The sequence below is a fragment of the Bos taurus genome, chromosome 24 (genome assembly GCF_002263795.3).
Source record: "Bos taurus isolate L1 Dominette 01449 registration number 42190680 breed Hereford chromosome 24, ARS-UCD2.0, whole genome shotgun sequence".
Lineage (NCBI taxonomy): Eukaryota > Metazoa > Chordata > Mammalia > Artiodactyla > Bovidae > Bos > Bos taurus.
The window spans coordinates 19,183,114-19,327,292 of NC_037351.1; the positions used below are offsets into that span (position 1 = coordinate 19,183,114).

The 144,179-nt window shown below is 43.4% G+C and overlaps 1 long non-coding RNA gene across 1 annotated transcript; it reads right to left on the minus strand.

The window, feature by feature from the left end:
* Positions 1 to 4,674: 4,674 nt before the first annotated feature.
* Positions 4,675 to 116,277, minus strand: LOC132343810 (uncharacterized). Its single transcript, XR_009492783.1, has 3 exons — positions 115,691 to 116,277; positions 64,229 to 64,314; positions 4,675 to 5,336 (listed from the first exon to the last, which is right to left on the minus strand). It is a non-coding gene; the product is annotated as an uncharacterized lncRNA (long non-coding RNA).
* Positions 116,278 to 144,179: the final 27,902 nt, after the last annotated feature.

Genomic DNA, 144,179 nt, shown 5'->3' on the forward strand with positions numbered 1-144,179 from the left:
GCCATCCATGACCTGACCCTTGTCTACCTGTGTGCTTTTCTTCAGCCATGATTGTTGAAATCGTTCAGATCAACCAGTCTGCTTGGAGCATCCAGCGCTCTACCATACACCTTTCATCCAGTCATTCATTTGACAAATAATTGCTTATGAATGTCTTTGGGGTGTGAGGCTCTGTTGCTGGTATCTGTGAACAAAAGAGCCAAGATCTCACCATCTTTGAGCTTACAATCTAGTGCAGAGGGGCAGACAACAAATGGTGAGTGATAGTTATATGGTATATAATAAAGGGATAAGTAATATAGAAAAAAAAAAAAAAACAGGGTAAAGGGGAATCAGGAGTGCTTCCCTGGTGCACAATCCCATAGCACACTCAGGGTGCACCTCACCAGAAAGGAGCATGAAGGAGTTAGAGGAGGGGGCTGTGCAGACACTTGGGTGAAGCATGTCTCAGGTAAAAGGAACAGAAGACCCAAAGGCCCTAAGGTAGGAGTGGTACCCAGAGAGAATCAAAGAAGACTAGTTGTGACTGGAGCAGAGACAGCAAAGGGGAGCATAAGAGCAGAGGAGGTTACAAAGGTTATGGGGGCAGGTAGTGAAAGATCTTAGACACTGTGAGGACTTCGCCTTTCCTCTGAGTGAAATGGGATCCCATAGAGAGTGACCTGATGTGACTTCCACTTTAAAAGAACCACTCTGGGCACTGGGATGAAACAGACTACACACAGGCAAAGACAGAAGCTGGGAGCCAGAAGACTATCTCAGTCACTTGGCAAAGGATGACAATAGATCAAACAAGGACTGTAGCCATGAAGGTGGGAAGAAGTGGTCTGAACTTCAACTCATAATATCCTCTTGGTCTGGAATGTTCTTGTCATATAACCCATCCAGGTGGCAGACGCACCTGACCTTCAAAAATATCCTCACCTCTGGGAAGCCTTCTCAAACCTGTTATCATTGGTTAAATTCAGAATTTCTTCTCTTTGCTCTCCCTCCAAAACTCCCGTAATACTACAGCACTTCATTATTAGAGCACATATCTGTCTATGTCAAAGTTATTGATGTTATTGTCTATCTCCCACCAGACTGTGAGTGCCTTGAGGCCATACTGCCTTATACTTCTTTGTATGTTCAGGATGTAGTTTTCTTAAATTCTCAATAAAAGATGGTGATGGAATAAATGACATAATTGTAAAAAGTAGGCTACTCTCCATCTCTATCTAGGCACCAAACCCCAGTGTCAGAAATTCAGGCACTGGTCAGTTCTCAGAAGATAAATGTTTACAGTGATTATCCACATAAGAGTCCTGCCAATTAGGGCTGCCTGGACAAGCAAAGCAGACAGCCACCCTTTCCTCAGCTGCTGAGTTAAGGAAAATCAGAAGAGCTGGCAATGAATCTGCCAAGTAACTAGATGGGAAGATGCATGTGTTCCATCACCTCTGTTCACCCTATTGGTGAAGACAGAGATCCCTCACATTAGGTAGAATGAGACCGCCAAACACATGACACCTTACCCTGTGCACAATGAAATGAGATTAACAACATTTATTAGTCACACACAGGCACAGCCCAGGGGAAGACATCACCTGCCATGCATTCAGGAATAGAGTGAACCAGCAGGAGCTGTGAGAGGCAAGCTTTGTAGCAATAAAATCAGGAGGTGACACCTAGTTTCCATATAATTGGCTTATTTAAATGATTTCATGGCTGGCCATCAGGTTGAAGGCCTGGTGAAGTACAGTTTGGTCCTGCTGATAAAGGGAACTAGCTAGGGGGAGAGCCTTTTCCACTGAGTAGGAGGTATATCTGGTGAGAGAAGCAGGACTTATGGTTATAGGCCTTAGGGACCCCGTGAGGCTCCAAGATGTCAAAGCAGCATTTAATATTGCAAGTTAATGTCAAGCCTCCCATTACAACATGAAAACAAGAGAATTGTTTAGCTCTAAGATTGGAAAAGGAAGAATATTGAAGGAGACAAAATTAGAGTTGGTTTGAAATTTGGGGACAGCCTTGAGATAAGGGCTTATGATCGATGCAATGGATCCAGACTAAGAACAAAAGACAATCTGCTACCAACCTGGGCCACAAGTCCAGGATAGATGGACGAATTCATTCTAAAGCACCCTGGATAGACAACTCAGGGAGGCTTTGAATAGACTTCCTGCTTCAGTCTGAAATCTCATGGAAAACTGAATAGGGGTTAGCTGACTGTGAGATAAATGTGCGGACCCAAAAACTTGTTTTTTTTTAATTGAAGTATAGTTGATTTACAATGTTGTGTTAGTTTCAGGTGTACAGCAAAGTGATTCAAGTGTATATTCTTTTGCAGATTCTTCTCCATTATAGGTTATTACAAGATATGGAACGTAGTCTCTTGTGTTATACAGGAGGTCCTTGTTGTTTATCAGTTCTTTATATAGCAGTGTATATCTATTAATCCCAAACTCCTAATTTATCTTTCTTCCCCCAACCTTTCTTTTCTCCTTTAGCAACCATAAGTCTGTGAGTCTGCTTCTGTTTCGAGAACAAGTTCATGTCTGTCGTTTTTTTAGACTTCACATATAAGTGACATAAAATGATATTTGTCTTTCTCTCTCTAACTTACTTCACTTAATATGATAATATCTAGATCCATCAATGTTGCTGCAATGGCATTATTTCATTCTTTTTTTATAGCTGAGTAATACTCCATTACATATTTATATCACATCTTCCTTATCCATTCATCTGTTGGACATTTAGGTTGCTTTCATGTCTTGGCTATTATAAATAGTGCCACAGTGAACACTGGGATGCATGTATCTTTTCAAATTAGAGTTTCCTTCTTTTCCAGATGTATGTCCAAGAGTAGAATTGCTGGGTCATATGGTAACTCTATTTTTAGTTTTCAAAAGAACCTCCACACTATTTTCCACAATGGTTGCCCCAGTTGACATATCCACCAACAGTGTACAAGAGTTCTCCTTTCTCCACATCCTCTCCAGAATTTATTATGGGAGAACCTATTTTAATATCACATTTAATATCACATTCAGAACAATATTAAAAAACTGAGAACTTCCACCACCAATGACTTATATCCTATCAGTGCTTTCCCGTTTCTTAAACAATAAACTCTGAATCCCTGAACCTGTTGGAAAATACCCCCATAGAAGCCAGTTTGACTTATTTTAACCTTAGCTTTCATTACTCTCCTTTAGAACCAGTCTTTGTCAAGTCCTACCTTCTTTGTAAAGACTTCCAAAGAAATAAGCCTAACAGGGATGACTTTTTACATGATTAATCTCCAACTATAAGAAATACAGTTTGAGTACCTACCCCATGCCAATACTATCCTAGAAGTTGAGGATACAAAAAGACACAAGGTAAGTTCTTGCCTGCAAGGGACTATGAATCTATCTGAGGCGTAAGGCACATTTGCAAGTAAGTCAGAACAATGCAAGGTAACACATGCTGGGTTGAAATAAGCAATGTAAGAAAGACCACTGAACTAGTTTGGAGGGGGCAGGGACCCATGCTTTGTCTGTTCTTCTTAATTATACATGGTTAAAAAAACAAACAAACAAACAGGATATCATCTATTTAGGTACTGCCCCAGAACCTAACAGTGTCTAGATTACTGATTGATTGACTGCACAATTGACTGATATATGGATATTTGATTACCCTTTTGGAATCTTTCAAATATGCCTATTTCAGTTCTCTAATCATATCAGTAACTTTCAAATTAACTCATCTTAAAGGGTCTCAGCACCCTTGGGAAATTTAGTATTACTAACAATATCCTACCTTCTCATGCTGAGAGACAGGTATCATTACTGCCATAATTAAAACCATATTAATTAGATTTTTTTTTTAGTCACCTGTATTTCAGCAGACTCCAACACTGAGGATCAGGTTGCTATCTATGTTATGGGATATGAAAGGCATGGCAAGGCCTCCCTGACCCCAAGATATCACACCCAGCTGGACTTCTACAGTGGCTAACATTGGAAATCAACCCCATGAGGTAACACAGTTCTTGTTCACTCAGGAATTGTTTTTGCAATGTTAATGCCTCTAGTATAGGTAAAACCAAGTTAGTAAGTATTTGGAGGCTTGGAGTTTGTTTGTGATCTTTTTAAGAGCTTCTCCTATATACCAGATTTGTGCTGGGCATCATGCAGATACATTGATTAAACACTGGCTCCTCCTTTAAAGATACCACTCTCTAGTTAGTTGGAAGAAGCCTACAGTTACCCAGCCCTGCAATGGATATTTACAAGGTAGCAGCACATAAGTGATGATTGCCAAGAAACTGTGGAAAGAGGACGTGGTTAGGAAGGTCTGGGATCTAGCCTAGATTTTGTCATTAAGGCATTGAGCTACCTTGGAGGCTACTTGCGTCCAAAGATATGCCCTGGGTCTGATGTCCTCTGCTTTCACTGGCTGATCTCTAGAGGTAGTTCAGAACACCCTTGATGACATCAGAAGAGAGAGATCAGAGCTTAGCCAATGCCTGACCCATGGCTGGTACCAGCATCTTAGTTCCTAGCCCCAGAGTGACTTGAAATGACCACCTCCCAAAGCAGACTGAACAAAGAAATAACGGTGACCTGTAGTGGCCAGGAGATCTTTAGAGATAGGAAGGAACCTAACATGGACTTGAAGGAGAAGGTGGGATTTGGAAGGAGTGGCATGGCAGGTTGGGTGAGAGCCTAGTATATTAACCTCACTGCAAATAATCTTTATCAGACAGAACTCTTTATTAGTGATGGCTTTAGATACCTTTGGGGGAACATTAGCAATCACAATTAGTTCGTAGAAATGAAGACTTTAGAGTTGAAGCTTACAGCATCATGGATGCATTCTGCTTTCCATGATGACACCCCTGTCTGCCTGAAGAGGTGGAAGGTTTTATCTGTGAGTACAGCAAGCCCTGAAACCCATGTCCCAGTCCAGCTTTTGCAGCCCATTGGTTCCTACTATGCATGAAGGTCTGCCCAAGTCCAGCAATTCAGGTTGAAAAAACAGTCTTCACGAGAAAACCGACTGTAGCCCTTCAGCCACTGCACTCATACCTTCGCTGCTGTCTTACTGACTGACTGGTTGTGCTGTTGTTTTTCAGGGAGGGGTGGATACCGAAGGCAGAGACATGCTGTTCCACAAGTATTTCCTTTAGCTGATGTCTTAGTTGTGCTATTTCATCTTTTCCTCACTGAAATTCTCAGGCGTAAGCATAGGATGCTTACGCATCCTATGAGGAAAATGAGGAAAGATGAGGAAAATGAGACTCCATGAGGTTAAATGATTCTCTGAAGGCCCCAGGTTGGAAGAAGCTGAATCATGATTTCACCCTGCAAGCAGAAGCAGAAGTAGGGTAAGACAAGAGAATCAACCATGGTGCAAAACGTTAGAAGGCCCTCACCCCCAGATGCTGCCCCCAAGGTGAGTGCTTTGTTTCACCCTATTTCTGGTGGCTAGGACCCACAAGGCTGTCTGGCTTCAAAACCCATATGCTTACACACACACACACACACAGTCTCTACAACTAGCTTTTCAACAGTAACATCAGCCCCTTAGGAGCCTATAGGGAGAAATGATTTGCAAGCAAACCCTGGCTTGGGAATCTTAGCTCCCAACCGCCTGCTAACTATAATCCCAGATGACATGAAGACAAGGCAGAGCAGGAAAATAAAGACAAATGAATCACTGTCAGCTAGAACTATTCCTGGAGGTGCATTGTAACACTCACATGGAAAGAGACACTTGGGTATGAAGTAGCCCCTGCTGGAGCTAAAGAGGGTTGCAAAAGCATTAGCTCCCCATATACCCACTTTTTATTAAAGAGTCAGAACACCTACAAAAGAACGTGTGTTCTCCAGTGTTCATGGACATCCTAGTTCCTTTAGCTTGTATAAACACTGCACCCAGCATTCCCTTGAAAAAATGACCCTATTTATTTAAAAAAAAAATAAAAGAACTAAAAGCAGAAAAATCACTAGTCCCAGCCCAGACCCAATCCAGAAACAGACACAGCTATCTTACACAGGGGGCCTCACACCCCTTTCCCCTCCTCGTGCATTTGGGACAAAGAGAGACTCCGTGCCGAATGGCAATCTGCAGATAGTAAGTTGGACAGCAGGGCCGTAAAGCCACCACAGAAGGGGGACATTAAAGAGGCAGCATAAATCCCTTGATGGCAGCAGTAAGTCTCTGTCAACACTAGCAACAGGCAGTGCAAAACACACGGAGGTTCAAGATGCTCACGACAGATATGTTCAGAGTCGGCAGGAAAAAAAAAATTATGTTGGAGAGGATAGAACCTAAAAAATTACTTTCTTTGATTGCTCTGTGTCCACATGGTCTCAACCCACTCCCCATCCAGACTATTCTGCTTCAGACTATTCCAAATCATTTCACCTCATCTCCTCCTCTCCCACTGAATTCCCTTTCAATCTATCTTGCCTCAGTCTCGTTCTTATTCATATGCTGATTACAGCTATTCCGTTCAGTCTTATGTAGTCTACCATTCAGTTCAACCTAAAACCTATACATCCTTACCAAGCTAGCCCATTCCATATACAATGAAATAAGTAACCTTTCTAATCTGATGTGCTTATGGAAAAAGACATATAAGCATGGAGAAACTGGTACCATAGTTAGATGGACTCCAAACCTGCCTACCATGTTCAAAAACCCTAAATTATTAAGTAAGGTCAATATGAGAAAGATCTCTAGTGGTTCAATTCTCAACCTTTCTTGAATAGGCAGTTTTATCCGCATATGGAATAGCAACATAGAAAGGGGAGAAACTAACTTTTGCTTATTAAGAGTAAATTCTGCTATGAACTAAGATATGCTTAATGTGCAATATTTCATCTTATCCTCACTACGAAAGCTATCATTTCTAGCCCCATTTTACAAATAACTGAGGCTCAAAGTTAAAAAAACTTTGGCCACCTTACACAGCTAAGACGTGCTTCTAGATCCATTAGGACTGGCCACATGGAGCCCATGATCATTCCAGAGCTTCTGTACTATGACTGATGACATGAGTGTGTGGTGCTGGTATCTTGAGCTGTGGAAGCATCAGCAGTGGTGACAGCTTTCACCATCTCATGCAAAATTGTCTCCCATATTATGGATGACAACATAAGCCATGGAGAAGATATAAATAATGAAATGTACAGTATATAAAATAGCCATACACATATATACTTTGTATGAGAAGCAACTCCACCCAGGTCTGCCTAATACCCTAATCTGTTCTGTTTCACTCTGTGTACTGTTTATTTGTTTTCTAAAATTTATTTTTAACTGGAGGATGTTTTTTTACAATGTTGTGTTGATTTCTGCTGTACAACAATGTGAATCAGCTATAAGAATACATATATCCCCCTTGTGAGCACCCAACACCCATCCCACCCTTCCAGGTAATCACAGAAAACCAAGCTGAGCTCCCTGTGTTGATGATCGCTCTCTTCCAACTTTAATGTAAGCTTAAAGGAGGAAAGCACATTGTTTTATTCACTGGCACATCAGTTCAGTTAGGTTCAGTCACTCAGTCCTGTCTGATTCTTTGCCATCCCATGGACTGTAGCACACCAGGCTTCCCTGTCCTTCACCAGCTCCTGGAGCTTGTTCAAACTCATGTGCATTGAATCGGTGATTCCATCCAACCATCTCATCCTATGTCATCTCCTTCTCCTCCTGCCTTCAGTCTTTCCCAACATCAGGGTCTTTTCCAATGAGTCAGTTCTTTGCATCACGTGGCTAAAGTATTGGAGTTTCAGCTTCAGCATCAATCCTTCCAATGAATATTCAGGACTGATTTCCTTTAGGATTGACTGGTTTGATCTCCTTGCAGTCCAAGGGACTCTCAAGAATCTTCTCCAACACCACAGTTCAAAAACATCAGTTCTTCAACACTCAGCTTTCTTTATAGTCCAACTCTCACATCCATATATGACTACTGGAAAAACTATAGCTTTGACTAGATGGATCTTTGTTGGCAAAGTAATACTCATCCCTAAAAGATGAGTACATACTCAATCCCTAAAAGAGTGCCTGGCACATGGTCATGGCTAAATATTGCTATTTGCTAAATAAATGAATGAATGGTAGAACACATTTCTAAAAGAAGTTCTTGATAATTGAATAATAAGCATAAGGTAAGACTAGAGATCTCTTCAAGAAAATTAGAGATACCAAGGGAACATTTCATGCAAAGACGGGCTCGATAAAGGACAGAAATGGTATGGACCTAACAGAAGCAGAAGATATTAGGAAGAGATGTACACAGAAGAACTGTACAAAAAAGATCTTCATAACCCAGATAATCACGATGGTGTGATCACTCACCTAGAGCCAGACATCCTGGAATGTGAAGTCAAGTGGGCCTTAGAAAGCATCACTACGAACAAAGCTAGTGGAAGTGATGGAATTCCAGTTGAGCTACTTCAAATCCTGAAAGATGATGCTGTGAAAGTGCTGCACTCAATATGCCAGCAAATTTGGAAAACTCAGCAGTGGCCACAAGACGAAAAGGTCAGTTTTCATTCCAACCCCAAAGAAAGGCAATGCCAAAGAATGCTCAAACTACCACACAATTGCACTCATCTCACATGCTAGTAAAGTAATGCTCAAAATTCTCCAAGTCAGGCTTCAGCACTATGTGAACCATGAACTTCCAGATGTTCAAGCCGGTTTTAGAAAAGGCAGAGGATCCAGAGACCAAATTGCCAACATCCACTGGATCATCAAAAAAGCAAGAGAGTTCCAGAAAAACATCTATTTCTCCTTTATTGACTATGCCAAAGCCTTTGACTGTATGTGGATCACAATAAACTGTGGAAAATTCTTCAAGAGATGGGAATATCAGACCACCTGACCTGCCTCTTGAGAAACCTATATGCAGGTCAGGAAGCAACAGTTAGAACTCAACAGTTAGAACTGGACATGGAACAACAGACTGGTTCCAAATAGAAGAAGTACATCAAGGCTGTATATTGTCACCCTGCTTATTTAACTTATATGCAGAGAACATCATGAGAAATGCTGGGCTGGAAGAAGCGCAAGCTGGAATCAATTTTGCTGGGAGAAATATCAATAACCTCAGATATGCAGATGACACCACCCTTATGGCAGAAAGTGAAGAGGAACTAAAAAGCCTCTTGATGAAAGCGAAAGAGGAGAGTGAAAAAGTTGGCTTAAAGCTCAACATTCAGAAAACGAAGATCATGGCATCTGGTCCCATCACTTCATGGGAAATAGATGGGGAAACAGTGGAAAAAGTGGCAGACTTTATTTTGGGGGGCTCCAAAATCACTGCAGATGGTGATTGCAGCCATGAAATTAAAAGACGCTTACTCCTTGGAAGGAAAGTTATGACCAACCTAGATAGCATATTCAAAAGCAGAGACATTACTTTGCCAACAAAGGTACCTCTAGTCAAGGCTATGGTTTTTCCAGTGGTCATGTATGGATGTGAGAGTTGGATTGTGAAGAAAGCTGAGCGCCGAAGAATTGGTGCTTTTGAACTGTGGTGTTGGAGAAGACTCTTGAGAGTCCCTTGGACTGCAAGGAGATCCAACCAGTTCATTCTAAAGGAGATCAGTCCTGGGTGTTCTTTGGAAGGAATAATGCTAAAGCTGAAACTTCAATACTTTGGCCACATGATGCGAAGAGTTGACTCCTTGGAAAAGACTCTGATGCTGGGAGGGATTGGGGGCAGGAGGAGAAGGGGATGACAGAGGATGAGATGGCTGAATGGCATCACTGACTCGATGGATGTGAGTTTGAGTGAACTGCGGGAGTTGGTGATGAACAGGGAGGCCTGGCGTGCTGCAATTCATGGGGCCGCAAAGAGTCAGACATGACTGAGTGACTGAACTGAACTGAACTGAACTGAAGGTCTAATAGCGAAACTGTTCTACACAAATATAAGATGGGAAATATATGATGTTATTCAGTATAAACTACTAAAGCACGAATAAATAAGAAAAGACACTCCCACCTCCACTAAACTGCTGGTCAGAATTCCCTAGCACTCTAAGGGACAGTGAGAGACTGGAGGATGTTCAGGGAGATTGTCAGGTTGGCAAGAATATTCTAGACTCAAAAAAAATGAAGACTCAGTATGTGGGAAGGGTCACTGCACACTGGGGACAGTTCCAATGGATTTCCATCATATTATAATAATTCCATCGTTCATTCTGATGTATTCAAAAACAGAACTGGTTAATTCTCCCTGGAAATCTTTTTTATCCAAGGAGTTCTGCTGAAGCAGAGGCTGGATATTGGTTGCCCTGGTTGTAGTTCAAACTTTAGATGGAAACTATACTAAATGAATGCTAAGATTCTGTCCACTCTGAAACTTGATGGATCTCTCTATCTCTTGGTCTTGCTCATCTGGCCATCCCCAGGAGCACCTAGCAGAAGACTTCAATGAAGCCCAGTCCCTGACAACAAAGCCCACAGACTTGATGGGCTTAGCCCTCTCCTCAGAACATCCTGAATCTCCTGCTGTAGACAATTGAAATCCCTGTGAAACTCTCCCTTAACCTTCCTGCAGACTCCACTATAGACGCCCTTCTCTTCTTCCTCCATCTTCTTTGCCTCCTCCCTTTTCCATCCCCATCATCTATACACGCCTTGTGTCTGGTCCCTCCAGAGGCTGCTCTGTGGTGCATGCCCACTAATTATTTATAAAGGAAATCAATCCCTGTTTATGTGTGAGTGAATATGAGACAGAATGTCTCACCCAGAGAAAATGCACATGCCTCTTGAAGGATGTTTATTACAAAGTAAATCCCAAAGAATCTCAGGTCTCATCAAAACCCATAAGTAAACATAATAAAGGACAACAGAAACTACACTAAGGATTGGAGGTTGTGGTCCAATTGTGGAGGGGCACTAGAGGATCCTGTCTGAAGTTTCAATTGCTTTGCAAGTATATTGTATTCACTTAAACTTTCTATTGATTTGCAGCAACTTTTGTTGTTGTTCAGTCGTTCAGTCATGTCCAACTCTTTGTGATCCCATGAACTGAAACATGCCAGACTTCCCTGTCCTTCACCATCTCCCAGAACTTGCTCAAACTCATGTCCATTGATTTGGTGATACCATCCAACCATCTCATCCTCTGTCATCCCCTTCTCCTCCTGCCTTCAATCTTTCCCAGCATCAAATGAGTCACTTTTCAAATGAGTCACCTCTTTGTATCAGGTAGTCAAAGTATTGGAGCTTCAGCTTTAGCATCAGTCTTTCCAATGAATATGCAGGGTTGATTTCCTTTAGGATTGACTGGTTTCATCTCCTTGCATGTAAGGAACTCTCAAGAGTCTTCTCTAACACCACAGTTCAAAAGCATCAATTCTTCAGTGCTCAGCCTTCTTTATGGTCCAACGCTCACATCCATACATGACTACTGGAAAAATCATAGCTTTGATTATACAGACCTTTGCTTACAAAGTAATGTCTCTGCTTTTGAATAAATTGTCTAGATTTGTCACAGCTTTTCTTCTAAGGAGTAAGTATCTTTTAATTTCATGGCTGCAATCACCGTCTGCAGTGATTTTGGAGCACAAGAAAATAGTCTGTCATTGTTTCCATTGTTTCCCCATATATTTGCCTTGAAGTGAAAACTTCTTGAAGCAGTAACCTTAGAAGTGATTTATGGAGACAATGGAAGGTTCTAGATCTCCAAGCCCAATCTTGGTGCTGCCACTGATTTGGGAGTGGGTAAAAGAGATGGCCCTCAACTCTTATCTTGTTAAAATGACAATAAGGGTATCTGAAGTGAGAGATAGGTCATAAAGAAAATACCACTGGGAGGATGTGGGCATCTTTTCTATGGGCACAATTTCTATTGCAAGTCTGCAGTAAAAAGCTTTGCCAAAGCCACCTCTTCCCCAGCAAAAAAGACTTACTTCAAATGTATGGATAACAGGAATATAACCTTAGGGATAAAAGATTGAGTGAAATACGTTGGAGAAAGTGGGCAAAGATGGGAGGATTCAGTAAACAGAATTCCAAAACTATTCAGTGCTTTAGTAGTAAAATAGTGAGGAGAAAGAGGAGGTGGAGGAAGCTGTGGGGAAGGTGAGGAAGAGGAGAGGAGAAGTAGAAGAAGGAGACAACTGTAGGAATTATTTTATCATTATTTTCAGCTAATTCAGATAATTATATGTTGAAGCTACTCTCAAAGTGTTCATCTGGACCCAGTGGGGAATTGGTTAGTAAATTGCATTGCTAATCCAAATCACAGATGGGCTAGAAGAGGCCAGGGAAACTTCCCTAGCAGCCTAATGACATGCCCCCCAGTTACAACATGACTTGGAAGTTCATATAAATACACAGGGAACCCAGTTTTGCAAGCACTCACACCATGTTAAGGAAGGAAGCTTCATATTGAAACTCAGAGCAAAAAGGCAGATGTTCCTATGGTCCAGAGGGAGTGGGATTCAGAGAGGAACAAGGTTGCTTGCCCATCACTGAGTTCAAGGCTGCAGTGGTTGTGAGAGGTATTGACAGAAGGATGCTATGAGATTGCGTGCCCTGTTCTCTGAGGCCCACAACTCAGGTCAGGCCACCTGTCCTCAATCACCTTAACTACACTTCTCAGAAAAGTAGCTGTGGTTCTTCCTCTCCTTCTGTTCTTTATCAATACACCCAACCTGGCCTCCAAGTCCATGAAGTGATATTCATCAATAACAAGTCACAGGCGAAGAAATACTTATAAGGTCTTCACGGATGGCACTAGGTAAACCTCACTGCTTTGGCAAACCTTTGGTAGGAACCTCTCACGTTCCAAAACCCAACTCAGTTTTGCAGTCATTAAAACTACTCTGGCAGAAGAATAGCAAATAGTCTTAACTCTTCTCAAAATCTTCCTGGTGAAGCCTGAGGGTGGAGAACAAGATGGGCTTCTGCAGGGTTTGGGGGTCAGGGAGGCTTTGACATCAGGCCACCTCACTGCCATGCTTACCATTCACTTGGTCATTTTTCAATATCTGTGTTTTCACACCTAGAAAACAGATCAGCTCTGTGCCAGACAGTGGGCAAGGGGCTGGAGAGCTGAACCAAGCAAGTCGATCTGGCCCTAGGCCCCAGGGCGCCATCCTTTAACTCCCTGTTTCCCTGACATTAAGTCCCAGTGAACCAGCTTATACATTTTCCTGGCTGGACTGGCCTAATCTTAAAGCAGAAGTACCCCTCCTCCCAGCTCAGGGCTTTTCTTCTTTACTGATTGAGTTGAATAATTTGATTAATAAATCAGGAGAATTTGCAGTGGGTTTTGCACTTTCATTAGGGAAGATGTATGTGGTGTGGCTGCTGTTTGGCCGTGTGTTTAATTAAATTAATGAATTAACATCTTTGGTGCTGAGGACTCCAGGTGCACAGACCCCCCTGTTCTTTAGTCCCCAGGCTTTATTCAGTAAGATTCCTAAATTTACCATAAATAGATTTAGAGGAAAGAGTTGGAACTTACTTGTTCTTACACTAAAAGAATGGAACCTAGTGATCCCAAAGTGAAGAGTTTTCACCAGTTTGTGCATTTGAGGTTAATCCTACCTAGCCCACCCATTCCCAACCTGTACCTGATCCTGAATCACTCCCCCTTCAGAGCCCTTACTCACTCCTCCTATTCACAGGGGGACACTCAGTCCCACACACTCATTCCCCTTGAGGAGACCCTGCATGATCATAGCTTGACCATGGAGTTCTTCTAGTGAGAGGGACACTTCAATGGGGACTAAAGGGATCCCTTACCAGCTATTGTTGCTGTTGTTAGCTGCTCAGTCATGTCTAGCTCTTTGAGACCCCATGGACTGCAGCACGCCAGGCTTCCCTGTCCTTCACCATCTCCCAGAGCTTGGAGATGGACATCAACCTCATGTCCATCGAGTGGGTGATGCCATCCAAGCATCTAATACACTGTCTTCCCCTTCTCCTCCTGCCCTCAATCTTTTCCAACATCAGAGTCTTTTATAATGATTTGGCTCTTCACATCAGGTGGCCAGAGTATCGGAGCTTCAGCTTCAGCATCAATCCTTCCAATGAATATTCAAGGTTGATTTCCTTTAAGATTGACTGATCTCCTTGCTGTCCAGGCAATTCTCAAGAGTCTTCTCCAGCATCACAGTTTGAAGGTATCAGTTACTGCTCCCTGCTGCTGCTGCTGCTAACTCGGAGAAGGTAATGGCACCCCACTCCCTAGAACAGGGAATCTGACTACCCAGGAGGCTCCACTGGCTCCATCGTCACTTGCTAGAGTCCATGACTCATGTTTTCTGTGACTTTAACTGGCTGCTGGAGTCCTGCATGAAGCAAATGAAGCTGTAATCAAGGTCTTTGTTACTTTCCCACATTTGCATGTAAGTGTGGGGACAGCTCATCAGCCCTTGACTTGCTCAGAAAGAGAGTTTTTTAAAGAAACAAAAGAAAGACAACTTCAAAGGATCCTAAGCATTTGGGAACTCTATGATTTTGAAGACACGCAGACAAAAATACTCTAATTCCTCTTTAGTTTACTTTGCATAATAGATTGGTCCAAACAAGCCAAGGACTGGACACCAAGCAGAGAGGCAGTACCTCCATTTGCAATGCAAATGGATGCTTCACAAATCAGAGAGGAGGCTGCCCAACTTGCAGTGCATGCGGCCCCCGAGTCAAGGAGAGCACCCTGAAATCTAGCTCAACAACAGTCATCAAGACAAGGACAAAGTGTCCTGAAGTCAAAGGGAGAGGCTGTGCCAGGCACTGCAAAGGACACAGGTGTCAATTCAGTCCTTAAGGCCTGGCTTCAGGCTTTAGAAATAATGTGGCATCACCTATATCTTGCTTATGTGGTTGAACTACATTCGTGGTTTACAAATACTTTCTGTAGCATCATTTATTATTATATAGGCAAGAATACAATTGGAACAGAATATGTATTACAAGGAAGCCCTATTCATAATTCAGACAGAGAGGAAGTAACAGAGGGATTCAGGGTCTTTCCTACTCTGACCAAACCCTTCTTACCAGCTTTCCTGGAGATACAGGTATGGATTGCCTTAGAGTCATTGTGCAAGTCCCTGGATTAGATGGTAAGTAAGGGTCTGTTTAATCACAACAAGCTTTAACTCTGAGCTACCAACCCAGACTTCCCAGACAGGGTGAAATTTCTAGGCTAATCCGGCATGGGAAAAGGGGGAAGGTTGAAGCCAATTTCCTATTTATGCAGAAGATAAATAGAAAATGATTGTCAACTTTTCTGCTTCCTGGAAAACTGAACATCTGTGTCTCCACTGTGGTGGTCACTAGTGGTATTCATCCAATATGTGCAGCTCTCCGCCTTTTGGACATGTGGTAGGGTTGTACTGCCTGCATCTCCCCCAGTTAGATGGGATCACACAGTTTTGACCAATGAATTGTGGACAGTGAGCCTGTGATTACTGACGTCAGACCTGCACAGCTCTCTTTGCTCCCTGTCACAGCAACCAGCAGTGTCTGGGTGGAAACTGCCAGGGTTCCTGGATGACTACAATGAATACATTCTCTTCACTAAAAAGTTCCATGGTGGCTACGTAGCAAGAGGAGGAAAGACATTTTGCTATTTTAAGATTTGGGAACTATTTAGGGACTGAGATTTGGGGACTATTTCTTAATCTAGCCAATCCTAATTACACATCTGTTCTTGATATCCACACAGTTACATGAAACAGAGGTCATGATTGGCTCTATGTTAGGTGGACAACTAGCCAGTTCATTAATTAGTATTTCTTAAACCCTAAAAAGGGTTTCCCCAGTGGCTCAGCAGTAAAGAATCTTCTTGCAAAGCAGGAGACTCTGCTTGCAAATGCAGGTTTGATCCCTGAGTCCAGAAGATCCCCTGGAGAAGGAAACGGCAACCCACTACAGTATTCTTGCCTGGGAAATCCCATGGACTGAGGAGCCTGGTGGGCTACAATCCATGGGGTTTCAAAGAGTCAGACATGATTGAGCAACTAAACAACAAACCCTAAAAAATGCCCTGTCTCATGCTAGTAATACATAAAAGGGAAAAACAGTCCCTGGCTCTGAGGCTTACTCCATTCACTGAAAATACACATTTCATGCAAGAGGGTAATGGAAAACATTTAAATGTTAAAATGTGAAGGCATTTGTTTTAAATACAGAGGAAGTTTTGTATCAGAGGGCGGTATGGACTGAAAGGATACCATTCCCTTCAAGTTCGTGTGTTGAGGCCCTAATGAACCTAGTGGGGCTGTTTGGGGAGTAAGAAAGTAATTAAGGTTAAATTTAAGGTTAAGAAAGTGATAAGGGTGGCCCTGATGGATTAGCATCCATATAAGAAAGAACACCAGAGAGCTTGCCTTTCTCTCCAGGAGCACATGCTAAGGAGGGGTCCTGCGTGGACTTGGTAAGAAGGTGGCTCTCTGCAAGCCAGGAAGAGAGCTCTCACCAGAAACCTGTCCCGTTGGACCTCCATCTGGAACTTTCAGCTACTGCAACTGTGTGAAAATTAGTCTCTGAACCACCTAGCCTGTGTTATTATGTTTTGGCAACTGAGCAGACTAAAAGAGAGGAAGAAATCTAATTCTAGACTTAGCTTTCAGGAGGATCTTCTGAAACGGGCAGTATTTTCTATGACTTTAACGAAGGGAGAAAATAGTACCTTTACCTATTCTATCACTTTACATTCACTTTATATATATTATCTTATTTAATGTTCACAATACAATAATACAATGCAGGAGCTAGCATCTCTTCTTGCAAATGAGGCTGAGCAAGGTAGAGAGTAGGCGGCACATAAGATCTACAGATTGTCCAGGCCCTGGCCCACCTCACAATGCTGGATGGATGGACGATGATTGGCAAGAGGGGCAGGGGAGCTCTAGATGCCTGGGGGATGGCATTTCAGGAGTCAAATAGAAAGCAGATCTGAATGGGACCAAAGATGCTTCTCTGGAAGCAATGGCAGATACAGTGGGTGAGGAAGGCTAGAATGAGATCAGATGTGGCCATGAAGAGTCCCCATAAAAATATCCAAATATTTTAAAATATGTTCGTGAAATTGTGATTGACCTCTGTAGACTCTTCATAGGTAAGCTTTTTTTCTGGCCATCTTAAAAATTGATCCAAGTCAGCTTTTAAGAGGTCCTAAAAAGCCATTTTCACTGTTTTTCAATTGGCTGCATTTCATCATCTTGACACAGCCTTGGGACAGAAGACTCATCCAGGAAGTAGTGGACTGCTTTAAGTTGACCGCTTTCAGACCATTAATCTAAAAAGGGAGAAGGTTAGAGGGTGCAAGTCACAAAAAATGCCCAAATTTCATCATTGCTCAACATTTCTTACTCTAAATGAACAAAACTCCAGTGCCCCGAATTGAGACTTCTCCAGATCTTGGGCTTTCTAGAGAGTGGATTGCCACTCTGCCCAGCAGCTGGCTCAGCCTTCCCTCCTGCTGCTTTCATTGCCTTTCAGGTAATAGCCTGTTTTATGAAGACAAAGACCCAAACCCTTGAAGCCCCAGCAGAGATGAGCTTAAAAATGAGAAGCTCCAGGTGGCCATGGTGAGCTACTGAAACTTTCTGTTCCTGTTTTCCTCTGCTTTACCTTCCACTAGGGCAGGAGTTCCTGATCGGGAAACTACAGAGTGGTTTTGGCAGTCCATTAGCTCCATAAAATTTCAAACAAAATATTCAATAAGTGTGCATTTTTTTCCAGGGAGAAGGTCTGTAATTAAAATATCACATCCTCAAAGGGCTCTAAGCCTATATAAAGAGCCACAGCCCTCGGAGTCCTTATCTTGACTCCCCCTGAGACCACCAGAGTCCAAAGAGCCAAGGTGACTGAGCAGAAGAGGTGTTGAATGTGGACACAGGCAGAACCAGGGAAGACCCTAGTTTCAGCTGTACTGTCTGTGGCTGTAGGCAGGGAATTGCCCCACTGAGGTCAATGTCCTCTTGCCAGCTTCCTTCTTTCCAAGGTGTGGCCAAGAATCGATATAAAGTGTACAACAGGCACTAAGTAAAACTATTCTGGAATAAAATAGCATCATTTACTCAGCAGAGACATATCCTTCATCCACATCTACAAAAATCTTTCAGTGTACACTTCAGTAAACTCTGCTGTGTGCATCTGCGGAGGCAAGGCTGCCATTCAGTGGTGGGCCCAAGGAAGGAAAGGATCGACACAGTGATGGGTTTACCAGCCACCACTGGCCAAAGACCCACCATTATCTTCTCACAATGTGACCGAAAGACCGCTGTTTAGGAGCTGCCATACTCAGGTTCCAGGGGAGCTCCACGTCTATCATCATTGAGAATTCCTTCAACCAATGACTTTTCATCTTTTCAGTCAAATGAGAGAAAAATAATACCTGCTTTGCCTTTTACACAGGACAGTGCTGAAGACAAGAGAAAATCTTGGATTGTATCAAATAATGAGTGTGAAATGGCTTCAAAAGTGTTTTAAGCACTGCAAAAGTAAGGAATGATCATTACTATCAACACTATTGTTGTTTAGTCGCTAAGTTGTGTCCAGCTCTTTGCAATCCCGTGGACTGTAGTCTGCCAGGCTCCTCTGTCCATGGGATTTCCCAGGCAAGAACACTGGAGTGGGTTGCCATTTCCTTCTCCAGGGGATCTTCCTGATCCAGTGCTTGAGCCCACTTCTGCATTGGCAGGCAAGTTCTTTACCACTGAGTTACCAGGGAAGCCCTGATTTCCATCATCAATTCACAAAGGTATTTACAGGACAAATAAGCAAACCAGGTTAGAGACAAAAGAATAGTGCTGCCCAGACAAGCAGAGGGTCTGGCCTCAGACGGTGGAATGCAAGCCATCTGTTCCTTTCCTTCTTTGGATTGTCTCCAAGACATAAGGAAATGTCGCATGACTCTGTATGTGGGCACTCATCTCCTCTATGACCAATGTGTGCTGATGTCCTTGTCTTATATATTCATCAAATGACACCATTGACTAGCTCCTTAAGTCATTCCAAGAAGGAGAGCCCCCCTTCCCATTACTGCTCCCCCACTTGTCACACCTGTATGTATTCCTATTGGTCTTTCTCTATTCATGCTTTTCTAACTTTTCTACCCGCAAGGATACCTGAACTCTTCTATGGAAAAAAATTCCTGCTGATCCCTCAAGGTCTAGATCAGAAGCTACCTAATGTGGACTTCTCTACTCATCAGCACACCCCAGCCCACACTGCCCCCTCCATCCTCTGCCTTCTCACAGTCATGGTATCTGGGAACATGGACCATGCAATTCACCATCCAACCTGGAACACTTTTAAGAATCAAACAGGTAACTGTTAATTATAACCATCAGGACAAGAGGTATTTGTTGTTGTTCAGTCACTCAGTCATGTCCAACTCTGTGACCCCATGGACTGCAGCACACCAGACTTCCCTGCCCTTTACTATCTCCCAGAGCTTGTTCAAACTCATGTCCATTGAGTTGGTGATGCCTTTCAACCATCTCTTCCTCTGTCATCCCCATCTCCTCCTGCCTTCAATCTTTCCCAGCATCAGGGTCTTTTCTAATAAGTCAGCTCTTCCCATCAGGTGGCCAAAGTATTGGAGCTTCATCTTCAGCATCAGTCCTGAATGAATACTCAGGGTTGATCTCCTTTAGGATGGACTGGTTGGATCTCCTTGCAGTCCAAGGGACTCTCAAGAGTCTTCTCCAACACCACAGTTCAAAAGCATCAGTTCTTTGGTGCTCAGTCTTTTTATGGTCCAACACTCACATCCATACATGACAACTGGAAAGACCATAGCTTTGACTATATGGACCTTTGTCAACAAAGTAAGGTCTGCTTTTTAATATGCTGTCTAGGTTTGTCATAGCTTTTCTTCCAGGGAGCAAGTATCTTTTAATTTCATTACTGCAGTCTCCATATACACAGTCTATTCTGATATAACTCAAATACATGGTCCCTCTAAGTTTGGGTCATGTGGTATCTGACATTGTTATTTTACCATTCTTTGTAGGATTCTTCTCTGCCCAGTTGGAATCCTATGGGACAAAGCTCATCTTACTTCTCCTCCACAATTTCACATTCATCTAGACCATTGCCTAAAATCTGGTTCAATGAGGAAGGAGTCTGCAATGGGACATTGCATGCAAAAGCCTAATGGGTCCTGCTCTCAGGAAGACAATTTGTGAGGGAAGCAGAACTGGACAGAAAGAGAAGTTAAACTACATGAGACCAGATGCTCCAGACCTTCCTACAGGCAACTCAAAACCTGGGACGTTTCTTCAGAATTGTTCCAAATGGAGGCAAGAGGCCCAAGACTTACTCCTCTACCAGTCTGATTTCTGGAGAAAAATGTGGTTCTGATTTGCACGTGACCTTTATTGACTATGCCAAAGCCTTTAACTGTGTGGATCACAATAAACTGTGGAAAATTCTGAAAGAGATGGGAATACCAGACCACCTGACCTGCCTCTCGAGAAACTTGTATGCAGGTCAGGAAGCAACAGTTAGAACTGGACATGGAACAACAGACTGGTTCCAAATAGGAAAAGTACTTCAAGGCTGTATATTGTCACCCTGCTTATTTAACTTATATACAGAATACATCATGAGAAACGCTGGGCTGGAAGAAGCACAAGCTGGAATCAAGACTGCCAGAAGAAATATCAATAACCTCAGGTATGCAGATGACACCACCCTTATGGCAGAAAGTGAAGAGGAACTATGGCAGAAAGTGAAGAGGAACTAAAAAGCCTCTTGATGAAAGTGAAAGTGGAGAGTGAAAAAGTTGGCTTAAAGCTCAACATTCAGAAAACTAAGATCATGGCATCCGGTCCCATCACTTCATGGGAAGTAGATGGGGAAACAGTGGAAACAGTGGCTGACTTTATTTTGGGGGGCTCCAAAATCACTGCAGATGGTGACTGCAGCCATGAAATTAAAAGACGCTTACTTCTTGGAAGGAAAGTTATGACCAACCTAGACAGCATATTAAAAAGCAGATACATTACTTTATCAACACAGGTGTGTCTAGTCAAGGCTATGGTTTTTCCAGTGGTCATGTATGGATGTGAGAGTTGGACTATAAAGAAAGCTGAGCGCCGAAGAATTGATGCTTTTGAACTGTGGTGTTGGAGAAGACTCTTGAGTGTCCCTTGGACTGCAAGGAGATCCAACCAGTCCATCCTAAAGGAAATCAGTCCTGGGTGTTCATTGGAAGGACTGATGTTGAAGCTGAAACTCCAATACTTTGGCCACTTGATGTGAAGAGCTGACTTATTTGAAAAGACCCTGATGCTGGGAAAGATTGAGGGCAGGAGGAAAAGGGGACAACAGAGGATGAGATGGTTGGATGGCATCACCGACTCAATGGACACGGGTTTGAGTGGACTCCAAGAGTTGGTGATGGGCAGGGAGGCCTGGCGTGCTGTAGTTCACGGGGTCGCAAAGAGTCAGACACGACTGACTGAACTGAACTGAACTGAGTACTCCATACAGCCAGGAGAAACAGTGACTTGAAATTTGTATTAGTTTCCTATTGATGCATAAGAAGTTATTAATGCACTAATCTAGAGGCTTAAAACAGCACACATTTGGGGTGGGGGAGACTGAGATAGAAGTTTAGAATTAACAGATGCAAACTATTACATATACAATGGATAAACAGCAAGGTCCTACTATATAGCACAGGGAATATATTCACTATATTCAATATCCCATAATAAACCATAATGAATATAATATATATGATTAACTCAGTTTTCTGTACACCAGAAACTAACACAATATTTTAAATGAACTATACTTCTATAAAATAAATTTAAGAAAACAGCACACATCTATTGGCTCACAGTTGTGTAGCTCAGAAGTTTGGTTGGGCTTGGCTGGGTTCTCAGCTTAGAGTTTCACAAGGTTGAAAGCTAGGTGACAGCTAGATTACACCTTTATCTGAAAGCTTCAGGAAGCATTTGCCTCTGAACTCATTCAATTTGTTGGCAGAATTCAGGTCCTTATAGCTGTAGGACTAAGGTTCTAGTTTCCTTGTTATCAACCCAGGTTACTTTCAACTCCTAGAGGTTCCCACATTCCTTGCCAAGTGGCCCCTCCCACAGTGGAGAATCTCCCTTAGACTGAATCCCATACATTTGAATCTCTGACCTCCTCTGTCAAGGCTCTCAGTGATCCAGATTTGAAGGCTCGTATGATGAAGTCAGACACATCCAGATAATCTCCATATCCTAAGGTCAACTATTATTAAGGTTCCAACTATGATTTGGAACATAATTTTGCTGTTGTTGCTGTTCAGTCACTCAGTCATGTCCAACTCTTTGTGACCCCACCAACTGCAGCACCCCAGGCTTCCCTGTCCTTCACCATCTATCTCCCAGAGCTTGCTCAAACTCATATCCATTGAGTTGGTGATGTCATGCAACCAACCATCTCTTCCTCTGTCATCCCCTTCTCTCCTGCCTTCAATCTTTCCCAGCATCAGGTTTCTTTTCAATGAGTCAGCTCTTCTAATCAGGTTGCCAAAATATTGGAGCTTCAGCTTCAGCATCAATCCTTCCAATGAATATTCAGGCTTGATTTCCTTTAGGATTGACTGGTTTGATCTCCTTGCAGTCCAAGGGACTCTCAAGAGTCTTCTCCAACATCACAGTTTAAAAGCATCAGTTCTTCAGCTCTCAGTCTTCTTTATGGTTCAGCTTTTATATCCATCCATGACTACTGGAAAAACCACATATGGACTTTTGTCAGCAAAGTAATGTCACTGCTTTTTAAAACACTGTCTAGTTTGTCATAACTTTTCTTCTAAGGAGCAAGTGACTTTTAATTTCCTGGTTGCAGTCACCATCTGCAGTGATTTCGGAGCCTAACAAAATAGAGTCTGTCACTATTTACATTGTTTCCGCATCTGTTTGCCATGAAGTGATGGGGCCAGAAGCCATGATCTTCGTTTTTTGAATGTTGAGTTTTAAGCCAGCATTTTCACTCTCCTTTTTCACCTTCATCAAGAGACTGTTTAGTTCCTCTTCACTTTCCACCATATGCGTGGTATCATCTGCATATGTGAGGTTATTGATATTTCTGCCAGCAATCTTGATTCCAGCTTGTGCTTCATCCAGTCTGGCATTTCACCTGATGTACTCTGCATATAAGTTTAATAAGCAGGATGACAATGCGCAACCTTGACACATTCCTTTCCCAATTTGGAACTAGTCTATTATTCCATGTCTGGGTTTAACTGTTGCTTCTTAACCTGCATGCAGGTTTCTCAGCGATCAGGTAAGGTGGTCTGGTATTCCCGTCTCTTTAAGAATTTTCCAGTTTGTTGTGATGCATAGTCAAAGGCTTTAGTCAATGAAGAAGTAGTTGTTTTGTCTTGCTTTTTCTCTGATCCAATGGATGTTGGCAATTTGATCTCTGGAACAGAAACATCTGCAAAATCCCTTCACAGTAGTACTTAAATTGATGTTGAATTGAATAACTAAGAAAATGTGTGTATATGCCTGGGGCTGAGGATCTTCAGAGGAAATAACCATTACAGAATCCACTATAGCCAGTTACTGAAAATCATTGAACTGCAAAGTTAGGGACACCTAGGGCATGAGTGCCAGTTCTTTTTACTGTCACCTGTGATATCTTTTCTTACCACGTGCCTCAGCTTCAGTAGTACAGAACTCCCATTCCCATCAGGATTCTAAACAAAAAGATTGTGCCCACATTCACACCTGCCTACCTCTATCTCTTAGAAATCCAGGCCCAAACAGTTAGTAAGTAAGTGTTAGTTGCTCCAGTCATGCCCGACTCTTTGTGACCCCATGGACTGTAGCCCACCAGGCTCCTCTGTCCCTGAGATTTTCCAGGCAAGGATACTGGAGTGGGTTGCCATTTCCTTCTCCAGGGGATCTTCCCAACCCAGGGATCGAACCCGGGTCTCCTCCACTGCAGGCAGATTCTTTACCAACTGAGCTACAAGAGAAGCCAGGCCCAAACAAAGTCACACGCAAACACAGTCAAAACAAGTCTGGCATGTTCAGAAATATGATACTCAGAAATGAAGGAAAAGAAAACATTACATATTCCCCCAAAAGGAATTCTTTCAACAGTTGATTCCGTACCTTAGAATAGTCGCTAGGTGGTTAGGCCCCAGGGTTTTGCCAGTGTTCAAAGCTTCATTCTACGGCTTACTGTGTATATATGGGCAAGTTATTAACCACTTTTTGCAGCAGTTTTCTCATCTGTAAAGTGGGCATAATACCCTCCTGGTGGGATTTCTGTTAGAATTAAATGAAATAGTACAAGCATGTGGACTATTTCCCATTTCCCTTCCAGATACATTCTGCATCCTTCTCTGTCCTTCTTGTTCTAAGCCCTGCTGCTACTGCTGTTAAGTCGCTTCAGTCGTGTCTGACTCAGTGCAACCCCATAGATGGCAACCCACCAGGCTCTGCTGTCCCTGGGATTCTCCAGGCAGGAACACTGGAATGGGTTGCCATTTCCTTCTTCAATGCATGAAAGTGAAAAGTGAAAGTGAAGTCACTCAGTCGTGTCTGACTCTTAGCAACCCCATGGACTGCAGCCCACCAGGCTCCTCTGTCCATGGGATTTTCCAGGCAAGAGTACTGGAGTGGGGTGCCATCACCTTCTCCGAATTGGGTCTAGTCATTCACTATTCTGTGCTTAGTAGGGCTTCCCTGGTAGTTCAGCTGGTAAAGAATCTGCCTGCAATGCAGGAGACCTGAGTTAATCCCTGGGTTGGGAAGACCCCCTGGAGGAGGGCATGGCAACCCACTCTGGCATTCTGCATCTTCGAATTTGGTCTAGCCAATTAGGCTTCTAACTGGATCTAGCCAGTGGGACACATTAAAAGACACATTAAAAATCTTGTTCCTTGGAAAGAAAGCTATTGCAAACCTAGACAACACATTAAAAAGCAAAGACATCATTTTGCCAACAAAGGTCTGTATAGTCAAAGCTATGGCTTTTTCAGTAGTCATGTATGAATGTAAGAGCTGAACCATAAAAAAGGCTGAGCACCAAAGAATTGATACTTTCAAACTGAGAATACTTTGGACAGCAAGGAGATCAAACCAGTCAATCCTAAAGGAAATCAACCTTGAATATTCACTGGAAGGACTGATGCTGAAGCTGAAGCTCCAATAATTTGAACATCTGGTGTGAAGAGCCAACTCATTGGAAAAGACCCCAGTGTTAGGAAAGATTGAAGGCAGGAGGAGAAGGGGGTGATAGAGGAAGAGATGGTTGGAAGATGGCATCACTGATTCAGTGGACATGAATTTGAGCAAACTCCAGAAGATAGTGAAGGACAGGGAAGACTGACATGCTGCAGTCCATAGGGTTGCAAAGAGTCAGACATGACTTAGCAACTGAACAATTACAACAAGGGGTGTTAACAACAGTGTAATTACTGGCCAAAGGCGGCTTGGTTTGCAGAGCCCTCTTAGCCATAGATCTCCATCCCTCTGCCTCAATCCCACCTCATTTAACAAAGTACCAAGGTCGAGATAGAATGAGATGAGGACCTTGCAACATCTAGAGAGTTCCTGGTCTCAACTGTAGGCCCAGCTAGGGCTCCTCTTCTGGCTAGAGACTGCCTCCAGGAGCCCCAGGCTTCATTGCCTTTCCCTGTGGGCCTCTCACAGACTCTTATCTCCTACAGGGGAAAGTACTTTCTGATCTGGTCTCCAGAGTACCCAGCATTCATGGGGCAGCCCTCTCTCTTAACTTTCTCTCATAGGTATCTATGGTAACCTCTCCATTCAATCTACTTCTCCCTTTTTTTCTGTGTCTTCCAGAAGCATTTATTAAATTTATTGGTTGTCAAAGATGGGATGTTAAATGCTTATGCAAAGTTACAGAGAGCTGCCTTCAAGGCCAGTGTCTTATGTGTCAAGACCAAGCCACCTACAGCTGACAAACAGCAAAAGGACAGTCAGTCAACAGGTTAAGCTGAGACCCCACTCACCCTGGACTGACTGAGAAAGTCAAACCCAGCCAGAACTGACCAGGCCACAGGAATGGTGACCCCAAGGCAGGAGCACCTTCACCGCAGTCCAACAGTCTCCCCTACAGAGGATGACCCCACTCAACCCAAAGCGCATACACTCATGGCAAGACCAAAGGTCATTTTACAGCACGATATATCAGCCAGTTTCCTTTATTAGGCAGGAAATCACATTTTTATGTTGCGTCAACAGTCTATCCATTCAGGAAAAATGAGTTTTCTGAGAAAATGAAGATCATTAATTTATCCTGAAATTTTGCTGGGGAGAAATTCAGTTGTATTTGAATACAGATGGGAGATAAAAAATGCTGGAGTATTCCATTCTTCCTTTATTAATGAAGTAGGATGCATAAAAGCCCATTAAAATTACACAGAAGCCTCATAAGCATCTTTCCTATCTTCTTACTCAGTCACTTTTCATGGATTTAGAGCAGCCTTTATGTGAGAAGGTGCTACCCAAGCACAGGGACACCCACTCTCACATTCACAGAGCATGATTTTATTTGTCCATTTGTTCGTTACTGTCATAGGTATATTTTGAACACTAAGTGTGTGCCAGACATTATCCTAGTTCCTGGGACTGTAAATAAAATTTTCTGTTCTTAAGGTGCCTGCAGTTTACGGGAGAAAATGAAGAAGCAAATAGGCAATTGAGGGTAGGGAAATCCATGAGGCTTGGAAGTTCAAATGAAGAACATCTAACTCAGACTTGGAACAAGAGGAAAAGAGAAGGCTACTAGATCAAGACCTATCTGAGGAAAAGGAGGAAATGACAGAGAGCAGAGTGTTCCAACCCAAGGAAGAGCATCTAACAGGACTGATGGAAATCTTGCCATAGTTCAGTAATATTGGAGCAAAGTGTTCAACGGGAATGGAAGGAGGCTGTTGGAGAAGGGAAAGGTTTGAGGTAAACAATGGTAGATAATGAGACTGGACAGGTAAGAGAAAGTTCAAGGCTGATTAGGGAGGCCTTTCTGGAGGCCATGGGTTTTGATCTGGGAGTTGAAAATCATTTTTATGTTAGATGCATTCTTTGGTGTAGAGCATTTGCTTTTAGACTCAGAAGAAGTGCATTTGCAGAAAATCACTCATGCTGCTGAGACCTAAATTTATTCATTTATTTATCCATCCATCCATTCATTAAATTTTGATTGGTCTTCTAAAATGTGACAACTCTATGGTAGGCTTAAAAGAGAGCTAGAAGGAATCAGACACAAATTTATGACTTTGCCTTATACTCAAGCACAAAGTCAAGCTTTACTGGCCTGGAAGCTACTCTATGATTGGAGACAGGGGAGCAGCGGAAAGACTTGTAGGGTACACTTAAAGGGTTGATGGGGGATAAAGTTCCCTCCCTGGCCCTGGAAACCATTACTTTGAGAAGAAACAAGTGATATTTTCTGTTTCTCTTGAAAACTGTCTCATCTTTCCACTGACCACTCAGGTCATTATCCTAAAATAAAATCTACCCCAGCCACTTACTCCAGGCTCCCTCTTGACCCTCCCTAGTCACATGCTTCAGCTCACAGGCAGAGAGCACATTGCTTCTTTCATGTGTAGGTCAGGGGTTCAAATTCCTCCTCTAACACTATGGATGTTTGACTTTGATGCCATTATTTCATCACTCTGAACCTCAGTTATTTTAATCTCTAAAAATGGAAATGGTAATATCCACTTGCAAGTTTATTAAAAGCATAATACATGATACCTATTTATAATAGTTAAATCTTTAAAAGAAAAGGTTGTCAGTGAGTGCCAAAAGTTCTGTATAAATTCTGGTGGAGTAAGATGGGTGAACACAGGCAAGGGACAAAGTTTCAGAAGATGCTTCCTAGCTGGAACTTGAAAATCATCAGAAGAATCCATGTGAGTCACTTTCAGGATTGTCTTACCTAGGGGCAGAGCCTTTCCAGACATTAATTCATTTATTCCTTCAATAAATAAGAATCATCCCAGTACATGCCTCTATTGACCCCATTGCCTGGAATATCTATCTCCCATTTATCCTGTAAAGTTTTGTCCATCTGATCCATCTTCCAGCACCAGACACTCCGTTGACCTCCATTCACCCACTTGCCTGTCTTTATAGAGTGGTCATACTTCATGGCCATGCGCTTTACATTATCCTGAGATTGTTTTCTATTTACATATATCCTCTTCCTGGGATGCAATGTCTTTGACAGCAGGGATCATTCCTCTTCTTTATGTCCCCAGCAATATGAGGTGCCTAATAAATGTTTGTGCTGAACCAAGTATGTGTTCTTGATGCTTTGTAGTTTATAAAGTGTTTTTATGTTTACTATCTCAGAAAAATTTAGGCACTCTTCAGAACAACTCTTGAAGTGAAAAGGATCCATATCTTAGCTCCATTTTGGAGATGTAAAACCAAAATGAGGTTCAGATGCTTCTCAAGAGCATTGATTCTGAAGTCTACACAGTGGGCAAGTCACGGAGCTCACACTCTAAAAGATCTAAGGGAGATAAGATAAGGAGAGAGGTGGCATGTTTCACACAAAAATACAGTGTTACAAAATTTTAGAGGAGCTTTAGCAAGACCTCTTGGAAAAGGATTCAAAGTATGGATTTGAGCTTGAAAAAAAAAAAAAAAGGAATACAAGGCACTAACTCCTTCCCTGCCATTTCTAGGCTGAGTGAAGTTTAGAAGAAAGAGAGAAATTGACCCAACTGTTTACTGTCTCTTTTCTCATCTGCAAAAGGAGGACAGTAGTATCTCTTTTACAAGTTATTGTAAAAATTAATTTTAATGTAAAACATACTGTTTACAAGCAAATATTCAGTAAATAATAACTCTCCCCTCCAACCTTCCTTTGTAGTTTGCAAATAGCATAAGATTATACTGGAGAAGAGTCAATGGGGGATTCTAGAAATAGGTAACACCTAAACTAGACTTTCGTGACTGATCCAGCAGAGGTGGGAATAGAAAGTTTTCAGGAGAAGACAGATAAGCACAATGTGTGTTTTTCAAAGAATGGTTATGTGAGAGTGCATTTGCATCTGTTTTGTACGTGTGTCTGAGTATATGTGTGCAAGTGTGTACATGTATGTACATGTGTGTATGAGCATGCATGCATGTGTGTGTGTGTGCAGTGTGTTGGTACAGTGGGAATGCATTTCTGTGTGCAAAGCAGAGAAATGGGGAATGAAGTTGGAAATATGGGGTCAGACTAGGGAATCCCCCATATGGGCATGACCCACAGAGCAAGAGGTTCAATCTGTGGCATCTGAAGTGACTGGAGCAAACGTTCAGTCAAGGAAGGGTACAAGCGTGTCAGCCTTGCAGAAGAGGAGAGTAACATTAGCTTTTCTGGCATCCTGGAAGAAAGAGAGAGCAGATCCAGAGAAAAGAGGGAGGCATTGATGATGGTGGGCTGGATGGAGGGATTCCACACAGGCTTGGGATGAAAGAACAGCCGCTGAAGGAGTAACACTGAAAGTAGTTTTCAAATGGCCGCTTACTAGGGAGAGGAGGGGTTAATGCTGATTCCAAGATGCGGGGCAGAGTCACTAGGCAAGCAGGGTGACTTGCATGGTGACTCAAATGCTTACAGATCAGAGAAATGTTGATAGGACCAGGGCCACGTTGCCTACTAGGCTCTTTCATTTGGGAGTAGGTGGAGGGAATCATCTTAAAACTACATATTAAAGTTGAAACTCTCATTAAAAAAAAAAAATCCCCTCCTGGACTTTCTATCATAAGAGCTTTATTCTCATAGATCCTTCAGGATCCTTTGTTTCCCAGAGAACTCTCATTTGGGTCTTCCCATGTGGATCAGTGGTTAAGAATCTGCCTGCAATGCAGGGGACCTGGGTTTGATCTCTGGGTCAGGAAGATCCCCTGGAGAAGCGAAGGGCAACCACTCCAGTATTCGTGCTGGAGAATTCCATGAAAAGAGAGGCCTGACGGACCTCAGTCCATGGGACTGCAAAGAGTCCGACATGACTGAGTGACTAACACTTTCAATTTCACAGAAGGAGAGATAACACCTTCTCTTGGGTTAAGCAATGTCTCAGGGAGGAGGTAATGCATTGGTCATCAGGGGAGCTCTCAGCATAGGACGTGCCCCACAGACAGGGAATTGTGTGAGAGCCATAAGAAAGAGGCAAGTGAGAGGCTGCAGTGCTCTGGGGTCAAGAGAGGAATGATCACACGCCTGGGCAATGAGAGATCTCCCCATGAGGTCCTAGCACTTAATCTGGGACAGAAGAGGGCTGAAATGGGAGAGAGAGAGGAGCTGGGCATTACGAGTTTTGCCAAGGGCCCCTGAGCACATCCGGAACCAACAGAAGAGCAGTTTCCTTAATCTTCAGCACATTCCAGAGAGATAGAGCAACTGTGATCTGATTTTAGACCCCATGTTGTAGTGGAGATGCACTTCCTTTGCCCACTCAGAGTGAACTAGGCATGAGTTCCCTTCATAAGGTAGCCCTGAGTGAGAGTCACCACCTTCCCACTCTGATTTCACCCAACATGACCATGTGACCATTTGTTGTTGCTGTTCAGTCACTCAGTCGTGTCTGACTCTGCAACCCCATGCACTGCAGCATCCCAGGCCTCCCTGTCCTTCACCATCTCCCAGAGTTTGCTCAAACTCATGTCCATTGGATCAGTGATAACATCCAACTGTCTCATCCTCTATTGTCCCCTTCTCCTCTTGCCTTCAATCTTCCCCAGCATCAGGGTCTTTTCCAATGAGTCTGCTCTTCGCATCAGGGCAAAGTGTTCAAAACTTCAGCTTCAGCATCAGGCCTTCCAATGAATATTCAGGCTTGATTTCCTTTAGGATTGACTGGTTTGATCTCCTTGCTGTCCAAGGGACTCTCAAGAGTCTTCTCTAGCATCACAGTTTGAAGGCATCAATACTTCAGCATTCAGCCTTTTTAATTAAACAGTTCTTACATCTGTACATGATTTCATTATAAAACACACACAGTTATGGACTGCCAGGGCTCAGCACACCACCCCCAGATGAAAAGCAAACCCTACCGTGTGCAGTATACAGCAGCACAGCTTCATGGTTTCATAATGCCATCGCAAATATCCTCCCACAGAAAACCACATAGTAGTGCCTCAGTACATACAAACCCTCGCAGTAAACAACACCCACAGAAGAAGTAGGTACTGGTTTTTCCAATAAAAGTGGATAACTGCAAAGTTACTAATTCTGAGTTCTGGAATGAATTATATGGCTTCACTAGATTATTGCTTCCTTTGCAATTTTCTTTTCTTTTATACAGAATACTATCCATTCATTCAACTGAAATGTTATTGAACATACATTATTAGTCAATAATAATTTTTAACTTTTATTGTATGCTCACTTCAGCATTGGGCATAACTATAGAGGTGAAGAGGTGTGGATGAAGAATCTTACCTGCCAAATCAGTTAACAAAGGACATCAGCCTTCAGGCTTCAAGCTCCTGCAGCTGCCCCAGACCATGCACCAGAGGGAATTCACAATGGAAAAAGGCAGGATATTGACCCTAGATAGTTAAGGTGTATATCACAGGAATGTTTCAATGAGGCCAGATGCTTGCATCATTTCATATATAGAAAAATGATAAATTCATTAACTTGAGATGTCAAATTTCTTTAATTAGCAGTAATCTTCTGACTTTCTGACTATCTGGGATTTTTCTTGCAAGAACTCCTATGTATCCTGGCTCCCCATTTAACTCTTCTCAGCAGATCCTCAGAGCTTATCTGAGAGGCTGTCTCCAGGGCTTAAGTCTTCAGAGTCCACTGAGTAAAATACAATTCTCAACTTTTAGATTGTGCATTTTTTTCAGTCAAAAGAGGCACGCTAAGGATGCCCAGAATGGAAACTCAGGAGGTTTGGAAATCCACTCCAGAATTCCAATCTCCCCACTAGAACACTGTGACCCTTCCTTTAGCCATTCCAAGCCAGCATCAAACCCCAGAAATCCATGACAATGAACACATATTCTTTCAGTAAAAGCCAAAGCTGTCATCAAGTGGCTACAATCTATACAGATCCTTCCAAAGCCCCTAGAACTTATTCCATGTGTGCTGGGATTTTTCAACTGGAAAAGAAAAAAATTAACTTAAACATATACAGACCCATTCTGTCTTTTTCTCCATACGATGACAGATAATTTCATTATAGCTTTCCTGCTGTCTTGGTCTTTTCTATTTCCTATTAAATAGATCCCTTTCTTTCAACTTTCCTTACATATAGCATATGTAAGAGGATAAGAATAAACCCACAGATCAAGCACTGTAAAGATTGGTAGTAACAAACCACGGCTGCTAATCACAGTGAGGTCACCAGGATCTGTTGCTAGTATGTGATCCAAAACTATCAAAGGGATGCAGGCAGACTCCAGAGGTCCAAAAGCCTCATCCTACTCTTTGTGTCTATAACATTTGCCTCTGGTAGGTCATCTTCTCCAGATTTCTAGGCCTGGAAAAATTGGCCAAATTAGCTACTTCTTGCTGTGTTTTGCTGTGTTTTGCTTTTAAACTATGAATACTGTTGCCCTTCTGCTATGTAGGGCAGGAACACCAAGGAAGAGGCCAGGTTGGTAGTGAAATGCAAACACGTGTTGGGCTCATCCATCATTATTCTGTGGTATGAACACTACAAACGTCACACATTATACCTTCCTTTCATTGACTGATTTCTCACCTCAACACATAACCCATCCTAATTATGCTTTGCATTTTCTGCTGAAGAGTTTTATGTTCTTTGATTAGTAGCAATGATTTCAAAATTGCTATGAGAAAGTGTATCACAGTATGTACCTAACAGAAGCAGAAGGTATTAAGAAGAGGTGGCAAAAATACACAGAAGAACTATTTAAAAAAAGATCTTAATGACCCAGATAACCAGCATGGTGTGATCACTCACATAGAGCCAGATATCCTGGAGTGAAAAGTCAAGTGGGCCTTAGGAAGAATCACTATGAACAAAGCTAGTGGAGCTGATGGAATTCCAGCTGAGTTATCTCAAATCCTAAAAGATGATGCCATTAAAGTGCTGCATGCAATATGCCAGCAAATTTGGAAAACTCCACAGTGACCACGTGACTGGAAAAGGTCAGTTTTCATTCCAATCACAAAGAAGGACAATGCCTTCTTTTCCACTCATTTCACATGCTAGCAAGGTAATGATCAAAATCCTTCAAGCTAGGCTTCAACAGTACATGAACCAAGAACTTTCAAATGTACAAGCTAGGTTTAGAAAAGGTAGAGGAACCAGAGATCAAATTGCCAATATAGGTTGGATCATAGAAAAAGCTAGAGAATTCCAGAAAACCATCTACTTCTGCTTCACTGACTATGCTAAACCCTTTGATTGTGTGGATCACAACAAACTGTGGAAAATTCTTAAATATATCAAAATACTAGACCACCTTACCTGCCTCCTGAGAAACCCATATGCAGGTCAAGAAGCAACAGTTAGAACCATATGTGGAAAAATGGACTGGTTCAAAATTGGGAAAGCTTGTCAAAATGCCAAAGCTTGTCACCCTGCTTATTTAACTCATATGCAGAGTACATCATGCGAGCTGCTGGGCTGGATGAAGCACTAGCTGGAATCAAGACTGCAGGGAGAAATATCAATAACCTCAGATATGCAGACGACACCACCCTTATGGCAGAAAGCAGAGAGAAACTAAAGAGCCTCTTGATGAAGGTGAAAGAGAAGAGTGAAAAAACTGGCTTGAAACTCAATATTCAAAAAACAAAGATCATAAAAAAAAAAAAAAACAAAGATCATGGCATCTGGTCCCATCACTTCATGGCAAATAGGTGGGGAAGAAGTGGAAACGGTATCAGATTTCATTTACTTGGGCTCCAAAACCAATGTGGATGGTGACTGCATCCATGAAATTAACAGACGCTTGCTGCTTGGAAGAATAGCTATGACAAACCTAGATAGTGTATTAAAAAGCAGAGACATCACTTTGCCAACAAAGGTGCATATAGTCAAAGCTATGGTTTTTCCAGTAGTCATGTATGGATGTGAGATTTAGACCATAAAGAAGGCTAAGCACTGAAGAACCGATGCTTTTGAAATGTGGTGCTGGAGAAGACTCTGGAGTCCCTTGGCCATCAGTGAGATCAAACCAGTCAATCCTAAAGGAAATCAACACTGAATATTCATTAGAAGGACTGGTGCTGAAGCTCCAATACTTCGGCCACCTGATATGAAGAGTCGACTCATTTGAAAAGACCCTGATGCTGAGAAAGACTGAGGGCAAGAGGAGAAGGGGACAGAGGATGAGATGGTTGGATGGCATCACAGAGTCAAAGGGCATGAGTGTGAGCAAACTCAGGGAGAGAGTAAAGGACATTGAAGCCTGACATGATGCAGTTCATGGGGTCACTAAGAGATGGACACGACTTAGCGACTGAAAAATAACTATATATGTGTGTGTGTGTGCGCGCGTAATTGAAATGTTATGCTGTACACCTGAAACTAACACATTGTATTAATAAATCAACTGTAGTTCAATTAAAAATATATGTGTGTGTGTGTGTGTGTGTGCATGCGTGTGTCACTCATTTGTGTCCGACTCTTTGAGACCCCATGGATTACAGCCCATCAGGCTCCTCTGTCCATGGGATTCTCCAGGTAGGAATACTGGAGTGGGTTGCCATTCCCTTCTCCAGGGGATCTTCCCAACCCAAGGACAGAACCTGGGTCTCTTACATTACAGGCAGATTCTTTACTGTCTGAGCCACAGGGAATTTCATATATATATATATGTGTGTGTGTGTGTGTGTGTGTGTATATATATATATATATAAAAGAATATATGTATATATATGAGAATATATGTATATATAGTGAGAATATATATATAATATGCATATATATATGCTATGAAGCCATGAGTAATTAATTAATGGATACTGAGAATCAATATCAAATCAATATTTGATGTATATATATATATATATACATTAAATCTCATATATAAATATACATCCAGAAATAGAACTTCAATTATATTCCTTATATTACTAATTTCCTTTTTGTTTTTTAAATTATTTGGTGTGTGCATGACTTCTGCCACCTAAACCATATGATTCTTGGAGGCAGAGTCTGGGCCCTGTTTATCCTCAAACCCCACCTCTGGCATGGCCCCTCAGTTGTCCCTGGTGTAAAACACACTCATTAAAGAGTAATTGTAACCCCAGAGCTTCACTGCTTCACTGAACTTCCATGCAACCTAGAAATAATCAAGGGCCCACAGAGAGGAAGACAGTATAAGAAGCTCAACTCAGAAAGAGAAAAGATGTTCTAGCTGGCTGTCAATCAACTAAGATTTAAAGAGGAAAAAAATGCTGTATCCTCAGTTAGGGGAAGGGAGAGCTTTCATCCACTCCTCCACCCAAGGGTAACTCTATACCTGTGACCATGACATGCAACTTCAGGGAGGAAGAAGAAAGTTCAGACCAGGAGGACTGGAGGGGCTAAAGATGTTGGGGCTGCTGGGAAAGTCCCTTGAGAGGTAGAGGGGAACTGTTGATTGAAAGAAGAAAAATTCATGGATTTGTCCCAGTTCCATGAAGGAAAAACCTTTTCACATTCATCATTATACCTTTAGCACTTAGCATATTGACTGTCACTACTAAATGTGAGCTGCCTGGGTCTATGAAGCCATGAGCAATCAATTAATGGATGCTGAGAATCAATGAATGAATTCTGGACCAACTGTAGGTATAGGCTTGAAAGACAGGTCAACCAAAAGGATTCTGATCCCCTTGTGTTTGTTCAGCCACTTCTCTAGTTTAGTAGGAAAGGCAGGGACCCGAGACTCAGAGAAGAACAAGGTTGTGTGGTAGACAGCCTTCACTGCTACCATACTTCTTGGCAACAATGAAAATACATGAAAAATGGGGTTTTTTTGGCTGCCCCACATACCATGTGGGATCTTAGTTTCCCAACCAGGGATTGAACCCACAGCCCCTGCAGTGGAAGCACAGAGTTTTAACCATTGGGCTAACCGGGAAGTCCTGAAAAATTCTCAGTGTCGGACACTTGTCCACATTTGGATTGAATAGGGTCAAATGGGATGAACAGAACTGATTTGCAACATGGAAATAAACGGCATGCAAACAGGTATGGATCCAGTCCAGCTAAAGAGACAGGAAATTCCACACAAACTTTCAGATCAGCTTTGGCCCAGTTAGGGCTGTAGTATGTCAAATACATCTGGATTATCCAACAATTTTTGTAATCGTGGAAGGCATGCAAAGGCTTGTGACTGCCAGCTACACCATCTGGGGTCACCAGGGTCAGTCCCTCCCTGTGCTGGCCCGCAGCCCCCTCTGGGCATGTGTTATCTGTCTGCACCACATGCTGTTCCGAGATTTATGTATGAACTTCAGGGGAAAGCATCCAACTGTGTGGAAGAAATGAAAGATCTTTTCTCCTTTTTCCTTTTTTCTTTTTTTTCCTTGCCTTCTGCCTTTTGCCCTCCTAAAGAGGCAAAGCGTATTGGAGAACTATCAAGAATTCATGCAGAAAAGAACAGTAAAAAGTACCAACAGCCCTAAACTCCTACTTTTCCCATAAAGGAAGGGTTGGGGGCTCCAGGTCCTGGGCCCTTTTCTGGAAAAAGCCAGAAGGGAACCATAATGAGATCTGGGAAGGGAAACAGGGGGGGCGGGGAAAGGGTGGGAGTCTGGGGCCAAGCGTTGGTGACGAATGAGGAATGCTGTGCTGAAGAATCACGTTCCTGGAACACGTTTGTCCTTCCCGTCTGATGGGACTGTAATTACAGGAGGATTGAGCTAACGAGGCACGGAGGACCTTTTCCGCTTACGTTCACATCTTTCCTCTGTAATCATCTTTGAGAAAAAAGTTAACTTGGAGATGGATAAACGGTCCAGAAACTCAGATCATCAGCCCAGTGGGTGTGGAGTCCCTGCCCCTGAGCTGAGTTTATCCATCACCCCCTGTTTCATGGTCAGAAGATCCGATTTTCCTATGATTGTGCTTCTCCGGGATCTGGGGTGTATCACTGAGATGCAAGACAGCACTCGGAACTGTCTGTCCCCCTCCAGACTCCATTTGGACAGTACTGTCTTCCAGAACACAGACAGGCAACATGGAAGCTACTTATGAAGGAAGTGTGCTGCTTGCTCAGAGTGTGGTTAACAAAAACCAGTCTCGGCCCATGAAGGGGTCAGCACAGCAAGGATGGAGCTCAGCCTTGGGCAGTGGGACATCAGTGTGACCTGGATCAATAGAGGAATGCTCCTTGAAATAGGAAAGACTTTATCTAGTCCCTGAAAACTGAAAAAGAAGACCCAGAGCTGGCTTTCCAGGTGGTTTAATGATAGAATGAACAAAGGCAAGCAAGTTGAAGGGAGCCTCGCAAGAGAGGGAACGCTGAGCAAATTCCTTTGACAACCTCCATCCTTTGAGACCTCAAATACTCATTTTCCCATGGAGATTTTCCTCACTATCCCTGCTAGGCATGTCTTTTGTTTTCTCTAAACTCTGGTAGCACATTGCTTTTATGCCTTTCAAGGTGTGCATTGCAGTGTATATTGCCTTATGCTGAGTTTATTTACTTCCCTCACTGAAATTCCTTCCTAGACCCTAATATGCACAATGTCCCTAATATGCGCCTCACCCAGATTAGAAATTTGGCCGAGCTTAGTTGGATAATTAACCTATTATTGAATGAAGTAGGTATGTTTGGCAGGCATGGGAGATGGAGGTCTGACTATAGTTTGCAGGTATGATCTAACTCAGGAACTTGAAAACCAAAGCATCTAAAAAGAGCAAAATTCTCATCACCCCTGTGCCTTGCTGATTAGCACACTCTACATAGTGTGTTTCTCGCTTCATTTTGTGTCTTGCAGACTCGAGTCTGGGGCCAGCCTTCTTAGTGGTTCACTGTAGATCTCTATCTGCAAGCTCCTCCCCAAAGAACTGTCTGGAGAGAAGTAGTAAAGCTGAAGTTATGGCCTGGCAGTAGCTTAAACTTTAGCATCTATTTCAATATATGGAGCATTTAAATAATATTGTAGGACAGAAAACTTATGACCCTAATGTAGAAAGAATAGATTATATAATATAATAATATATGATGTATAATAGTATATGTAAATAATATAATGATAAATAATAAATTAAATTCATGATGCACTTTTTGTCAATTTCCCTTTTATGGAATACTTCTCTTCTACTCATAATCTAACAGGAGGGAAGGGGGCAGGGCACAACCCTTAAAAGAATGACATAGCAGTTGAGGTTAACCATATATTGGTTAGAACCAATTAGGCCCAAGATAGCAGAAGATTCAACTTCAGCACACCTTAACCTCATTATACATTCATTGTAATACATTCAGTTCAGTCAGTTCAGTTCAGTCGCTCAGTCGTGTCTGACTCTGTGACCCCATGGACTGCAGCATGCCAGGCCTCCCTGTCCATCACCAACTCCCAGAGTTTACCCAACTCATGTACACTGAGTCAGTGATGCCATACAACCATCTCATTAGCAAATGCTAAACGACACCCCCACTGCTCCAAGGCTGGAGGCTGACCATAAAAGGCCAAAAAGTGGGCAGTGGCTCAGTTCCTGGAAATCCCCAACCCTTCTCCAAAATAGTTGGCATAATCCTCCCACTTATTAACCTATGAAATTACCCAGCCCATAAACTAACCACCCCATATCTCGAGGTTTTCCAGGACAACTCCATGCCTTGCAGCCACCTCTTGCCTTCTGAGACATACCACACTCTGTCTGTGGAGCATGTATCTCCTGAATAAATCTGCTTTCCCTCTATTCCACATGCTCTCAAATTCCTTCCTGCATAAACCAAGGACCCTTCCATGGGGGCTCATCCCAGGGACTCATCAGAGACCAGGGATGTCATGACCATTCTTTCACTCCCCTTTCCTGGAATACCAGCTGGTCTGAGCTCCACTCATACTGCTTGGCCCCAGGCTGATCTGCATGGACCAAATCACTCAGGCTCTCTAGCACTCTGGTTTCCCGGGCCCCTGGCAAGGGATGAGGGGGTGGGATGGGAGAGCAGACAGGCATATTCCTCCAGCTCCTTCCCTGTATTCCACACACTGGCTGTGGTTGTGTTTCCCCAACTGAAACCTTCTCTGCAACTGCAACTACAAGTCTCTCTAGACCTAGCAATTGCTCCGCTCCTCTGGCCGGAGCCAGTAATGCTGGTATTTCCCTGATCTTGAAAGCTCTGAGGAATTTCAACAACTTCTGTTGAATTTCCTTAATGCTGCCTAACCACCCACCCCATCTGGGTGATTCGTCTCCCTGTTTCCTCAAAGGACCTTGACTGACAGCAGATCCCACTGACCCAAACATTGTTCAGGGAGAAAAAGGATGATCCAGGACTAACCTGACTTTTGAGATGATACATAGCAGCACTGGGCTATTGGGTATTTGAGCTGGTTGGAAGCTTGCCTCTATAACTTGTTCAGAATCTGAAGCCTCCATCTTTTCTTATTGAAGCATTATTGATGTACATTATATAAGTTACATGTGTACAATACACTGATGTACAGTTTTTAAAGTCCATACTCCATTTACAGGTATTATAAAATATTAGCTATATTCCTCATGTTGTACAGTTACTGTAAAATATTAGCTATGTGCCTCATGTTGTAGCTTATCCGATACCTAGTAGTTTGAAGCCCTCATTCCCCTACCCTTATGTTGCCCTGCCCACTTCCCTCTCCCCACTGGTAGCCACTAGTTTGTTCTCCCTATTCCTGAGTCTGTGAACCCTCCATCTTAACTTATCAAATGCAATCCTGAAAGCTGCATCAGTAAGTTTATGATGAGCACAGTAGAAAATCTCAGAGGAAACAAATTCCTAGGCCCTGCACTTCATGGGAGGAAGTCTCTTATCTATGCCCTCCCCAGTCCATGTTCTTATCCTGGAGCCAATAGACTTTTCGGAAAGGAAGCCTTGTGTTGAACCCATGAGAGCTTTGTTACTTGTTGCTATTCTAAATTTTGAAACAGGAAACCAGAATACACATGTAAAAAGTAATTCTAGGCCATACACATGAAGTCTCTTAATCTTGTAGTAGGAAATTTAGGCTACAGAAGTAGCTCATTTAGCTGTTGCCCATTAGGGAGGCAGTTTTGCAAGAGAATGTTCCCATAGTCCTTTTACGGCAGGGTCAAGGCCAAAGATGCTACTTATCTAGAAGCTGACTATGATGTATGCAACTCACCAGATGGTTGGGAGCTCCTCTTCCTGGATCTGAGGGGCAATCTCTGGGGGTCTCATGATGCCCATTATTCTGAACACTCCTCTCCCAACACAAGACTCCCACCCCCTGTGGCCTTTGGTGTCTCTGCTGTGCAAGCTCACTTCATTGATTGATTTCATGGGCAAACTGTTCAACGCTTGTTCAGTTGTCATAATGGCTTTTACGTTTGTTAACATAAGGAGCTAGATGCCACAGCTTATACATTCCTCAGGGCAGGCATCCTGTGTTTTCTGTCACCTCATACAAAGCCCAAGTAGAGAGGGAGGTGGGGTTAAGAAACAGTGAGGTTTCTCCAAAACTCTATGCAAATTTAGATTATTAACACAATCATTATTAACAAATAAAGATGATGGGAATGGCAATGATGATGATTATAATAATCCCTCAGAAAACATTCCTCCTTCCTTCACTTTAGAATGCAGAGGCTGGCCTGTTCAGTGGTTGACTGCAAAACATACACTTGAGGAATCCGGGTGAAAGCTTACCTGATTTCCCTGAGCTTCTGGTAAAGTGCACAAGAGGCATGTAAGTGTGTGCGTGTGTGTGTGCCCCTGTGTATGTACGTGTGCACATGCCTGTGGGTGCATATGTACTTGCAGGCCTGCAGACACGTAGATGGATTGCCTTCTGTCTATAACAGGAAATGACTCCAAGATAAGGCACCGGGGGAGGCTGGGCCAGCTGCAAGCTCTGGGGTGTAACCATAACCATAAGGGCTGAGTATTTGGGGAAAAATAGTTTGCAGTGTGGGAGATGTTCCTGCATTTGGGGGGGAGCGTTTCTTCAGGCCATTGTGGACCAATAAACAGTTCAATTTTTTCATTGTTCTAATTAATTTAATTAAGTTAACTTCCAAGGTGTGTTAAGAAGCAATGCCTTGGGTGATTAACTGTTCCCATATCAAGGTGTTTTCACAAACACATTTACCCTGATTAGTGTACACATTATTATGTAATTAAATACCTCACACAGAGGAATTTATTAGTGCCTCCTTGTCTCATAACAAATAAAGCAGGCCTGAGAATCTCTTGGAATAAGACGATTCGAGTTGCTAGAAGACAGGCACAGACATAAAGACACACTGAGATCTAGCCTGCAAAGGAAGAACTCGTTGCCCCTGCCAGGGGTTTGCAGCCTGACCCCCTCCTGGGCCTGTTGTCTTTCCTCTGCTCCCCACTTGGTATGGAAAAGAATCCCAACACCTACCAGCAAGGCTCCTCCTCCTCCTTCTTCTCATTTTACATAGAGGGATAAAGTGGAGGCTTTCACTGGGAAGGAATGTGGAGGCCTTGATCTGTGCACACCCCTCTGAGCTCTTCTGAACAAAACTCATGAAGTTCACAAAGTTTAACTTCTTCCACCTCCTTCTGGTCCATCCAGCCAGCACATGCCACAAACTGTTCAGCCGGTTTCTATAAGGCCCTCTACCTGTTGTTTAGAAGAGAAAGACTACCTTAGTCTGTTCAGGCTGCTATAATAAAGCACCACAGACTTGGTAGCTCACAAGCCACAAAAGTTTCTTAGTGTTTTGGAGACTGGGAAGTCCAAGATCAAGGTGCTGGCAGGTTGGGTGTCTGGTGAAGGCCTGCTTCCTGCTTCACAGATGATTGTCTCTCGTTGTGTTCTCATATGGTGGAAAGGACTGGGGAGTTGTGTAGGGTCCCTTTTATAAGGAATTTAATCCCACTCAAAAATTCCACCCTCATGACCTATTCACCTCCCAAAGGCCCTGCCTCCAAATACTACCCCATTGGAGAATAGGTTTCAACATATGAATTCTGAGAGGAAGTTAGTCTATGGTAGGCTCTTATTCTGAGATTTTTGAGCTAAGTGAGTGCTGGCCAGACATAGGATTCTGAGATAAGTTAGAAGAGTAGTTCAATGACAACCCACTCCAGTATTCTTGCCTGGGAAATCCCATGGACAGAGGAAATCCCATGGACAGAGGAACCTGTAAGGCTACAGTCCATAGGGTTGCAAAAGAGTCAGACATGACTTAGTGATTAAATAGCAACATGGGTTTATCAGTTTCTGTTATGTGAATAGTGCAAGAAGCTAAATAATGAAAAGGCTTATTTGTGATTAAAAAAAAGAAGAATAGTTCTTTCTGCACAGGTCACTTTCTCAAGGTCATTCCCCTCATGGCCACTGACATTATAATAAATACAATCAACCCTATACATCTTGTTTCCTAATAATCACAGTATTAATAACTTACACTCACTGATCATACTACCGTATACCATACAAAGCAACTTTGCCTGGATCTAAGTTAATCCTAAAACTCCATGATGTAGATGCTATTCCTATCACTATTTAACAGAAGAGACACTGATCATACTGCCCTATACCATACTAAGCAACTTTGCCTGGATCTAATTTAATCCTAAAACTCCATGTAGATGCTATGTAGATGCTATTCCTATCACTATTTAACAGAAGAGACAACTGAGGCATTAAGTGATTAGGTAACATGTTCAAGATCACACAGCTCGGAAGTATTAGAATTCACGGAAACCACGCAAGGCTGTGGGACATAACAGGCCATATCCCCTGGGCTTGATCCCCTGCCCATCCTCAGAGAAGAACACAGGAGCCTGGGAGCAGAGTCCTGACTTTCAGGCTAGGGGTCCAAGGCTTGTGCCTTTGACACAAAAAAGCAGACACGTTTCTCTGCTCGCCTGCCCCAGTTGATGCCGTGAGACCCAGGCAACTTAGCCACCTTGGAGAGAATAAATTAAGTGACATTTCTGGGGAATGTAGAAAATACTACTGAAGGCCAAGTGAATCAATGCTGAACGCAGAACAAAACAGTTCCCACCACTGGGATCAGACTGTTCAGGTTGGTGGCAGGGAGAGAGAATTATGTGAGCCGGGGGCCAGCTCCTGAGGGAGCCGAGATTGATTCTGTATGATTGATGACTCGGAGACAGAATGCCAAGTCATCAATTGCCTCGGCTCACGCCACGGACGGCATCAAGATCACTTTTCCCTGGTGCCCAGCCTGAAAGATTTCTCTTCTGTTTGTTTGTTTGGCCTGGGGCAGTCGCCTGCCAGGCTCAGCTGTGTAACTTTACCAAGGCCTTCTGAGAAAAGACAGGTGACAACTTCTGGCAGGAGGGCATTGAACTTGAAGGAGAAGCAGCAGAATTGGGAATGGGGGTGGAGCTGCATGTGTGTGTATGACACGGAGAAAGAAAGAAGTGGTAACAGTTCCACCCTAGGAATCCTGACTTCTATCTAGTGCCACATATGCCAGTGGGTAATATTTGGCCAACTAAGGTATTTTCTCTGTGATTACATTTCTGCATATAATGCATCAGAATAACCAAGCTACTCTTTCTATCTCATCAAGATGTTAGGGAAAGACCCTGAACCCTCTCCAAAATTTGCTCATGATGACCTAAAGCTTTAATATTTCTTTCCTTGAGCTTTATTATGCTTTCTTGGGTAAATGTATTGATATAGTTTTCTTACACAATCTCACATCTGATTTACCCTGTTGGATGGCCCACCACAGCTCCCAATACAGAAGTCCTGCTGATGCTGCTGCTAAGTCGCTTCAGTCGTGTCCGACTCTGTGCGACCCCATAGACGGCAGCCCACCAGGCTTCCCCGCCCCTGGGATTCTCCAGGCAAGAACACTGGAGTGGGTTGCCATTTCCTTCTCCAATGTGTGAAAGTGAAAAGTGAAAGTGAAGTCGCTCAGTCGTGTCCGACTCGTAGTGACGCCATAGATTGCAGCCTACCAGGCTCCTCCGTCCATGGGATTTTCCAGGCAAGAGTACTGGAGTGGGGTGCCATCGCCTTCTCCAGTGGAAGTCCTACCACCCAACTAATCTAGATGCTTTCTGAATTTAGAGATCACAGCTTTTTCTGAATCTTCTATAAACTTGGAGCTTTGCAGACCTCATACTCCATAACTATGTCCCCAGACCAATTTCATACAGATGTGTGTGTATGTGTGTGTGTGCGTGCCTGTGTGTGACTGGGCTTCCCAGGTGGCTCAGATGGTAAAGAATCTGCCTGCAATGTGGGACACCCAGGTTCAATCCCTGGGCCTTGAAGATTCCCTGGAGAAGGGACTAGTTACCCACTCCAACATTGTTGCCTTGAGAACTCCATGGACAAAGGAGCCTGGCAGGCTATAGTCCATGGGGTCACCAAGAGTTGGACATGACTGAGTAACTAACACTTTCACTTTTCATATGTATATGTATGCATTCTAAGCGTCTTGTGAATCCCATGAAACTATGTAACTGGTAAACTATTGTCAGAAAGGCTACAGCTTGGAGGAGACTGAAGATATTAAAATTTTCCCAAAAAACAGCAAGTGTGATTTTAAAGACAATAGGAGAGGATAAGTGTATAGATTTGGGAAGGTAACATCAGGTTAAGAGAGAGTAGTGAGAAATCTTAGTCTTTAACTTTTTGTTTTGCTCTGTTTCCTCTCACAACGTTAATAAACTTTAACTTGAGGGGTAGGATAATGTAACTAAGAAGGAATTAAAGTCCAATATAAGTTAAAGGATGGTGGTAAACACACTCACTTTTTAAAAATCCCTATGTCTCATTATAAAATGAGTAACTCATGCACATAATAAAGCAACTGGAATGAAAGAAAAAGATAGAAAGAAGAAATTAACAAATCCTCAAACCACTCTTCCGGAAAAGGCAATGGCAACCCACTCCAGTACTCTTGCCTGGAAAATCCCACGGACAGAGGAGCCTGGCAGGCTGCAGTCCATGGGGTCGCAAAGAGTTGGACATGACTGAGTGACTTCACTTTACACTTTTCACTTTCACACATTGGAGAAGGAAATGGCAACCCACTCCAGTGTTCTTGCCTGGAGAATCCCAGGGATGGGGGAGCCTGCCGGGCTGCCGTCTATGGGGTCGCACTGAGTCAGACATGACTGAAGCGACTTAGCAGCAGCAGCAGCAGCAGCAAGCCACTCTTCAGTGCTGTTATTAAATGCTAATATTTCTTCATCATGCCATCGCTGCATATGTCTATGTGTGCCTGTGTGTGTGCATTTATTAACAATTAGAAATTTAATATTTAGTCACCTTAAACAAATTCAGGTCTTTGGGTTCAGGTTGAAACTCTATCCCAGGGTGGAGAAAGCAATCTAAATCTCTTTTTATAAGAAAGTGATCATAGAAATCCTATGCAAGTTAACTAGAAAATTATAAAAACAATCTCATTTTCTTCTTAGATAAATTGTATCTTAATTTTTAAGTGATTTAATGAAACAACTCATGAAATTCTTTAAGATAAGATAGAGAAATATGGGATGACATATAGCCCGGGGATGGAGAAGACAATGGCACCCCACTCCAGTACTCTTGCCTGGAAAATCCCATGGGCGGAGGAGCCTGGTAGGCTGCAGCCCATGGGGTCACTAAGAGTCAGACATGACTGAGCGACTTCACTTTCACTTTTCACTTGAAGCATTGGAGAAGGAAATGGCAACCCACTCCAGTGTTCTTGCCTGGAGAATCCCAGGGATGGGGAAGCCTGGTGGGCTGCCATCTATTGGGTCACACAGAGTCGGACACGACTGAAGTGACTTAGCATAGCATAGCATAGCCCAGGGATGCAAGAAGTGAATTCACAGCTGTATGTATTGACCGCACCTGCAGATTGTTGGACCATAAAGACTCTTCCTGACCCAGTCCTTCATTTGGGTGAAGATGAATGGGTCAAACAGTGGCTCATCTGTTTATAATTCCAGCAGTTGCTTATTAAGGGCCTGTCCTGGGCCAGGCACTGCTATAAGGTCCCAGGGTATAGCAACCAGATCAAATTCATAGAAAGTGAATTCTTCAGGCATCTGCCTAAGATGAATCCATGCGGTGAGTAGGTTGGCACCCTACATTGAAGACACTGTCTGATATTAACAATACTAAGATTGATAGGAGAAAATGTTGAGAAATGTGTATCAGTCAGGGCTCTCCAGAGGGGAAAAAACAATAGGAGATATTAATAATTTATCATAAGATGTTGGGTCATATCCCACAGCCTGCTATCTCCAGTCTGGAGAAACCAGTGGTATGGTATGAAGGCCTGAGAGCCAGTGGTTTAGATTCCAGTCTGAGTCAGAAGGGCTGACAACCAGGAAGGTCAAGGATAAGAGGAAAAGGGATGCCTGAGCTGAAGCATTCAGACAGAGGTCATTCAACCTTCCTCTGCCTGTTGGTTCTTTCCAGGCCTTCAGTGGGTTGGATGATGCACACCTATATTAGGGATGGTCATCTGCTTTACTCAGTCCACCAATTCAGATGTTAATCTCTTCCAGAAAGGCTCTCCCAAATACACCCAACATAATATTTAACCAAATAACTAGGTGTGTGATGGCCTAGTCAAGTTAACCATCACCCCTTCCATCTAAATTTAAAAAATCAATCCCTTGGGAACATGATTAGAGAAAACTAATATAAGAGCCATTCACATAAAGAAAGACTGAGACATTTATCTTGAGTGCAAGCTTAACAACAGTTGGAGGCAACTGCTAGAGAAAGGCTAATGGCGTCCTGGTCAAGAAAAGCGTAACTGGCACGTCAGCCTCAGCAGAGGAAGAGCCCGGCGTTCCTTGTGCTCTGGGTTATTATGCTGAGTTCTGGGCCTGGAACTTAAGAAGAGACTCTGACAGCCCAAAATAAGTGAATTCAGATTCAGGGCCAGAGAGGCTAGTTTTAGAAGCCTGGTTAGGAGAGAAAATAGAAGAAAACTGGAAGGTTTTACTAGAGTGGAAAAGCCAGATGAGATGGAGGAGCAGAGTCAAGGGGGGCCATGATGGATGCTTCCCTCTAAGCCCTGGGTAGACTATTTAGGGAGAAGCAGTGGATTAAGCCTGCATTGTTCCCAGAATAAAGGGTGAAAATTACTGGAACACTGAAAGTTTTAAGTCAATATAGAGAAAAACTTTCCATTTAGCCAGAACGCTCCCTAAAAGGACTTGGCTTGATTGTGAGATGGCGAATTCTATTCCGCAAGAGTATTTGCAAAACCAGGGTCACAATGTATCAGGACAGTGTTCAGTGCTGGTCAGAGGTTGGAGAACATACCCCAAGGGGCCTTCCTGTTAGACAGTCCAAGAGTCTCTGATTGCTGAAATTTGCCTATAGAGAAAGGATCAGTAAACTGGGGAACTGACCATTTTTGGTGTCTTCAGTTCTCTCTCACACCCCATAATATCCTACTAGCTTAAAAAAAAGTGTTAGTTGCTCAGTCATGTCCGACTCTTTGTGACCCCATGGACTGTGGCCCATCAAGCTCCTCTGTTCGTGGAATTGTACAGGCAGGAATACTGGACTGGGTAGCCACTCCTTTCTCCAGGGCATCTTCCCAATCCGGGGATCGAACCCAGGTCTCCTACATTGCAGGCAGACTTTACCATCTGAATCACCAGGGAAGACCACAAAGTTTTGCAGAAAACCCTGTTCTCAGTTATCCAGTAACTGGGAAAAGAGCACATGTGTGCTTTGCTCTCTAGGGACTCACCCACAGGGCTATTAACACATTAAATGAGATTAAAATCTAAATTTATAAGCTCAACTCCCACCAGTGGCATGTCAATCATCAGACATTGGTGGGCAAGGTAAAACATTTTCTGGGGAAATGTGGACTTCTGAAAACCCTCACATCAGGCTACCTGGGCTGTACTTGTGCTTAAGCTGGCCCTGGTGAGAATTCAACTTGTGTTATCAAATCACTTCCTACAGTCACATCTCCACATCTTTCAGAAGACTTCCCAGGGGCAGCTCTGAACACTGAGACTCCCTCCCTTCACCATAGCCCCCACAAATTCAGTGATAAAGTGATGAACTGATGAATTCAGCTGAGGAAGGAAAAATCTGTTTCAGAGTAGTGGTGCATCCAAACACATTAGAGAAATTCAGTTTGGAGAACTAAAGCCATGGGATGTTACAATGGAAGGAGAGATGAACAAAATCCTTTCTTCAAATGTAATCTTATTAGGAAGCATAACTTTATCAAGCAGATAAAAACACATGTGCTCTGCCCAAAGCAGAGCTTAGGGGTGAAAGAGGCTTCGTGTATTTCACTCTCTGCATCTCCTCCCATCCCTCAGGGGCCCCAAAAAAGCCTCTGCAGAACCTGGTTTGAGAGCCACTTGAGTCGCTTCACATATGGGAAACCTGAGGCAAAACACCCAGAAAAGTGAATCCCCCAAATAAATAGCTAATTAACAATGTAAAGAGTTTGTTCTGGCTACCACAGTGGTCATGTTCTATGCATGATTATGTGCCTAAATTAAGAAGATAGGAAAGACATATGTGCAACCAGAAATGATGAGGCATGTTTAAAAATATGCCTGTCATTAATTAGATCTGGGATTAGTTACATTTATTTCCCCAAAAGAATATGCATGCTGGTGAAAACATGGGGTTGACTGGGTTGGGGGAGAGATGAGAGAAAATTCTGCCTTGGCAACACAGAAGTATATTTCTTACAAATTTGCTTCCAGGCATGAATCTGGCTTTTTTTCCCATAGAATGTCAGCATCTTTAGTCTAAAGAACAGCTTTCTCAGCAAAATAATAGCTCTTGGTCCATGGAAGTTGACCTTTGTTCTTGCAAAACAGAAGTTTGAATCTGAATGAAAAATGGAAGGTCCGTCCCTTCTTCCCCCTCTTTCCTGGGATTCAAGAACCTGGCTTTGTGAGACGGGGGCTGCATCCAGAGAGACACTGAAGGGAAGCAAGGGAGGGGATGGATCTTCTGTAAAGTCAAATAGTTCAGCACAGTAGAGGTCTACTTTTTTTAAAGAAATAAGAATATTATTTATATTATAAAGGAACTATGACTATTTTTATTTTTTATTGAATATAGTTGACTTACAATGTGTTAATTTCTGTTGTATAGCGAAGTGAGTCAGATATATATATACATATACACACACACATATATACATTCTTTTTTATATTCTTTTTCATTGCAGTTCCTCACGGGATATTGAATATAGTTCCCTGTGCTCTACAGTAGGTCCTTGTTGTTTATCCACTCTCTATAAATAGTTTGCACCTGCTAATCCCACTTCACCCCGCCCCCCTCCTACCACCTTGGCAACCACAAATATGATCTCCATGTCTGTGAGTCTGTTAGAGTTCTGTAAATAGGTTTATTTGTGTCATATTTTAGATTACATGTATAAGTGATATATGGTATTTGTCTTTTTCTTACAGATTTACTTCACTCAATATGATAATCTGTAAGTCCTTCCATGTTGCTTCAAACGGCATTATTTCATTCTTTATTATGGTTGAGCAGTGTTGCATTGAATGCATGTACCACAGTGGATATCCACTTTTATGTTTTCTGTGACCCACAGAGGCCAGTCACCAGATGGGACCCGGGGGACAGGTGAGCTAACCTCCTCTCTTTGGACCTTACATAGTTAGCACTTAATGAAAGCTGCATAAATAATTGAAAATTAATTAAAGTCAAGGATATGATACAACCTCCACCATACTTCCTCATTCTCATTCTTGTCCTCCTCTCCTCCTTCTCCTCCAGTCTGTGAACTTGAGCAGATTACTTATCTGCTCTGAGCCTTAATCTCTCCATTGGCAAATGGGAATACGCATCCTTTCATCACAGGCTCTTTGCAAAGTCAAATACAATGATGCAGAAGTGCAGTGAGAATGATCACTGCAAGTTAATGTCTTTCTTTGCCTTCCGCCTTCAGCTTTCCTCCTTTTTCTTTCCACAGTCTTTTTCAGTACAGGTACACAGACAAGGTCTAAACGCGTCTCGTTAACTGAATGAATACCTGTATACGTAGAGTTCCTTGCCAAAAGTGGTGGTCTTGCTTTATCGTCCCAGGGGTGTATGTTTAAGAGAACACTAAGCTGCCAAGCCTTAGAAGCTGGTGCTAAGGGTTAGGAGAAGAGACTTACAAACTAGAAATGTCTTAATAATGTTGGAATCTGATGACCATTGCTGCAGGTAAGGAGCTGGATCCCACAGAGCTGTGTGCTCTAATCAAAAGAGTTTAGGATAATGGGCCGTTAAACCCATCCAGAGGATGTGGAGAGTGAAAAAGCTAGCTTAAAATTCAACATTCAAAAAACTAAGATCATGGCATCCAGTCCCGTCACATCATGGCAAATAGATGGGGAAAAAGTGAAAACAGAGACAGATTTTATTTTCTTAGGTTCCAAAATCACTACAGATGGTGACTGCAGCCATGAAATTTCTTCCAAGCCATGCTTGCTCCTTGGAAGAAAAGCTATGACAAACCTAGACAGCATGCTAAAAAGCAGAGACATCACTTTGTCAACAAAGGTCCATTTGTCAAAGATACAGTTTTTCCAGTAGTCGTGTAGGTGTGACAGTTGGACCATAAAGAAGGCTGAGCACTAAAGAATTGATGTTTTTTGAACTGTGGTACTGGAGAAGACTCTTGAGAGTCCCTTGGACTGCAAGGAGATCAAACCAGTTGATCCTAAAGGTAATCAACCCTCAATATTCATTGGAAGGACTGGTGCTGAAGCTTAAGCTCCAATAGTTGGTCACTTGATATAAAGAGCCAACTCTTTGGAAAAGACCCTGATGCTGGGAAAGACTGAGGGTGAGAGGCGAAGGGGATGACAGACGATGAGATGATTGGATGGCATCAGCAACTCAATGGATGAGTTAGAGCACACTGGGAGATAGTGAAGGTCAGGGAAACCTGGCGTGCTGCAGTTCATAGGGTCTCAAGAGTCTGACATGACTTAGCAACTGAAAAACAACAAACAAAATGATGACTTGCCAAAACCAGTTATAAATGCACAGGTACCAGAGGAAAGAGTGGAATTAGAGCCCTGAATATTCTCTAAGAACCAAGAGGACACATAGAGCCTAAAAGATGAAAATCCCAGGGTGAGCACCTGTGGCCTGTGGCCACCCTTCAGATCTGCCCAGCCTCCTCTCCTTCTGGAATAGACTGCAGCCTTCTGCTACTGAGTAGGGCATCTTCAACCAGGCTCAACAAAGCAGAGCTCTTAACCAGCTTTATTACATCAATCCAAGACTTGTTGTTTTTAAAACATCTTTACTCTGAGCCCAGCAGGGTTTTAAATGCTTTGCCTAGATCATCCCAATAACCCTGTGAGTTATGTAAGATTATTATAATATAATGAAAGAAAGAAAGTGAAGTCGCTCAGTCATGTCTCACTCTTTATGACCCTGTGGACTGTAGCCACCAGGCTCCTCTGTCCATGGGATTCTCCAGGCAAGAATACTGGAGTGGGTTGCCATTTCCTTCTCCAGGGAAATCTTCCCGACCCAGAGATCGAACCCAGGTCTTCCACATTGCAGGCAGATGCTTTAACCTCTGAGCCACCAGGGAAACCCATTATAATATAATAATACTATATTATTATTCCCCTTTATTATTCCCTTGTAAAGGAAATTAAAGCAAAGAGAAGTTAGGTAAACCTACTCATGATCTTACAGCCAGTATATGGCATATACACTAAGACAGGCTGATGAGAGACCTTTCCTGGAATGTTTCCAGATTTGTTCAAGAAAGGAAAAGAAGCATGGGCTGCACTGTACAATGTGAGGGTGCCATTTGGGTCCGTTCGCGTCTTTCTCTTCATTTTCCAGAGTGAGGCTGTCAGGATGTAAGTCAGAATCTGCCTGTAGCCATAATTCTTAGCATAGAAGCTTGGCTATCACCCAAACATCAGAAAGGAGATGGAAGGCTCTGATGAGGTCTGACCCCAGGTCCAGTCATCCCCAAGGCCAGCTCTGTTCCAGGTCTGCCTTTCCCTGTGGTTTGATGATGTGATCCAAAAGAAGCAACCTCCTTCTCCCATAAAGACATTTTATTTTTTAAGTACGCTGGTTTGAGGGTTTGGGTTTTTTCTTTATTATTTATTTTGTCATTTGCAGTCAAAGTCTTGTTGGAGGCGGTAACTCAGACAGCTTCCTGTCTCTCACTCAGCTGCCTTTACTGTCCTCACCTGTGACACACAGTGATGGTCTATACGACCTGGCGCCTGAAAGTACCAGGGGGTGGGGAGGATGGAGGTCAACAAAAGATGCTCCGGAGGGAACCACAGAGGACAGAGGCTCTGGTTACCAGTGAGCGAGGAGGGGACCAAAGGAGAGCCTTTCCTCTGGATGCCCGCATACATCCTGATAGATCCCTCTCTCACACACATACATGCCCACCCTAGGCCAGCTGTGGTCTTCACAGCACCCTAGAGAATCACATGTACTGCCACTGACATGTTCATACCTGGAATACCCTCAGATAGTCTTTGGTCAAAGACCTACTATTAGCCCTTTAATGTTTTTAATTTTTCTAACACCAAAAACATTTTGTATTGGGGTATAACCGATTAACAATGTTGTGATAGCTTCAGGTGAACTGTGAAGGGGCTCTGCTGCTGCTGCTGCTAAGTCGCTTCGGTCGTGTCCGACTCTGTGTGACCCCATAGACGGCAGCCCACCAGGCTCCCCCGTCCCTGGGATTCTCCAGGCAAGAACACTGGAGTGGGTTGCCATTTCCTTCTCCAATGCATGAAAGTGAAAAGTGAAAAGTGAAAGTGAAGTTGCTCAGTCGTGCCGGACTCTTAGCTACCCCATGGACTGCAGCCCACCAGGAAGGGGGTCAGCCATACACAAACACCTATCCATTCTCCCCCAAACACCTCTCCCATCCTGGCTGGCGCTTAACATTGAGCAGAGTTCTGTGTGCTATACAATAGGTTTTTGTTGGTTATCCGTTTTAAATATAGGAGCAGCACTTTACATTTGTAAGGAAAGTTGCAGTCCATCTAAAAGGAGCTCTCCCAAAGCAAGAAACCCTGCACTAGGATCTGTAATAAAAGTACCTCCAGTACTCTTGCCTGGAAAATCCCATGGACGGAGGAGCCTGGTAGGCTGCAGTCCACGGGGTCACTAGGAGTTGGACAAGACTGAGCGACTTCACTTTCACTTTTTACTTTCATGCATTGGCAAAGGAAATGGCAACCCACTCCAGTGTTCTGGCCTGGAGAATCCCAGGGACAAGGGAGCCTGGTGGGCTGCTGTCTGCGGGATCGCACAGAGTCGGACATGACTTAAGCGACTTAGCAGCAGCAGCAGCAGTACCTGTCTGGCCACCCACAACAGGGACAGCAAATTCATTCATTTGTGAGAAAGCACTAACAAGGCTAAATTGTCTGGATGTTCACTTCTCTTCACTGGTTCTTTTTTTCTTTTAAAATCTATATAATTTATTCACTCACCATATCTTTATCCAAATTGTGATATATTGAAGAAAAAAATTTCACTTGTATTCTCACCATCCAAAACTTACAGATATTTATATTTTGATAGAACTGTGTCAGATGGTTCTTCTTCTGAGAAAATAGATGGTTGCAGACAGGAGTGAAGGGCCCTGTGTACCCTCCTCCAGCCCCACTCATCTAAATGTATCCTCAGATATAACCACATCGCTCTCTCTGGACCTTGACTTTTACTGCAAGTGCCTAGCCATAAAAACATAGACATTATTTGCAAGTTTTTCATCTTTATGTATCACATTCTTTACACAATATTAAGGTTTCAGATCATCCATATGTATGCAGGACATTCCTTGTGATGGATGTGAAATTGTATTAGGTAAACACATAATTTACAATATACAATTTATCCACTCTCATATTGATAGACATATATATTGTTTCCAATCTTTTGCTACTAAAGTCATCCTGGAAAAGATATCCTTGTAGACATCTACTTCTACATCTGAGTCTGAGTTTTTCTAAGGTATACTCAAAGTAGTAGAATTGTGACATCGTAAAGTATTTTTGACTTTAGTGCACACTGCTAAATTTGCTCTCCAAAATCTTTACCTATTTATTCTCCTATAAATAGTGTATAAAAAATCCCTGGCCTTCATATCTTCATCAAGACTTGGATTTATTAAATGTTTTGACTGACTTGTGAAGAATTTGTTCTAAGGTGATTTTTATTCATCACTGATGCATTTGAACTCCTGTTCATGTGGACTGGCTTTCTTAGTTTCCTTTTGTGTTAATTGACTATTAGATCATTTCCTTAGCACATTATCCTATTAAACGGTTTAATTTTTCTTATTGGCTTTAGGACGTCTTTATATATTCTGACTACCAACTTTTGTTGTTGATTAAAGATATCACAACCATCTTCCTCTCTGCAGCTTATTTTTTTATTTAACTTTTTATTTTGTATTGGAATATAGCTAATAACAATGTTGTGATAGTTTCAACTGGACAGTAAAGGGGCTCAGTTCAGTTCAGTTCAGTCACGCAGTCATGTCCAACTCTTTGTGACCCCATGAACTGCAGCACGCCAGGCCTCCCTGTCCATTACCAACTCCCAGAGTTTATTCCTACATATACTTGTATCCATTCTCCCCCAAACTCACCTCCCGTCCAAGCTTCCACATAATATTGATCAGAGTTCTCTGTGCTAGACAGTAGGTCCTTGCTGGTAAGCCATTTTAAATACAGCAGTGTGTACTTGGCCATCCCAAACTCTCAAACTATTCCTTGCCCCCATCATTTCCCTTGGCAATCATAAGTTCTTTGTCTAAATCCATGGGAGAAGGCAATGGCAACCCACTCCAGTACTCTTGCCTGGAAAATCCCATGGACGGAGGAGCCTGGTAGGCTGCAGTCCCATGGGGTTGCTAAGAGTCAGCATGACTGAGCAGCTTCACTTTCACTTTTCACTTTCATGCATTGGAGAAGGAAATGGCAACTCACTCCAGTGTTCTTGCCTGGAGAATCCCAGGGACGGGGAAGTCTGGTGGGCTGCCGTCTATGGGGTCTCACAGAGTCTGACACTACTGAAGCGACTTAGCAGCAGCAGCAGCAGGATTGCAGGATAATATGTTAGCTCTATTTTTAGTTTTGTAAGGAACCTCCATACTGTTCTCCATAAATGCTGTACAATGTGTGACTTATTTTTGAACTTTGAATATAGTGTCTTCAGTCATTCAGATTTAATATTCAGTGTTAGAAAAATGTAAGATTTTTCTTTATGACTTATATTTTATATATCTTATTTAAGGAGTTGTTACCTACCTCTTTGTCATAAAGATATACTTCTGTATTCTCTTCTATAAGCACTAAACTTTGCTTTCTACATTTTCTCTGTGATCCACATGACTTTTTTTTGTTTCTTCTTGGTATGGAATTGGGAACAATTTTATCTCCATATGGAAAACCAATTGTACCAGTACAATTATTTACATCAGTACCTCTTGAAAACTTGATTTGTAATTCCTTTCTTCAACTTTTTGAACCCACATCAATCAAGATTTTATTCTCACTATTCCTATAAAAATGCTCTGGATAAGGATGTGAGTACCTTCCTCTTTGCTAAATACAAGTACAGAAGTTTCTCAGTCATCTTGACCCATCTTACAACTGATCACTCCCACTTCTTTGAAGCAGTAATGGATTTCTTATGGGTTTCCTCCTACCTCACTTATTGATTTTTCTTTTTCCTGGTTTCTCCTCAACTCTCTCATATGCCCCAGGGTCCAATCCCTGGGTCACTTTCCTTGTCTATTTATAATTATTCCCCTTGGTGACCTTGCAAGCCAAGTCTCATAGCTAAATGATGTCTAAATACTGGTGCATTTCTAATTTTATCTCTAGTCCATAGCTCTTCATTAAATTCTAATTTTGTACACCCAACTATCTACATGACACCTTGACATCTTTGATACTAAAAAGGCACTTCAAAATTAAAGGTTTAAAACTGAAATCCAAAAAATGCCTCAGTTTCCCAAAACATGCTTCTCTCACAATCTTCCCCAGCTCAGTAAGTGGCAACACACCCTTCTTATTATTCAAGTGAGAAATTCTGGGATCCTTTTTGTCTCCTCTCTTTCAATCACACCCCCCCAAAAAAATCAGAGCATCCGGTTCATTCCACCTCCAAAGTCTATCCAGATGATCACTACTCCTTACCATCTCCATCATGACAAGCTGGTCAGCATGACCTCACCTCGTACTTCAATTACCCTCTCGAAACCCAACTAACTGAGCCTATCCTTTCCACCCTCTCATCCAGTCAACCCAGAAGTCTGAGTGATCCTGTTAAAATGACGCCACTTATCTGCTCAAAATGCAGAGCTTCCCCACCATACTCAGGTAAAAGCCCAGGTCCTTTCAGGGACTTACGGAATCTGGTCTCCTGACACCTTTTTGATCTCTTCTCCTGTTACCATTCCTCTCACTTACTCCACTTCACTTCTTCCAACATCCTCACCAGGTATGTCCCTCTTTCTGGGTCTTCATCCTTGTACTTCCTTTACTCAGAAATGTTCTTTTCCCAGATATCCTCATGGCTCACCCCTTCATTTCCTTCAGGTGTTTGTTCTAAAGCCCGCGGATGGACTGGTGTCTTTCTTGGAACCCTATCTAACATGGCAATGTCCACTTTCATATGCTCTCGTCACTTTCCATCCCACTTCACCCCTTACTTCCTCTCCATAGAATGATCTTGTGCTGTCATCTCTCCCTCTAGGACAAAAGTGCCATAAAAGGCAGGGATTTTTGTCTAATTAGCTCATCACTCTGTCTTCAGGGCCCAGGGCATAGCTGGGACACATGAGTGCTTTCAACACCTCACCTTGTCAATTTGGCTTCAGGTGAGATGTTCAAATATGTACATTATTTCTCCCCATAGTTGAAGACCTCATGACCTTTACATAATTGTCATTCTAGGGGAAAAAAGTGTATGTTTATTCAACAACCATGCACTGAGTATCTACTAAGTGTCAGATGCTTGAAACACAATAGTCAGCAAGTTACACAAGGCCTCTACCCTCATGGCTATCAAATTCCTCCTCCCAACACAAGGAAATTGAACACGAAAATTAATAGTTCAGAGACAGATTGCTGCTGAATGGGTAAGAAAATGTTTTTTTTTTTAAGAAATACTATATAACAGATCATATTATGAAGTCATCAATATTAATCAACAAATTGATTATTTAACAAACTGAAGTATGTTTAAAATATGGCTCATATGTGGGCAGAATACTGTCTTAAATGCTTTAAAGTGTTAAGGCGCCAGCCCCTTGCCTTGTAAGGAACTCCACAGTACTTATAAAATTACACATCTTGTGTGTGTGTTCAGCTGCTCAGTTACTCCTCTGTCCATTGGATAATCCCAGCAAGAATACCAGAGTGCGTTGCCATGCCCTCCTCCAAGGGATCTTCCCCACCCAGGGATCAAACCAGCATCTCCTGCACTGGCAGGCAGATTCTTTACCACTGAGCCACCTGGGAAGCCCCAACCACACATCACATAAAGTGACAAATCAGGGAGTGTGTACTGGCATCTATCCTTTGTGTATGGAGCATCCACTGGGGACTGGAAGGAGGAACGAGTCAGTTTAGCTAGTGTACGTCGCCTCCTTTAACCCTCATGCTGGTTTAAAAGGAAGGAATCCCCAGGCTCCTTTCACCATGAGGAGCCAAACATCAGAAAGCAGTCCCCTACCTTTAGTAATCAGGTGAGGAATAAAATAGGTGAAGGTCAGATTCCAAGCCCCATGCCTTCTACCAGTCTCCTGCATAAGTCCTGCCACAAATTTTCATCTTTTCTATTCAGAGCTCGTCTGTCACTGTGTTTCAGCACAGTAGATGGGCACAAGTCTGAAGTCCGGAAATTTGCCTTTCTGCTCTTCTCCTCTCAGCCACCCCTACCCAATCGCTCATCATCTTCATTCTCCTTCCCTATCGATCCGTATCTATTCGCTAAAGTCCTTCATCCATTCTCCTGAAGCCCAATAGCAGCTGCAAAATCCAGAATATCCTCAGAACAGATGTTTTTGACATCCTTCAGAACTTTAAGCTAGGGCCAAAACTTTTAATGATGCCATTTTACTTGCTTTCCTTCATCTGTATGAGAAGTGTTGATGCATTTGAACTCTCCCTGTGGTTCCTAGAAACACTGCCCGGGGAAATCTGGCACTGAGAGGAACTCCAAGGAGCCTGTAAACGTGTCCTCTGGCCTCGGCTGGGGGCAGTAGAGGCCACGAGGAGCCGATACCTGGATCTTCTCCCCGCGGTTCGCAAGCACAGCTGCTCCCATTACACGAGGTGCAAGTGTCACTGACCCTAGAGGGACCACACACACACGTTTCCTGTGCAAGGGCCTTCAGTGAGTATTGTGAGAAGGTACAGGTGGTTTCTCCAGGGCGCTGACACACAGTAGGCACTCAGTAGATGACAGCGGTGGTTAATGGTTCTCCCTTTCCTAACTAAGGGTTTTAGGTCCAGGAGTCCTCCTCAAAACTGTTTAATAAAGTCAAGAAACCCTTTGAATAAAAATGGTGATGGAGTATATTGCCTAATTAACTGTGCTGGTAATTAAATTGCAACAGAAATGGCCTGTATGCATTTAACTAGGCATTTATTATAGCTTAATAAGGTAACGACTGTATGATAAATGCATACCACTTGATTCCAAGGAAGAGATTCTCTGAGCATTAACAAACACCAGTGAGGGGAAAAACTGTTGCAAAGTTTTGGGACTTTCTCCCCTTTACTCCCTCACACAGTTCGTTACTGTTTTTCCCATCGAAACTATTGGATTGGTTAGACAAGCATGATGAAATAATGCGGTTGGTCCCTTTTGCCACAGTTCACTTCCACTGCTGGTTTTGTGACTAAGCCTGGTGGAGTCAGGTGCCATGGGGAATGGTCACTTAGAACCCTGGGAGGCCAGCTGGCTCATATCCTCATGACAAACCCAAGAACCAAGAGGCTGCCTTGCCCTTGGTCACAGAGGCAAAAGCCATAGGACAAGAACCTGGCCTTTATGACTTCTTTTTGTGTGTTCTTTCTTCCACACAGCAGGGATATGTGTATCTGAAAGTCAGTCTTCTCTTATTCCTTGGACAAGCTTCTTTACCTGCTCATTGACAGGGAAAGACCTTTTCTCTTTCAAAACAGAAAGGCATTGTGTCTGAGACAGGAAGCTAAGGAGCTGGAATTCAGACTAAAATAGAAATGACTGATAAACAATCTTGTTCCTACAGTAAGAACTGTCAGTAATAACTTCACAGGATCTGATTACAAAATCCAAATATACATGTTCCTTCCCTGCTCCACAGGGAAGTCAAGATGGTAGCTTAAAATAAGCCCTTGTACTGGTAATGATAACACAATGGACATCTGCAAATACTATAAATTGGGGGTTTGCTTTTCAAAAAACTGGTTTAACAGTAAACTACTAATTGAGGCTCTATGGGTCTAAAGTGAGTGGGTAACAAGGAACAAAGAGGGGTGCTGAAGCTGACTGTGGCTGAGTTTGATTGAGGGCAACAGGTCCCATTTTCCTGTTGGGAAACAAGCATTGTTTGTGAGCACAGCTTTTAACTCCAGAATCTTTCTGATTCAAATCCATCTGTACAAACATTTGTTTTTAATTAGAAGAACTGAACACAAAAAGGAGACTAATGGGGCTACAGAAGAAGACAGTTCAGAATACATTTTTGCTTGATTACTACCGATTAGTTGTCCCAAAAAAAAATATAACTGAGAGACTCTTCATTGGTTGGGTATGAAATGTGGTGTTTGCCAGAAAGCATTGTAGATTTTTTAAGCTTTGTAGAACTGAGGTATACAACTCCAAAAATTACTGCTCTCATAATCACCTGACACATAATTAAAGCCCAATAATTGCCTTATGAGATCAAAGGAAATCCTTTTTGAATGCATGCAATAGACAAAAAGGGCCCAAACTTAATTTTTTATTTGAATCAAGCCATTTGGTTCTTTGTCATATGAAAAGGCTAAAGGATAATAATAATGGTATTATCCCAATCATGTGAGTCGGCATTGCAAGATAGGAATTCAAAATTAAAAGAATGTTGTATCAAGTGAGGAATCATATGTTTAAATCAATGACTAACCTGCTTTATGACTAACAGACATTAAAGCCAAGGAGATTTAAAGAGCGACTAGCACTGTTTTCCCTTCACATTATTTTTGGGCTGTTTGAAGTTGAGGCTCTGGGAGATTGAAGCAACCTCTCTGACTCCTTGGGGCTTCCCTGGTAGCTCAGCGGTAAAGAATCTTCCTGCTAATGCAGGAGATGTGGGTTCAGTCTCTGTGTGGGGAAGATTCCCTGGAAAAGGAAATGGCTATCCACTCCAGTATTCTTGCCCGGGAAATCCCCATGGACAGAGGAGAACAGAGGAGCCTGGTGGGTTACAGTCCACGGGGTTGCAAAGAGTCTGACACGACTGAGTGACTGAAGTACAACAGTGAGGTTTACTCCCTGTGACAGCAGAGAACAGGCTCTTCCCACATCAGGCTCAGGAGCTGATGCCCCATCTATCTTTAGGACCTAGGCCAGAACTCTAGAGCTCTGTGGAATGCACGGCGAGTTCAAACTCCCCAGGTGATTTGAATGTGTAGCCAGGATGAGAACCACCACTCCTGGCTCCTGTCAGTGTCACTGTGATCTGCTCCCTCTTCAAAGATGACTGTCTCTCATGATTACTATCAGCAGCACAGGTGGCCCTTGCCTTTTCCCCTGTGATATGGATCTACTAAAAGCAATGTTCTTCATTGTTATATCATATTATTACCTCATTAAAAGTTCAAAATTATTCTGCCAGGCAGCTGTAATTATTAATCCCATTTGATAATAAGGATAGTTCAAAAGCACTGGCCCAAACTAGGATTCTTCAGTTCAGTTCAGTCACTCAGTCGTGTCAAAGCTTTGCGACCCTGGAGACTGCAGCACGCCAGGCTTCCCTGTCCATCACCAACTCCCGGAGTTTACTCAAACTCATGTCCATCGAGTTGGTGATGCCATCAAACCATCTCATCTTTTGTCTTCCCCTTGTCCTCCCACCTTCAATCTTTCCCAGCCTCAGGGTCTTTTCAAATGAGTCAGTTCTTCGCATCAGGTGGCCAAAGTATTGGAGTTTCAGCTTCAGCATCAGTCCTTCCAATGAATATTCAGGACTGATTTCCTTTAGGATGGACTGGTTGGATCACCTTGCTGTTCAAGGGACTCTCAAGAGTCTTTTCCAACACCACAGTTCAAAAGCATCAACTCTTCGGCACTCAGCTTTCTTTATAGTCCAACTCTCACATCCATACATGACTACCGGAAAAACCAGAGCTTTGACTAGACTGACCTTTGTTGGCAAAGTAATGTATCTGCTTTTTAATATTCTGTCTAGGTTGGTTATAACTTTTCTTCCAAGGAGCAAGCATCTTTTAATTTCATGGCTACAGTCACTATCTGCAGTGATTTTGGAGCCCCCAAAAATAAGCTCTCTCACTGTTTCCATTGTTTCCCAATCTATTTGCCATGAAGTGATGGGACCAGATGCCATGATCTTAGTTTTCTGAATGTTGAGCTTTAAGCCAGCTCTTTCACTTTCCTCTTTCACTTTCATCAAGAGGCTCTATAGTTTTTCTTCACTTTCTGTGCTCAGATATCTGCATATCTGAGGTTATTGATATTTCTCCCAGCAATCTTGATTTCAGCTTGTGCTTCATCCAGCCTGCCATTTCACATGATGTACTCTGCATACAAGTTAAATAAGCAGGGTGACAATATACAGCCTTGACATACTCCTTTCCTGATTTGGAACCAGTCTGTTGCTCCATGTCCAGTTCTAACTGTTGCTTCTTAACTTGCATATAGGTTTCTCAGGAGGCAGGTAAGGCGGTCTGGTACTCCCATCGCTTTAAGAATTTTTCACAGTTTATTGTGATCCACACAGACAAAAGCTTTGGCATAGTCAATAAAGCAGAAGTAGATGTTTTTCTGGAACTCTCTTGCTTTTTTGATGATCCAGCAGATGTTGGCAATTTGATCTCTGTTTCCTCTGCCTTTTCTAAAACCAGCTTGAACATCTGGAAGTTCAAGGTTCACATACTTTTGAAGCCTGGCTTGGAGAACTTTGAGCATTACTTTGCTAGCTTGTGAGATGAGTAAAATTGTACAATAGTTTAAACATTCTTTGGCATTGCCTTTCTTTGGGATTGGAATGAAAACTAACCTTTTCCAGTCCTGTGGCCATTGCTGAGTTTTCCACATTTGCTGGTATATTGAGTGCAGCAGCTTCACAACATCATCTTTTAGGATTTGAAATAGCTCAACTGGAATTCCATCACCTCCACTAGTTTTGTTTGTAGTGATGCTTCCTAAGGCCCACTTGACTTCGCACTCCAGGATGTCTGGCTCTAGGTGAGTAATCAACCATCATAGTTATCTGGATCATGAAGATCTGTTTTGTATCATTTTTCTGTGTGTTGTTGCCACCTCTTCTTAATATCTCCTGCTTCTGTTAGGTCCATACCATTTCTGTCCTTTATCGTGCCCATCTTTGCATGAAATGTTCCTTTTGTATCTCTAATTTTCTTGAAGAGATCTCTAGTCATTCCCATTCTACTGTTTTCCTCTATTTCTTTGCATTGATAGGATAATACCTGCCCAAACAATGATAGGTCCAGACTATTCAAGTATGATTTGAGACTCAGAGCACCTCAACCTTAGGCAGATTCTTTACCATCTGAGCCATGAGGCCAGATTCTTTACCAACTGAGCCACTTATAAAAATGCTGATGCCTAAACCTTACTCCACAAGATTTTGACTTAATGGATGGAAAATAATTCCAAAGGAGATTCTAATAGGCAACAGTGTTGAGAACTATCAAGTCAGATATGTTCAAAATTCATGATCGTCCCAACAAGCACAGGAAAAGATTTTTAACATCAGTAATCACTAGGGAAATACAAATGAAAACTACAATGAAATATCATTTGACCCCATTAGGATGGCAAGTATCAAAAGAACAGAAAATGCTGGCTATGATGTAGAGATATTTAGAAGATTTATGCTTTGCTGGTGGGGATGTAAAATGGTGCAGCCACTGTAGAAAGCAGTATGGCAGTTCCTCAAAAAATAAACATTGAGTTACCCAGTAATTCCACTCCTGGATACATATCAAAAAGAACTAAAAAGTCAGGACATGTGCCCTGCTGCTTGAAATCTATGATGACTCTTGCCATAATACCTTGACTAATGAGATGGTAGGCATTTTTTTTTTTTTCTCCTGTGACTTTCCAGGATCTCAGAATCAAGGAAGTCATCTAAGTCAGCCATTTGGGGTGTTTGTATGAATAGGGTTTTTTTTTGTTTTGTTTCTTTTACAAATCAGGATGTCAAATCTTTATGAGATGTTCCCAGGACTCCTTGGCGGCAGAAATGTAAAGCCAGTGGATCTCTGCTCCTCCTGGGAGGGAATTCTGTCTGAGGTCATTGTACTGCCTTCCATGTTCAGAAGCATATCCAGTTATTCCGAGGAGCCCAATCTGTGCCTTTAACCAGAACAGAAGTTAAACACACAAACCCGAGGAAATTGCATTCTTAAAAGGCTTTTCTTCCCAAAGCAAGGAGTGTATGAGGGTGAAAAACCTCTAATTCCCAAGACAGTTCTCTAGATGTCTGCTTCTTCATAATTCAGAGGACTTTCAGCCTAGAAAAATCTTCATGCTGCAAAGAGGAGAACAAGCCTCACTGAATTCCTCTAGAATTTCTCTCCAGAGATGCTTTTAAAAATTGCACCAAAATCCCCAGATTCAGCTGAGTGGAATTGGACACGTGGAGGCATGCACTTCTGCATGTGCAGTGGGAAGGGGCAGCTTTGAACAAGCCCATCACTGCTCGGGGCCTCAGTTTCCCCCAAACAGAAGAAGGTAATAAAGTCCCACACGCGCATCCCAGAAGAGGTCAGCATGTTATTAAATGTACCTTACCAAGGTCCTTAGGAAAAAAGCCTAACAAACTCTACAAACACAACGTGTTTTCACACTCACACTGCTCCTAGTACCCTTAATGCAGGCCCCAGTCTCTCCTGGGGGTGTGGAACTGAGGGGTGGCTTGTGCCATTCAGCAACAATTTACACCATGGATAAATACACCCACCTTGACATTTTCAGAGCCTGGCCCAGAAGAAAAAGTCCTTTTTTCCCCTGAAGCATTAAGAGAAAATGCGTGTGATTATCATCTGCCTGGGGAGAAAAAAAAAAAAAAAATGGTTAAAGAAAGAGGGAGGAGAAAAGGGAATACAGCTGAACTGACAACGAGAAACTCACCATTTTATTCTGCACAATTGAACTTCATTAATCATAGAAAATCAGAGATGGAAGAGACCTATTGGGTCACCCCATCTATCCCTCTGAAAGCATTAAAAGCTTTCAAATGAGACAGAAATCGGAGGTCCTGATTGCTGATGGTCATTAAAGATGTTTTTTGTGAAGAAAAATGTTAACCTTCGTGTCCCTGACAAATTACACTCTGGGTGGTGACAGGCTGCCTTTGCCAGGGCGCCCCGGCTCCAGGGTTGGAGGTCATCACCCCTTAGCGTGAGTGCTGCTAAATGGCTTCATCAGGGGCCCCTGTTAGATAACCACCACTCGCTCGCTGAGAGGGCCCGCTTCCCTGCTCCTGCTCTGCAATCCCTGCAGGAGAGAAGGAGCGCAGCTTTCCTTCCCAGGCGCCGCGTTTCACAGGGAGTTGCTCTGCGTTCACTAGCTCACCATGTGCTCCCCCTACCCAGCCTTCATGGCCTTAGGTTCAGGGCTCACAGGGCATCCCCAACCTGGGGATGAGCACCTGCCATTTCAGGATGTGCCGGATCTTGTATCCCTTCCTCCTAGGAGAGTCCTCACTCTTTATTTTATTGATTATTATTATTTTGACTGTGCTGGGTCTTTGTTGCGGCACTTAGGGAATTCTCATCACAGAGCATGGGCTCTCTAGTGTTGCACGTGGGTTCAGTTGCCCCACAGCATGTGGGATCTTAGTGCATTGCCCTGGAAGGCAGGTTTTTAACCTCTGGACCACCAGGGAAGTCCCCCCACTCTTTATTTTAGAGAGCTGTCCTTCTCTCATTCCAGGTGACTCTGCAGGTCAGGACCCTACTTTCCAGTTCATAGTTTCCATGACCAGGCCCACCTACCCTCATAGTTCAACAAGCTGTCTGCACTTACTGACCAGGAATGAGTACAGGACCCAAACTACTCCAGTATGGGCTATTCTCTGGAACTGTATATATCAACTCTAAGGAAAAGGAGCTTTCTCTTCCCTCTGATGTTGCCAAGGTGGCATGACACCAACCTGAAACTGTGGTGGCCACCCCAGGGCATGGCAATAGACCATCAGATCAGAACAGGAGGATGAGAGTACTCGGGAAAGTAAAGAGAGAAAATTATGTGCATCTCCTGGATCCCTAAAGACAACCACTCCTGTTTTCCCAGTTTTGGAAGCCAATACATTAAGCTTCTTCACTTAAGCTACTTTGGGCGTGGTTTCATTCCCTGGAAAACCATGGAGTTTTGACTACTACATGCTCACTATATGTTTCCGCCACTCTGTGCTTATGTAAGGACAGCTCCCACTGGAGGAAAAAGCCATGCTTTCTTCTTTTCAGTGCCACAGACCGACCCCCACCTAGGAGGTAATTGGTACATCACTGGGGCTTCCCAAGTGCTACTAGTGGTGAAGAACCTGCCTGCCAATACAGGAGATGTAAGAGATACAGGTTGGATCCCTGAGTTGGGAAGATCCCTTGGAGAAGGGCATGCCAACCCACTCCAGTATTCTTGCCTGGAGAATTCCCGTGGACAGAGGAGCCTGGCAGGCTGCAGTCTGTATGGTTGCAGAGTCAGACACAACTGAAGTGACTTAGCACTCAAGTAGTAGATCATTGGATTGTATCCAAATATCTTTGCCAACAGGAGCTTGCCTTTAACTTTCTCCCCTACAGAGACTGCTGGTAGCTGGGAAGCATCGTGAGTCAACTCACTGGTCAATGACACCCAAAGAAAGGCAATTCAGTCCCTCCCAGGACACGCATTCTCCTCTAAGGATACAATAAACATGAGTGGGCTGACTGAAGTGCCTCTCAACCCAGCTGGTCACTCCCAACTGACCCCTCCTCTTCTCTAGGCTAACTTGTACTCTGGCTTTTCATTCAAGCTTTGGCTTTGCACTTTACATAACATATATGAATATCATGCCATGTGTGCATATCACACAAACCTTTTTCTCACAACTTCTGATTGCCATAGATCAGGCCCAATTTGGAGACCTGCCCTTCAAGGTCAAGAACAGAATTTGGAGAAGAAACTTTTCACAAAAGCCAAGGAGCAGTTGGCATCAGCAACCCTTCAGCCCAAAGGCTGAAAGTGACAAGAAAAATGGTCTTGCTGACATAAGAAATAACTGAAGTTAAGACCTTAAACAAAATCATAAAACTTGTATGCCCTCTCCCTCCCTGTGGCATCACCCCTGTCTGCACCCCCTTTTCTGGTGTCCCATTCTCCAAAGTCACCCCCTCCTGTTTGTCTCACCCCCTCCTTTTTGTCTCCTAAGGTCTCCCAGAACCTTCATGTAACCAACCTCAGAAAGGCATCAATAACTTTTGTTACATAATGAATGCCAATGTTTATTCATCACCCCAGTGGTGAGGTGTATATTTTGTGTTTTATCTTTAATAATGAGCCACAGAGTCTAATAATAATAGTAGTATTAATGGGAACAACAAACAGTTGCATAGCACTTCCTAGCTGCCAGGCACTGTCCTAACTACAAAGATCAACCCATATAATCTGCACAATAAACCTTAAAAGGAGAACTAGCGAAGGAGACACAGACACAAAGAACAGACTTTTGGACTCAGTGGGAGAAGGAGAGGGTGAGATGATTTGAGAGAATAGCACTGAAACTACATTTTCTGTTTTACATACCATATGTAAAACCGATAGCCAGTGGGAATTTGATGTATGATGCAGGGATCCCAAAGCCAGTGCTCTGAAAACCTGGAGGGATGGAGTGGGGAGGGAGGTAGGAGAGGGGTTCAGAAGGGAGGAGACTCATGTATGCTTATGGCCAATTCATGTTAATGAATGGCGAAACCCATCACAATATTATAAAGTAATAATCCTCCAATTAAAATAAATAAGCATTTTTTTTTAAGGGAGCTAATATTATCAGCAGCAGTGAGGCTAGGTCATTCGCTCCCATCCACATGGTTGATAAACAACAGTGCTAGGATTTCTTTCTACCAAGTAGATATCTATCAGTTCAGTTCAGTTGCTCAGTCGTGTCCGACTCTCTGTGACCTCCTGAATCACAGCATGCCAGGCCTCCCTGTCCATCACCAACTCCTGGAGTTCACTCAAACTCACGTCCATCGAGTCAGTGATGCCATCCAGCAATCCTATCCTCTGTTGTCCCCTTCTCCTCCTGACCCCAGTCCCTCCCAGTATCAGAGTCTTTTCCAATGAGTCAACTCTTCACATGAGGTGGCCAAAGTACTGGTGTTTCAGCTTCAGCATCAGTCCTTCCAATGAACATCCAGGACTGATCTCCTTTAGGATGGACTGGTTGGATCTCCTTGCAGTCCAAGGGACTCTCAAGAGTCTTCTCCAACACCACAGTTCAAAAGCATCAATTGTTCGGTGCTCAGCTTTCTTCATAGTCCAACTTTCACATCCATACCTGAACAGTGGAAAAACCATAGCCTTAACTAGACAGACCTTTGTTGGCAAAGTAATGTCTCTGCTTTTTAATATGCTATCTAGGTTGGTCATAACTTTCCTTCCAAGGAGTAAACATCTTTTAATTTCATGGCTGCAATCACCATCTGCAGTGATTTTAGAGCCCCCAAAAATAAAGTCTGACACTATTTCCACTGTTTCCCCATCTATTTCCCATGAAGTGATAGGACCAGATGCCATGATCTTCATTTTCTGAATGTTGAGTTTTGTTTTTTTTTTTTAGTGTTGAGTTTTAAGCCAATTTTTTCCACTCTCCTCCTTCACTTTCATCAAGAGGCTTTTTACTTTTCTTTTTCCACTCTCCTCTTCACTTTCTGCCATAAGGGTGGTGTCATCTGCATATCTGAGAAATATCTGCATATTTCTCCCGGCAATCTTGATTCCAGCTTGTACTTCTTCCAGCCCAGCATTTCTCATGATGTACTCTGCATATAAGTTAAATAAGCAGCGTGACAACATACAGCCTTGACGTACTCCTTTTCCTATTTGAAACCAGTCTGTTGTTCCATGTCCAGTTCTAACTGTTGCATTCTAACTGTTGCTTCCTGACCTGCATATAGGTTTCTCAAGAGGCAGGTCAGGTGGTCTGGTATTCCCATCTCTTTCAGAATTTTCCACAGTTTATTGTGATCCACACAGTCAAAGGCTTTGGCATAGTCAATAAAGCAGAAATAGATGTTCTTCTGGAACTCTCTTGCTTTTTCGATATCTGGTGGATGTTGGCAATTTGATCTCTGGTTCCTCTGCCTTTTCTAAAACCAGCTTGAACATCTGGAAGTTCACGGTTCACGTATTGCTGAAGCCTGGCTTGGAGAATTTTGAGCATTACTTTACTAGCGTGTGAGATGAGTCCAATTGTGCGGTAGTTTGAGTAGATATCTATAGTCAATGAAATTAGAAAGATGCATTATTTTAAACTGGGGATCAATGGAGGTATTGACAGTTTGGAAACAAGCTAAAAAGGAGAATTGGGAAAGAACTTGGAGAGATAAGTCAGAATGGGCAGGTGATTGGAGCTCTTGCTGAGGTGAGTAACAATAGGAAACAGGACAGAAAGTCAGACACTGAGAAGTCTAGATATGCATCCAGCAAGTCATTTGAAGGCAGGCCAGCAGATGCTGCCCTAAGGGAGGAGCACAGGAATCAGAGATGCTTCACAGATGCAATAACCTCAACTGGCCCCTGAAGGATGGCCCAGACCAAGGAATAGATACCCTGAGCAGCACTCCACTACTGAGTTAGCACTCAGGTTCTTCTCCACTAGGACTTTGTTCTCTCTATAGAGAAATACAATCTGAGTTTCAAATGATAACACAATGGTTAAAACACAGATTCCATATATTATAACAATAAATTATTTTGATAATTTTAATTATCCTTAGTAAAACAGATGATTTATATTTAATTGTCTTACTACAATAAAATTAAATGGTTACAACTATAATCATTATATATAATATAGAATGCACACTATAAACTAAAACAGTTCTGGTATCATAAACAAACATGTGATTTAGTTAACCATTGCACATTTCAGATGCTTGAACCTGAGGGGTTTTTTGCTTCCAGTCTGATTCAAAGATTTCTCAGGCAGAAGTCTAATCTCTGAAATTCTATTCCCTGTGGCCAAGTCGAGAGGTGTATGTCCCCTGCCTGGGTAACTGGTGGGTTGACTGTCAGGAGGAAATGATCTCCTGATCTTTCACAAGCTGGTCTCAACAAAGGAATAGCCTATCTCCATTTTATTTGTTTATTTATTTAGGCCATACTACGTGTCATGTGGAATCTTAGTTCCCTGAACAAGGATTGAACCTGCACCTCTTGCATTGGAAGCATGGAGTCTTAACCAATGGACCATTAGGGAAGTCCCTTATCTCCATTTTAGAAAGCTACTTCATTAAGGTATACTTTACTTTACTAACTCTAGAAGTCATGTCCGACTCTTTGCGACCCCATGGACTGTAGCCCACCAGGCTTCTCCATCCATGGGATTCTCCAGGCAAGAATACTGGAGGGGGTTGCCATTTCTTTCTCCAGGGGATCTTCCCAAAACAGGGACTGAACCCAGGTCTCCCGAATTGCAGGCAGACGCTTTAACCTCTGAGCCACCAGGGAAGCCCATTAATTTACCTAAATATATTGCACCTATTTTGAGCATAAAACATGATGAGCTTTAACAAATTTGTATGTCCATTTAACCACCTTCTTAATGCATGACTATCTACTTAAATACAAACAAATGTAAACACTTATAACACAAAGAGGATTCCTAATGATAAGGAATGGAATTCCCAGGTGACTCAGTGGTGAAGAATCCACCTACCAATGCAGGAGATGCAGGTTTGATCCCTGGACTGGGAAGATCCCCTGGAGGAGGAAGTGGCAGCCCACTCCAGTATTCTTGCCTGGAGAATTCCATGGGAAGAGGAGCTGGTGGGCTACAGTCCATGGGGTTGCAAAGAGTCGGACATGACTGAGCACACATGCACACACGGTAATGATTTCGATATTTGGCAAAACTAATACAATATTGTAAAGTTTAAAAATAAAATTAAATTTTTAAAAAGAAATTCAACCCCAATCAACACACATTTGGTAGATGATGAATTCAAAAGCACCTAGGACAATGATTAGCACATTACGCTCGATAATAATTTTATATACAAAGTGAAATTGCTTCTATGTGCTTGACAGTGTGTTCGACTCTGTAAGTGCAGGGCCAAAAAATAATAATGCAAACAATTGAAAGAGCAGGTAGATAAAGATGCAAGCTTTGAGAGAGGACTACATTGGTGTGGAAAGTAAGGGAAGAAATTTTCCTGACTTTTTCCTAAATTTTCTTTCCACACATTGGTGTGGAAAGAAATGAGGAAGTCCAAATGCAGAAATTTGAAAATTGATCAGGGTGGCATTTGATACAAGGTTGGATAATGAACTCTCTTTTGAAAGGGAAAATGTAGAAGTTAGCAATTATGAGAACAGTTTTCCAAAGAACAGTTCCAGCAAAAGCACTAAAATCCGAAACCAATATGTGTTCATAGGATACCTATAGGAGAATAATAGGGGTGGGGGGAAAGCTAAGAAAATAAGTTAGTAAGCATTTGAGAAGTCCCCCTACCCAAGATGTCTTGACTAGTTCTCTGATGACAATTATTCCATCTCCAGAAGCCAAGGCATTCATTTTGCTCAAAACTTTATTTATTAAAATGCAAATATATGCATGGAGGTTTGCTATATGATGCTCTCAACCTGTATGCAGAACTGTATGCAACCTGTATGCAACACTTAGGACTGGACATGTAACAAGGGACTGGTTCCAAATTGGGAAAGGAGTATGTCAAGGCTGGATATTGTCACCCAGTTTATTTAACTTACATAGAGTACATCACGGAGAAGGCAATGGCACCCCACTCCAGTACTCTTGCCTGGAAAATCCCATGGACGGAGGAGCCTGGTAGGCTGCAGTCCATGGGGTCGCTAAAAGTCGGGCACGACTGAGCAGCTTCACTTTCACTTTTCACTTTCATGCATTGGAGAAGGAAATGGCAACCCACTCCAGTATTCTTGCCTGGAGAATCCCAGGGACAGAGGAGCCTAGTGGGCTGCCATCTATGGGGTCACACAGAGTCGGACACGACTGAAGCGACTTAGCAGCAGAGTACATCATCAAAATGCTGGGCTGAATGAAGCGCAAGCTGGAATCAAGATTACCAGGAGAAATATCAGTAACCTCAGATGACAGAAAGCAAAGAGGAACTAAAGAGCCTCTTGATGAAGGTGAAAGAGAGAGTGAAAAAGCTGGCTTAAAAGTCAATATTCAGAAAACTAAGATCATAGCATCCAGTCTCATCACTTCATGGCAAACAGATGGGGAAACAATGGAAACAGTGACAGACTTTATTTTCTTGAGCTGCAAAATCACTGCAGATAATGACTGCAGCCATAAAAATAAAAGATACTTGCTCCTTGGAATAAAAGCTATGACAAACCTGGACAGCATATTAAAGAGCAGAGCCATTACTTTGTTGACAAAAGTCTGTATAGTCAAAGCTATGGTTTTTCCAGTAGTCATGTGTGGATGTGAGAGTTGGACAATAAAGAACATTGAGCACTGAAGAACTGACGCTTCAAACTGTGGTGTTGAAGAAGACTCTTGAAAGTCCCTTGGACTGCAAGGAGATAAAACCAGTCAATCCTAAAGGAAATCAAGCCTGAATATTCATTGGAAGGACTGATGCTGAAGCTGAAGCCCCAATATTTTGGCCATCTGCTGCGAAGAGCTAAGTCATTGGAAAAGACCCTAATGCTGGGAAAGATTGAAGACAAGAGGAGAAGGGGAAAACAGAGGATAAGATGGTTAGATGGCATCACCGATTCAATGGACATGAGTTTAAGCAAGCTCTGGGAGATGGTGAAGGACAGGGAAGCCTGGCATGCTGCAGTCCATGGTGTCACAAAGAGTCAAACATGACTCAGCAACTGAACAACAACAATGCTATATGATGCTCCAGGCTTTTGTTCTTAGGATAAATGTGGAAGGAGGTTTGGAGTAGGAAAGAAGAGTATAAGTTACCAAATATCCAAGAAGAAAAAGAGAGAGATATGTCAAAAGGGGGTCCAGGAGCAGGAACCCAGGAGACCTTAATGGCATTCACTAATGTAAAAGTCCTGCTTCAATAAACCTTAAGACTCAAGGTGCTGGAATGATCCAAGTATGAGAACATGGCTTACAGCCCTACCTTCTGACTCTGCCATATGACTGCTATCCATCACTGGCTGAGACCTCTCTCAAAGTGGCAGCTCTCTGTAGGATCCTTTATGTTCCTGTGGTGGGAACCTGTATCCCAAGAGGTTAAGACCTGGCTGCCATCACCAATATGACTACAAATGAAGCCCAAATTGTTAAGTACACTGAGATTAAAATGTCCATCAGCCCTCATGCATTTGATTCTTTCTTTCAGTACTCTTCAATTATGGGACAATCTAACCCTGTGTTTAAGGTTATTTTGGGAGACAAGGACATCTCCTGCCAATGACCAAGAGTGATGTGTACCATTAGAGTTCCACAGTTGAGTGCAGCTGTTTTCTGAGACTGTATTTCCTACAAACTGAAAAAGCAGGCTGCCTCTTTCTCAGATAACTGATGCAAAGAAGGCAAGAGGGTGATAGGCAGTTCAGGCAGCAAGCTAAGACTCTGGAATTCCAAGTCCACTTGAGATATTTCAGATGTTCTCAGAGTCTGAAGGACCTTGAAAGCACTTTGTCTTTAGTCAAGTGAACTCTAAACATTTCCACTCCTCTTGAGTCTTCAACTCCAAGTTTAAAATCTTCAACTCCATCACTCTCAGAAGACAGAATTTTCCAAACAAATAAGTTAAAACACACTTATCACTCACCCAATACTTGCTGGCACTCTGCTCTTAAGAAATTGACATCTTGATTGAAAAAAAAAAAAAAAAAAGCCAGTAATGAAAACATAACCAATGAGAGAAGAATATAGCCAGATGAAGAAATTCTAAGGTAACTAATATTACAGAGAGTTGGAAATTATCTTGTTTTTAATGATTTATTTTGCAGAGAGTTGGGAGTAAGACTTTCTATTCTTCTTATGTTAAACAGAAATTTAAATGTTTTATACCCAACTAAAATTTCCCAGGCTTTAATTTTCTTTCAACATCACTCTGCAGACATGGAAAAACAACCAATTCATTGACACCTAGAAAGAAACATTTTAAGAAATAGGTAAATGGAAATACTCTTTTCAGTGCTCCTCTGATTTCCTCACTGTTTCTTTTTTAAGATCCTCTTTGTCCTCTTACTCACCAAATGTGGATGTCTTTAATATTCTGACATTGGTCGTTGTCTATACTCTGCATACTCCTCTCTGAAACTTTTAGCCACTCTTAGAGTATAAGAATGATAAAACATATCTTACAGTTCCAATGTCCCAAAAGAATAACTGATTTTCTTGAAATCGTACCTCCATTCAGTTGTGGAAGCTGTGATAAAATCTCCGCCCATAATAGCAAAACTCAAACAAGAAGTATGACTTACATGGCCTTTCACTATTTTCACTGAATTGTTTGAATGGACATTTTAAGATTGTGTAGACACAGACTTGGGCTTCCCTGGTAGCTCAGTGGTAAAGTATCCACCTGCCAATGTAGGAAATGCAGATTCCATCCCTGGGTTGGGAAGATACCCTGGAGAAGGAAATGGTAACTCACTCCAGTATTTTTGCCTGGGAAATCCCATGGACAGAGAAGACTGTTAGATTGCAGACCACGGGGTCACAAAGAGTCAAACAAACTTAGCAACTAAACAACAAAAACAGACACAGACTCAATGCTCTAGCCTTGTTCAATTGTAAACATTTTAGTCTAATGATTAGATGTTCAAATATGAGTATCTGCATTCTAGCAGAACATATTTCTTCCTGGGCCATCTAAGTTCAGTACTCCTAATAATACAATTTGGGGAGCTATTTCATTAATAAGGCAGACTCTTTTTGGCCCACATTGCCAAACACAAATCCTCTATTCCCTTTCTTTTAGCAATGAACCAACAGGTCTAATATATCTCTCAAACAAAAGAAAAATGTATACTTTGCAGATTTCTCTCCCTTCTGCTTCCTTCATCCAGATAAAGTCAATATCCTTTCTGAATGGATAAGAAATTTGTGACAGTGCTGACAACTGGCTCTAGTAAACAAGATGAAAAGGTGACTGGATTATTCATTTTATCCAGGTCCCACTATTAACTCACTGATCTATAGCTCCCGGAAATCCACTTAACCCTCAGGGCCACAATTTCCTTAATTATCAAACAAGTAATATTCACTCTGCCATCCTACTGTGGTCATTCTTTCTAAACCAAATACCTACATACATTTGTTAAGTCCAAGTATTTCTGGTGGCTAATTGGTAAAGAATCTGCCTGCAATGTGAGAGACCTGGGTTCGATCCCAGGGTCAGGAAGATCCCCTGGAGAAGGTAATGGCAACCCACTCCAGTATTCTTACCTGGAGAATCCCTTGGACAGAGGAGCCTGGTGGGCCACAGTCCATGGGGTCACAAAAAGCTGGAAATGACTGAGCAACTAACACCACCACCACCACACCGTATGGATAATACAGCCCTTTATTCTTCAACCATATACCATGTTAGATGTCTCCTCTATTTACTTAGGTATCAGAGATAGATTTAGCTTAAAGAAATTCTAAAATCTAGTCTGTCAACATAATCAGTTGATTCTACTTCCACAATATTTTGTGAAATTTTTCTCCTCTTTATCTATTTCCCTTATTTTATACTTTTATTGTGCTTCATCTGGATTACTCCAGTGGTTCCCAACTGTTCTGTAAAGATCTCTGCCCCCATATTGGCCCTGCCAGTTCATTCTCTACTATCAAAATGACATTTTTGAAACTAAAATCTTATATACTATCTTCTATTTAATATCCCTCAACTATATTTCCTTCATGAAAACATTCACATTCTTGATTAACATTGAAACAGCTCTCAACATCCCTATTCCCATAACCTGGCCCTTATTTATACTATTTCCTCTACCTGGATTTTTACTTTTCTTCTTTTCTTGCTTTTTCTCACCCACACTCTCACTACTCAATTTTCCTAACATCCTTCATATCCTACTATATTATTGCTACTGTATTAGCCAAAATAAGTACATCTTCAGACCTGTGAAGGATATTAAATTTTATCCTACCTACAAACTAATAAGTTAGCCTGCCACAGTTTCATGGATGCTGGGAAGAGACATACTTTGAGTCAGTAACAAAGACAGCTCATCACTCACAACATCGCAGTAGCCAGAGTATCAGCATTCGCTCCAGTTTCCAGTTCTGTAGAGTGCCCCAGAATGGGCTAGAAGGCATCTACAAACTTAGTGGATGATGTTATAAGAGAAGAATTCAAACTGAAGGAAGCAAAATATTTTATAATGGACTGTAAAGCCACCTGCCCTTTGAATCAAAGGGAGAAATTCTCTATTTTCCAAGATTGTTCATTATACTAAAATCCTTGAAAATATAGTACAAAACAAGAGAGAGTGCCTCATTTTAAAAACATGCAGGAACGTGAGAGACCCATGGAGAACTATTTTCCAACACACAACTTTCTGCAATAGCAATATTGTTAACCCTGAGTTCTTGTTATCCCCATGACTATCTATCCCTGTCACTAGATTTTGAACTTCTTGACAACAGAGACTTGTTTTGGAGCTCTTTATTTAGTGTGTGACACACAGTTGCAATCTCAAATGTCTTTGTTGAATAATAATCATTTGATCTAAGAAAAATCTCAGATGCACATTACTTTGTACATTCCTAAACAGATAATTCATATAACTTCAATTAGATTGTGGATGTGGAAATTTCTAGAAAATTATAATGATCATTTTTTTAAAGTAAGTTGTTTTAATAAGTCTTGAAAAATTCTCTAAATCACTTCTTTCCTATTTTAAAAACTGGAGCAATTGAATTCTAGGATCCATTTATTACTCAAGTCCTCACCTACATGTTTCCATTTTCTTGAATGTCTTTGAACAATTACTGTAAGAAAACACCCCAAATCCACATTCTCTTCACAGAACAATTTCTGATAAGAATAGTTGCTATATCCATTTCCATGATCTCTCTTGACTTGGTGAACAAATTCTTCTATTTAATTTCCTTATAAAGCCTCCATCTTCCTAGAGTCAAATCTTCCAGGCCTGACTTCTCCATCTCTCCCCTTACACTTCCCTACATAATAGTCACTATGTGATGCTCCCTTCCTGGGGTCTAGAAAATAATGGCTTTATCCTCTGGTGCCCAGTCTCATTCATAGAGCTAACATTTTCTGAGAGTCATGGAGGTAGTGTTCTGGAGGGTGGAGAATTGAGGTGAGCATCAGGAGGTTTGGAGGTCATTACTAAATTAACAAAAATGATTTCCTGCAGAAAATCTGAAGGTGGTCTAGCTCAGAATCAGCTTGATCTGCAGGGGTTATATATATTTTTTGTCTGTCCCAAATCATTACCCTTACTAACTTGTTGTTTCTCACCTGTCTTCAAATATCCTTGCACCATCCACTGTTTAATACACATTAGGTACATTGTCTTAAGAAGACCACGATGATAGTACAATTATAATTTAAGAAGAGAAGATGGAAACTAGGGAAAAAACTGCTCACCTATAGTCCTTTTTACACTTTCACATCATTAAAAACATATGAGCTTCATTGTATTTTATTATCTTTTAATGGGTAACATTTACAAGCATTTATATTTATTGCTATAATTGATGTCCTTAGGCTTTATGATTTTATAAGATTTCTTAGCATTCACTTAATTTCCTATCTTTTACTGAATTGTGATCTAACTGTTTTTATTTTTCTAGCTATCTAAAAAGTTAAAAATAAGTCAATAAAAATAAAAAGTTATAAATCCATGTTTTAATGATATTTATGAAAGTTAAACGTTAGTCTCTCACTTGTGTCTGACTCTTTGTAATCCCATGGACTATCCCACCGGTCTCTTCTGTTCGTGGAATTCTCCAGGCAAGAATTCTGGAGTGGAAAGCCATTTCCTTCTCCAGGAGATCTTCCTGACCCAGGGATCAAACCTGGGTCTCCTGTATTGCAGGCAGATTCCTTACCATCTGAGCCATCAGGGAAGCTCGATTATATTTATAGAAAATATTTAAAATATTTTATAAAGTATAAGATACATACAGAAAGTAGTTATTATACATGTATATCTTATTGTATTTTCAGAAATGTAAAAACTATAGAAACAACAAGCACATCAAGAAACAGAACACTGTTGGTGTCTAAGAAGATCCCTGTCCCCTCCTAGCCTCTGGCCCTCCAAAATGAATTGCTCCCCTGATTTTTAAGAGCGTGAATTAGTTTTGTACTTTATATAAGTGGAATTATCCAGTATATACTCCTTCATGACTTACTTCCTTAGCTCAACATTAGATATGTTATATCCACATTGTTTTATGTAGTTATACTGCACTCATTCTCATTGCTATATAGTAGTCCTTTGGGTGAATGTACTGCCATATATCTATCCATCTGACTACGAATGGGCATTTTTGTAGTTTCCAGTTTAGGAGTATTAAGAATAGTGCTACTTCTGGCTTCTGCTTGAAATGTACGAGGCTGAAAGAGTTTGTAACTCTCACTCTTACAACAACAAAAAAATGCTGTACAATCTACAAATTTATAACTTTGCTTGAACTTGTCAGCTATCTGAGCTTGCAGAACAGACAACTGATCTGAAATCTAAGTCAGTACAAGTGTGTACAAGGAAAGATAGAACATGAGCACTTGCTTACCTGGGGCAAATGCTGCCAGACATGGGTAAGAATTCAGCTGAAATTGTTATTGAACTGTTAGGGCGAAGTGATGGGTCTCAAGAGAATACAGAACTCGTGAGGATGCAGATATAAGGGAAACATGCACCTGTTCGTGGGCTCTGCTGCACACACTTAACCAGTGACCACAAAAAAGATTGATGAGCGTCCAGAAGAAGCATTCCCTTGTAGTGCAAGCCTGAGAAAAGAGATCAGCAGCTGCTGCAGGAAAGGCATAAAACCCCAGCCAGATTCGTGCCTGCCACCTCTTCATAATAAAAGCCAAACAGCTGGGAGAAGACAACACACCATCCTACTTAGAGCAGTGGGAAAGTCTTCCTCTACACCTGGGGGAAGAGCAGAGAGAAAACAAAACAAATTCTCCTTTAGGAGAGGAGCAAGAATCTGAAATGGGCTCAGAACTGCCCCCTTACAGAGCGGCAGGAGCCCTAAGAAGACCACAGCCCTGAGGCCCAGGGATACACTGCCTTTGTAAGGCTGACTCTTAATGAGAAGAACAGAGTATACACCTGCTCCCCACCACAGGCCAAGAATTTTCAAGTCACAGGTGATAGTTGAATCCTGCCGGCAGAGATACAAGAGCATGAAAAGAAACTCTCTTTGAAGCACAGCATAAAGGGAAGGCCTAAAGCTAAGAGTAGATGAGATATTGAGAAAAACTATGGGAAATCAACACCCAAACTCAAGACAGGAACAGTGCTCGAGGAATTAGATGCATGTGCTGCATGGAAGGTAACTATAGCAACAGTGAATTGTAAATCCAGAGGAACTAACTGCATTCATGCAAATCCCCAAACTAAAGTTTAAACAAAAGGAAAGGCATGTCCATGTTCAAGCATCCAAACTATTTACCTCGGCCTCAAGTGTCCTACACAAGATATGTCTTTCAACAATATATATCTTTTCTCCAAAAACCAAGGGGAAAAAAAAAACACCATCAAGAGAATGCAACCAAAAGAAGCAGAAACACCCATGACACAGATGTTGGAACCATCAGAAAGGGAATTTAAATTTATAATTAATGGTTATCTTAATGAAAAGATGGATAACGAAGCAGCTTCCCAAGTGGTGCAGTGGTAAAGAATCCACCTGCCAATGCAGGAGACTCAGCAGAGGTGGATTCCATCCCCGGGTCAAGAAGGTCCCCCAGAGTGGGAAATAGCAACCCACTCCAATATTTTTGCTTGGAAAACTCCATGGACAGAGGAGTCTGGTGGGCTACAATCCATGGGGTCCCAAACAGTTGGACATGTGAGCAACTGAGTACACATAACTTTAGCAGAGAAATGGAACTGAGAAAAAAAAAAAAAAGAATCAAATGGGAATGCTGGAAATGCAAACACATTAACAGACATGAAGAAAGACTCACCAGCAGACTTGACACAGCTGAGGAAAGAATAAGTGAACATGAAGATAGAAACTACCCAAATTGAAACAGAAAGAGAATAAAATAGTAGTACTAACAGTAGCAGCAATAGTAGTAGTAGAAGTAGTCATGGAAGTAGAGGAGGAAGACAGGGAGGAGGAGAAGGAGTAAAACAGAAAACAAGCTTTTTTGAAAACAGAGCACAGAGAAGGGGGATAAAGGGAATGTGACAGAAAAAGATACGTGGAAAAAGAAGAGCTGAGAATTTCCCAAAAGTAGTGATATGACACGAAGCGGGGAAAAAATAAAACTAGACATGCCATATCAAAACTACTAAAAACCAAAGACAAAAATCTTGAGGACAACCAGAGATATATGACATCTTATCTAAGGAGAAATGAAGATAAGAACTATAATAGACTTCTCATCAGAAACCACAAGAAAATGAAATGGCATTTTAAAGTATTGAAAAAAAAACTGTCAATTCATTATACTCAGCCAAAAAAAAAAAAAAGTCTTTCAAAAATCAATGAGACATACTTTCTTAAAAAAAAAAAAAAGGAACACTCATTGTTAAACACCTATATTTGAAGAAAGATCAAAGAAAGTCATAAAAGCAGAAAGAATATGATACCAGCCAGAAACTGGGCTCTACACAAAATAAAATGAAGGGGGATGAAAATGGAATTAATACCAGTATGATAAATATTTCTTTATTCTTATTTTAATAGCTGTAATAGATTACTGTCTAAAACAAAAGTAGGATCAATGAATTGTATTACAACGTATGTTAAAGCAAAATGTGTGATAAAACAATACAAAGCATGTAAAACAGAAATTGAGAATAACATTCATGTGAATGAACAGAGTCTATTGTATTTACCAAAAATACTGAACTCCATGCTTTCTGGGACCTCCTTCTATGGAACCACTGGTGTGGCCAGAAGTGCAGTGGACACAGCCACTCTCAGTACCCAGGCTGGATCACCCTCTGGCGTCAAGGGCTGCAGAGCCCCTCCTGAGACAAGTCCGAGAAGAAAGGAAAATCAACTATTTTTATGTACTCCTGCTGCCTACTTCTCTGTAGTCAATGTTTCTTCAGACTCCTGGAGAAAGAAAGCATGTTCTCTCTCCTGTCTAATTTAGCTTCTTTCCTGAAGAAACGGCAACCCACTCCAGTGTTCTTGCCTGGAGAATCCCAGGGACAGGGGAGCCTGGTGGGCTGCCATCTATGGGGTCGCACAGAGTCGGACACGACTGAAGCAACTTAGCAGCAGCGGCATCTGGGGCTCCAGCTCTTGGGGACAAAAGCCTCTCTGTGCAGAAACACAAGTCTTCAGGCCACCTGGACTACAGTGGGATGGTTTGCCTGTGGCAATTACTTTCCCTTCTTGCTCTCTCTTCCACCACAGCAAAGGCACCCACTTAGAAGTAAATTTACAACAGAAGCAGGAAATCCAATCTCTCGGGCAAGAAAAAGCTAAAAGAAAAAGCTGCAAATAAAGCCCAGGAAGGTAGAATTTGAGGTGGGAATAGCTGCAATTTTGATCGTATGTCAAACCTGCAACGGCTGAGTGAACTCCAGGAGCCACCCAGCGCTGCCCAGCTCGAGGGGCACTGAGCTGAGCTAAAGAGGTTGGCAGGTGGCGATGGAGACAGGGCAGGACGAGCACGGGCAGCTTCTGACGTGGAGGCAAGGGGCAGGCGGGGGATATGACACAGACCCGGCTGTACCTGCAGAGCTGCCTGACGTTCTATCATGGTCTAATAAAACGTGAACCTGGAGAGTCATCATTTGTAAGGCAACAAGCAGCTACCTGTGTGAGACCCAGGCCTGAAACACATAACACGACGTGATCTTCCAGTAGCAAACAGCTCAGGCTGGAGGGCAAACGCATTTGGTGCCATGGAGCTATCCTGGGCCTCCCTGGTGGCCCAGATGGTAAAGAATCTGCCTGCAATGCAGGAGACCAGGTTTCAATCCCTCGGTCAGGAAGACCCCCTGGAGAAGGAAATGGCAACCCACTCCAGTAACCTTGCCTGGAGAATTCCATGGACACAGGAGCCTGTCGTTCTACAGTCCATGGGGTAGCAAAAAGTCACACATGACTGAGTGACTTTCACTTCACTGCTTCACCACGGACCCGCTCTGGTAATGCCTGCTGTGCAAGAAGGGCCTGAGAAGCAGTTGAGAATAAACAGCCCAAAATCACCACCAGGGTACCTCTGAGGTAGCCTCTTCTGTCACCCCCCACTGACCAGGAGACATCTGGGTAGCATCACAGAGGAGGGGCGCAGCCCCTTCACACACTCTCCTCCACCTTCTAAGACTCACTGGGTCCCTGTCTACAGGATGCAAATTCCCAAGCACTCAGTCTCAGGGCAGGGTATCCCTCTGACAAAGCCAGCTTCAACAGCTTCTACGTGCACCTCAGCATGTTAGAAGCCCCAAGACCTAAGGGCTAAGACCACTAAGAACCCTAGGATATTGCCTAATTCCTCTGCCCTTGTCTCCAAGAAAAATATCCTTACTAATGCAAGCCTACTCATCTTTCAGGGTCCACACATTCTTCCTCCACCACAAATCCTTCTCTGACCATGTCAGTGAAAATCTGATTTCCTAAAAGGATTAGTCTGATACTTAGACATAACTTCTCACCTAATTAAAAGATAAAGATTAAAAATGCCCAGTGCTGGCAAAATTTAAGGGAAATAAGGTATTCGCATATGGGCTCAGGGAGTCCACCTCTGAAGGTCAATTCAGCAATATGTAAAAAATGGAGAATGCATATAACCTGGACTTGAAGCTCTCCTCTAGGAGCTGTTCAAACAGAGACATGTATGAACAAGGTGCTCTTTGGAAGCCAGCTCATACTGTGGGTAAGTATGGAAACATTTTCTATCTCTGATTCCTGGCTTTGTCACTTAGAAGCTCTAAAACACTCTGAACCTCAGTTTTGCATCAGTAAAATGGAGGTATAGACAAGGGTATTGTGAAGATTAGATGATAAAATGCATTGTAATCTGACATAATGAAAACTCAGTAGTTTTTCATTATCTTCATCTTATTGAAATTCAAATACTTTTCCTAACCATAGATCATCATCAACAGAATTTGATCAGAAACATTAAGATAGATCTATGCAATAGAATACTATGCAGGCTTTTAAAAGAATGAAAGCTCCATATACATACTGAATATTTTTAAAAAATGGATTTCAGAGGAGCTTGTGTGTGTGTGTGTGGGTCTATGCATCTCTGTGTGGATGTAACCATGTCTGGTTTGGGTGTGTCTGTGTGGCTTGTATGTCTGCAATGTGTGAGTCCTATGTGTATATCTGTGGTGTGTGTGTTTTCTATGATTGTGTGCAGTGTGTGCGTGTGTGTGTCCTGGGTGCATGTTTGGGAGCTCTGTATGTTTCTGGAGCGTCTGTGTGTAAATTCTCTGTGTTTGCTGTGTGAGTGGTATGTGTGTGTCCGCAGGATGTGTGTGTTTGCCTGTGGGACATGTATGTGGGGGGTGTGAGTTCCATGTGTGTGGATGCATGGTGTATCTGCAAGTGAGTTCTGTGTGTGTGTGGTGAGGGTGTGTCATCAGGGTGTGTGTGTGAGGCCCATGTGTGCATCTGCCAGGCTGTGAACGTTCTATGCGTGGGTCTACAGGGTGTGCACACACCTACAAGATCAGGAGGTAGCAAGATCAGGAGGTGAATAAATACTTGAACTCAGGTGTGAAGGAAGCCTGGGTTAGGTTCCTGTTCACCCTAGAGAGATGAGTCAACTCCTCTATTTCAAGTTTCTTTATGTGTTAAAAAAAATATCCCCTCCAGTCCCTAGGTCATGTGAGGATTATTACAGATGATGGACCGCATGGAAAGCACCTAGCACAATGTCTGGCACAGTCTGTACTCCCTACGGTCCAGCCATTGTTCATCATGTCCAAACTGACAGAAAGATGTCTGGACACATGTCTCATATCTTAACCCAGCTGGGTGTCAGCAATTGGTGTGTATTTAATTTTCTCTCTATAATTTCCTATATTGTGTGGCTATTTTGTATGCACATATATTATTTCTATAACGAAAAAAAAACAACAATACCTGCCTTTTTCAACAATAGTTGCCTCTGCGATGCAGGTAAAAAACCCTTCAAACTCCAGTCCTCTGCCAGGTGTCTCTAGCTCTCAGAAAGCATCTCTCCACGAGTCCCTGAAATTCCCATCCTTACTGTATTGTTGTATGTCAAGCAGCACTGGTGGATTAAGAGCCCAGACTGTGATGTTCTGTCCAGAAAGCTCGGCTTTCAGTTCCCACGATAACTGGGATTGAGCAGCTGTTGGGGCCACTTTCTATCTTATTCCCACTAGAATTGATTTTTCTAATCAGATTAAGTTGTTGTCACTTTGGAAGGGGTGTTGGTATAAGGCAGCTCAGTGTCAACTTCGTCATTTGCGGGGGAGGGGGGGCACCGGGAGTGGTGGAGACAAGCAGGTGACAGAGGGCAATTTCAGAGGTGAGCAGTCCCCAGCAAGGGCTGACAGGAGCAGGGTGAGAGCAAGCCCCGCATGAGTGGGGAAGGGGTGCAGGAAGACAAAGGAAAAAATCACTTTCTTTAAAATATGATTCAGGTGAGGTTCCCCCACAAGGGGAGGACTCCATTTAGCATGTTTATCAGAGTCACCTGGGCAGCTCGCTAAAAATGCAAATTCCGGGCAAGCATTTCCTCCCTCCAAGAACTTCTGATAGAGTTCTAAAAGTGGAGCCTGGACATCAGCTTCCCAGGTGAGGGCTGGATTCATCGCTGAGGAGCAAGGCGGTAGGTCCTGGGTAGGGGAGGGGGGGATGTCAAAACCCCACCGTGAAAAATCGAGTTTTGATAGCTGTGTGTCTTCAGTTTAGTTACACAACCTCTCTGGGCTTTTTAGGCCAAGGAAGTAAGAGTGACCGTCCAGAACGAAATGTTGATAAGGCTATTAAGATTGTCCACTTTCTGTTTTAAAAAGAAGAAGAAGAAGCTGGATGATTTGAAGCCCACGCACAGCTTTCCCATTCTCGGAAAGGGGCAGGGTGCCCAGAGGATGGTTTCTGACCCTAGGGCTCTTGGGCCGGTCTCGCCTGCACCAGAAGCTTCTGCGGACCTTCCCGGCTCCCGGTGCGGCGGCCACAAGCAGCCTGCGAGTGTGCTCTACTGCCCCCTGGTGGTCTTGTCTGGGAAGGGGACCAGTCTCTTCCCAGCCTGGGCTTTATCCTGCCTGCGCGGAGCAAAGCCGCAGCCTTCCCGGCTATACAGGTGAAAGGGAAGAGGGAGCCACGAAAGCCGATTTCTGACATCGTGGAGCCTAAAATTTCCCTTCCCCCTGGCACCACCACCACCACCTGCTCGCAGCTGCTCGCGCTGTCACAGTGGAGCCTCACCACATTGAGGCTCAGGGTTTCAGGTTCCTGGCTGCTTCCTGTGCCCTGAGCCAGGCTCTTGCTGGGAGCCACAAACAGGGGAGGGGGAAGATGGGGGAGACACACTTGTTGCCTCTGGCGCTGCAAGAGCTGAGTTTGACCCAGGAGATCACTACACATGTGCGTGAGGCCATGCAGAATTTTGCACCAAAAGGGGTTACAAGGCCAGCCCCAGGGGCGTGGGGCGGGGCACACGCTGCAAGCTGTGAGCATCATACAGCTCCAGCAAGAAGGACCAAAGGAGAGCCCTAGGTTCATGGGGAAGTCTAGACCTCGGGGCACTGCCATGGGCAAGACAGGTGCTAGTCAGAGAACGCCTGCTTCAGCCACCATCCTGGGAGCCCACTGCAGTGAGCCTGACCTTCTACCTTCCCATTCAAGCCTTAGATTGAAGGCCGGAGGCTGAGGCCCCTCCCTTCTCCCCACAGGGAAAATCCCCTGTCTGGACCAACCCCTCCCCCCGGACTGGGGGCAGGCTGATGGCCCAATCTGAGCCTTCCTGAGTCAGAACCTTGCCTTGGATATCATATTCCTTAGGGACCCTGCTGGTGTCAGAAGGAAGACACAGGATCCAGAGGTGGGCTAGTCCATAGTCTATGGCAGAGTCCATAGAGGGCTGCATGCCATCCTCTAACATGTGATGTGGACGTGGTCTGACCACGGGGAGCAGACATTTGGGACGTCCATCACCATACTGTGTCCCTGCATTCAGGCACATGCGCCAGGGGATGCTCACTACATAGGCTGTGCCCCTGGGGACAGAGGGCAAGACTGGGGCTCCCAGAACCATCACCTCTCACAGGCAGCCTCAGATGGTGTTGTTAGAAAAGGAGGGAGTCAGGGGCATCTAGGAGGCCCTCTTGAGCATGGGGGAATGAACTAGACGTCTGCTCAGCAAGCTGTTCTGGCATCAGGCCCACCATTATTTCCATCACAGGCTCTCTGGAAGGGCAGATTAGAGCTGGCCTTCTTTAATGAGACAATGTGTAAGGGAACCTGTTGACAGTCATGAAGCTAAATATTAATATGACGTCTTCACCACCACTGTCAGGGATGCACCGAAAGTGATCTTATTAGAGTTGCAACCACTTTCCTTTTTTCCCCCCTGAGATTCCATTGTTGTTTAGTCACTAGTGAAAATTGACAGTCGTTCAGTCGTGTACAACTGTTTGCAACCCCATGGACTGTAGCCTGCCATGCTCCTCTGTCCCTGGAGTTCTTCCGGCCAGAATACTGGAATGGGTAGCTGTTCCCATCTCCAGAGGATCTTCCCAACCCAGGGGTCGAACCCAGGTCTCTCACATTACAGGTGGATTCTTTACCATCTGAGCCACCAGGGAAGCCCAATAATGCTGGAATGGGAGCCTATCCCTTCTTCAGCAGATCTTTCCAACCCAGGAATTGAACTGGGGTCTCCTGCATTACAGGTGGATTCTTTCCCAGCTGAGCTACCAGGGAAGCCCCTGTTTAGTCGCTAAGTTGTGTCCAACTCTTTTGTGACCCTACGAACGGTAGCCCACCAGGCTCCTCTGTCCATGGAATTCTCTAGGAAAGAATACTGGAGTGAGTAGCTATTCCCTTCTCCAGGGGATCTTCCCAACTGAGGGATCGAACCCATGTGTCTTATATTGGCAGGTGGATTCTTTACCACTGAGCCACTAGGGAAGCCCAAAGATTCCATTATTCACCAACAAAGACTACTTCCCCTGTTCCTTGTATTATTCCCTAGAAAACAAGCCCCCACATCTGTTTCAATTTAAACAGAAAGGGGTAACACAAATTACAAAGAAAGAAGATAAATGATTCTATTTTTATAATGAATTAAGTCTACATAGATTGATTTTAGTATCATTTATTCCATTTAACTCTTACAGAAACTCACATGAGGCAGGAATATACCCAATTCTAGAGGCAAAGGGACAAAGGTGCAGAAAGGCCAGAATATGATGTGGCAAAACTAGACCTGATCCTTGAATTCAGATCCCACTTTCTCCTTATTTTGTTAAGTTCCTGGTTTTAGGGCTTGTCTGTAATTCCCAGCGCTGTTTCTTAGCCCCACCCCTAGAGGCCTGACACCATCTCCCCTCTGCTCTTTTATTCCAGAGAGTCAAGTGTAGTGATGCCCCAGTCACTTCAAACTGCCTGAGGTCTGGCTGCCCTCTTCCTCACAAACTCTCATCCTCAGCCAGACACACCTTAGAGGTGCAGGTGGGGTCAGATCATAGGATGTGCTGTTGGCCCACAGAACAAGGAATGGTTGTCCCTGGTTGACCAGATGGCACTTTCCACACCCACAGTTCCTGCTGCTCCAGGGGAGGTCAACTCAGGGCACTTTCTTTTATTTCAGCCTTCCTTTCCCAGATGCACACACTGCTCATGACACAGCAGCCCCTGTCCTCACAGGACGGCCACCAGCTTGGGGTTCAGGGCTGACTCCTCAATGCTTTCCTCCTCCTCCAACTAAATCCCATCCCCAGTCACTGTCCTGGTGAGAACCCTGCCAGAGGGAATAGGTTAGGATAGAGACCGGAAATGTTTTCCTCACTTGACTTTAGCACACACACACCCCTGCTTCCTGCTCACCTCTGTCTCTGTTCCTTCTCAGTCTTTTTTTCTGGGGCATCCTGAACATCTCAACCTCTAAACTCTGCAGGGCCCTAGGCCAGTCCTTTCTGTCTTCCTGTCCAGACTCACTCACCCAGGGGCATCATGCAGTCTCCAGGGACTTCTTATACCAAACATATATCTTTATAACTCCTATTTCTCTTACCTCCGACACCTTCACTTTGATGTTACATCAGAGATAATATGGAGGTCTTAATCCATTCAGGCTGCTGTAACAGAATGCACAGACTGGGTGGTTCACAAACAATAGAAATTTATTGCTCACCAGTTCTGGAAGCAGGAAGCCCAAGATCAAGACACTGGAAGATTCAGTGTCTGGTAGAAGCCTGCTTCCTGGTTCACAGACAGTGGTCTTTTTGCTGTAACCTCACATGATGGAAGAGACAAGAGACCTCTTTAGACACCAATCCCATGTATGAGGGCTCCACCCTCATGACCTAATCACTTCCCAGAGGCCCCCAATACTGGCACATTTGGGATCAGGTTTCAACATGGGAATTTAGAGGGAACACAAACATTGAGTGAGTTGTATTGGAGAAAAATAACCTCTTCATTTCTCGTTAAGCCTGGTTTTTGGACAGTCTCCTGGTGACTCAGTAGAGGCAAGTGTCTTTTCAGTTGCCCAGGCATGAAGTCATCCCTGACTCTTCTTTTCTCTCCTGCCTTCCATCCAACCTGCCAGTAAATCCCATCTGCCTCACATGTTCATGTATCTGAGATCCAGCCACACCTGCCCCCCATGGCCCTGCCTGCTCCCAGCCCCCCGTCTCCCACCTGAATCACTGCAATGACCCTGACTCTCCCTGCCTCTGCCCTCACCTAGCCTCAGCCTGTTAGGATGACAGCCCCTCAGGCACCCACAGCAGGGGCAGGTGCCTCACACTGCCCTTCAGAGCAGACGGCTGCCCACCCTAGCCTGTCCAGGGTCCCCTCATTTACATTTGTCCTGGGGTGATTCCAAGCAGCACGTTTCACTATCAAACCGTGCCAACTGGATAACGTACCATGTGTTGTCCCCCGCGTGCACACGCACGATTGGGTCCTTGCTCCGGAGTGTCCTCGGCCCTCCGTCTCTCCCCTCCCCAGGTCACGCTGTCTCTCCCTGACCAGCTGTGTCTTCTGCCTCTATGTGGAACCCTCTCCCCCCACGTAGTCTTTTGTCCCCTTCCTTGGTGTCTTCAGGTGCTTCCTAATACAGGGAGCCCCCTACATACCAACCTTCAAGTTGCAAACTTTCAAGGATGTGCACCTGCGTGCCAGCCCCTGGATGTCAGCTCTTGTGCTGCACTACTGCGCTTTTCAAGGCACCGTGCGTGCGTGCTCAGTAGCTTCAGTCATGTCCGACTCTTTGTGACCCCATGGGCTGCAGCCACCAGGCTCCTCTGTCTGTGGGGATTCTCCAGACAAGAATACTAGAGTGGGTTGCTGTGCCCTCCTCCAGGGGATCTTCCTGATCCAGAGATCAAATCCACATCTCTTTACATCTCCTGCATTGGCAGGGGGGTTCTTTACCACTAGTGCCACCTGGGAAGCCCTCAAGGTACTGTACTGTGAGATTAAAAATGTTTTATTTTCTGTGCTTGTTTTCTATGTACATATATTTGTGTGAAAAGTACTAAAACCTATTACAGTACAGTACTATATAGCCCACTGCGTTAGTTGGGTACCTAGGCTAACTTTGCTGGACTTACAAACAAATCACACTTATGAACGCACTCTCAGAACACAGCTCATTTGTATGAAGGGGACTCACTATAAAGCCTCACACACTGCCTTCTTCAGGACAAGATCCTGCTCACCATCCACCCCCTTTACCCCGCCAGATCCTTCCTCAGAGCAGGTATCCTCACCTGGCAACTATCTTTGTATTGTCTTGCTCCCTTCATTAGAAGGCAAGCTTGCTGAGCCCAGGGCTTTTTCCTGCTGTTCACAGCTTCATCTCTGGGACCTAGAACTTGGGAGGTACTCAGCAAGTACTGTTCGAAGAATGAAAGAATGAATGAATGTCCAGAACAAGGAAAGTCACATAGCGTGGAGCTTTCTCTTCCTGTGGGCGCTTCAGAGCCTGTTACCTCTAGTTACGATGCACACAGGGCAGCTTGGATTAATGTAAACCAAGTAAACGCTGGAAATCGTCAGTAAACCATTCTGGACTGAGATTCAGAAGATGTGACATTTGGCCTGGATCACTGAGGCGTGTCTCAGGACTTCCCGAACCTTCACTTCTTTGTGTATAGAATAAAATAATGTCTACAATTGTTCCTGGCACCAAAAATCCAGGATTCCATAGGCTGGGGTCCAGAAAGATGACAGAACAAAAGAACAGAAGAAATAAACAGAATCATCAGAAGAGTGATGACCGCTGCCTTCTTGCTCTGCCATGAGAAGTCGGCGTCACTCACCATCTCAGAAGATGGTACCTGGCACGACGTACGTGCTCTGGAAGCCCTGGGACCAAGACAGACACACAGACCAGGAAGTGCCGATGTCCCTTAGAGTGCTGCCTTCCCCAGAGGGAGGCCTGTTTATACACTAAGGGACAGTGACCTTATTTGTCAATGAATTATGCAACAACCCATTCAAGTGTACTAGCTGCTCACTGACCAACTCCATCACCTCAAGTCGTTGCTTTGGAAACAGGAAAAGTAGAAGAAATGCATTTGGGGGAGCAGAGAACACACCCCTCCCCAGCCTTTCCTGGGGAGGGGTGTGGGCATAAGGTCCCCACTTGTACGGGTCCTGTATGTCATGGGGAATGGGCCCCGGCAGGACAGGAGATGAAAGAGCTCACAAGGAATGTTTACCTCAGTGTTGCTGTCACACCCGTCACCATTCCAGGTTTCCTGGAGGCCCAACCTCGTTCTCTGCTCTCAGAAACCTGGAAATCCCAGGTCAGAGATGGGACATGATTATTGATTCCATAAAATATTATTACATATTATATATTATATAGGATACTTATTATATATACATACATATATATATATAATAACTACCGGATATGGATGGGGTGGGTACAGAGATCCTAAAAAATCTATCAGAAATCATCCCAATTAATCATCTCAATTAATCATCTCAAATTTTAAGTCCAATTTTTAATATATTCGCAAAAACAAACAAAAAAATCAGTTTACACAACCTGAGAATAAACTGACTTTCAAGCAGCTGATTCAGATTCCAGCATCAGGGAGCTGGCAGGAAGGGAAGCAGGTCAATCTCTGGTACCAGCAGTCATTTTCGTCTGTTCTGGTCTCTCCTTCTCTGCAGTCCCCAGACCCCCGGACCCTAAGCTCTCTCTCCACACCTGTGCTCATTCACATTCTGCCCTCATGCCCACTGAGAGGCTTCTGGAATCCCGTTCATCATCAAGGCCAGGTTCGAATGGTCCCCTCCCAGCTTCCTGCGCTGGGCCTTTTCCTCAGTGCATTTGGTAGATTGGGAGTCATCTGCAGGCCGCCAGGGCCAGAGCAGCCACTGCTCCAGGCTGCCCCGCCCCTGCGTCCCCTGGCTCCTCCCACTTCTGCCTTGAAAGATTCCGGTCCCAGAATCCTGTGGGAAGACTGTAGATCTGCTCATTTCCTGGAGCTCCTTGAAGAAATGAACCCTATTCTTAAGGTGAGCCTTGTTCTCAGCAGTCATCCCAGCACCAGCACCAGGGCCCGGAATGGGATGGGTGCATCATAAATGGGTGTTGAACTAACGAAGGAAGAAACAAGGAAATAAATGAAACACACATGTACTCAGGAGTATCTATTCGGACATAACCGTGCTCCCTGAGGCTCTATCCTGGGTTACTATCCCTAAGTTCATTTGTTTCTCAGAGCCTTCAGGATGCGGCTGGCTCTGCGTGGTACCAGGTTATGGAAACAATCTTGAGACCAGTATTCTATCCAAAAATTACCTCCCGCCGGCGCCCTCGCCCTCAGTCCGTGTGCAATGTACTGCTGGTTCACAGCGTTATACATACACCGATTTTGTAATCAGAATCTAGCAGAATCTATTTTAAATACACGGGGACTACAGTACATATGAATATGCTAATCAGCTAAGCTTAATAGTTCTCTCGTTTGTATTAATGCAAATTAGGCAGCTGCATTTCCCACCAAATATTTTCCTTGGTATTTACTGACGAAATCAAGGTCCTTCTAATAAGTTCTAATATTTAATCTAAAAGCTCTAAAGAAGGTGCTTTCGTTGAGCATAATCTAATTTCACTGAGCAAAATTGCATCTAAAAGCAATATAAAGTTACAATTTGTTCCTTGTCAAATAGTAAAAATGGCCTTTAAATTTTACATGGTTTTGACCTTTGGTTTTTGCATTTCAATTAAACTTCCCTCAGAGCCCAGAGGATCAAATGTTCCTTGAGTGTGAATTAGGTCCCCACGAGATGTGGGGACTGGCCTCTGCTTCTTTTCTATTCAAACTGACATCTGTCTCCCTTTAGACACAGAGCAGAAATGTACTCCCTCAGTGGCTGAAGCAGAAGTAAACAGAAATACCAGGTATGAACAATGCCTCATCTTTAGACCCTTGAAATTTCTACAAGTCAGTCTCCGAAATTCATTCCTGGATCAATGCACCATCATGCTAAACTCCCTATCACGGGTCTGAGAGTGGCCCAACCTCCCCTCTAAGTCAGGTTTGAGCAAGAATTTTACCTTTGCGGTACTTGTGGACATCTCCTTTTTCTCAGGCTTCCTAAGAACCTCTGATGCAGAGGAGAGGTCATTCTTTGACTTCTGATAGATTCAGATGCTTGGGTCTGCAACACTATGACTTCATTCAATAGCCATCCTCCCTTTCCTTCTTGGTAACAGAGTTCAATTTTTATTCATGGCAATCATGCCCTCCAGTTAAAAGCCTACCTTTCCCAGCTTCTCTTGTAACTAATGAAACAGAAAGATAGAAAAAGTCCTGGTTTCCTAACGACATGGTAGAACCACCTTACTAGCCCTGGCTGTTACCTCCAGGTACCTTTTAGATGAGAGAAAGAAATCAGATGAGTTTTTTACATTTTATGCAGCTGAATCTAATCATAATTCTTGTAAAATTAAAGTAGTTAGCACAGTTCCTGGCACATATGTACTCAATAAATTATAGCAATTAGTCAAGAATTGGATAATTAGTCAAGATGACACATCATGGGAACCAACCAAGTACAGAGGAAGATAGAAAATAGACAACAACTCCATGTTTACAAAGATAGAGCATACATTGAGACCTATATATATATATCACTTAATAATAATATCAGCATATTTGAGTTTATAGACACTGAGTATTATGCTAAGCATATTACATGTATTAACTCTTCTTTATCCCTAGCATTCATGCAGCACTAATAAATTGTAGGTCTTCAATAAGTGGGTGTTCAATAAACAAATATGCTGACAGAATAGATGACACCCTGCTTACCTGGATCTGAAACTGATGTGCTCACTACCTGGGCAAGCTCTGCATCAAACATCACACTGTCTCTTCACTTCCATAGATAGCATGTCCCCTTAACCATGGTATCTCTTCTCCGTAGACAGCAAATCCCCTTGACTGGGCAAGCTAGGTCAAACATTGCACTATCCCTTCACTTCCATAGACAACATGTCCCCTTGACCGTGGTGTCTCTTCACTTCCGTAGACAACATGTCCCCTTGACCATGGTTCCCCAGGATTGGGATCCTTTCCTCTCTAGCTAACTGGAGAATCCTCATATGTAAGTATCATATGTGTCTTTCCTCAAAAAGGGGAATTATCAGTTCATCTCCTCCCTGAGCTTTGCAAACATATAGCATTCTTCAAGATCTTACCATCTCCCTTACCTGGGTGGTTCCAGGATGACAAGTTTGACAGAGTCCCATGTGAAGGTGTATGTGTGTGAGGGGCAGGGGTGTCCCAGCCATCTGCCTCACCCTAGGGCTAAACCAGTAGAGAATTCTGGAACTTCCATAATAACCTACCAGGAACTGGGCACTAGCAGTGCTCATGTTCACAATGGCCTTCTGACTTGGAATACTGTTTTATCCAAAACACACTGAAGACCAGAGACATTGTGATTTCTTTCATTATTTCACATTTACAAAGCACCTACTATGTGCTAGGCAATAACTTTTGAGAATATAAGAGAAAATTTGGCATATTACTTTAAGGAGTTCAGAGTCCACTAGGAGAGACAGACAAATAAATAAAACTCATGCATTTGGCTGGTGCTATAATGAAAGTATTAAATAGCATGGGGATATATGGGGATAATAAGAGTGGAGGTCCTGTTGGGGCCAAGCATAGGTGAGGGTAGAGACAGGAGGAACAAAAAAGTATTTCAGGAAAAGAGTTCAGTTACACAGAGATGTTTGGATAACTGGAACATAGACATGATAGCTTTGTAATGCGTCCACCACTGACAGGCTGAACTACATTTCCCATAATTCCCTTTCTTGTATATTTATGGTCAAGAGGGACCACTGGGGACATTCCTGGGAGATTTAGCAGGTAGAAAGGCAGAAGTGAAGCAACAGCCAGGAGGGCAATTTCATCACCTTCCCTTGGATCTTCCTTCAACACCTCTGGCTCCTGCCCAGCTTTGTGATACACCCACCACCCCTCCCCCATCCTGCTCCTGCATGATAGTGTCATCATCAAAATCAGAGGCAACCAGCCTCTGAAGCACAGGTCTCAGCCTGTGATCATGGGGCTCAGCTTGTGCTTATGGGTTGCAGCCTTTTCAGGATCTTCTTGTCCTGACCACTTGCCTTCAGACTCAATCTCCAGTATCAGATGAGGATACTGTAGCCTCATAGAACTGCTTAACCAGCTCCAATTGTGTAAGCCTGCAACAAAACCTTTAATATATATACATATATATCTCTCTCATTGGTTTTGCTCCTCTGCTTGAATCCTGAACAAATACAGAATCCTCATGTACTACTGCAACAAACACCTAAAATGTGAGCATGGCTTTAGGACCAGAGTAGAGACTGGAAGAATTTTGAGGAGCATGATGGAGAAAGCCTGAAAATTACCTTGAGGAGAGTGTTAGTGAATGCATGTGTACAAAGTCGCTTCAGTCATGTCCGACTCTTTGTGACCCTATGGACTATAGCCCACCAGGCTCCTCTGTCCATAGGATTCTCCAGGCAAAAATACTGGAGTGGGTTGCCATGCCCTCCTCCAGGGGATATTCCCAACCCAGGGATCAAACTCATTCCTTTTATGCCTCCTGCATTGGCAGGCTGGTTCTTTACCACTAGCATCACCTGGGAAGCCCCCAAAGTGTTAGTTGCTTGGTGGTGCCCACCCCATGGACTGTAGCCCACCAGGCTCCTCTGTCCATGGAATTCTCCAGACAAGAATACAGGAGTGGGTAGCCATTCCCTTCTCAGGGGATCTTCCCAACCCAGGGACTGAACCCAGGTCTCCCATGTTGCAGACAGATCCTTTACCATCTGAGCCACCAAGGAAGTCCAGACTGTTAGTAGACACACTCAAAAGGAGGGTGCTAGTGAGAGCTCAAAAGGAAGTGAAGAACTTGTTAATAGAAACTGGAAGAAAGGGGATCCCTGGTACGTGGTGGACAGAAAGCTTAGCAAAACTGTCATCTGTGTAAGGGGAAAGTAGGACTTACAAAGGACGAATATAGTTATCTAGCTGAGTTCCAAGCAAAGGCACTGCCAGGTTTCTTCCTGCTGCTTACAGTAACATGTGAGAGGAGACAGAGCTTGAGGGAAATACTGTTAAATAAAAAGGAATCAGGACTTGATGGTTTTGAAAATTCTCAGCCTCTCCAGGTGGCAAAAGATGCTGAAACTAAGAAACGGCTTCCGAGCACGTCAGGAAAACAGGGCATAGAGTAGAAGTCCTATCTAACGATGAAGCCACTCCCTTCCTAGAGCTTCCTGAATCATCCCTGATAAGCTTTTTTCATGCTCAAGAATTTTTCAAGAACCAATCTATATGCATCTTTTTTTTCTAAATTCCAAGGATTTGAAGCTTAGCCACACTCTCCCTCAGATCCTGGGCCATCACTTTCTCCCAGCTATCACCCTTCTGTCTCCCAGTGCCTTCTGTGGGGTCCGTTTCTCAAGTCCAGCACATAAACTGGTATTTACCAGAGGTCCTCACTCTCCTCTCCTGAGAGATTTTGTATCATCCCATGCTTCAGATGTCAGTTTGCACATTGCCATCGCACCTGAAATGTGTATTCAGCCCCGTCCTCCCTCCTAAAATATAGTCTACCTACCCAACCTCCCTACTGGAAATCTATGCGATAATGTTCTAATGGCACCCACACCTCACACATCCAGCACTGATTTCTCCCTCCCTCTCTCTCTCTCTCTCTCTCTTGCACACACACACACACACACACACACACACACACACCAGAGCAGATCTCCTTTTCTAAGAGTTACCGCCTAGTCTGTGAAACTGGATCATCAGACTGGAACTAGTTCACCTCATTTGAGTCCTGACTGTAGCTGACCGTGATAGCTTGGACGAGAACTTTTTATTTTTTACCTCCTCTTGTCTCAGCTTCTCTTAGGTTAATAATAGTTCTTACATCATTAGGTTCTTGGGAAGCTAATGTGAGTTCCACATGTAAAAGAAAAGAGTGGCTGACACAGATTATGTTCTCCATGAAGTTTAGCTCTCCCCAAGAAGCCAAGGAGCCCTTGAACCCCTCGATTGCCCTGCAAAACCCAACTCTTCAATTAACCATCACACTTGATTCTAACTCCTAAATGCCTTCAGAATCCATCCATTTCTCTCCAACCCAACTGTCACGTCTTTAGTTCAGTCCTTCACGATTCCCCCAGTGATCAGCAGCAGCGCACGTCTGCCATCACCCCTTACCTGGGTTTCACGTGTTCTGTAACCATGACAACCCCACCCCAAGATGCCTATGTTCAAATCCCTTCTCTATACTGTAACCAGAATATTCTTCTAAACTGAGGCTTTCAACATGTCCCCCCATGCTTAAGAGACCTTAAGCACAAGTCTTGAAGTCACGGCCTCCCTGCTCTCTTCCCTCAGCGCTCACAGTCCTCTGCCCCACCCTCACCCCCTTGCCTCTTGCGCTCCAGTCATTTTGAACTATTGGCAAATTTTGAACTGTTTGAACTTTTAACATATTCTTTCCCTAGAGTCTTCAGTGCCCAAAAAAGAAGGACGTTTGGTGTCAAGGAATACCCCTATACTCACCCATACATTGATAAGTGTCTAGAACTTAGCAACAGGTGACTAAGGTCTGTGGTCCTGGGGCTTGCCTGGGGAGGGGTCGCAGGGAGGTCAGATCAAGCCCCAGGGCAGTGCCTGCAGTTAGCCCTGGGCTGCTCTGACCACTTCAGAATGCAGCTCCTGGCTGAATGTGACCCCAAACTCTGCTTTCCTTGCTTCCAAGGGAACAGATTAATGTGGGGACTGCAAGGTCATTATTCTAACCCCAGGAAAGGTCAGGTAACCCCACCAGTAGAAGCAGATCCTTCCTGCAATAGCAGAGGAGGTTTACACAGGGCCACTCTGATTGAAAGGTTTTTCTGTTACAGAGCTTGGGTTCCCTTTAAAAAAAAAAAAAAAAAACTTCCTTTAAAAAAAAGTAGTTGAGAGGCTGTCAGGCAGCTCCGCGTCTCCATTAGAATTCAGAGTATTCCACGGTAATTACAAAACAGCTGTAATGGAAAATTGGTAGTCAAACCCATTTTCTAGCGACTAGAACGGTGAATGGGCTCCATTATGTTCCTAATTCTCATTAACTTAATTTGCATAGGAAACAATGAAGGAATACATAATGAGGTACAGTGGGCGAGCAGCCCAGCCCTCACCCCTGCAGAGCTGGGTTCAACCCACCCTGACCCCCTCGAAGCAGTGAGGTTCAGGCTGCGCAGCACGCCGTGAACTTGGAGTTTCTGATTCGGAGCTGGTCCAGGATGGGGTCAGGTGGAAGAGGACTTCGGAAACCGCCTTGCACAGGCGGTGCAAACTCCGTTTCTTCTCCCGCCCCCACCCGAGGAGCTGCTGATAAGAGGAAGAACTGGAGCAGAAGGAGGAGGGAACTTGTTTGGGGGTAAGCAATTCCAGGCTTCGGCTGTGTGTGCATGCACGTTGCTTCCTACAAATCTGGTTTTAAGTGTAATTCTCCCTGGCAAAAGGATGAGATCAGCAGCCAGGGAGCTGGATGGGTTGGGGGTGCAGGGCTGGGTCTACCCTGGGTTCCTTCGGAAGATGAAGCCAGCAGGGGCTCCTCCCAGCCTCTGCTGTAAGGTGACCATGTCAGACCAGAACCTTGGCTAGCCGAAGGAATGAGGCAGGGGTGGCTCACGGCCAAAACTCCAAGCTCCAACAGCTAAGTTATCTCCTGATTCTGACTACCAAGCTGTGAGTAGTGGAAAGTCAGAAGTTACTTCAGCGAGCTAGATTATAAATTGGAAAAAAAAAAAAGTGGCACATTCAACTCACTGTTATTGACCATTTATGATATTTCAGAGACTCTATTAGACAGTCCCACTGAATCCTAACCCTAGCGAAACTGCAAGATAAAATTGTGTCCATTTTGCTGAGGAGGAAACTGAGGCTCAAGTAATTTGCTGTGCTAGGCTATTTAGCTATTCAGAGACAAAGCCAAGACCAAGCTGTCTTCTGACCAAGCATTCTAGTTAGGCCAGTATTTCCCAAACTTCCTTATTCCATGGCACACATGGAAAATGATAATATAACTGATCTTTGAACAACCCAGTGGTCAAAGGCACTGACCTTCTGCAAACTAAAAACCTACATATAATTTACAGTCAGCCCTCCGAATACAGTTTCACTTCAGAAGCTTCAACCAACTGGGAATCCTGCAGTACTGTCATGTTCATCACTTTAAAAAAATTATATATAAGTGGACCTGCACAGTTCCAGTCTGTGTTCTTCAAGGGTCAACTGGAACCCCAGGTGAAGGAGAGGGGCTTGGAACCTGGAGAAGTCTGCATAACCCTCAGCTCACCCCAACTGGGTGAGAGGATTAACATTCCAAGCCACGTGACGGGTCGGAAAGTCTAGTCCAAAAAAGTCTAGGGAAAAAACGGTGGCCTCCTGTAGAGATAATCTGAGACCCAGCAGGAAGATGGGTGTACCCCAACAGCGTCGCACTGGGTGAGACAGAAGTGCCTGAAATGCTTCTGTTAGTTTGGATTCATCGTTGTCCTCCCCAGTCCCTCTTCGTAGATGCATGTTTCTATGGATGGTGTATAACATTCACCCCATGAAGAAATGTAACACGAGGAGCATGTATCTTTAAGTTGATCTGCATTTGTTTCCTAACTCTGCCACTTAACAGCTGAAAGAGCTTATGTGTTCCCTTCCAGGGAACTGGACCAGAGAACTGTCATACTCTTAAAACTCTGCAAATGCTTGCATCGTGGGTTTTGTTCTTGAGGTGGGAGAGAACCACTGATAGGATGCAACCTGCTAAAAGGAAGACCAACACAAGCAAAATGACCAAAAACAAGTTTTTCCAACAACCATCTTCTCCCAGCTGGTCCAGACTGCTTCTTTCACTCCCCAAATTTCCAACAATTTCCTGGGAACATCCTAAGTCTTGGCCATTACACATGGTTTCTGATCCATCTAACAGCACTATAGGATGTCAGATGAGGAAACCATCACAAGGGGTTAAAGCCACACAGTCGAGTGGTCTGTCTCATGTGGGTGCCCAGCTCTGTCTCACCCTGAAGCCTGGGCCCTCTATTTTTTGCAACAACTTGCTGCTTCTCCTTTAGCAAAACTCTGTGCACCTAGAGTTGATGGCACACTCAGTGGCATGTCAGTGCATTCTGCATGCTCAGGAAGGTTGGGGAACCCAAGCATATCCCAATTTCATCTGTTCCCCAACCTCATCCTCGGATATGCCGTCCGCATCCAAAACACCTGGATGGAACTTCTGGCTTGACCTGACTAATTGGATTGGTTCTTCAGGGGCCATATCTAGGAGGCCCAGACAGAGACATCCCTGCAAAACAACACAACACAGAGGTTCCTTAAAAAACTTAAGATAGAGTTACCATATGATCCAACAGTCCCACTCCTAAGCGTATATACAGAAAAAAACAAAAATTCTAATTTGAAAAGATACATGTACTCCCACATTCACAGCAGCACTATTTACAATAGCCAATAAGTGGAAGCAAATTAAGTGTCCATTAACAGATGAATAGATAAAGAAGATGTGGGAAATGTGTGTGTGTGTGTGTGTGTGTGTGTGTATAATGGAATGCTGCTGCTGCTGCTGCTAAGTCGCTTCAGTCGTCGCTCCCCCATCCCTAGGATTCTCCAGGCAAGAACACTGGAATGGGTTGCCATTTCCTTTTCCAATGCATGAAAGTGAAAGCGAAGTCGCTCAGTCATGTCTGACTCTTCTCGACCCCATGGACTGCAGCCTACCAGGCTCCTCCATCCATGGGATTTTCCAGGCAAGAATACTGGAGTGGAGTGCCATTGCCTTCTCAGCTGTAAAAAAGAATGAAATAATACCATTTGCTGCAACACGGATGGGCCCAGAGATTATCATATTAAGTGAAGTAAGTCAGACAGAGAAAGATAAATACCATATGATATCACTTACATGTAGAATCTAAAAAAATATGCAAATGAATTTATTTCCAAAATAGAAACAGCTTCACAGACGTAGAAAACAAACCTATAGTTACCAGAGGGCGAGAGATGGAGAGATAAATGAGGAGTTTGGGGTTAGGAGATACACACTACTACATATAAAATAGGTCAGCAGAAGGACCTACTGTATAGCACTAGGAACTGTATTCAGTATCGTATAATAATAAAAACCTATACTGGAAAAGGATCTGAAAAAGAATGTGTGTGTGTGTATGTAACTGAATCACTTTGCTGTATACCTGAAACTAACACAACAGTGGAAATTAGCTAGGCTTCAGTTAAAATAAAACGCAGTGTGAGATGAAGGAAAACAAGCAATCTGCACTGCTGTGGACAGAGCCCCTCCCTTCTGTGTGTGTCTACCAGCAACCAGTTCATACAGTGCTTGCTGGTTGTTGATTGCTGAATTGACTAACAGCTTCCAAGGCTACTTACAATTAAGTACCTGATATGTGCAGTCACTGTACCAGGAGGGATAGAGAATTTTACGTCACTCCAGTTCATAAAGCACATTCTGGTTCTCTAAGTCTTCCTGTTGTTACTCAGAACTGTGTGGTTGGGATTAAGCCTTAGAAGATGGCCATCCTTCTTGATGCTAGCCACATGGTTGGGGGATATACTGTAGTTTATGACAGGAAGAACCCCAAGAGACCAGGTACAATGTTCAAATGTTTGTTCCATGTCTCCTCTGATTTTATAAACAAATACCAACTCACCTATTAACAAAACACCAATCCCAAACCATGCCCGTTCCCAGGTAGATTGACCTTTAGATTCATTTTCCTGTGGTTCTCCAGGCACAGTCCCTCACTGCTCTAGATATAAGGGAACAAAGCTGAAGATGTTCTAGGAAGATCCAGAGCTAGTTTGTTGTTCCCTTATTGGGTTCACTCAGTGGCACTTACACACTGACAAAAACCCACTTGTGGCTGGAGTTTCCCATGTAGAGTTGCAGGCACTTGGTGTTCCCTCAGTAAAGAGCCTCTCGCCGCGTTCTTGGGAACCAGCACCATACCTTACAGCTCTGCCAACTGCATCACTTTTAGATTCTGGGCTTTGAAACCAAATAAAAATTGATATGTGTGTAATCACATTTGTTTAATTAAAGTAACACATCTGTGCAGTAAATATTCCAGCACGAGCTGGTCAATAGCAAATCCTCAGCATGTACAGTAATAATTGACTAATGTAATTAAATGCATGTCAGAGTTTTAAAAGAAAATATAATGAGATTTCATCATTTTATATGTACAGGTAATTAGTTCTTAGGAATGTGAGTAAAAGCAAATTATCTACAGATTTGAACTATCAGCAGATAATTCAAATGACCTAGTTTGCGAGAGAAAATGGTATCTAAAAATGAGAGAAATTCAAACCAAAACAAACGTTCCCTACGATTAAATCTGAGAACTATGTTAAGAAATGAGCATGTATAATTTTGCTGAACATGTTTTCATCACGCTTTCCTTTTGGATGAGTTGAGCCTTAGTGTGAGTACCAGGTTGGAGTGACATCTCTCATGGCTCATGCTCTTCTACTGGTTCTTCAGGCATCCAGGAACCTTTTGGTACCAAGCTCTGGGTCATTCGAATTAGTATTTCTTTTACTTTATATTCAAGCTGACTCCATCTTCTGCTGCTTCCTAACCATTGCTTTTAGGCCTGAGAGGTGTCATCCTGAATTTGGGACCACGTGTGCTCAAGGAGGCTGAAGGAAGCGCATTCCAAGAGTGGGAACAACACACAGATGCGAGGAAGGAGGAAGCACGTGGCCTGTTTGGGAGGCAGCAAGCTCAGTCTGACTGGAGAAGATTCCAGTAGGAGAAAAGAGGAAGCTGTGGCTGTGGAAATATGCTGGGAAATGATGGGCAGAGACTTGAATACCAGCCAAGAAGCTGGAACACCATTCCTCTGAAGGCAGTACAGAGCTGCAGAAGATGCTGTTTCTGCTATGCTCAACACTGATCATACCAAGTTCTTCAAAAACTCAGAGGACAACTCACTGCTCTGAAAAACAGTCAAGTCCTCACCACCAAAGCCTGGCAAGGGTGACATTAGAGCCCTTCTCTTCCAGAGTGAGTTAGTGTCTGGATGCTTCTCCATGATTCCTCACTTCCAACCCCTTTCCCTCTCAAAACTTCTCCTAGTGATGACCCTGGCCCCCTTCACAGTCCCTCTTAGTGGTCACCTCTCTGGATTGTGAATCCTGTCTTGTGTGAATCATATTGTCAGAACCAGACAAACAGCGAGTAGGACAGCGCTGGATTATTCTATGCGTGTAACTTTAGGTTTTTAATATGTAGACACGGTTTGTTTCATTGCATCTTTCATTGCCATGACCCTGAGTCAGAAAACAACAGTAAGTAGATAGATTGACCATAACACAGGCAAGACACGTCCATCATTTGACAAGAGAGTGACACGTTTTTCACTCATTGGAGGGCAGAAGCTTTACTGGGCAGTCAGTGGTTGTACTGAGGGACACACCCCACGAGTAAAAACTAACACCACACTGTAAGTCAACTGTTATTGTTGTTCAGTTGCTCAGTCGTGTCCAACTCTTTGCGACCCCATGAACTGCAGCACACCTGGTTTCACTGTCCTTCACTGTCTTCCTGAGTTTGCTCAAACTTGTGCCCATTGAGTTAGTGATGCCATCCAACCATCTCATCCTCTATATTACACTTCAGTTTTTAAAAAATGATCCATTATATCCCACATGGTCAAAACATAAAACAAAGAAGCAATATTGTAACAAATTCAATAGGCTTATTAAAATGATTTAAGATTATTTAAAAAAAAACTTTATAGAAAATGATCCATTAGAAAATTGAGCCCCTGATGTTGGCCTCAGTTGATCCATGTGCCAGTCCACTTAACTAACCCACCTAGCAGAATCTTACCCAGAGTGCTATAGTAAAAGGAATAATGGCAATGGGGTTGAGTGGAGAGAAAGGTGAGTGTGGAAGAAGGCAGAGAAGGAGGATGCATCTCCTAGCTTTTCTTAACCAGTAAATGCTTCCATAAAGAGGTAAAATTCTACTCTACTCTGTTGTTATTGTTGTTAGTCACAAAGTCATGTCCAACTCTTTGCAACCCCCAGGACTGTAGCCCTACAGGCTCCTCCATCCATGTGATTTCCCAGGCAAAAATATTGGAGTGGGTTGCCATTTCCTTCTCTAGGGGATCTTCCTGGCCCAGGGATTGAATCCCCAAGTCTCCACCTTGGCACTCGGATTCTTTACCACTGGGCCACCTGGAAAGCCCCTGGATTCCAATCAGTTGATCCACAGAATGGTTAATGCACACATATTCTTTGTACCTATGAGGGTGTCTAAGTCATGGCTCTGTTCAGAAGCAGCTTATGACCTAGGATCTGGGGGTTAGGATCAATTGAACCAAGAAGACACTGGAGATGTCTTGGTGAGCAAGCAAGAAGATGCAGGTCACCACTGGGTTGTCTCCTATCAGTTTAAAGGACTCCAAATGGTCATCTGTCCCGAAGAAAAGCTAGTCATTGTTTCCCTATCTGATAGTCTCTGGTATCCAGAACTGGTCAGAATGCTTCTTACATGAGACCGGTAACCATGAGAGGAGACAGTGTTCCACAGTTCCTTAGGAGTGGCCTGCCATCCATTGTCCTGATCTGGGCACCAGTGGTATGAATGAGCACAGAGAAGAGGCAGTTATGGGATAAAAGGCTGCAGAAGGATGAGCCCAGAGAAATGACAGGTAGGATAGGTTGACCAGGGATGTTGAGTGATGGACACTGTAGTTGCCTCTCAAATGTTACCACTTTTCCTTTCTACAAACAGAATCAGAATGTAATTTGTGGACATGATGTGCTCAGTTTCAAAGATCATTCCCTGGTCTCTCTTGCTATTAATGACTATGTGATACAGTTATAAACAATGTGATATTAGTAAAATTCTTCTGGAGATACACATAAAGCACATCTTCTTGCATTATTCATTACTTCCAAGTTCCAAACAATTTTTTTTTTTTTTTTTGCAGTAAAGGCAAAAGGCCTGAAATCACCATTTCATGGAAAAGAACCGTCCTCAAACATGTCTTAATATAGAATGAGTTCTTCCTGGTGATTCTTCTCCAGCTACTGACAAGAAAAGAGACCTATTCAATGCTGGAGCCACTGATCTATGTCTCTGCTGGAGCCTGAGATGGTGCTATGACCATCCCTTGCTAGACCAGTTCATTGCTTACTGCCACCTATTTGGCCAGGGCATCCAGGAAGCCTGGGCAACAGGAGAAGAAGCAACTCTTACTCCACTGCTTCCCCAACCACTAGCAACACCAGGAAAGGGATCTGAGGTGGCCACACCCCATCTTCACTCACCTATGGACTTGTGACATCTACAGTAGAGAGGAGGGAGGGCACACAGATGATCTTCAAGAGTCTCTGTAGGCATAGCAATAGCTATGATGAATGCTATGGTGAAAAGTAAGATATGCTGGGTTCTAGGTTTGGAAGAAACTCTTCGATCTTCACTTTGAATTTGTTTAGGCCACAATTAGTCAGGGAACTAGAAGGCATCTCAAGCCACAGAGCATGCATCAGTGACTGATAAGAGTCACAAAACCATGAAAGAGATTAGAAACCCTGGGAGTACCTTCTGCAGCCAACCAGGGGAGTTTTTGGCTGAGCAAAAGCCAGCCAAGAGGATGGAAACTGACCTTAATTGTCACAGCTTTCCGAGGTTGAACCTCAAAGAATGACCTTCCAACTTTCCCTCCCAAACAAACAAGGCTTGTGACCATGCTTGGTTACTTGCAAACAAGAACTGTGAATGGAAAAAAGCTGGTTGTGAGAGGTACAGCAAATGGGAACCAAAAATCTGTGTTTTAAAGGTCAACTGTGAGTAGTTAAGGAAAGGCCATACAGTCTAGATGAGGTTGGAAGAATCAAAGGACAGGAACCCTGGCAGAGAGCAAGCAAGATGGAAGAATTTATTTGCAGAGGAGGGATCACTTTCTAGCCTATGCTATTCTATGCTAAGTCACTTCAGTCATGTCCGACTCTGTGCGACCCCATAGACAGCAGCCCACCAGGCTTCCCTGTCCCTGGGATTCTCCAGGCAAGAACACTGGAGTGGGTTGCCATTTCCTTCTCCAATGCATGAAAGTGAAAAGTGAAAGTGAAGTCGCTCAGTCATGTCCGACTCCTAGCGACCCCATGGATTGCAACCTACCAGGCTCCTCCGTCCATGGGATTTTCCAGGCAAGAGTACTGGAGTGGGGTGCCATTGCCTTCTCCATTCTAGCCTATAGTAGGGAAGATATGGTGACAGTTGAGTTCAGATAATAACAACCTAATAGGACAAGTACTATTATTACCTAGAAAATATCATTATTATTAATATCATTGCTATTTGTTAATGCAGATGAGGAAGATGAAACGTAGTCAGGCAGCCAGCACATGGCAGAAGGTCAAACTAAGGCTATGATGCTGAAACAAGCCTGAATTATCTTCTTTATTCCTTTGAGTCCCTAGTTGCATGCTATGCCTATGCATGTGTGTGTGTGTGTGTGTGTGTGTGTGTTATTAGAAAGTGGAGGTAAGGGAACAAGAAGAAGCTCCGAAGAAAATTATGCTAATAATAGATAGTCCTGAATGTCTAGCAGAGAGGTGTTCAGTTCATTTGACAGTAAAGAAGATCCATTGTAACTCCTTGAACCAGGGCAGAGACCATAAAAGCACTGTTTGGGAATGCTTAATCTTGAAGAGAGAATTGAATGATGAAAGCTTTGGGAGAAGAGCACTCGTCTTCAAGAATCAAAGTTATCCTGGTTCCACACTCTGCCACTGAGTCAAGAATAAACAGCTAGTTTGTCATATTCCCCCTTCAGTCTTGCTGTATTATTTCTGGAATGGAATGAAGGTTACTGACTATAATTACTTGTATCAGGATTTTGGGAGGCTCCAAAATCACTACAGATGTTGACTGTAGTCATAAAATTAAAAGACACTTGCTCCTTGGAAGAAAATCTATGACCAACCTAGACAGCATATTAAAAAGCAGACATTACTTTGCCAACAAAGGTCCATCTAGTCAAAGCTGTGGTTTTTCCAGTGGTCATGTATGGATGGGATAGTTGGACCATAAAGAAAGCTGAGCACCAAAGAATCGATGCTTTTGAACTGTGGTGTTGGAAGAAAAGACTCTTGAGAGTCTCTTGGACTGCAAAGAGATCAAACCAGTCCATCCTAAAGGAGATCAGTCCTGGATATTCATTGGAAGGACTGATGCTGAAGCTGAAGCTCCAATACTTTGGCCACCTGATATGAAGAACTGATTCATTGGAAAAGACCCTAATGCTGGGAAAGATTGAGGTCAGGAGGAGAAGGAGACGACAAAGGATGAGATAGTTGGATGGCATCACTGACTCAATGAACATGAGTTTGAGCAAGCTCTGGGAGTTGATGATGGATAGGGAAGCCTGGCATGCTGCAGTCCATGAGGTTGCAAAGAGTCAGACATGACTGAGTGACTGAACTGAACTGAACTGGTCAGGATTTTTACCTCTGAGAGGTTTTCTCCTTAAAAACACAGAAATTTGTTGAATCTTCACTGGTCCTCATTTCATATGAAAGAGAAATATCACGAGCAACACTGTTCCCAGCTACATTCTAGGGCTGAAGTTAATCCCCCTTCTAAGGAGAAAACCCTATAAAGACAGCCAAGCAGAGAAGGCAGCCCTGTATCTTAAAAGATGGAATAGAAACTTGGAAGAGATGGTGTCAGGGTCTCCTCCAACTCTGTGATATCACGATGATGAGATTCTAAATCTTAAAAATGTGTCAGGTTCAGCTTCTGCTTTAAGCAGACCTACAATCCTGGAGGAAGCTCAATTCTTGAAGCTTGCCAAGCCTTTCTGCATTCCAGGATCTTGGCACTTGCTGTTTCCTCTTCCTGGATGGCTCTTCCTCTCACTCTTTGCAGAGCTGGCTCATTCTCTTTCTCCAGGTACTTGCTTTAAATGGCTCTTGCTCACAGAGGGCTTTCTTTACTGCCTACGTAAGTAGATTACTGGGTTTTTTTTTTTCACCTTAGAATCCTGGTTATTTCTTGCACAAATCTTACCACACACTTGTAATCTTATAATTTGTTTGTTTGTTTTATATTTATCTCTCCAACTAAAATACTAACTCCACAGATATGTTTACTGATGGATTCCCAGGATGTAGCACAGTGTCTGGCACATAGTGGGCACTCAAGATGGATGGAAGGAAGGATACATGAATGGATGTATGGATGGATGGATGGGTGATGGATGAAAGGAAGGATGGATGGATGGATGGATATCTAATGGAGGGATGGGTGTTGGAGGTGTGGATTAATGATGAGTGGAAGGAGGGAAGGATGGGTAGATGAATAGATGGGTAGATGATGGATGGATGGGTGGTAAATGGATAACTGAGAGAGGGAGAGATGAGAGGGAGGTTAAGAACAATTGGACTCATTAAGTATACAATGAAAAAAGTTATCTGAGGTCAGAGGGTTTGGAAAATAAGTTCTCTTTCCTTCTTGGAGATTCACAGCACACATTAGCAAATCAAAGTTACTGAAAATTCCCCAGTAAGAAAAAAACTTGTTTGATTTTCTTTAACCCAGCATTTCCTAAACTTATTATAACTCAAGATACTTCCTTTCTGCGATACCCTTACTTAACATTCTGCAAAAAAGTGTTCTTTAAAACACTAGTTTAGAAAATCTACTCCTTTATAAACATTGCCATGTTGAATAGTAATTATTTTTTTTAATTCTCTTTCCAGGCTGTGAAGTCCCAAAGGATATAGACTGAGATTTACTCATCTTTGTAACCCCAGTGTATAGCACAGTGCCAGGCACACAGAAAACACTCAGAAATAATTGAGTAATTGAGAAGGAAGAAAAGAAGAGGATAAGAGGAAGGGAGGAGGAGATGGAGGGATAAAGGGAGAGAGAAGAGAGGGAGAATGTAGCTGGTTACTAAGTAATCACTTCCTGCTATGTACCTTCAATTGACTTTGAGGCAAATAATAAAATGCTAATAATGACCTTACCAAATCAGAAGTCAAAATTACATTAACCATCTCAGATAAATTTCAGATTAGTAATTTAACTTGGTTAGGATTAGAGTTCATTCACACTAGACACCTCCTGCCACCCTCCCACACACATGCATGCAGGCATAATGTCCTTATGATGGGCTGTCTCCTATTTCTTAGAGTCTGATAATTACTATATTTACAGTGTTAGCAACAGTATCATATGCTGGTTAAGAGTATAGGCTTTGAAGTCAAATCCAACCTCCACCATTGTCTGAATCTAGCCTTCTCTAACAAAAATACGATAGACTAAGTGGCTTAAACCATGGAGAAGGGCATGGCGACCCACTCCAGTATTCTTGCCTGGAGAATCCCATGGACGGAGGAGCCTGGTGGGCTACAGTCCATGGGACCACAAAGAGTCGGACACAACTGAAGCAATTCAGCACACATGCAAGTGGCTTAAAAGGGCTTCCCTGATGGTTCAGCAGGTAAAGAATCTGCCTGCAATGCAAGAGACACAGGAGACACAGGTTTGGTCCCTGAGTCGGGAAGATCCCCTAGAAAAGGAAATGGCAACCCACTGCAGTATTCTTTTCTGCAAAATCCCCTGGACAGAGGAGCCTAGTGGACTACAGTGCATGGGATTGCAAAGAGTCAGACATGGCTGAGCAACTAAACATGCACGGTAGTCATATACAAGTGGCTTATAAACAATGGGTATTGATTTCTTACAGTTCTGAAGGCTGAGAAGTCCAAGTGCACTGGACAAATTTAGCATCTGGTGAGGGCTGCTTCCTGGTTCATAGATGACGGTCTTCTCAGTGTCCCCACATGGTGGAAAAAATAAGGGGAAATCCCATTCATGAGGACTCCGTGGATAGATGAGGACTCATGACTTAATCACCTTCCAAAGGCCCCACTTCCAAATATTGTCACATTGGTTTCAACATGTGAATTTTGAGAGGACATCAACATTCAATTTATAGCCACCATTTACTAATTGTATGAGTTTGTCAAAATATTAACCTTTCTAAGGCTCAGTTTCTTCATATGTAAAGTGCAGATGGTAATAGTGCATTTTATATAATCACAGTGCTGCTATGAAGGCTAGATTAGATAAATATGCCAAGGGCTTAGGACAGTGCCTGGTATTCAACAAATAATCAATAAACTACTGCTACCTCTGGGAACCCCTTCCTGGTGATGACACCAAGAGCCAAGACTTTTCATCTCCAGGTGAAGCATGCCACAGGAAATACTAACTCTGAAAACCAAAACTCAGACTGTAAGAGTTCAGGCCCATAAAAGGACAATTTCAGGGACTGGGACTTTTCCAATCTTACCCCAAGACTCTATCTCCCCTTTGAACATCTTGTGAGATTGCACACAATCCCGTTTCATCTAGTACTTTGTAGATGCTGTCTGCACCAAAGGGCTGGTGGGGAACCACAAATAAGCATACCTTCTTGGGAGGAAATTCAACCCACAGTGACTTGTAGAAATGCACCTGGAGCTGGCTTTGTCCCTCTCCTGCCTTGTAATCATGTAGAATTCATTCCCTTTTTTCACACTGCTTTTTGGATTTCATGAATTATAAACACAGGTACTTTTTATCTGCAGTTTCTGTGCATATCTAGGGATGAGAAGAGTTGAAAGGGCTACAGGAGGCAGGAAGGGGCATAGTCTTGACCTTGGATGGGATTAGGAAGGAGTGAGGTAGGGAGGGGGTGTGGTTTAAAAATTAGCACCTACCCAGGACTGAATACAGATACATAAGGAAGACCCTTTGAAATGAATTGAATACAAGTATGCAATAAAAGAATTATTATTTTAAAAGTGGATTGTGATTCAAAACAAATACAAGTCTCCTTTTCTGACTTCAGCTGTGCCCAGTCACCACTCAGTGGAAGAGTTACATGCTCGATAGGCTGAAAGGAACTCAGAGAGTCATATAATCCCCTGCCCCTAGACAAAATTCACCTCAAATCAGCTCAGATGGTCTTTACTTCTCTTTTAAATAAAATTTAAACCTATCTAGAAAATCCCAGACTCTCAGAGGTGGAAGGGAAGCCTTCCTGAAATTCAGAACCATGGACAGATGGCTATATAGGCTTGGAGGGCGGAGGAGGGTGGGTTCAAGAGCTGCAGCCCACATCTTTAATCTTTAGAAAGTTAGTTCTCGTGTCGAGCTGAAATCTGCTTCACTGTAACTTCCATCTGCTGTTCCAGTTCTGCCATTTAGAGCTGGGCAGAGCGGATGTGTTCACTTCCATTAGATACCCTTTCATTTCTGACCCCCACTTCCCATCGCCCCTCCTCTGCACTGAAAACCCTCCTTTCCTTTGAACATTCTCCCACATGCTATAGTTTCTGTACCCTTTACCAAGCCAGTGACCTCCCTGTGAAGCCACTTTGGTTATTGTGTATCTTAAAATGCATCTCCTGGAGCTGAATCCAATGCCCCAGATATGTTCAGACAATGTAGAACAGCAAGGTAACCAGTGGTTAAGAACAGGAGGCTTTTTCAATGAGATACCCTTGGTTCCACTATGTCCTAACTCTGTGTCCTGGCACAAGTTAAACTTTCAGAACCTAAATTATGATTATGCTCATCCATAAAATGGGCATAATAATAATGTTATCAGAAGGTGCAGTCATGTATAAAAAGCTTGAAGCACAATGCCTGGCACACATGGTTGGTAGAAAATAAACAGTGGCTTAAATGAATGTACTCCAAAACTTTGGCCACCTGATATGAAGAACTGACTCATTGGAAAAGACCTTGATGCTGGGAAAGATTGAAGGCAGGAGGAGAAGGTGACCACAGAGGATGGGATGGTTGGATGGCATCACCAACTCAATGGACATGAGTTTAAGTAAGCTCCACGAGTTGGTGACAGATAGGGAAGCCTGGCCTGCTGCAGTCCATGGGGTTGCAAAGAGTTGGACACAAATGAGTGACTGAACTGAAATGAATGTTGGTATTTTTGCATTATTATTAGACATGATATCCCATTAACTGTAAAATTTTTAACAGCTAATCATTCTGTTGATTCACAAAAGATGTCAGCCAAATTGCAAATTTTTGTTTCAGTTGTCAACTAGCAAACATCTCCCCTGTCTTCTATTTGTACAACTTATAATTTGAATCCAAATTCAGAATTTGTCTGTATTTGTGTTTATCTTCTGGCTCATTAGTCCAACCTATAAGCATCATGTTTTATGGTGGTAAAAGAAAATACCCTTCCTTGGCCATGAGCTTCAAGACTCAACCATACAGCAAATCTAGGAGCTTTTCTAAGATAAGCAGGATCCCATATAGTTGAGCTCTTCCTCCCTCATGTTTTCTTTCCCCACTTGGGACTCCAGCATCTAAATTTCCACCATTAGGAATTTAATGTATGGGTTTGTTCAATAAGTTAAATGCAAGCTTGTTGAATGCCTTCTCTACAGCAAACACTTCTCCAAAACTTGGGGCTATGTGGTGGATGAGACAGGCAAGACTCCAGCTCCTACTCCCATCAAGGATACATTCCAGAGGGGAAAATAAACAAGCAAGAAGTACATGCCCCAGATAAGTTCAGACCAGAAATGTTACAAGGAAATAAAGCAGATGGCAAGATGAAGTGAGATGTGGGTGGGGAGAGGACCACTAGTTTGAGTGTTTCCAGGAGGCACTCACTAACTAAAGTGAGGCTGAGAGCTGCCAACCCAACAGATGCACGAGTCAGCACTTCCTTTTCAGTCTCTTTGGTTGTTCCTTTTTTATAGACATGAAAGACACCAAATTATATGTCATATAAAGGTACTCAATTGCTCCATCTTCAAGAATTCTGAAAGCCTGAACAGATTATCTACCCGCCACATAGGTGGTGGGCTCATCGTCTCCTTTACACTGGGGTGGTAATCTGGAGCATCACTTTCTCTTTGGAAGTTATGAGAGTAATTAAAATAGGAAATTTTTACTAAATTGATTCACTTGAGAAACAAATCTAATGCAATCCATAAGGAACTGGGTACAGTAGGTTTAGTTGGTGGGCAGAATCTGGAACTTGTTTTTCTAGAGCTCAGATCAAGGAGGGTCCCCACTCACTCCCCAGATCTCCCCTGGTTCAGGGTCCAGAGCACCACCCTCACTGGACAAAGTTCTCATAGAAAGAGACCTAGCTCTTTCTAAGCAAAGGATTACAGGTGTTGGTAAAGGACTTGATATCTACATTATTTTCTCCAGAGTTCCAGACAACCTGCCCATTTATAGCCACTTGGCCTGCTCTCTTCCCAAGGTGGCCTCTTGCTAGACAAGTCAGGGACTTTGCTCTTGTCAAACTCTATTGAAATCATATGAGAAAATGAGAAACTTAACAGTGCTAACTAATAAATACACCTTGGTCAGAATCTGGGGGGAATCTCCACTGGTTACATAGGTCTGGAGCTAAGGTGCAGGTTAATTGGCAGATGAGTTTGACAAGGAAAACAAAGCCACAGGCTTTAGGCGACGGTCTTGCTTTTGTGGAATAAATCTTAAATCAGAAATCCAGGCTCAGTTTCACCAGACAGTGGACCACACACTCACTGTTGCAAAGAGGGGTCTTCTTTCTTAGGTAATGAGGGTGCTCTGCACCCCACTTCATCCCACCACAAACCCCTCACTGATGCCTTCAACATATATTCTCAGAGTAGCATTTCCCTGAAGTAAAGCCATGTGTTGGCTGTAATTATGGATCTATGTCTGCAAATTCATAGAAAACTTTCTGGAAGGATTCAAACAACACAGAGATGTTCCCTCAACAGAAAGGTCTTCAGGAAATGTTGGTCAAATAGGATCTTTCTAAATGTAAGATCTTTATATTTCTAAGGAGAATGTTTTCAAGAATTACTTGTGCAATGAAAATTAACTGCATAAAAAAGAACACACACACAGCACTATACATACACACACTTCTATCATCTGGTAAGAAGTGAACCAGATAGACTATAAGGAGGAAAAAAAACAGGTTCAAATTTCCACTCAGCACTAAGTATGAGAACACATCAAAGAAATACATAAAATTTCTGGGGAAATTCTGCAATCACTCTGTACAAACTATATGAAAATGACATATCTTCTGAATGAAATGGTTCAAAAGCATGTCAGTTAATCCAGTAATAAACCATGTTAAATAATTCAGAATAAAAAAAATTGGAGTTGAAAGGGATGGAAGTGAGTATCAGAATCATTTGCATGTAGAATCAGGTCTAAATGGTTGTAGGAAATGTGGATGCCAAGCAAAATGAAAACATTTTTAATTGAAAGAATATATAATATAAAAAGAATTAATTATTAATATTCTGGTTCTGAAATTCCCCAGTAACCACAAAAAAACAGGAAGTGAATAGAAAGCTAAAAGCATGGCATGCAGTAAATGGCACTAATTTCCTCATCTGCAGAGTAGGCAATCTACCGTTTATGCTTCATTTGGGCAAGCTACTTCAACTTTCTGTGTCTGTGCTTCTTACGGTGAAAACTAAATGACTAAATACGCATACATTGTTTAGCAAAATGGATGGCATCTATTAAGAGATCAACAGACATTAGCTATAATCATAATACCATAATGATCATTATTATGTTGACTTTGATACTTGTAAAAATACAGGAATATGTCCAGCTACTCAATTTTCAGAAAAATTAAAAACCAGATGCATACTTACCAATTCTCAAGAGAAAACAAAACCAAAGAAAATACAACATAAAGATCAATGACAGAAAACCAAAAAAAAAAAAAGAAAGAAAGAAAGAAATAGAAACATAAAAGGTAAAAAGATGAAAAATGAACACATGTGTCAGTAAAGTGCTCTCAGCTACACATATTGAAACTCTGATGTAAACTGGCTTGAAGCACAAAAACAAAAAAGATCTGCCTAATTTTATGTGACAGGAATGCAAGACATAAGACAGCCACGGGGCCATTGAGTCAGAAGTTTGGGATTGTCTTTAAGAACCCAGGTTCTTCTCATCTCTTTATTCTGCAATTCCTGTGAGGGCTCCGTTGTCAAGCAGACAGCAAGACGACAGCCCATGCCCTATGGCAGCTCCACGTGCAGCGTCCAGACGTGATGAAGACTCACAGAAGACAAGAGATTGCCCTTTGCTGTGGCTCCCTTAGAGACAAAGACATTTTCTCCAGAAAAACCCTCAATCTCATTTCCTTTTCCGAGTCTTGGCCAGAATTGAGTTACCCACCGATTCCTGAGTCAATCACTGGCACGGGATGGGGTTACATTTACACCAGTCAAGCCCATCTCGTTGAGGGTGGAGTCAGGTTCTCCCCAAACCGCGGGTGATTTCCTGGAAAGATCTGGTGTCCTTTAGGACAAAGCAAGAGAGAAGAGATACCGAGCAGAGGACAGCAATGTCCACTACATGTATCAGTTTGGAAAAAAGCTATCAATCTAATTAACTCCCTCATTAATAGACAAAAGCTTTTTATGTTTGCTCACAGTACACAAGATACAACTCAAACAAGGTCAGAAATAAAGGTTAAATGCTTAGCCAAGATATATGTACACAAAAAGGGAACAGGGATAGAAATTGCAAACAAAGCATTAAATAGGCCAAGAGGGGCATTTTAAATTGATTGTAGGTGTTTACGATTAGGATACAACAAATGTGTATCTTCATTGCATATCATAAAACATAAAGCAAGGGCCTCCCCGGTGGTCCAGTGATTAACAATCTGCTTTCCAATGCAGGGGATGCAGATTCCATCCCTGGCCGGGAACTAAGATCTCACATGCCTCAGGGCAACTAAGCCCACAGGCTGCAACTACCGATCCCAGCTGCCTCCACCAGAGAGCCCCCAGGTACAGAGCCCGCACGTTGCAGCTACCGAAGAGCCCTTGTACCCACAACTAGAGAGAAGTACGTGTGCCACATGAAAAGATCCCACATGCTGCATGCAACCAAGACCCGACTTAGCCAAAAATGAACCAAAATATTAAGATTTTTAAAAATGTAAAGCAGAATCTCTGAAAATGAGAACTTTGAGAGCCACGCAGTAATCACAGAAAAGTTGGACGCATTTCTACCAGGTTTTGGCTGATCATGTTGCCAGCAAAGAGTGGAAGGTTCCAAATAATATAATTAATAACGTTTATTTAATACATTTCTAATTTAAATGTCTCCGAACTGCTCTAGTCTGGGCTTAAAAGAAAATTCAATTGATGGCGCCAGTTAGGATCATTGTAGGCACCCATCTGCCCAGACAGCCAGTAACACCTTGACGTGCCTCTCTGCTGTTCCTCACAGTCCCTCAGGGCTCCTTACCCCCAGGGCTGTCGCATCAGTATAGAAGACCAAGTCCTCACGCCCGTCTGCTCAGGCTGCCTCTTCCAGCTGTCCGGCCGCCATCTTTGTTGCACCTGCGTCAGTTCCGCTGCCCATCCCCCTTGCAGAGGCCTCATTTCCCTTTCCTTCTCTACAGAAGACTATAGGAGACCCTTCTTTAAAAAAAAAAAAAAAAAATGTATTGTGAATATGGTTGATTTATAATGTCTTGGTTTCAGGTGGACAGCAAAGTGATTCAGTTATGCTGCTGATGCTGCTAAGTATCCGTCTGACTCTGTGCGACCCCATAGACGGCAGTCCACCAAGCTCCCCCATCCCTGGGATTCTCCAGACAAGAACACTGGAGTGGGTTGCCATTTCCTTCTCCAATGCATGGAAGTGAAAAGTGAAAGTGAAGTCGTTCAGCCGTGTCCGACTCTTAGTAACCCCATGGACTGCAGCCTACCAGGCTCCTCCGTCCATGGGATTTTCCAGGCAAGAGTACTGGAGTGGGGTGCCATTGCCTTCTCCAGTCCTATACAGACACGTAGCTAACTCTATACACTGTCAACAGAGAATGCTGTATCTTTTCAAATATTCATGAAGCACTATGAAAATGCATGCTATATTAACCATGATAAAATCTGAATCAGATGCTAAGAGGTGACATTTTGTAATTGAATTACAAAGAGCAGAAACATACAAATACAACTATTTGGAAAATGAGAAACCATTCCTAAATTACACTAGATCTAAAATGTTTAAATGACTATTTAGAAGATCATAACAAACGGAAAATTATAAATAAAATCATTTGTGTCACAACCAACAAATTTTAGTGATAATTATGAGGACTATAAAATTAATTTTATTAAGTAAAATTTAAAATGAAATATGAAAATGAACAAAACATCCAATTTAGTTATCAGGTGAAAAATAAACCCAGAGGAAGCAGAAATTTAAAAATTAATGAAAAAGGATGAATTAGAAATGAGAAAACTGATGAATTCTAGAAATAAGGCTTTGAAAGAAAAAACCCAGATAGCTAATATTTTGGAAGTACATTCAAGTAAATAATAAAGAAGACACACACACACACACACACAAAATTAGAAATGAGAAAGTAAATACACCCAGAAGTTTTTAAAAAAATATAAACAGCAATGATGAAATGGGGACAATTTTCCAGGAAAATATAAGTGAATCAAAGAGAAAGAAGACCTGAACTGATGAAAAATGATAAGAAAACAATCTCAAAATGTAATATTTATTATATCTCAAATGGCACAGGAAAATATGTGAGTTCTTTATAGTCCTCAAGGAACAGACAATTTCCATGCTATATAAACTATTCGAGTTTATTTTTAATGGAATATTTCTAGTTTATTCTCCATAACCTTGATGCCTAAACTTGATAGAGAAAACACACTTATATACCCACATATTCGCCATATACACACCTACAAATGCTACTTACTGACAATACTAATCCAAAAATACCAAATAGAATATCAACACAAATCAAAAATGTAAGTATACTGAAAATACACATGGTCAGGTAAATGTGACTTCTGAAATTTAAGAATTGCTATGAGTTTTTTTAAATCTGCTGATATTTCAATTTTTAAAGAAAAAAATAATACTCCTTATATATATAAGGGTACTAAGAATAAAGCTTTTTTCCTTTAAAAATGAATTCTGTCATAAAATAATAGTGGACATTCAGTTAAATGATGAAACACAGGGGGAGTCCACATTAGAGTAAGCAGCAATTTTACAAAGGATACCTGATATGACTGTTTTTGCATAATACTTTGGAAGATGTAGCCAATGCAACAAAACAAGAAAATCTGATGAATTCTTATATTTAAATAAAGAGGGCAAAAGGAAAGCTTAAGAGAAGCAACCAAAATATTTATGAACAGATACAAAACACACACACTCACATGCATGCATACACCCCACAGTGGCTTTCACCAAAAAAAAAAAAAAAAAAACAAATATATAATATCTAGCAATAAATGCAGGAAGTAGCATTTAATGAAGAAAACTATTATACTTTACTGAGGGCCATACAAGAGTCTTGAATAAATAAGAACAAATAGTATTTCTGAAAACAAAGAAATATTTTCTTTGAAATAGTATTTTCAGCATATTATTTCCTCCAAAAATAACCCATTGGTTTCAGTTCTTTTTAACCAAATGCCAAAATTCCTTGAAAAGGTAGTATAAAAATCCATCTCAAAGAATGAACAAAAAAACCCATGAAAAGAAACTAATGAGTGGAAACTAACACCACCAGATACTAACATTTATATATTAACACTTTACATGATAAAACTCAGTAATTAAAGCAATGTGGTGCTGAATTCATTGCCAAATGAATCAAAGGCACAGAGAAGAAATTCCAGAAATAGCGTGCACACATGTTTAGTCACTCAGTTGTGTCCGACTCTTTGTGACCCCATGGATTCCTGTAGCCCACAAGACTCCTCTGTCCATGGGATTATCCCAGCAAGAATACTGGCATGGGTTGCCATTTCCTCCTCCAGGGGATCTTCACTACTGAAGGATAGAACCCACATCTCCTGTGGCTTCTGCATTGGCAGGCAGATTCTTTACCACTGAGCCACCTAGGAAGCTCAGAAATAGACTCTAATACAAATTAAAGTTCAGTATTCAACCAAGATCACACTCAGTATCAGGGAGAAAGAATAGAATTTTCAATAAATAGCTCTGAAGCAACTGATTACATATATGAAAAGAAAATGTTAGATTTCTGTCCTATACCATACCCCAGAGGCACTGACCCTTTAATTATAAAATGAAGAGAAGGAAGTAAGGAGGAAGGGGGATAAAACAGAAGAAAATGTATATTTTTTAAATTTACTCATTTTTAATTGAAGGATAATTGCTTTACAATATTGGTTTGGTTTCTGCCATACATCACATGAATTAGCCATAGGTATACATATACATACTCCCACCTCCCACCTTTTCCCACCCCTCTAGGTTGTTACAGAGCCCCAGTTTGAGTTCCTTGCGTCATACAACAAACTATAAAACTCTCAGAAGAAAATATAGGCAGAACACTGTATGACATGAATCATAGCAATATCCTCTATGACCCATCTCCTCAAATAATGGAAATAAAAACAAAAATAAATGAGACTTAAGTAAACTTAAAAGTTTTTGTACAGCAAAGGAAACTATAAACAAGGTGAAAAGACAACCCTCAGAATGGAAGAAAATAACAGCAAATGAAACAACTGACAAAGGATTAATTTCTAAAATGTACAAGTAGCTCATAGAACTCAATGCCAGAAAAACAAACCCAACCAAAAAGTGGGCAAAAAAACCTAAACAGACACTTGTCCAAAGAAGACATACACATGGCTAATAAACACATGAAAAGATGCTCAACATTGCTCATTATTAGAGAAATGAAAATCAAAACTACAACGAAATATCACCTCACACCAGTCAGAATGGCCATCATCAAAACCTCCACAAACAAGAAGTTCTGGAGAAGAGGGACCCCCTCTTCCACTGCTGGTGGGAATGTAAATTGATACAGTCACTATGGAAAACAGTATGGAGATTCCTTAAAAAACTAGGAATAAAACCACCATATGAGCCAGCAATCCCACTTCTGGGCATATACTCTGAGGAAACTAAAACTGAAAAAGACACATGTTCATTGCAACACTATTTACAAAGCTGCTGCTGCTGCTGCTTCTGCGTCACTTCAGTCGTGTCCAACTCTGTGCAACCCCATAGACGGAAACCCACCAGGCTCCCCCGTCCCTGGGATTCTCCAGGCAAGAACAATGGAGTGGGTTGCCATTTCCTTCTCCATGATTTACAATAGCTAGGACATGGAGATGACCTAGATGTCCATCAACAGATGAATGGATAAAGAAGCTGTGGTACATATATACAATGGAATACTACACAGCCATAAAAAGGAATGCATTTGCGTCAGTTCTAATGAGATGGATCAACCCAGAGCATATTATTCAGAGCAAAGTTAAGTCAGAAGGAGAAAAACAAATATCATATATTAATACATATATTTGAAATCCAGAAAGATGGTACTGATAAACCTATTTGCAGGGCAGCGATGGAGACACAGACATGGAGAACAGACTTTTGGACAAGGGCGGGGATGAGAAGGAGAGGGTGAGATGAATGGAGACAGTAGCATGGGAGCATATACACTACCACATGGAAAATGCATGTCATTTTAAAATATGATCTAAACCTAAAAACAAAGAAAAACAGTGTTAAAAGAAATACGAAAAAATTTTAATATATAAGAATCAGAAACCTCTTTTTTTTTGAGAGAAAGAAGGAATCACTAATTTTTAAGCAAAAGCATATATTTGTGGAAGGTATTTGTATTATGTATCAGAGTTCTTTAAAGAAATAAGATCAATAGAAAATGAGCAAAGAATATGAGCAGGTAATTTCAAATGGGAAACAAAAAATAAGCAACAAGAAAAAATATTCATTAGTTTATGTAGACTAAAATACTTTTTGTTTTTTAAAAATCCATTCTTCAATTCTGACAAGCTTACACTAGAAAACATATCCCTCCAAATATTATTAATGGGGGTCTAAATTAGTTCAGACTTTCTGGAAGATAATATACTAGTAAGTATCAATAATTGATTTAAATTTTTTTAATTTACTTTTAACGATATTTCCTAAGGAAATTAAGTTGAGACTTACTCCATAATATGTGTCTAAATGTGCCTACAAATGCTTTATTTTTAACTTAGTAAATTAACAAAGAACAACCTTCATGCCTTCAAAATAGGGCTTTGTTAAAATATGTTTACATTCCACAACTGACAATTGTACTTATGTAATAGATTGAGTAAAAACAGTCTAAGTAACTTTATCAGGTATTGAATAAACATGAACTTAAATTTGTAAAACAAAACAAGGGTAGATGAGAGAGACAGAGAGAGGCAGAGAGAGAGAGAGAGACTAAACTTAACAAAGAGGTAGGAATATAGCTGTGTTCTTCTTACATGATGTTTTCTTCTAACATCTTCCCATTTGCTTTTTTTTTAATTTAATGAATAAGCATTGCTTTGAATTTCATAAAAAGGAGGTTGTTTTAAAAATAGTCATTGTTTGTATCAGAGCCCTTATTTAGGTGGAAGTATTTGAGTGAGTAAAGTCGCTCAGTCGTGTCTGACTCTTTGCGATCCCATGGACTGTAGCCCACCAGGCTCCTCCCTCCATAGGATTCTCCAAGCAAGAGTACTGGAGTGGGTTGCTATTTCCTTCTCCAGGGGATCTTCCCAACCCAGGGATCGAACCCATGTCTCCTGTATTCCAGGCAGACGCTTTAACCTCTGAGCCACCAGGTGGAAGTAGTTGGACTATGTCAAATCTCCTTGAACTCTGTTTATGCTTTAAATGTTGTGCCCACAAATAAGCATCACCATCTTCATGCTCAAAAACACCTTTGTTAAGCCCTTCTTTAATTCAGAGAAGCTAGTAGGTACTGGAGCACTCTCAGTTGCTCAGCTGTGTTCAACTCTTTGAGACCGCATGAACTGTAGCCTGCCAGGCTTCTCTGTCCATGGGATTTTCTCAGCAAGAATATGGGAATGGGTTGCCATTTCCTCCTTCAGGGGATCTTTCTGACCCAGGGATCAAACCCTGTCTCCTTCATCTCCTTCTTTGCAGGTAGATTCTTTAACGCTGAGTCACTGGGGAAGCCTCATGTATTAGAGACCCAGATTATATAATAAATTCACCAACTTTGAGGATTTGAAGTCCAGTTTGGCCTTGCATGTGGAACTTGATGCCCCATTGAACCTGTCTTGTATTTATCCTATTCATTTTTCATTCTCTGGACTAGAAATAATATTAGTGTGCCTTAGGAGAATAAATCACAATACAGGCACAAAGACTCACTTTCAGTGGCAAAAAAAAAGTTCATCATCAGGGAAGGGCAGTGTGTAGACCATCTGTTTCTGTGCTTCTGACAAAGAGAAAGTTCCTTCCCTCCTGGTGGTTCTGGGGTGGGGGCTGGGGAAGAAACAGCATTACAGATGCTAGAACCCCTTCTGACACCACAGCTAAGGCCTTAGGAGATGGTCAGAAATGAGAGTGAGCCAGTAGAATTAGAGAACTGTGGCCCAGGGAACTATGACAAGGGTCAAGCTTCATTCAATTGGCCCAAAGAGCAAGCACTTCTCCACACAAGATCCTGGTGGGGATCTTCATCCCTCCCTGGGCAAATTTAACAGACATGTTCACGATATAATGCATATGTTAATCCGCTCAGGGTGCTAAAGCAAAATACCTTAGACTGGATGGCTTATAAACAACACAAATGTATTGCCCACAATTCTGGAGGCTAGAAGTCCAAGATCAGGGCACTAGCATGTGGTGTTCTGGTGAGGGCCATCTTTCCAACCGCTGCCCACTGAGTTATGTTTGTATCCTCACATGGTAGAAAGAGTGAGAGCGCTCTCTGGGGTCTTTTGCTGTGCTGTGCTGTGCTTAGTCGCTCAGTCATATCCGACTCTTTGTGACCCCATGGACTGTAACCCACCAGACTCCTCTGTCCATGGGGATTCTCCAGGCAAGAATACTGGAGTGGATTGCCATGCCCTCCTCCAGGGACTATTCCCAACAAAGGGTTGGAACCCATGTGTCCTCCATTGCAGGTGGATTCTTTACCAACTGAGCCACCAGGGAAGCCCAAAAATACAGGATTGGGTAACCTATTCTTTCTCCAGTGGATCTTCCAGACCCAGGAATTGAACTCAGATCTCCTGCATGGCAGGCAGATTCTTTACCAGCTGAGCTACCTAAGAAGCCTGTGGGGTCTTTTATGATGGTGCTAATCCCATACATGAGGGCTCCACCCTCATAACCTAATTACCTTCCAAAGACCCCACCTCTTAGTACCTTCACACTGGAAGTTTGGATTTTAGCAGGTGCACTGGTGGGAAAGAAACGGTCAATCTATTTTATTGACTGGAAAATCCTGATGCCTAACTTGTATAGCATGAATATGAACTTCAGTTTGTAAAACAAAATGTGTTTCACCCACCCCGTAGTGGACACCGACAAGGACTCTGAAGGAGCATGGAGATGGGACAGCAAGACTAAATAGCAGGACTAGGAATCGTAGCCTAATGGATAGCCAGGGAGCTCCCCACACAAGCTGGTCATTTAATGATGATACTTCCCCTTTTAGATTTTGTAAAACCTTGTAATTTAATTTTTCTCAAAACTTGATTATCCATTCAAAAAATAAGAGAGAAATCACAGTAAAGAGAACTACATGAGCAAAAAGGAAGAACTCAAAATGCTATTGTATCCAAAGGGAACAAAGAATGTTTGCCTTCTCTTTCCATGTGTTTAGTATTACAGTTTGTCTCCGCTCTAAATTTAAAAACTGCTTATCTCTCCTCACATCAGCATGTGTCAAAAAAAAAAAAGGCTTAAATTGCATTTACCCAACTTGATTTGTCAACATAGAAATCATTTTTTTTCTTCTTTCCTTCGTTTTTACTCAAGACATTTGGTTCTCTTACTTGGATCCCAAATGGGAGAAAATAATAATCAACAATTGATTTATTTGTGTGGACAAAATGATTTGATGCTGTTTCTTGTCACTGACAGAATGATCTGGGTGGAATTGCGTTCCATTGATAAAACTGTGATGAAATGTTATTCGTTGGATGAACAAAGTTAGAAGTCAAGAGAAATTGCTTTGGCTCACATGATATTTTTTCAGCCGTCAGTCATTTCTTGGCATTTGATCACATCATTGTCTCTGCTCCCATCATATTGACTTCGTTGTCTGTTATTAATTGAAGGATGACTTTTCTTTCAAAACTACAACAAAGTGCACAAACTCTGGAAGATGGAAAAAAATTCACTTTTACTTTTACTACCTCCTTGACTGTCTGGTCCTGTCCAGAGTCACTTACCTTCCTTACTGATCTACTTCGAATATCACAAATAGATATGTTCTGCTTTTAAAGACATACACTATGAAAGGACACTTCCCATGATGTGACTTCAGTCATGACGTCTTCAAATGTCCTTATGAAAATACAAACTTAACAACAAAATTCCCTTACCATGAAGTGAGAATACTCCATGGTACGAGAAATAAAAACTGATAACCTGTCACAGCCTAGGTGCATCCCACAAGCATAATGTTGAGTGAAAACCAGACTTACAAGATGCACACTGTATGCATCAAATTATATACAGTCCAAAATCAGACAAGACTAGTCACCAATCTTAGAAGTCAGAGGACTGGTTACCACTGGAAGCAGTGACTGGGAAGTGGCAGGTAGACTACTATGCTGGTGAAGTTCTGTTCTTTGATCTGCATGGTGATTATTCACTTTTTTAAAAATCCCATCATGCTACACACTTGTAGAAACCTTTTGCATTTTTGTTGTGTTTTAATAAAAATGGACTAATTTAATTTTTTTTTCTTTTTTAGCCTTCACCAATTAGATGTTAAAGTAAGAGACAAGGAGACTGTAGGGTGATCCCAAGTTTCTCTCAGGCATTGCTGGATGAGTGTGAAGAAGGATGTAGGGGACCCTTTTGAGGGGAGAAGGGGTTGGTTTAGAGAAATTGAGTTTGTGGTACCTGCAGTTCAGGACTCACAGTCTAAACTCAGGACAACTGAAATAGAGCATATATATATTCAACTGTCAGTACAACGTTAATAACTAGAGTCTATGAGGGGATGGGATTGCCAGGGGGAAAAAAAGAGCAAAGTGAGAAGAAGAAGGCTGAGGAAGGGCAGGAGGTGGTCCATCTTGGAGGCTATGAATTCCCATCCTGGGTATGTGGGCAAGGTGGACTTCCTCTCTACTCAGTCTCCATGGAGCCAGACCTGCCCTCTGGAGTCCATCTCACCCAGCAGAAAGTGGGTTAAATCTCAGGGTTAGGCCCTTCCCCCATTTATCATCTTGACCTTGACCTCAGCTATTCACAGTCACATCCAAACCCCTTATACATACTTGATGAAAAAATTGAAAGTGTCAGAGATATGTCCTGAATTATAGCAGGTTGATATGCTTTTGCAATCCCAAACAGGAATGAAATGGAAACCACAGGTGAAAGCAGTTGTGTGCGTGTGTGTGTGTGTGTGTGTGTGTGTGCATGCCTATTGGGGAGAAATTTAAGGCACATAATTGGAGGCAACATTAACTGTAGGTATAGGAGATTTATGTTAAGCTTGGGCAGAGTGCTGGGGAGGTGCATTGGGTGTTAACAGTTATTAACAATTCTCTCATTTAGAATTCCCTATTCCCCTTTCTTCCAGTTCAGTTCAGTAGTGACACCCATAAAATCATTTCTCTTTCATCCTACACTGCTGCTGTTGCTACTGCTAAGTCGCTTCAGTCATGTCCGACTCCGTGCAACCCCATAGATGGCAGCCCATCAGGCTCCCCCGTCCCTGGGATTCTCCAGGCAAGAACACTGGAGTGGGTTGCCATTTCCTTCTCCAATGCATTCAAGTGAAAAGTGAAAGTCAAGTTGCTCAGTTGTGTCCAACTCCTAGCGACCCCATGGACTGCAGCCCACCAGGTTCTTCCATCCATGGGATTTTCCAGGCAAGATAGGAACTCAAAAATATCTGACAATGGGCAGGTTAGCTGCCCCAAGACCTGGATGGTGTTCCCAGCCTTCAAGGTCATTGCTTGCTTGGCCCTGTTTCCTGGGCACGGGGTGTCACAGTCACCCCCACAGCTTAGTCTGGGAGAAGAGTAAACAGTTGTCCACCAGCCTTCCCCACAAACTGCAGGCAACTGGCTGCCAGTACGTGGACCAACCAACCAAACAAATCAAGGACTCGTTGGAGGAAACAAGCAACCTCCCTGAGGAACCTTTGGAAACTCTGAATCTCTTTCATTTATCCAGAGAACCAGCTCCTCAAAAACAAATGAACCCAAATGGAGTTCACTGACTGCCGAGGTGCCCCTGGGGGCTCCCTGGGCTACTGGGTGACTGTGGGCCGCTCTGCATCAGTGGTCCACTGGGGCCCCGCAGGAAGAGTCTCCCTCACCAGGCCTCCATCTGAAGGCTCAGTCTACCCAGAGAATGACAGAAATTCATTGAATTGGGCCTCTGCCCCTGGGCTGCACACTGTGTGAGATCAGAGATGTGACGAGGGCCACTCTCCCAGCTCCAGAACCGCTGATACGGAGATGACAAAAGGCAGCACTCACACAAAAGCACACGATGACACACCCAGAGATTTTCCACACCAAACAGACCCTCTGCACTCACAAAGACACACAAATGATGGGACACATACATGCACATGCAGCTTCTCACGGTAACATCCATGCACATTCCGTATATACACAGACACACATCTGCCCAACCAGACAGACAACGTCACCCACCCCCGTCTGCCCAGTGCTGGGTGCACCTCTCCCCGCCTCTCCCCCTGCAGCCCCGGAAGCAGCACCATTCAGGCCCAGAGTCAGACAGAATGGAACTTGAATTGCGGTTCTAATTTCCTCTCCAGAGCCATGTCTAACCTCATTAACCTCTTCATCTGCAAAATGGGGTTAATAATGTGGGTAGGGCTGCTGTGAGGTTTCAACGGGGTAAGGCATTTAAAGTATTCAGTACTTGGCACCCTGCCTGTTGTTGTTGTTTAGTCACTAAGTCGTGTCCAACTCTTTGCGACCCCATGAACTGTAGCCACCCCCATGCTCCTCTGTCCATGGGATTTCCTGGGCAGGAATATTGGATGGGTTGCCATTTCTTTCTCCAAGGGTTTTTCCCCACCCAGGGATCGAACTGGCATCTCCTGAACTGGCAGGCAGATTCTTTACCACTGAGCCACCTGGGAAGCCCACAGAACACCTCACTTTCCATAAACGAGGTGGGTGGGTCCAAGCCCACACCCTCCTAATCACAGAATCCAAAAAGATTCAAAAATCAAAAGAATTTTCACAATTTCACCTGGACTTGAGACTTTTGTGGTGCTATTTACCTTGTTTGGTGTCAATATTAGTAAGTGTTGCTGCAGAACTCAGTGTGGGCCATTAACTGCCCATTGTACCAGAATTCTGCTTCTAAACGATTTTTATCACTCTCCCTTTCAGAAATCTGTAAAGTCATGGTTTGAAACAAACGTGGTCCCAAGGGTTTGGGTAAGGAGCTGTATGCCAGTGTAACTACTAGCATATGCAGTTTCTATCACAAAAATAAGACTATATGGTATGTCATAATGACAATCACAGTTTGATGAGGTCATAGTGTTACAGCTCTTGTTGCTCTGCTTACACTCTGCTCCCTGCCTGTTAGCATGCACAGGTGTGAGCACAGTGGTGAATTCACATGGCCCCCTTATTCCCCACTCTCAGCTACCCACTTCCTCCCTGCACCGTCCCCACCCCACAGGAGGGACCGAAGCAAACCACAGCCACCCAGAGGATGAGTACCGCATTACCCACTGGTCTTACTCCCATACGAATCTTCTTGTGCTGATCTGTCCCCCCACCACACACACACACACACACACACACACGCACATGCATGATGCTCAGGGCTCCATGTGAGGCCATGTTTCAGAGGTGCTGGGAAGGCAGGAGGAAACTTCTCTCTCCAGGTGCCCAGTGAGCACCTGGACAAAAGAGAAGAGACATTTCAGATCTCACTTTCTCACTTCCTGGAATTGCCACACCTGTCTGAGGACGAGGGCCATAAAAAATGACTGGTAGGTCCCATCAATGCCTTGTAATGACCTATATTGGAAATGAATCTGAAAAAGAATATATGTATGTGTGTATATATGTATATATTGGGTTGGTCAAAAACTTCATTTGGGTTTTTATGTATATATGTTGGGTTATATATAACTCAATATACATATATATAAATATATGTAAAACTGAATCACTTTGCTATTCACAAAACTAACAAAGTATTGTAAACCAACTACTCTTCAATAAAATAAATAAATAAAAATTATTTTTTTTAAAAAGGGAAATTGCAAACATAGAGGAAAAACAACCAAAAAAAGCAAAAAAAAAAAAAAAAAAAGACTAGTAGATCCTGATGTTACTATTAATAAGAAATATACCTGGCTTCTCTTCCTCTTGGAACCCTGAGCACGCTCAGTGAATAAGTGACTTTCTCAAAGTCTCTGTCACCTGAGACCCCAGGCAAGACCTGCACTTTTCCTCATTGACGGTTCTGAGGCCTGGATATCAACCTTGGGAGCTCATTAGAATCACCTGGGGAGATTTTGAAATTCCCAGTAGATAGACCACATGCATGCATACTCAGTCGTTCAGTCGTGGCCAACTCTTACCAACCCCAGGAGGCCCACCAGCCTCCTCTGTCCATGGGATGTTTCAGTCAAGAACTGGAGTGGGTTGCCATTTCTTTCTCCAAAGGATCTTCCCAACCCAGGGATCGAACATGCTTCTCCAGCATCTCTTGCATTGGCAGGTGGATTTTTTACCACTGAGACACCCAGAAAGCCCCAGACCAAGTAATCTGGAATCCCTGGGGATTCCAACACTATTTTTTAAGCTCCACAGACATTTCCAATGTGCAGCTGACACAGAGAACACTATTTACTGGATTTCTGGGTCAAAGACCACACACAGCAGTGATCTTCCCCTAGGTGACCCCAGGAGCCAGGGACTCTGGCCTAGGTCCTGAGAAGAGGAGACTTCTCCCAGAGAAGAAAAGAGAAGAAGAAAGAAAGTGCAGGTTCCCTGGAATGGAAGCGAAAGCAGGACCAGTCCCTGGGGCCGGGCAAGAGACCACCCTACAGCCAAACTCTGGGTGGCTCACGGCCAAACTGAAGGGAAGGCAGGTCACTGCATAAAACACAGGGCATCCAGCTCAGTGTGAATTTCAGATAAATAATGAAAAATTTTGTAGTATAAGTATGTCCCAAAGATTATACTGAAAACTGTTTCTTATTTATCTGTAATTCAAATTTAACTGGACACCCTGTATGTTCATTTGCTGAATCTGGCTGTGTGGGGCTGGGGGATGGGTATTCACCCTGACTGCCTCCCACTGTGTCATGAAAATTTGTTTATGCGAAAGAGAAGAAAAGCAGTCATGTTATTTCAGATGACATTCATTCCATTTGCCCAATAAATAGAACTTGCCCTTTAAAGAAAAATAACAATAAAAAAAAAATCAAGCTTCTTCACATTTCCTTTTTGTTCCAGGGGACATGGTCCTTACATCACGCTGGCCTTTTTCCTCCTTGTCACAGGTCCTTCGGACCTGGAAGGGAGGGAATGAGGCGATGCCTTCCCTTTCTGGGGGTACTGCGTGAAGACAGAACTGAGTGGGGACTGGCAGAAACCCCCTCAGCCCCGACCCGTCTGCTGCTTCGCCCCCACCCGCCTGCTGCTTCTCCCCCAGCAACTCCAGAAGGGCCTTGGACTCAGGCTCTTGCCTGCCCCAAGCTTGGGGAGCTTTACTCAGGGAAACAAGCACAGAGGGAACAGGGCTGCGGCAGAGACCGTGCTAACTGGAGCAAAAGATTTCGCCAACTGGAAACAGTAGCTCTAGGCAAGCTCAGCCCCAAGGAGCCCTGGGAAACTCTCAGGGTCTGACTCCAGTTCGGCTCCCTCAGAGAAGACACAGCTGAACCCCCACTGAAGCAAAGCCAAAAGAGCACCAAATGAATCAATTATCAGTAAATATGACAATCAGGGATTGTATCTTTCTTCTTTCCGTCTCTCCGTGAATTTAAAAATCTTTATAAGAAGAGAAATCTTTGCTCCAGACCCTCAGGACCTGCTGGTCAGGAAAATTCAAGCTTTATCACTGAAGAGACTCTGAAAGGGTCATGGTGGGTGGCCTGGGCTGGGAGCGGTCACCTCACTCCGAGCAGCCTGCCCGGGCTGTGCTGACTGCTGGTTGGCTCTCTTGCAGACCCTGGAGGGCTTTCAGTAAGGTCCAGCTTCTTCAAAAGGTCATCTTCCCTGATCTGAGGAGCATCCTTGCTGAGATCACAGCCCGGGTGCACCTCTCTGATGTAATCTGGTCCCTTCCGGCCACCACCATCTGTGGGCATCAACCCTACCAGATGCATGAGGCAATGTAAGTGCACATCCCACTGTCCTTTTAGCCATGCGGCTCCTTGTCTGAAATAGTCGACGGATGAAAGAGTGAAAAATATAAATTAGGAGTGACAGCCACCTCCCCTTTAAGTATATATGTTTGCTATCTCCATCTGTCAATAGTTTCATAAGGCCAGAAAGACTGCAACCATTTTTTGTTTGCTTGTTTTTTCTTATTTTAATTTATTTTATTTGAAATATAGTTGATTTACAATACTATGTTAAATTCTACTTTAGAGCAGTGATTCAGTTACAGTTATTTGTGTGTATATATATATATATTTTTTTTCTTTTTCATATTCTTATCCATTATCATAGGATATTGAATATAGTTCCCTGTGCTACACAGTAGGTCCTTGTTGTTTATCCCTTCTATATATAATCATTTGCATCTGCTAACCCCAAACTCCCAATCCATCCCCCTCTACCCTACCTCTTCACCCCACCTCAAACACAAGTCTGTTCTCTATGTCTGTGTGCTGCTGCTGCTAAGTTGCTTCAGTCGTGTCCGACTCTGTGCGACCCCATAGACAGCAGCCCACCAGGCTCCCCCGTCCCTGGGATTCTCCAGACAAGAACATTGGAGTTGGTTGCCATTTCCTTCTCCAATGCATGGAAGTGAAAATCAAAGTGAAGTCGCTCAGTCGTGTTCGACTCTTAGCGACCCCATGGACTGCAGCCTACCAAGCTCCTCCATCCATGGGATTTTCCAGGCAAGAGTACTGGAGTGGGGTGCCAGTAGGACTGAAGTTATTAAGCTCATTTTATAAGCTAGAAAACAAGATTTGGATCTGTGACTTTTCCCATTGGGCTGTAACTCATCTGTGGTAAAGTCAGTCCGGAGTCCCCCACCCTGTGGTTCTCCCTGGGGTGCTGCTTCTCTGGCACAATAGCCCCTCTTCACCAGGCTACTGAGGCCTAAGGGGCATGCTGGACACAGATCTCCAAATGCCTGAGAGCCATCACCAAAATACAGATGGTCCTTCTCTTCAGCAGAAAAGTGATAATTAATAATAACAGCCATTTCAAAAATATTAGGGAAAGGGCAAGAACTTCAGTGTATGTTGTTTGGGAAAAAATATCCAGACAGAATCCTTTCAAATAAAAATTATTGTCAGCTAGAGCCCATTCTCAAGGGTCGGATGCTTTCTCAAGGAAAGCAAAGTATTGCAGATCAAAATATTGCAAATTCTCTCTTTGGGGTGCATTCATTATTGAGTCATTAACTAGACTCACCAAGCACCTATTCTGTGCCAGGCATGGTTTGGGAGCTGGGATACTGCAGGGAGTGAGTCACAGAGGCTTTCTGGCCTCATGAAGGCTATGCTCTGGGGGTGGGAGATACGTAAGAGAAAATAAACCAAGTAAACAACTAACACGGCGGCAAGCTGTGGTGTGCGAGATGAAGAAACTAAAACAGGGGAGCTACTTTACACAGCGTGGTGGGAAGCACCACCCGGAGGACGTGACCTCTGACCTGAGACCTGCCTGACCGGAAGGAAGCAGCCCCTGAAGAGGCAGGGGAAGAGCATCCCGCTGCAGGAGGCAGCCAGCGCCCAAGACCAGAGGAAGCACAACCCTGGAGCTTTAGAGAAACAGAAATGCCAGTGTAGGGAGAGGGAGATGAACAAGAGAGAGGACCCAGTCCCCATGGGACACGGGGAGGTTGCCACCTCGGATAAGAGGGGAAGCTTCCCAGAAGAGAGCGAGTGGATTGGATAATTTGTGCATTGGCATCTTCAATCTCATCCCAAAGTGAGGGAAGCCCCACCGGTGTGTACACATACACACATAAATATGCACACTTTACACGCACACAGTCATGTTCACGAATCACGACCTTGAGTGTACAAACCCCTCCAGTAGTGCTATGAGAAGCCCCCAGACACGCCCCTTGATAATGTCCAGGTTTCTACAGACACATGCACACAATTGTGCAGTGTTCATTTTCAACCTGGCCTTTGTTCAAAAAGGGAGGACCAAGTCTCCTACCAACTGGTGTCTATGATGCGCCTGGTGCTGCGGAGAGCTCTTCCTGTCCCCGTAGTCTCCTGGTTTGACTGGGGGCTGATGGGCTGACCCCGTGTGTTCTGGACCTCTGCTTTAAGCCTGACTCCCTGAACTGTTCCCCGGCTCTAGCCAGTCATCTGTAACCGTTTGCACATGGTAATGTCCTCTTTGTGTCTGTTCTTAGGCCTTTTAAATATGCATGTATGTCCTAAATACTGGCCTGTGGCAGAAACCACATCCCTCAAATGAGGCCAGGAGGCCTGGGGCTCCCCAAGGGTACAGACTGTCTTCCACCAGACTGGAGACACCTGGTGATGCCATGCCTGCTGACCCACTTACGCTGGAGGCTGCTCCAAGACTGAGCTCTTCACTTCCATTTCACCGGGTATTCTGTCCAGCTCAGGTCAGGGCTAGACACGGCAGGGGCCCTGTAGGAGGCATGAGATTGCCTGAGCTCAGAGGCATTACAGACCCCCTCCTCCTAAGTACTGGTGTGCTTTTCAGGCCTCTTCTCAGCCAGCACACATGAGGGCCCAGTCTCATCTGTGCCAACCAGGTCTGCTAACACAGGCCTACATGACCATCTGTCCACATGGGTCCAGTTTCAGAAGCACCAGAAAGACCCTTTGGATGCTCCAAAGCCTGGCCCATCTGCTGGTTAATGATCATTTCCTCTTCCATCACTGGGGATAAAACACAGAGGGCAAGTCTCCCTTGGAAGATGACATGCTGACTCTGACATTATTCCCTCTAACCTGTCAGTAACTGATTCTAGTGCCTCTGAGTGAGAGGGTAAGTACAAGAGCTCTGGGGGCCTAATGTTGACGATGGTTGCAGGGGACACGACCTCCAGGAACCGATGGGAGACCCAACCAGACCTTCATGCTATATTCTATCTATCCTTGTTCTTGTACTCTTTTATCCTTCCTCTGCTCACCACCTTCCCCTCTGTCACCCACCTAAAGTATAATAAAGAGTATCCAGAAGTGGCAAGATTGTAAAGGTGGCAAGAGAAACCCTTCCTCCATTCAGAGCATCTGCATCCCCTCCTTGGGTGCTCTGATGGCACATTCACTACAGGCTACTACAGCAGCTCAAACAGGGCACTGGAGCTGGCCATTGACCACCGGTACCTCTGGTAGATGGCCAAGCAGCTTGAAGAGGATCTAGGTCTTATGTCTCTTCATTTCCAAGTACCTAACACAGAGCACAATGTGGTGAGCTCTCAATGAGTCCTAACGAAAAACCTGTGAACACAGGGAGGACTTGTTATAGGCTGGATTCTCCAGAAAGCAGATGATGAGATGAAGACTGGCTGACAGCAGGTTTATTGAGATGTCCTTGGGACCACACTGGTGAGTCAGTGGGAGGAGTAGGATTGGGCAGAAGGAGGACTTGAACTGCAGGACAGTCATTGCAGGGAGTTCTGGAGCTCATATCCGATCTTTATACCCCAGTCTCTGCAGGAGGGCTAGCCTGGGCTTCCAACACTGCCAGCGGCTGGGGGAGGAGTCCTTCAGCATTGGACAGGGGATCTACAACCTCAGAAACCTCAAGGGGGTCTGGCATTTAGGGAACAGAAAGAAATGTACTAGCAGAAGTATCGTGGGACCCAAGTCAGGAGCCCTGTGTGCTAGTTCACACATGTTTTCTGATCTTGGACAAGTCATCAAATCTTTCTAGCTATTTCTTTATTTGTAAAAATCATGGATGTGGATTACATCAGTGGTTATGACTACTGCATACACAGTAAAATCTCCTGAGGTGTTTTTCAAAATTACCCAATTCTAGTTCCCACCTCATACCAGCTGAACAAACATACCAGAGTAAGAGCCCAGGCATCAGAGTTGTGTTTTATTTTTAACACTTCCTGGTGATTTTAATAGGCAGTCGAGTTGGAGAACCAAAGGATAATGCATGGTCCTTGGGGCCCCTTCTGGATCGACTTCTAATATCTATATACTAATTTCCACTGCCTATGCTCTGTAGCCAAGATCTGGCCCCTATGTGTAGAAGAACCAAATTGACTTCTAGCTGCACAAACTCCTCCAAATTTATCCCTTTTTTTTTTTTAATTTTTTTCTAAATTTTTAAAAGAAAATCCATCCTGAACCCTCCTCCCTCCTCCCTCCCCATACCATCCCTCTGGGTCGTCCCAGTGCACCAGTCCCAAGCATCCAGCATCGTGCATTGAACCTGGACTGGCATCTCGTTTCATACATGACATTTCACATGTTTCAATGCCATTCTCCCAAATCTTGCCACCCTCTCCCTCTCCCACAGAGTCCATAAGCCTGTTCTATACATCAGTGTCTCTTTTACTGTCTCGTATACAGGGTTATCATTACCATCTTTCTAAATTCCATATATATGCGTTAGTATACTGTATTGGTGTTTGTCCTTCTGGCTTACTTCACTCTGTATAATAGGCTCCAGTTTCATCCACCTCATTAGAACTGATTCAAATGTATTCTTTTTAATGGCTGAGTAATACTCCATTGTGTATATGTACCACAGCTCTCTTATCCATTCATCTGCTGATGGACATCTAGGTTGCTTCCATGTCCTGGCTATTATAAACAGTGCTGCGATGAACATTGGGGTACACGTGTCTCTTTCCCTTCTGGTTTCCTCAGTGTGTATGCCCAGCAGTGGGATTGCTGGATCATAAGGCAGTTCTATTTCCAGTTTTTTAAGGAATCTCCACACTGTTCTCCATAGTGGCTGTACTAGTTTGCATTCCCACCAACAGTGTAAGAGGGTTCCCTTTTCTCCACACCCTCTCCGGCATTTATTATTTGTAGACTTTTGGATCGCAGCCATTCTGACTGCGATTATCCCTTTTATGCACTGCATTGTCTTCCCTCAAAATTATTTATTAAAGTCTAACAAGTACCAGGTCCAATTCTGTGCGACCCCAGAGATGGCAGCCCACCAGGCTCCCCCGTCCCTGGGATTCTCCAGGCAAGAACACTGGAGTGGGTTGTCATGTCCTTCTCCAGTGCATGAAAGTGAAAAGTGAAAATGAAGTCGCTCAGTCGTATCCGACCCTCAGCGACCCCATGGACTGCAGCCCACCAGGTTCCTCCATCCACGGGATTTTCCAGGCAAGAGTCCTGGAGTAGGGTGCCATCGCCTTCTCCAAACAAGTACCAGAATATATTTGGAGATAAGACTTTTAAAGAGGCAATTAAGTTACAACAGTGGTGGTTGGTGGTTTAGTCGCGAAGTCGTGTCCGACTCTTGCAACCCCATGAACTGTAGCCTGCCAGGCTCCTCTGTCTATGGGATTCTCCAGGCAAGAATACTGGAATGGGTTGCCATTTCCTTCTCCAGGGTGTCTTCCCAACCCAGGAATCGAACCTGGGTCTCCTGCATTGCAGGCAGATTCTTTACCAACTGAGCTATGAGGGAAGCCTAAGTTACAATGAGATCATTAAAATGGACCTTAATCCAATATGTTGTTGTTGTTCAGTCATTAAGTCATGTCTGACTCTTTGTGACCCCATGGACTGCCGCACATCAGGCCTCCCTGTCCTTCACTATCTCCCAGAGTTTGCTCCAACTCATGTCCATTGAGTTGGTGATGCCCTCCAACCATCTCATCCACTGGTGCCCTTATTAGAGAAAATTAGGACATAGACATGTGATGACACAGGGAGAAGATAGCCATTTACAAGCTGAGGAAAGAGGCCTTGAAAGAAAACAACCCGATGGACAACCTGATCTCAGACTTTCCACCTCCAGAACTAGGAGGAAATAAATTTCTGTTGTTTAAGCCACACTTCAACCCCAAATCCTTCTGCCTTCTCTCAATTTCTTTCTCCAATTTATTTCTCCATTTCCTCCAAGATCAGAGTTCGTAAACACTCTCAAAGGTTGCCTTTCCCTCCAGGCTTAAATGCTGTTATCACACGACAGAACTTAGGAAACTTCCATCCCCGTGAAAAATTGTTGAAATCTCTGCAGATGTGTTCCCTGACATCCTCCTATCCTTTCTTTCCAGTCCATCAATGAAGACAGAGTTGGTCAAAGTCCTTCCAAAACATCCAGCCCCTTGGGCTCATTCTTAGTAAAATCATGGAGGGAGATGAGTAAGAGGGCATTTGTAGAGAAAGCTATTTTTTATGTGGAGTGGTGGTGCTCTTCAAAGAGCTTGAGGAAAGCCAGCCTGTGGCCAGTGTCTGAAATTCAACCATCCACAACTTCCTTGAGTATTAGTCAAGGTCTTTGCTTTAATATCAGTGCCAAAGGGATGGGAAGACAGAGTATATACTGTTTATATTTTAGGGTCAATTTGCTATGAGGTTGTATCCTAAGAGCTGGTTTGATTAATAGTTGTTGGAGGAAAAAATTAAGGCATTGGCCACAGAAAAGAAAGATGAACTTGCGGAAGGCCTGCTGCCCGTAAAGGCTGCCGCTCTAAAGAAAGCACCATTTCCTTTCTTATTTTTCAGAAGGCACCCCAACAAATACACAGGGAACTTTCCCAGCGTGGGCTTGTACTAAACCAACTTGGACAAGCATTCCCGAGTTTCTCCAGTTACACTCCAAAGGAGGCCAATTGATTTGTCCAAATAAAAAACATTAGTACAAAGTGTTTAAATTACAAGGAGGGGGTGGGGGTAGAAGGAACTTCTGGTCAATTTTCCTCTGTAAGTAAATTCTGGTTTCTAAACAATTCCCACAATGACCTGAAAGTCCTGTGAACACAGTACGGCATTTCCCAGGGAGAATTTCCCTGAAGAACGTACTCTCCTTACCCACTGCTTTGCATAAACAGGAATGAAGTGTGGAAAATAAAAATGTTCCAAACAGGAGATGCAATTATTTTAGGTCCTTTCCTACAGGAAAAGAAAACATAACCCTGCCATAATTTTCTCTTTACTTCCTTGCCTCATTCTCTCCTCCTCTTCTACCCACTGTTTAATGAGCCCCAGAATTTTACTCCAGAGAACTTTTCCCCATCATATAACACAACCTTGGAAATCAACACCAGCTCCAGTTGTATGGCCTGAAAAAAACAGGATGGGCCTAAAGTAATGTCTTCACTGAAAAGTAATTGAGCCAGTAGGTGCATCGGATGAGGCTGGGTGGCTTCTGCTTTCTCCCCCTCCCCTATTCAGGTAATTCCCATTTTAAGAAAACGCTCTAAGATGGATTGGCCCTAGCATTTGGCCAACAACAAGCCTGGAGAAGGAGTGTTTCAGAGGTGTTTCACAAGATCCTGGGACTCAGTGCTATTGGCTTTAGTGAAGGTAGACTAGCTCTTGAGCCAGGGAACTTCGTTACCTGATTCTGGCCACTGTTTTCTTGCCTGGTTCTTGTGTATGAATCCCCATCTCCAGCATCAGCCCAACATCCAGCCCCTCTAGGATGTGGTTCAACCCATGCTAGACCCCACAGGACAGCCTGCTGATCACTAACCCCATGCTTGATCCCTGAGTTTCCCTAAGTCGACTGCTGGGTTCCTCAGTTTGGCACTGCCCACCCTGAAGCCCCCACTCTGCTGAGAATCACAGAGTAAGGTGGTAAAGAGCATGAAACCTGCAGTGAATTAGCCTGGATGGTTTATCAGTTGAGCTACCCTAGAAGGTTATGGGTTTATCTGCCTCTTCTTCCTCATCCATAAGAGGAAGAGCCGTGTTACCTGCCTCACAGGCTGGCGTGTAAAGAAGGGTGCCTGACGCATGGAGGTATGGCAGCTGTCTGCTTCCTTATATGCTGCTCCTCACCTTGGGTTGCTTGCCCTCTGGGATTTTCCTGTTGTTCATCAGCCACCTCCGCTGAGGTGGAGCTTTCTGTCTACTGCACTGGATCCCTCCCCACCCCTCAGGTCTGCCTCATGCAACTGCGGCTATCTAATTCCAAGGCTTCTCCCTTTTAAGCCCTAGCCATGGCCTCACCTAAGTCACTGCAGATTAAACAAAACTGAATACAAAACATGTCATCCAAAAATTGCTGACTGAGCATGTATCATGTACTAAGCACTACAATGGATGTGAGGATCCATAAAGAAGAACTTATATTGTCTTTTCTTCTCAAAGAGCTTGGAGTTAATATACTCATCAAATGTGTCAAAAATCATAGCTGAATTTTATAGCATAAAGGAGTCTTTCTTCCCCCTGAAATCAGACCACTGTAGGTATTTATATTCTATTCTCCCCAAGGCTGGATGTCTGCAGTTTTCAAGGTTGATCTCTCTGATTGACCAAGATGGGGAGAATTGGGTCACCTATGCCAGCACCCCATTTGAAGGCTGACCTCCTCTGTGTTATAGGGCAAATGGGTCTACAGGGAAGGACCCTGGAGAGAAATCCTTTTGGCATTTCTCCATTCCCTACATATAAACCCCTTATTGCCAGCAAGAGACTATGGCGGCTCTACTGGGAGACAGAATCTTGGTATAAAATTAAAGAGCTGGTGAGACTGGTGGCCCTTGCTTCTTCTCTGATTCATTCCAGCACCACTCTTATGTTTGTGCTCCCTCTCCCTGATTCTTACTGTGTTGGTATTTAGAGGTGAGGCCTTTGCAAGTGATTAGGTCACAAGGGTGGAGCCCTCATAAATGGGATGAGTGCACTGATAAAGAGAACCAGAGATTCCCCAGTCCCTTCCACCCTATGAGGACGCAGCAAAGACAGCCATCTATGAACCAGGAAGCAGGCCCTCACCAGCCACTCAATCTGTCAGTGCCTTGATCTTCGATTTCCAGCCTCTGGAACTGTGAATGATAAACTTCTGCTGCTCATAAGCCACCCAGTCTGTGGTATTTCATTATAGCAGCCCAAATGGACTAAGGCCTGGGGGCTCAGTTGGGAAAGAATCTGCCTGCGGTGTGGGAGACCTGGGCTTGATCCCCAGGTGGGGAAGATCCTCTGGAGAAGGAAATGGGCTACCCACTCCAGTACTCTTGCCTGAAAAACTGCAGGGACAGAGGAGCCTGGAGGCCTATCGTCCATGTGATTGCATACAGCCAGACACGACTGAGCGACTAACACTACATAATCACTGTCCCACTCAGTCCAGTCCTTAAGAATCCAGCTTGTTTGCAGGTGTTCATGCTATCTTCCTATCAGGAAATAAGTGTGGCAAAGAGCTTAGCCCATCCACAGAGCTGGACCTGAATGTGTTCTCTGTCCTGGGGCCTTCAGCCAGCTCCAACCGAGGACTGCCAGCAGTACTGGGGTGAGAAGTAGCCAGCCTTCAGAGTGGTCCCAGAGCTGGGGGCACACACACTGGGTGCCTTGGGAGGAGAACCACATATGGAGGTGGGAGGCACAGGGCTGCCGCATCCCAGCCTGAACAGTCCATTCAGTGCAATATTCACGCTCCCCAGAAGGCGGCCAGAAGCCCCCAGGCACAGTGCAGGGAAGCTCCAGAAATCTTCCAGGGAAAACAAATGGGCATATTAGACCCAAAGAGGGTCCCAAAGAGGGCAATGTTTAACCCAAATGATATAATGTTTAAGCCAAACGAGAAAAGCACCTGAGGCAGACCTGCAGACAGCTGCAAAGAAAGATGGGGAGTCCTGCTATCAGACAGCCGTGTGCTCTGGGGATATTTAAGATGGCCCTGCAAGCAGGCTGTGTAAACCGCACGAAAAAGCATGACCTGAGACAGCCAGGGCCCCTCAGGGAGGCGGATTCCCAGACCTCAGAATCTCCCTTCCTCCCCTCTGTCCCCGCCCACCTGCCCCTCTGCCTTCAGGGGCTGCGCGCTGGGGAGGGTTCCCCTCCTGGGTCCACTCCTGCAGGATGGGGTTTGGGTCTCAGCAGAGGCCTGGAGAACTCTTCAGAGCTTCGGTTCACACCCCTTCCTCTGTGAACAGGGCATGAAAGCACATCGGTCCCCAGGAAGCCCGTTTCTGCAGCATCAGCCTCAGAAAGCGGTTTCCCCATGTTCCACATGCCTTTTCTAAGACGCAGGGGAAGTCACAGGAATGAGAGCCGAAGCTCTTCCTTCTCGTTTCTGTGGTCTGTGTGCCTTCAGAGCGCCAGCACCACAGAACCTAGCACAGGGGGCACAAGATGCTTCTGGGTGCCCGAGGCTCCCTCCGACACACACACCACTGACTCCTCCCCATGACCCTGTGGGATCCTTCCTGCCTTCATCTCCCTCCCTCATCCCTTGTTCTCAGCACTCTTTCATACTTGACTGTCACCCACATCATGGCACAAGTATGTGTTTACTGGCTGGGCACCCCATGCACCACCTCCAACCCTATGAGCCAATAAACGTTGATTGCTTGTTTCTTTCAATCAGTCTTCTTCTTGGGGAGGCCTTCTTCTTGGCCCAACGCAATTCAGCCTCATCATCCCCGCCCTCTAGAACCTCAAAGGTGTTCTTGAGATGGTTTGGACCTTTCTCGAGTGGACTCACTGTGTGTTCTTCCCACTGGGGCCATGTTCGCAGCACCAGCACAGGGCTGGTACACGCCAGAAGTTCAGTGTTTGTGGGATGAATGAATGAATGGTGTCTTTCATGGAAGGTAGGTCTTGAAAGAGTAGGGCTCCATTTATTTCACTTTGGGTGTTGACCTGCCCCCAGCATGGTTTTGCACATAAAGATGTTCACTCACGCTGATGCACTCGCAAAAGTGATTTGGATGGTTTCCTCTTGAGGGATGACTGCATTTTGTCCTCCCCATCATTCAGTACCTCACCCCTCCCTGTCCCAGCCCATTCTCCCCACTCTAAGAGGTCAAACTTCCTTCTGATCCCTGATTTTGCCCTCCCCCAGCACTGCCTGCTAGTCTGAGGCAACCCCACACTGCCATCCTGATTGTTAAATTGCCGGAGATTTGGGACTATGTCCCCTGCACAGAGGAGAGATCCTAGGCAGGCTCATGGTCTCTGCCCTTGGAAGGAAGGCGTGCTGGGCTCACCATGAACTCCAGAAGTTCTACTTGGCCTGACTTGAAGCATAGCTATAATCCACTTCCCAGGGACCTTTTTATGAGGGTCAATTCTGAAATCTGACAGCAGTGGCCCTTGGCCCTCAGTGCCTATAGACCCTCCCTCAGGGACGAGCTCAGTCTGATCTAAAGGTACATGCAGTAACCCTCTGGTTGTGCAGCTGGATTTGTTTGTATGGCGTAACTCTGTTCCCCAAAGCCACGTGCAACGTGCCTTTTCTAAATCAAGCCAGCCTGCAGTGTCTTCAGAAGTGCTCTTCCTTTACAGACAGACAATATCTGGATTCCTGGTCACACTCAAGACTTCTCCAGTGGCTTAGCTGTAAATAATCTGCCTGCAATATAGGAGACGCAGGTTCGATCCCTGGGTCAGGAAGATCCCCTGGAAGAGGAAATGGCAACGCACTCCAGTATTCTTGCCTGGAGATTCCCATGCAGAGAGGAGCCTGGCGGACTACAGTCCATGAAGTCACGAAACAGTCGGACATGACTCAGCACACTGACCAGTCACACTCAAGGCTTCACATGCCACTGGAGCCTGCTGGCCTCTCACTTCCCTCAACTCCCACCTGTTCCCCAGACAGCCCAGCCCACTCCCACTGACCACCCTCAGCCTTGCTGGGCTCTTTTCTATGCACAGCCTGTGGGCTCTCCACTCTCCAACATCAAAGCCAAGTGCTCTTTTTGTTCTCTCGTTAGCAAATTATAACTCAAAATCAAACCTGAAGTCTCCTAAAGTCTCCTTTGATTACCTTGGCCAACTTTGTTCCCAAAACAAGGTCTCCGCCATGTTTTCCCATAGGATCATTCATTCAAGTTTGAGGAATAAATGGAGTCTAATTGTATTGAGGGAGACCACACTGAAAGCACCCTCTATGGAACTGACAGGGAGACCACCTTCCTCTCTGACATGAAGCACATCCACCAGGGTTGGCAAAGTTGGGAACTCTCCCCCAGGGCACAGGGAGAAAAGGGCTCTTGTGTACCATCGCCCACCACTGAGACAGCTGGTCCTCCAGGAACTCACATCCCCACCATCTCCACAGCCTAGGGAGGGAAGCACAAGTCTTGTCTGCATCCTGCCCAGGTGGGAACACTCCATGAGTCAGAGATCACTTAAAGGACATAAGCTGTGGTGCACCTGGACGGTCTGGATGTTGATGGGGGAGGCAGCCGAGACCACGACTGGGAGGCTGCCTGCAACTCCCCAAATGCAGCAACAAAGTCAAGGGCAGTGAGACCCTCACATGCTCTGTGGCCAAGACAAAGACTGCCCGCTGGACTCCCATCAAGGTTCCCATTTCCTGCTGAGGGTCCACTTCTCTGCAGTCAACTTGGGAAATTATTGTGCCAGGAATGCAAAGGGGATCCAGCGTGTGACCTTGACCTGTGACCTCAAGGTTCCACCATAAACACTACAATAGTCCACAGGGCACCCATGTATCTGAGAGGAAGCTGCCTTCCCTGAGGCAGGTGGGGGATGTCATATGATAATTTTTTTCTTCATTCAATCATTTTCAGTACAGGGAAAATTGCTCTCTCTCCCACTACTCCATCAAGAGGGAAGGCTCTCTCTTTCTGACTTACTTCACTCTGTACAAGAGAAAGACAAATAGCGTACATTAACATATGTATATGCAATCTAGAACAGTACTGAGGATCCTACATACAAGGCAGCAAAGGAGACACAGACATAAAGAACAGACTTTCGGTCTCAGTGGGAGAAGGAAAGGGTGGGATGATTTGAGAGAATAGCACTGAAACATATACGTTACCATATGTAAAATAAATGGCCAGTGCAAATTTGAGGCATGCAGCAGAGCACCCAAAGCTGGTGCTCTGAGACAACCTGGAAGGCTAGGGTGGGGAGGGAGATGGGAAGGGGGTCCAGGACAGAGGAGACACTTGTATACCTATGGCTGATACATATTGATGTATGGCAAAAACAAAAATCATAATATTGTAAAGTAATTATCCTCCAATCAAAATAAATAAATATTTTTTTTAAAAGAAGTTTTGCTAAATCCAAAGTACTGGGGGACCCTCTCTATTGTGTGAGTCTGGGTTTGAGAAAGAGAGGCTAAGGGAACTGGGTAGGAAGCTGCCCACCAAGAAGTGACAGAGCCAATAAGATGCACTAGTTAGTCTGGTGAACTGATCTGGGCCGATGCGCTAACGGGCTGATGCACGCCTTCGCAGCAGCATCTGTGCACGTGTGGGGCCATCTGGAGGGCGTCCTCGCCTGATGATGATGGGATTTGATCTGAATAGCAGAGGGCAGCACTGGCTGGTCCAAACCACAGGCCAGACCTGCCCAGTGAAGGGCTCTGCACAGCCTCCCCTGCAGCTGGGATGCACAGGGTCAGCTCCAGGGCCAAGGGAGAGGTGCCAGGGCAAACCACACAGAGAGGGTCACTTCTGCCCACTGCCCATGTTACAGGATGTGCTTTAGGGTTGGAATGAATCAAGGTCAGCTGGGTCAACACAACTGAGCTCAGACATAGAAGAGGGCCCGCTTCCCAGGTGCCTCAAGTGGCAAAGAATCCATGTGCCAGTGCAGGAGGCACAGGAGATGCGAGTTCGATCACTGGGTCAGGAAGATCCCCTGGAGGACAGGCATGCAATCCACTCCAGTATTTTTACCTGGATAATCCCAGGGACAGAAAAGCCTGACATGCATGCATAGAAGAGGGCATCGCTTTGTCAACTATTTTGACAAAGATTTTGAGGGGCGAATGATTGTATTGTGTTCTAGGGACAGAGAAGAAATCAGCTGATTTGAATATCAGCTGCTTTTTCATTAGACAAAAGAAGATTGCGGGGTTTTTTTTTTCCCCCTGTACTTTTTAACAAAGAAATTAAATACCCTTCATTGATCTTCCACGAAGAAGACCACTCCTTCCCTTAAGGGGTTTAAAAGCTATCAGTAGGTAGCAGATAACAACAATGTATCCTAATTCAGGCCTGAAGGTGAAACCACAGGACCAGAGGAGGGTCTCCGAGGCTGTATTTTAAGGGGAGACAGTTTGAAGCAGGTCAGGAAACGCCAGCATTTAGGAGGGTTTTGCTGTAAGGATCATATGGAGAAAACTGTCCCAGGACTTGAGAATGCTGCTCCAGGGAACAGCTCCTCTGGGTCTGGCCCCCGAAGCCTCCTGTGCTGTGAAGAAAGCAGGGAAATCGTTTTCAGGTAAGATATGCCCACAGTCGCTGCTTCAGTGATTCTGCAGGTGGGGACTCATATCTTTCCTGTCTCAGTGATTTATAATAAATGCTGAGGGTGCCTGGAGCCATCTCTCTGCATTGCTAAGTGTGTGGTTCACAGCTCTTTGGGGAGAGATGGAGCAGTTGAGCCCGGCTTCCAGCCCACACAGGTGAGTGAATGGTGGCGGTGAGATTCGCAGGGTAAAACCAGAAAGAGCATTTCCCTTCCTCCTTC